The sequence below is a fragment of the Helicoverpa armigera genome, chromosome 1 (genome assembly GCF_030705265.1).
Source record: "Helicoverpa armigera isolate CAAS_96S chromosome 1, ASM3070526v1, whole genome shotgun sequence".
NCBI classification, from domain to species: domain Eukaryota; kingdom Metazoa; phylum Arthropoda; class Insecta; order Lepidoptera; family Noctuidae; genus Helicoverpa; species Helicoverpa armigera.
In genome coordinates, this window is record NC_087120.1 from 12,577,337 (window position 1) to 12,721,515 (window position 144,179).

General features: G+C 36.0%; 4 protein-coding genes across 7 annotated transcripts; 1 reads left to right on the forward strand and 3 right to left on the reverse strand.

Moving 5' to 3' along the window:
- Window positions 1–2,334: 2,334 nt before the first annotated feature.
- On the reverse strand, window positions 2,335–66,644 carry LOC110379988 (DNA-binding protein D-ETS-3). 4 transcript variants are annotated; one of them, XM_064035545.1, is made up of 9 exons: window positions 61,226–61,639; window positions 58,811–59,184; window positions 49,954–50,037; window positions 24,503–24,556; window positions 17,260–17,331; window positions 8,416–8,463; window positions 4,197–4,386; window positions 3,820–4,028; window positions 2,358–2,610 (listed from the first exon to the last, which is right to left on the reverse strand). In XM_064035545.1, the coding sequence occupies exons 1-9, from the start codon at window positions 61,228–61,230 to the stop codon at window positions 2,486–2,488; spliced, it is 1,161 nt and encodes a 386-aa protein (XP_063891615.1). In that variant the 5' UTR covers window positions 61,231–61,639; the 3' UTR covers window positions 2,358–2,485. The 4 variants fall into 4 exon arrangements, with proteins under 4 accessions (XP_063891623.1, XP_063891615.1, XP_063891617.1 ...); XM_064035547.1 differs by lacking the exon at window positions 61,226–61,639 and adding an exon at window positions 66,421–66,644 and having other exon boundaries at window positions 2,359–2,610; XM_064035553.1 differs by lacking the exon at window positions 3,820–4,028 and having other exon boundaries at window positions 2,335–2,610; window positions 61,226–61,641.
- Window positions 42,696–45,594, reverse strand: LOC110379987 (dynein regulatory complex protein 11). The gene has a single exon (XM_021339834.3). It carries the CDS (start codon window positions 45,486–45,488, stop codon window positions 42,792–42,794), a length of 2,697 nt encoding a protein of 898 aa, XP_021195509.3. The 5' UTR covers window positions 45,489–45,594; the 3' UTR covers window positions 42,696–42,791.
- An 11,522-nt stretch (window positions 66,645–78,166) lies between the features above and the next one.
- On the reverse strand, window positions 78,167–100,725 carry LOC110379990 (large proline-rich protein BAG6). Its single transcript, XM_021339841.3, has 23 exons — window positions 100,568–100,725; window positions 100,364–100,477; window positions 94,157–94,274; window positions 93,817–93,968; window positions 93,340–93,477; window positions 92,523–92,606; window positions 89,891–89,967; window positions 89,285–89,429; window positions 88,642–88,830; window positions 87,930–88,458; window positions 87,446–87,649; window positions 86,716–86,934; window positions 86,466–86,601; window positions 86,029–86,134; window positions 85,410–85,490; window positions 84,507–84,713; window positions 83,911–84,144; window positions 83,496–83,645; window positions 82,843–83,075; window positions 82,209–82,275; window positions 81,721–81,910; window positions 81,130–81,313; window positions 78,167–80,732 (listed from the first exon to the last, which is right to left on the reverse strand). The coding sequence occupies exons 2-23, from the start codon at window positions 100,424–100,426 to the stop codon at window positions 80,672–80,674; spliced, it is 3,567 nt and encodes a 1,188-aa protein (XP_021195516.3). The 5' UTR covers window positions 100,427–100,477; window positions 100,568–100,725; the 3' UTR covers window positions 78,167–80,671.
- Window positions 100,726–101,591: 866 nt separating this feature from the next.
- On the forward strand, window positions 101,592–106,773 carry LOC110379991 (peptidyl-prolyl cis-trans isomerase NIMA-interacting 1). The gene is made up of 4 exons (XM_021339843.3): window positions 101,592–102,000; window positions 103,642–103,707; window positions 103,833–104,006; window positions 104,189–106,773. The coding sequence occupies exons 1-4, from the start codon at window positions 101,943–101,945 to the stop codon at window positions 104,410–104,412; spliced, it is 522 nt and encodes a 173-aa protein (XP_021195518.2). The 5' UTR covers window positions 101,592–101,942; the 3' UTR covers window positions 104,413–106,773.
- The last annotated feature ends 37,406 nt before the right edge of the window (window positions 106,774–144,179 follow it).

Sequence of the window (144,179 nt, forward strand, 5' to 3'; positions counted from 1 at the left end):
TGGCGAACCGTTGCTTTTAAACGACTTAGCTGTTTTTCCTTTCGGTTGTTCGGAGCTACAACGCCCGAATCGTACTAACGATGTCGGCCAAACAATCGCTAACTAAAATGATCTTTAAAACCGAGAAACAGATTTGGTTCCACTCGAAATATATAATATAATATTATGTTCACTACGCGCGAAAATATCGAAAAGCGCTGTAAGGCTGTCTTCTTTAATTTATCTAGTATCAAAATATATGTTTTTTTTGGATATTTAAGCAGTATGGGTGGAAATAATTCAAATAAATTGTAATTGAGACGTTTCAATTCTTTTTATTCATTTTCAAATACAATAACATCTATACATTGGTATTCTACGACTAAATGTTTTCATTATTTATTATTGACACATTGGTAAAAAATAAATATATTATATCACTCAAAAAAATAACACTGGATAAACAATTTCTTAATAAATAAAATAAATAATCTCTTGACTGGAATTTTATTCAAATCACTGCAATCCTAGGCATGAAACCTGAGGATGATTAAAATTATTCTATTTTTTTTTAACTAAAATTATAATCCTTAGCTACAAAATATTAGCTGACACATTAAATTACATGCAATACTTATTAATTTTCTCACTCAATGGGACATCTCATGCTAGGATTTTTCACACTAAACATTTGAGAGTAAAAGAACCATCAAAAATTGTGAAATTGTGCAACTAAGTAGTGTATGTTTTAGTAAGGGCCTACAGAAGACCCACATCAGAAAACTGTTTGACTGCAACAAAGCTAGCATGACGACACCCAATATCAAATCAGTTCAAATCACAAACAGACCGAATTTAAAAATTAAAATTACTATACAATAAAATTGATGGTAATACTTTTTATAAACAATTAATTATACGAATAATTTAAATCTAAACTAAACTATTACTAATACGATTGCACTTTTTAAAATAATCTAATATTATATACACATCTATTATTACTCACAGTTGAAATTATTTGGTACAGAGGGGTAATACTGATAACAAACCTATTTTGAAATATTTTTAATAAATATATCAAATTAAAAAACATTGTTTTTTTTTACCTTTTTTCGCCTTCCAAGAAATAAGGCGAATTAAAAAATTATTGAGAATCGGAAACATAGTAAAGCTTTATATGTATTTAAAAATTAATGTAATCAGCAATAACATAGGAATACAATGTGGTTATTGCTTCTTCGTAATACTGATGATTACAATAATATGTACAAAAAAGGCTGACGACTGTAAGAAAATGTTACAACCTGCGATTCGACAAATCGGCCGACTTTACCTCAGCATACTTATAGTGGCACAACATTTTTGAGCTTTGATATTTTTTTATCTCAAGATTATGTTCGCAATAGAAATCATTTGGGATTTAATAAAACGGTTCTGCTTATAAGTATTTATTTAATAAGTTTAATAATACTGAGTATAATATCACCAATCGTTAACTATACGTGGCGATTGTGCTTATTTTTTTTATTAGCGAATACTTTTCTGAGGTCATTTTGCAATAACTAAAGAAAATAAATCTGAAAATCAAAGTCGAAGAGTCGATATTGGACGATAACACTGTTCAGAAATTATGAGGCCAATCTAAAATACTAACATATGAGTACGACTGCTCGTACTTGTATGTAAGTATATAACCTACGTACAGTTCAAAGCTGGAGGTATCAAAGTAACGATGTTTTGTGTGAAGAAATTGCGTTTCTTGTCAGTATTTTGGAAACCAATAAGAGTAAAGTATTTGAAATGTTATTGCAAAACACACTGATCAGCTTGTAAACAAGAAGTATTCGTTATTTTCACCATACTTTTCGTACGACCAATTTTTATTCATTTATTTTGTTATCCTAAACGAATAATTCTACTTATTTTAATGAGTATCTATTATTTACATCATTCTTTGATAAAAGACTAGTGTTGCGGTCCATCAGACGCTTGTTATCAGAAGAAAAATACATTCATGACTGAAGATAATATTAAAATACTTGATTTTTACAATAAAAGTAAAATAAAAGTACCTACCTGTTATCAAAATGGATTTAAAACTATAAAAATTTCAGGATAAATGGTAACCAGTTTACAGATTATTAGATAGCTAATAAAAGATATTTCAAAAGGGTTCCTTCGATTGAAATATCAAAAAATATATATTGCTCATTGCAATATTTGATAATGTAAATATATACATAATTTATGAAGGAAATATTTTAAGAAGTACATTACATATATATATATATATATAACGTATGAACTCATGAGCGAAACCGAAACGAATTTTAATAATTTCTACTACGCACGTAAAAATTAAACTAAATTCTGAATTTAATACTAAAATTATTCCTTTTTATGCTGCCAATAAATACATAGTAAAGAATTGAAAATTATGGGTTTTACGTTAAATTATAAGACGTATTGAATTAATGAAATAATTATGATAAAATTAAATTGGTCATGCATAATGCGGGTAGGATCCTAGGTGTGACGGCACGTGGGGAGGCGCCATGGAGTGGGGCGAGTACAAGTTGCTCCCTCCGCCGCCCCAGTTGCCCCAAGACGCCGACGGGAATATTGATGCTGAAACAAAACATTACTTACCTCAGTTTTTACGTGATAACTCACGCCCGCCTCCAATATTCTGTCTATCCTTTGTCTGGCGTTCTAGAGATAAGGATTTGTATGGGACTAATGTCAAAATCCTGTCTCCAGTAAGAAAATCCTCAGTCAGACAGAATATTAGGAAAGGCCGTTAGATTCAAGAGCGCATTTGATAAGAAAGTTGAGAAAAACGCTCTGCGCAGTGCTAGGCGTGGCCATATCTGCGTCGAACAGTTTTTAAACATTACACCGTTTTCACGTCAGCGGATTTTCCGCTCGGTATTTTTTGCGGACCGAGAAAAACTTGTCACACGGATACACGTGGTACTTGAAGTATTATAGTGGCAATGGAAGTGGTAGTTCAAGTTTTTGGTGCCCTCGGAAAATCCGCTAGTGTGAGAACGCTATAAGTTATCGCCATATGCTCTGGGAATTAAAATCTTAGGTAGATAATCGTATAATTTAGCAGCAAGCACATTTAAATATAATTCGTAATGTGGAGGTTTTCCCTATCTTTTCTACCTACTACAAGATTTATATGGAATTGAAGCCTACCAAAATTTAAACTTCATAGAGATAAAACTTTACCTACACGTCCTACACCTATAAAGTTTTATTTGTTCATGTAAATAGAGTTTAATCCTAAAAAATCCAATACGTTACACTGCAGAGTTTAAATAGTATGTTCCATTAAGTCAAGTGTGCTCGGATCGTGGCAATGACAACCCCTTTCGAGCGGCGTGCAAATATTTGTGCACGCAAGTGTACCGAAGCATTAGCAGAGAAATGCAGATTACCAGCAAAACGGTACACTGCCGTGGACAGATTTAAGTATGTGTTATTAAATACCCGTGAGTTTTCCGTATTCATTTTTTCTACCTAGAGTTTAGATCAAGCGTAGATCAATTATCTTATTTTAGGGTCCTGTAGTCCATTCCAATGCCTAACGATTACACTGTTATTGATAATGTAAATTTTTCGGAAATAATCGCTCCAAAAGTAAGAAAATATATGTCCACACCTAACTTAAGAACCATATGTGCAGAAAAATCTCAAAAGTAGAAGGTTGTAAAGATTTTGTAGATTAAATATTTAGAACTTGAGTATTTTCCTTACAGAGGCAAAACGAACACACGCACCTACATTTGTACAATTCGCAGGAGCACATCGCTTGCAAATGAATATTACCTGTGGAGGTTGGCATCGCCGCGTGTGGCGACATGAACGACGAGAGCTTCGCCGAGTGGTGGTACGAGCTCATGAACAGATCGCTCTGGTACTTGTAAGCGGGGTCACTGGCCGCTGGTTGCGTGGCCGCAGCCAACCCTTGAAAGTCAAACTTGTAGGCATACCTCTTGCCATGTACTTTTGTCATTATATTCTTGTCGTAGTAATATCTGTGTAGAAAAACAGTCATGAAAAATGTTGTCACAATTATAGTTTGAAAAGACAGTCGCATTGTTTTAGCATTAATTTTGAATTTGAAATCGCATTGCAGTGAATGAGGCATGAGAAAAGGGTACCCTTTCTTTCGCTAGGGCTCGCTAGGGTACCAGCTTTGTTACCTGAGGGCGCGACTGAGTTTGTCATAGTTCATGTTGGGCTTGGACTTTCGTTCTCCCCACCGACGGGCCACTTCGTCAGGGTCCGTGAGCTTGAACTCCCCATTGGTGCCCTCCCATGTGATGCAGCCGGCGTTACTGGAGTCGCTCAGGAGTTCTAGTAAGAACTGCCACAGTTGTATCTGGCCCGAACCTGGAAATAGCAGCGATATTAGTAAGGTGCGGTAGTATAGTATTGCAAAAGAATTACAATTGTAGTTCCTAAAACATTTTTTTTATTCATTCGTTTTACACTCAATACAATTTTACAAATCCATTATTAGCAATTTTCTTCCTGAACTTATTACTGACACGATTTGTTTTCTATAAATGCAGTCTATAACTTTCGTTGTTCATATGTATGATAGCTTTACGTCTTCAGGTTACCTACATCTAGTGTTGGATGACAATGATGACATCTACTGGATTGTTTATTCAACTAAAACTACTATTCTGGGTGCATTTTTTATGAAATTTTTCATGAAATCCCGCAACATTAGGTACACACACTTTTACACTACCCGGGAATTAGACGAAATAACAAAAAAAGGCGCACAATAAAATGAGCGCGCCACACACTGGTGGATAGTTGGGGCTAATGGGCAGGGTCGCAGCGACGATATTGGGCGATGTGCTACATCCGCGCACGATCGACGCCGGCTCCACTCGTGTGGAACCGCCCTCGTAAGGGCAGCACAAATGATTTGGACACGGATCATTTTTAAAAGACTTTGGGGTAATCGCAGTCGGGGAGTTTCACATAAAATCATTTTTCTGGTTATGTTATGAATCTCTCTATTAAAGTAGACAAAATTCATAACAATGAGTAAGAATTAAGAGTAACTATTCATCCATGTCTAAAAACTAATCGAGTATTTTCAAACTTTTACCACAGCATATTTTTAAAAATAACCCAGATTTAGATCCAGACTGATTAAGGTAATTTTGGCATGTACTTAGAAGCCTACTAAAAAATCATCCCTCTTACCGAAAACCGATTTATGTAACGTCTAGTCTACCATCTCAAACGACTTCTGTTCTACGGACCGTACACTAAGGGTGGGAGCACACGACCGTGCCTTCCCGTGATTTATATGCGCATCGTCTTTTACGTCACAACGTTTGTAGCATCGCATCTCGCCTCGCTTGATCCATTGTTGGCTGTATGCCTCATCGATTTTATGACTCGCAATTAATGCATTGATCGCCAAAATATTGTGCTCCCGGCCTTAAAATGGATGTGGGACGTATGCTCGTGTATCGACTATCGTAGGGTTTGAAATGGTGATTAAGTTGGTAACTTGATGGTACCTATGTATTATATTTTATTAATGTAGTAACTCAAACTTCGCTACGTTATCACTGTTGAGGCCTATGGTTAATTTGGGAGCGGAGATAAAACTTTGAGCTGTTTTTAGCTATTTTTATGTACGAATTTGTTATTGTTATATTTTGTCACAGAATGTGGTAGGCTTGTTTTTGAGCTCTGAATCACTCGATACCTCGTGGTATTTGAGAAAGTTTTGTTCAAACTTTTACAGCAAGAACGAAATCTATTTACAAATCTCGCGATAAAAAACAAAAGCCGATCGATACCTAGCTTAGCTTACATAGGGTTGCACTCGCGTGCTCAGGTAAGGTGCGCCAATGATTACAAATCGGGGCAGGCACGTGGCCCTAATTGTTTTTAGTTCGACGCGTGCGCCGGCCAAAGATTTACTGACAGTAAATTATACGGTGCTGATGCAAAGGTGTGACGGTGCAGCGACCCATGAACTTGGTAATCGCTCGCTTGATTTAATTGTAGTATTTTTATTTTATGGTAATTAAATTGAGAATGAATATCTTGAGTGAGGAGTGAGATTCTTAAAAGGGCAATCAATGAGCATGATTTTAAAGTGGTCAGCATGGTTTTAGCATGATGAAGTGGTCAAAAGATTGAGACAAGTTAATTGCAGCATTAGGTATTACAAAGTTTTAAGACAGGTGTAGGATGACGACTATTAAACCAAATCGAATAAAATACCAAAAACCACAATTTTTACAGCAAAATCGAATCCCAACACAAAACATAATTATTACGTATAATACAAAACAAAATTAATTTAACTACAGTTAATGTGAAACCATGAGAAACTACCCCAACCCCTGACAATTTAATTCTACTTAACATTGATAACCAGCGGTATTAAAGTTACCCTATATAAATAATTTCCCTTCAGATATTGCCATAATAACGTGTGATTTACATAAATCTGAGTGTGGAAAGTGGCCCAGTAGTATTAGATAGTTAGATAGTCGTGTTTTAGTTTCTAGAGGGTCGATTTGAGTAGATTGATCGAGAAGATAACGCGAGTTTGTACTGTTTTTTGTGAGAAAGTTATTTTTTTTTATGTAATGGCAACGCAATCTATGCGACGTTAGACTTTGATTTGCATTCGTTTTTCAAGTGTAGGTGTTATTATGTTTATTGATGCATTTTTTTTAATATTGTACCTCACATTGAACTTTAATATCATGAGGAGATTATGAATCGCAAGATCCAGTCTGGTACGTCTACCACATATTACCTGGCTAAGTTTTTTTGTGAATCAAGTAGGTACATATATTATGTACGGCTATTACCAAAATTATCTAAAATAAAGATTGTAAAATCATCTAAGGTCACTTTGCTATATACGCCTCTGACTTTTTGTTTCCAATTTCTATTCGAGCTTTATTTCTAAAGAAAATGGTTGGAAAAACATAAAAGTATTCACGATTAGTATGAACATAAACATTAGAGTATTGTGTATATTCGTGACATTGCCACGTTCCGTAGCGGCGGCTTATCGAAGAAATCGCGTGTCATAGGCGACGCCAAAAGAATTGTATTGAAAATACCTCATACTTGTGCTAGGCGTTTAAAACAGTCACCTTTGAACAGTTTTTTTTTCAATTTAACTGCTGCCAATTTGGATTATTAGAGACTATTTAGCGACACTCATATCTTGATAACTTATTTCTATCTGTTTAGTCATTTTTGTGAATTTTGTGACAAGGGCATTGTTATCGTGTAGCGCATAATTGTAAGTAGATTATAAGTAAGCATAACTTTTGTACACGAGTTTCGGTAGAATGTAGGTATGAAATAACTCATCATAAAACATCATTCTGACTGATATTTGTTTATTTCTTTAACTACCTAGGTACATGTGTCTGTTTTATTAAGTGTCATGAGCCCTAGTTGCCTGAAATACCTCTAAATAAAGAATGCTTCAGGAGAGACTGCGACAACATTGTAGATTGGTAGGCGTGTCTACTTTCTTAGGATACCGAAGTATTGAATCACTTTATCACGAAACATGTAGTTTTACCTACCTATAATATGGCACCATAATCACAATTTACTCATTAAAAACATGACTTCTAAGTACACATACATGACACACGATCACTTCACGGTACCTGCACCCCATGTACCCCTAAATCGCTGTGATAAGTGAGAGTTAATGCCAGTTTGACCCCAATGTATTGGGGGCCGTTATCGAGATCTCGCGTGATTTCCACGTGAGAATCGGCCACCCTAATTTCTGAGGTCACCTGACCTTTTCACCGCTGGATTATTTTGTTACTATAGGTACTAGTTTACTTTTAACTCTAGAAATGTTTTAATTGGAATTAATCATTGAGTGTGGTGGGAAGCCAAAGTAATGTATGCTGTTTTTCAATAATTTATTAAATATTCTTAGTTATGAACACCTTCCATAGCTATACCACCTTAAGAACGATATTATAGTTTACCTATACTTGCTTTCTAAAATAATATATGTAGGAAACCAGCTGTCGTTAAGTTTTTTTAATAACTTTCCTGTCCCATGAGTCATATGTAACTCACACAGATTGTTTAACTATTGGGACAGTAAAGTGATTAAGGGTAGCCGCATATGTGTTCTTGCAAATAGTTACTGTTATAACCCCTTTATTGTCCCACTGCTGGGCGCAGGCCTCCTCTCACAAGGAGAAGGATTGAGCATTAATCACCGCGCTTGCTCAATGTGGGTTGAAGATTTTAGCCTATATAGACCAGGTTTCCTCAAGATGTTATCCTTCACCTTTTTATCCGCCATTGGTGTCCAAGATATACTTAGAAAGTACTTGCAAATAGTACTTACTTATAAGCTTAATATAACATTTTACTAACCTGAGTTTGCGAGTCGACTACTCGTGGGGCCAAACATTTGATAAGGGTCTGAAACAAACAAACAATGTTAAAATAAAGATTGCAATATTAAAACATTTTCTTAAATCTTGGGCCTAAGTTCAACGACAACCATTAACGAGTTGTTTTCTTAAAATAACTGTGTAAGTACTATGAATTTTAAAAGCAAACATGTACATACATATGTCACAAGTATGTTGTCGGTGAACTTGGGCCTTGTAAAGTTTTCGCTCATTACCTAGTAATTAAGAAATCTCAGAAACTATAAACTCCTACAAACTTGAAGGGAGGTAGATTATTTATACTTAGAGGGAAGACATGCATTAAGGAGGGATTTTACCAAAATCTATTCATTATGGGGTTAGACGGGGGTTGATAGTTCGCGAGGAAGTCCTGTTTTAGAAGTGAGGGTCTTAATTGGTAGTTAAAAAAAAATTGTACGCGGACGACGTCGCGGGCGACCACTAGTCTATAGGTACTAATATTATAAAGCTGAAAAGTTTGTTTGTAGAAGGTAATGTAAGAAGGTTGTAGGCTAATATCAGCATGCCAAGATTAATAGGGTCAGAGCAGTAATGAATAATGTTTCAAAATCGGGGGATTTTTGTTCTATTGAGAGCTTCTGTTGCTTGCGCTGCGTAAACGGTTAAACATTCGCTACAATGAAGTATCACAGCTTTATTTCCCTTTAAAAGTTCTAAAAAAGTGACCGTGACAGCTTATGTCTATCTCTTAGGGTTAGCTCACTATAACCGTTTTTATGTTTATGAAACGTGTTCTCAAAAAATGCATGTGCGAGGGGTTTTTGCAAACATCATTTGTAAGCTTGATTATTTCTAACGATTATTTCTAAATTGTGTATCAATATCAATTTCAAAGTTAGATAAAAACACATTTAAAAGAACCCTAAGTACAAAATCAACATATTTAACCTTAAAACCCATAAGGTTATCTTCATAGGCCGTCGAAAGTCGCGACAACAATCTTAAGACCAACAGCAAATCACGCCAGCGATTGTCGCAATCGCCTCGTTGTAGATCACCTAACATCGTAAAAGATAACCGTTGCCATGACAACTGGCCGCCAACAATGCCGGCCGAAAAAACCCAGATACATTGCATAGATTGCATTACAAATAGGCATAATGAGGTCGGTGTGCAACTATCTCAATTTGCATAGATAGTCGCCCGTCGGCTGCACGTCGACGGCGTGTCTGGCCTTACACGCTTTGAAGAATGCCTTATACATTTTTGTTAAAGTTTTTGTTGTATATCACGCCTTTGTTCTAAGTTTCACACATACAGTTTACATACTAAATGGGTAAGGTATCTTCATAAATTAAAAATAAGTCAGGTCCCACAACCCATCATCAAGGATTTTTGAAAAAGTAAATTGTGAGTAAAATAACGACATGAAGAATAACTTATTTTCTGATTTAAATGGGTGAACGAGGCGGTAGCATTATTTATTATCAGCTAGCACGGTGTCAGTTTCTTCATATTATAGGTATAATAAAGTTAAACTGAATACCATCAATGATTTGTCCAAACATTTCTTCTGACTATTCGCATAATCTACATTTCTGATCAAAAGTATTATTGACGCCTAGATACACGAAGCCGACGCATTTCAACCCCAAGTTCTAACTTAGGATCGACCATAAAAAGTTGCCCTCATAATTTTATACATACGATCGTTGTATGCAAATTATAGTAATAATTTCAATGGCACATTCAAATTGAAACAATAGCGCCCCCTAACGACAGTTCTCGCCTTTTGTTAATGCCATAATGAAGTGGCGATGGTAATGACACTCGAGTTGGACGGACTATAAAGCAGACTGAATGTAACGAATCGAGACCCACTTGAGAGCATTAATTCATATTATTAATAGTATAGTTCGCAATATTAACGGCTAGCATAAAAGTAAGTTCGTGAAAAATCTTTTTCTTACATGAGGAAATATTAACACGTTGTAAAAAGAAAACAGCTGAAGTTAAACACTTATTTAACAATCCGACATTTCCTGTAATAATTAGTAGTGCAAGCAAAATAGTTTTTATCCGTTGGCCCAAAACATAAGTTACATTCGGGCTTGGGAGACAAAACCATAGCTAGTTAAGGAACCTATTGTATTGTACCTACACGTGTATCTATATTATTGTAGAAAATAGGTTTAAAATATAAACTACGGTTCGTCCTGATAAACAAAAGCATTTTTGTTTGCTAAAATCGCAACTCGCTGACGCTTATAATTTTGTACTACACTGAATTATGACACCTACGTCTGGATTTCTGAACACGCAAGTGTAACGGATTTCATATGAAGTAATTACTTAGTTATATACTTAGTAATCATAAAGTGAGTGGCAAATCACACTAATACAGTCCTTTAATTTTACTTTTGAAGCCTTCTTTTAGAAAGCGCATAAACATAAGTACGCGCCGGAAAAGTAATACAAGACATGATGTATTTTCAGATAAACGTTACGTAGATACAAAAATAGGTAGAAGAAGAAAAGTAATGCTAACAACCACCATGGGTCACGTCGCAAAAGAACAAGTGTTTCTATGTAAGTATATCAAAGGTACACGTTAATGTGTTACAGTAGCTTTTTGCCCGCCTAGCACACAAGCTCCGTTTTTGTTTAAGGCCTTGGCAACTTAAAATAATACGGCATTGTAAATATTAAAATAATAATTGAAAGAACTATCCGAATAACTAGGTGTATATCTAGCAAATAAGTCCAAAATTGGTATCTGTTGGCAGTTAGGTATACGATACATCATTAGTGTACATGAATAGGTACATATAAAATGCGTTACACAAAGCTAATAACAAGGTGATTTGCAACACGACTGACGCGGAAGAAAACCCTATTAAAGTCTGTCAAAGCACTATTAACGAAGATGAAAGACGACAAATGTTGCAAACTCACTGTTACTGTCAAAAGCCAAGCTGAGCATAAAAAAATGTTCACAATAATAGTTAAATCGAGGGTGGGTAAATAGCCGCTAGAAGGGCGAGGCGCGATCCAATCGAGATGATTATGATAAATGATCGGGGAACGTTTTTGAGCGTTTCGATGCGTCGCGAACCGAAACCCGAAGCGATGCGGATTCACGCCGACGGTTCATGTTCCTGCGATTTGTGCACGATTGGGATTTTATGATGCGATGACAGAAAAAGAAACATTAATTTTAAGTGTTTAATTAATGAAGCTGTTGTATCAGCAAAGGGATGACATACCTTATCATAAAAGTGTACCGTTAAAAAATTACCGTTTTTTATCTTCTTATAGCACCATCTACATAGCTCCCAATAATCATAAAATGAAATAATTGCATTCAAATTGTTTTATTATGAACTCTAAAAGAACCCACAATTTCTGAATCATAATTTATATCTCGACACAAGTTAATAATTTGCTCTAATCGCCACCCCTTCAAAACGTTGACCAATTTCCATTCGTTTGACGTTACACCCGTTTTGATTCGCTTTTGGATGGGTGGGTGAAATGATTATACTTATAGATGCCAACCATTTAGATTTAGATGATTTAACATTTGCGTTCTAAGTACCTACCTACTTACTAACATATAACAAACCTCCCGATAATTTATTTTTGGGACCATTGTAAACCATTTCTTTTAACAACTCATCACACATTTACGAACACCACGTAAATCCATGAAACACAGATTAAGCATCAAATCTCAAGCAATCATAACTTCAAAACATATCTAATTTCGAAACATACCGTCGTTCTACGGTTCTGAATCACCTACAAACGAAGTTACGTTCGTAAGTACATCTGTAGCTTCGCAAATAGAATTGTCAAAAGCTATAACAGTTCCCATTTGCGAACAAAATTGGTGGGATGTACCCCGTCACGGCTTCTGTCGCCGCTTATTGCCACTCTGATTGTTTTTGTGTATTCCAATCGATTTGCGATTTGTAAAGGTATCTTGAGATTTGTGTTAGGCTGTTTTTTTTTTGTAGTATCTTTGATTTTTTTGGTTGATGTGGATAATTTTGTAATTTGCGCTTAATCCACGCCCAATGTGACGAATACCTATTTATGAGCATTCAGTTAATAATGTTTGATAGAATATCAGAACAATAGCTACACGATTAAACGAGTACCTAAAATAATCGATCATTACTTCCATAGAACTTCCTAATGATATCATCAATTCAGTTTGAATATTTATGGCCTAAGGTGAGATCCTACTGTTTAGTCTTTTCAAAGTCTTAAATTATCCACTCCACCTTTATTATGTATGTTCTAATTGTAAATGATAGAGTAAGGCGAGCATATTTCTCGTTTATATTTTGGCTAGTGGACAATATGTCCCCCGCTGTTTGTCGGGACGGTCCGTCGCTTCCCCTTCGAAGCTCTGTCAACAATGCATTCTTATGGCAAACATGGTGAACTATTTATTTATAGAGCCAATGTCGAGGAAATTCTGCCACAGATGTAGAATATTGGGTGAGGCTCCTGAATTTTAGTGTAAGAAAAAACAACATAAATGTTTTTTCACGACATTCTTACATGACGTACTTACGTGTTAATATCTCAGGAGTTTTCTGGTAAAAATCTGTGACTAGAATGAGGAAATGCCTGAACTAAATTAGAACAGTTACTAGGAATAAACCCTAAGGTAAGGTAGTAAGGGTGGTCACCGAGGTAATTACAGTAGTGCCTTGGAGTTTTCAGTTAACATAATATCCAAAATCTCACAAAAAAGACCTTGTGTTGATTAAAAAAATTCAGGGCTTTAATTAGCTAATTTATGATTAGATATTTTTTACGATTCAGTTTACTTGTCTGTAAGCGAAAGCTGTCTATCAGTAAATCTAACTTATTTGCGAAACTTATTTGCCAAAATAAATGTTCTAGTTAAAGAAACTCCTGAATCGTCTAAACAAGTGGCCTGAAGTGTTTGCCAGTAAGTGAATCAGTTGGTGCCCAGAGCGGCACTCAAACCGAAACCCCTTCACATTACAACTGATTGGTGCTCACCAAATGAACCTTACGGTGTTAGTCTTTTCTACTGTAATTACGCGCCATTACCACTACATTTTCGCAGTACAAAATACATACAATAACAAAATCCAACTCTATCCACACGCAATAAAGTACGTTATCCCTCAGCGGAAACTCTGAGTGCCAATGATGTGCGTCATACGACAAAAGAGAAATAGTTCTTACTGCATTAGCTGAAAATCGAAAATCGGTGGCGGTGGATGTTGATCTGCTATTTTATACCTTATTACATCATGTTAAAGTTGTTTTTCGATTTGGAGATGATAAAGTGTGGGGTGTTGCTTGAGGCCTGAAGGAGTTAATGCGTGCGGCACAAAGGGCCAAATCACTGGCCGACGTGCGGCCGTGGCGTCAAAGAGCGAATTTGTATTCCAATTATGACGCCCGCCAGCATAGACATCCGACGATCAATAAAAGGTGGTCATTTCAGGGCAGTTTTTTCGATATTAAGTATTATGTTATACTTAGCAGGTAGTATTATGGCTACTATGAAGAATCAAAGGCGTAGTAGTTTGTAACGTAAAATGTTATTAAGCCTCGTGAGAAACATGTTATAAAAAACTTATCCATGGCGAAACGTGGCATCGAGTGGGAAAATATTTTGTAAGAATACTACATTCGGCAAATAAAGAACTGAAGACAAAGAACCAGGTGAAGACATTTCATCTATAGTTCGCGCAGAACTAGTGAAAGAGCCATAAAGTAATAATAAAAGGATAATTAATCGATTTCAGTGCATTACCAGTCCCCCAGTGAGTCGTTAGTGCAATTCCGGGCCCCTGTGGCATTAGCCGTTTGATTGCGATTCTGTGCTCCCCACTCCCGGATTCAATAATGTTCACCCCGACAGATTTATTTTGACGTTTCTATTTGTTAAGACGTATGATTATTGGTTAGTAATTGTTTTGTGAGATCAACCGGCAGATCTTATTTGTAAGATTGTGTTATGTCTTTTGTCTTCGCTTGATCAAAAGCAGTTACAGACGATTTGAGTTATAGTCGCAAGATTTTTTGGACATAGTCACAAGTCTTTTTTATTGTTTCATTATGCTTTAGTTTTCTCTTTTCTTTAAATGGTGGTGTACGATAGATAACTTTGCCCTACTTTACAACGCCTAGTTTCAATTTATCAACATCTGTGCACAGTTGCTTTTAGTTGTGTCGCTCCAACATGCATAACATATTGGTTTTCGTCAGAACTGACGGTTCATATTTTGGCTCGAAATATTTTGTAGTTGCTACTTATGAAAATAAGAAGATACATGTCTGGTTTAACACCGAATCTAAGATTCATTTTTACCCAGATCTCTAAGCTGCAACTTTTTCTGAAACATCATATGTGTCGTATATTTCAGCCGTACTTCAAAATTCGGTTGACTAGCGTCAAAGGCGATAAGTTACGCATGACGTGTGCCCCTACAATCGGCACATAAAAAGACAATGTCGGCCGTCACCGCACGCACGCCTGTGAAAACAACGTTTTGATTTCTTTTCGCATTTTTACTTTACTTAGGTACCCCCACGGTACCCCTGTTTGCGTGTCCGTGGGTGCGACCGATCAAACGTTGGGTAAACATGTTTTGCTAGCCATAGCGAATGATGGCTTGCAGGAGAAATAGTTTACGAAAAAATCTTGGCACAAAAACAAGTTGTCGTCATAGTTATGTAAGACTATGTAATTGAGAAAAAGAGTACCTAATAAGTACGAAGAATAACATATTAAAAAGAAGTTGAAGCTGTTAAGAAGAGAATCCCAAAGATAAAGAATAGATATTTTTGAAGATAAAGAAGTTGAATGAAAAAGCAGCAAGCAAAGCCTATAAAACGCCCAACACCCTCCTATAATAGGACTACATACCTACCATCTATATGAAAGAAAATACGAGTCTGATAAGGTATCGCATGTTAATAGGCACTTGGTACAGGTTGTTTCGTACTCAAACAGGTATGTATGAAAGTGGTCGAACAAGGCATTCCTGGGTCCCCTACACCAAGTATTTTGAACACATTCCTTCATTATTGAACTAGTTTTAATGCTGAGTGTGAAAATTGAAAGCGAAGTGGTTTGCTTCTACGTCACTCTACGATTTTTCTACTTATAAGAATATTTAGTGCTTGCACTGCGAATGAAAAATCAAGAAAGTCAGTTATATTTTTTGGCTTGCTAATAGTTGGATGGCAATTACTGCTCGACTGCATCAGTTTTTCCTATTAAATCTATTGTTCTCATTATTTTGACAGTTGAGGGTTTTGGTGTATTCTAATGTTCATGAATATGTTCAACTATTTCTTAATCATCACACTGACCATTTCAATTAGTTCAGACATGTGTGTTCTAATTGTTTATAGGTCAGATTTGTGTGTTCTTTACATAGTCTCAAGAACTGATATTCTGAATCAATAAAGTCTATTACAACGATTCCACGACCAAAACCTTGATTTCTTTTGTCCACTTCAGCGAAATATTTCTCAATCATCACTATGTTCAGGGTGAGAGCCGAGAGTCCCAAATTGAGTGACAGCTCAGAGGCGCGTCTCTTCTCGATTTCATTAGAAAACATTGGGTTCGTTGTTTGTCGTAGCCGCGTGCCCGGCGACAGGCGGGGTCGCGTTACTATGTTAACTTGCTTGCAATATTGTGGTTTGAATAAACTTTGATCCCTTACAATCGTGTGATATTTTCTACTTTGGTTGGTACTCTTTTTTGTGGTTCATCAAAGTCTTTTTTTTTATCAGCGTCAATAATAATTCGTCAATGAAATGTTATCTGCGCCGGTATTGTCATTATCTAGTTCATTTTTTGAAGTGTTACGATTTAAACTAAATATGTTAACCCATATTTTTCTTCACATCCTATATTAACTTTCTCATCGTTGATTACGGCTATGATAATTTAAATTGATTATTTTAGAAAGCAAGTATGAAGTGCGACATCGCTTTATTTGCAGAATCTCCCCAAATAATCATCATCGTTAACATAGGCCAAAAGACCAGAAGATAACCTAAACATAACACAAAACATGGCCCAAAATTATATCTAGTTTCATAATTCCTCATTTTACTGGTACTCTTAATGCCACAGATTAGCGTTTATTATGTAGCTAATCGGTACAAGAATCACGTATTGGGGGTGCATCGATAAAGCCACTTCAGAATCGACTTCATTTGTGTTACCAGCTCTTGTGAGTACGAATATTACTGTTATATTTGTATAATTATATCAATTTTGTTCTTTCATATACTCGGCATAATATATCTGTTTAATTTTATGTAATATTTTTTTTTGAACAGAACGGCATACCTAAAAATACGAACTTTCCAATGTAATTTCTGTCATGTCAATAAAACAATTGGCGAATGTTTAACTACGGAAGGCCTGTATGCCCACCAAATAACCTATATGTACCTTGGGTTCCTGTGTAACTGACCGTGGACAACAAACATTGCCTGAGCATACGGGTCCGGTCATTCGAAAATGTATAGTTCGTTTAACTTCTCAATATGTGCTCGTGTCTTGGACATGGGCTTTTGAAAATCACACTGTCACGTTATCAACTTTTTAATACTATAATTTTCCTTTGGGTGTTAGGGCACCGCATCCAAAGGGTCTTGGTGGTTTTAGGTGCTTTTTTAAAGCTACTTCTATCTTATCTATAAAGATACAATTTTGCGGATCAGTTGTTGATATATTTCAGTAAAATACCTGTGGAGCTTTCATGAGAAAATAAAGAGAAATATATGTATGTATAAAAAACATGATTTTATAGACACTAACCTGGCTGACGTAAGTGCGAGTGCGCGTCAAGCGTCGACTTCGACATTGCTGAAATCGTATTGGACCCATAGCCTGGAACAAAAAGTATATGATTAGTCATAAAGTAATTTATACAATTTCCTTTGCTATTACATTATCGTATTATATTTTAAGACTAAGACGCAGTCACATTTGTGTCGTTTATACTGGAAACTATCTGTCAATTATTATTTTTTATGCAGAACCTTATTTACAAACAAAAATATGTGCTGACGATAAGAGTTCTGCTGAACCTAGATTGAAAAATAGGGGCGGGATAGCAAGCAGAAACAATTTTAACTGAAAAGACACTTCATAGGTTCCGTCGTACTTGAGCTTGCCCGTCTCACATTCCGTCGGTGAGATGTCCCCTAAGCGTTAACTATAGCATTTTCATCTCTTGCAATAACTTTTAATTTCATAACACACACGGTACCGCACTCTGTTGTTTTTGACGGAAAGCGGTAGGTACTCTAGTTTTTCTATGAAATACCCTCAAACCTTTCACACAAGCAACACTCGTCTGTCAAGTCAAGAAGTCAATAATTAAAAACGCCAGCCCACAAAATCGACACAACCAGTTTATATAAATATAACTATAACTAGATAAAAATACCAAAAACGTGAGCCTCTTTCACGCAACTAAAATATAATCCCCCAAAGATAGTGGCTTTACAAGATCAGACAAGGATCATATTACAAGTGATCGATGTTCAGCGAATGTGGCCGGCGCCCGACGCTTCACTGGATAACTATTGGGAGGACAAGAATGGAATTGTCGTAGTTTAGACAACATCTTGTCTGCGGAGTTCACTTAAATGTCGCAGCGATCGATCAGGATTGTATTGGAATAAATGGTGGATTAGAAGACTAAAAAATGGCTTACGAAGATTTTAGGGTAAAATTAGATTTTTGTTCATTTCGGTTTTACTTTCTGTCTAGCTAGACCAAAGAAAAGTTTAATATTTTGCAGCTAACGCCGTCTTAATAGACTAGCCGAATATTTTTCGGCTGTGCTCTGATGCCCTTCAAGTTATACATAGCTGTTTCTTGTTCGAAAATTCCAAAAAGAAGATAAAATGCTATTCTGAAAATAATGTTTATCTCCCGTCACTATCACGTTTATTTTCCCCCAAAGTTGTTCAAGCTCCGTGAAACATGGAATCAAAAATACACCCAAAATCAAAGAGCTTTCCACAATATAGCTCTAACACTAACTATGCGTGAAATCCTATTGAGAGCATCAAAGAGAAAGGAATGCTTCACACCTCTTATCTTGTAATATCGAACCCTATCTTCAGTACAATAATGTTGAGAATTGAATAGCAATGGGATATGACGCCTCGGGTCCTCTCGCCCCTAAGAAACAAATGGCTAACATCATCAATGGAAATCCTGGCGCTTTGTTCGATGACAGTCGGGTTAATAGCGAACTAATTTAGATAAGCCCATTATAGGCAAACGTATCGCGAAACAACTATAGTCAATAGCAGAGTTTAATAGAAGGATAGCATCCACATCAGTTAGGATATCTTCTTTGCTAAATTTAGCATTTGGCAAACCACAAATATTTGTTAATCACAATTCATCTGTCCAGCTTTCGCTTTATTACTCCTTCAATTTTTTAATACCTTTTATTCAGTACCAAATGAAATACCCTTATCGTTAATCGATTGCCAAAAGGTACGCCGAAACCTGTCAATCAACTTTTTAATCGTAACAATTTTATATCGAGTGTGTAAGGTCGAAAATCCCGTGGCTTTTGGGTTCATTGTTTTGGTCCAGTAATATCGTTATGGTTCCGACTGAGTTCGAAGATTGAAAAAAAAACGTTAATTTGTCGTCCTTTTGTCGTTCATTTGTTATTGATTGGCGATTGTTTTAGCTTTGATTGAAGATTTATTTGAAATGAAGTAATAAATTAGATATGATACGATCATTGTTATCGTGAAAGGAGGCTTGTTTCATTATTATATATTTATCAGAGTTTTATTTACGGGAAGGTTAATTACCAAGTTATGAATTAAGAGAAAGTCAAACTACTAAATTCCGCCGGTCACCGATGTTTCGTGGTAACTAATACTAACACTCGTATAAAAAGTGGCCTTTAGTCTTCCTCAATAAATAGGTTTTCTATACTAAAAGAATTTTTCAAAACGAACGTGTGGACCTAAGATTAGCGTTCAATAGCTAGCATTAGCTTTATTCGTAGCTTTATAATATTATTCAAGTTAGAATCCAACCCACGAAACAATGTCATCAGAGAATATACCTACTTAACAATAAATCTCAACACACTAATTAGAGAACAAAAAAAATAAAAATCAGCACGCTAAATCTTAAACACTTTACACTCAGCGACCCCTATTACAAACACGAAGCACCCTATTTTCAATACGATCACCTAAAAACAATTTAAATAACACCACTGGGACCAACCGACCACAGATTAGACGAACCATCACACCACATCAAAGGATTGTCTAAATAAATGTTTGTGCGGTCCTGAGCGAATACTTAATGAAATTCTTTGTAGGACTGGTGTTAAAACTGACGGGGTTTTGTACTTTTTTTATTATAATGTCTCATCATCTCATCTCCCGAGTAGTTACCAACTATGCTGGGGTCGGCTTCCAGTCTCACCGTATGCAGCTAAGTACCAGTGTTTTATAAGAAGCGACTGCCCATCTGACCTTCTCAACCCAGCTACCCGGGCAACCTAGTACCCCTTGGTACGACTGATTTATGGCTACCCGTAACGTATACCAATAATGTTAAATGACAGTCGGGACCTACAGTTTTAGTATTATATTGCTTTTTTTCTATAGTTAATAATACCAAATATGGTGTCATGTTTTTCCCCGTTACGTTTATTGACTATTGTTAAATATAAAAACTATTTAAATAACACCACTGGGACCAGCCGACCACAGATTAGACGAACCATCACACCACATCAAAGGATTGTCTAAATAAATGTTTGTGCGGTCCTACGCGAATACTTAATGAAATTCTTTGAGTACTGGTGATAAAACTGACACAGGATATTTTCGATTTTCTTCTTTCTTGTATTATATTTTTTGGTTGTTTTTTCTATGTTTCTATTTTTTTTATTACTAATATCAATTATTATGATGCCATGTTTACCCATAAAGCGACCTATTATAACTATTGTTAAAGTAATATTGCCTCTGTGGAAGTGATTAATTTGTAATTTGATTGTTGTGTGCCTCATATTGTTGACAGTTTACACAATGAAGGTAATGTCAAAGCCGAATCAGAATACTACGAACTGTAACAGCGGTCAGCGGTGCGCTTAATCTAGTAATTGATGGCTAAATTAGTGAATCATTGGAAGGCACACAGTGTAGTGTAAGCCAATACGGTTTAACTTAATATTGTGTTAATTATTACTCAATAGTCTCAATGGTTAGTAATTATAGTTTTTAGTTCAAAAAATGGCAGTTGCCGACGGATGTTGCTCCGTATAAAAGACGCTTCACGAAAAATGATTAAGACGTATTTTGGCGTAGACAATATGATTTCTTCATTTTAATTCTAAATGATTAACAACTTTACTTATTAAGACCTATGTATATTTTTAAACAAAACACAGTTTAGTAAATAGTGCTGAATTTAAATTAAAATGTAAAAAATATGAATCTTCGTTTATTTATTTATTTATTTATTTAATAGTTCATGTACACAGATACACACACAGAATACAGAAAAGAAGAAAGATAGAACACAAAGTTTATGTGCTGCAGTGTCAACAATTCACAGCAGTTATAGCGCTTAAAAGTTTAATTAACTTTATTGATCTCAAGTCATGAACACATTTTAAGATTAACAGATCCTTTTCAAAAACAAACAATTATTAAATGACAAAACATTGAATAATAGAATGCGCAATTCTATTAGCCACTAATTCGAAATGTTCATTAAAACATTTATTCATTTCGAGCTTAATTCACTTCAATGCTTTCAGTACATTACACGTTTTCACGAACAACAGCAAATATTTTCAGGGTACCAATTTTATTTACAGTTATTTAAGATTACCGTTTATTTAAGTTTTAAAAGACATGTTTAAACCACGTTTACACTAATGAAATGTTAATAAAAGAAAATATATAGTATTTCAGTTATTTTGTAACAGCATTCATACTCGTATTAGATTGGGAAGAGTTAAAAACATTAAATTTTCAATTAGGCAATTTGCTCAGTAAGTTATCTTATGCAGAACCGTATCAAAACTATACGCACATACATTCAGCGGACCCCAATACATAAGCGCGAAATTTTCATTCTAAATTACAATTCTCATACAAGCGTATAGCTGCAAACGATTCGCGCTTCGGGGAGTGCAAAACAATAGGGTGCTTACCGCTTCCCTCCTGATGCCTGAAGCGGTTTTTCCTGCGACTCCCGTACCGTTCTTCCCCATTGTTTCCTCAGTAAGTGCGAGGAGCACAGATGCCGGTGACGAAAGGCACTTTTAGCTAATTTTCGCCGGCGCTCGCCGCTTCTCGTTGACGCAAACTCTGACTTAAAATATTTGGTCCGTTTTTAAACTGACTTTTTGTTGAGATGGGATCATTTGTGCCTTTTTTTTGCGTTTGAGATTTTTAATGCAGATTTCTCTAATGAAAATTTTAATCTGGGGATTTTATTGACACTGTTAATGGCATCGATTTTTCTTCGTTTAAAATGGTCTGTGTTTTGGATTGAGATTAAATAGACTAAAATTCTAAGTTAGAAGCCAACCATTATCTAGTATGAACAGCATAGATTTCACTATACATCACAGATGTGGTAAATAAAATGATGTTATCACGGACCTTTCACAGAGACAGAATTGCAAAGCCTTTTTTACATTAAACTTAACTAAGACTTTATAATAATTGAACGAAAAGTCTAACAAATTACGTCTGTACAGAAAACTCAGCTCCCTAAATCGTTGATGAAATTTTAATGCCAGTCAAACAAATCGAAAGCGTTCATAATTAAGTTTGGGGTAGCGTTGGGGCTTTAATTAATAACATTTAGGTAGCCCGTGGGTCACAGTTCACAGTTCAGGTTTAGAGGGGGCGTTAATAGTTAAATAATCGTCAACGTGCTAACTATGCTGACAGAGGTCAGAGGAGTCAATAAAAATGTGATAATTACCTTATGGGTAATTTATCCATTGATATAATAATATTTAAAAAAAATACGTTCATTACCCTTTGGTAATGACGTACTCCAGACAGACATCTTCGGCGCGACGGCTTTTACCGAAAACTAGTCGGCGACGGCAACGCATCACTACGGCGACTAGGTGCGATTTTGAAGAACAAATAAAGCATTCACTAGTTTATAATAATTGCCGAATGTAATCAAAAGTATTTCTACATCTCACATAATATAGGCTTGAGGCATTAAAAAAATAATTTTCCAATAAAACTAACTAGAATAAACACTGTTATTTATATTTCAGCAACAGATATGTAAATTATTTAAATATTTCTCAGGGTGTAAATCAGTTTGTTAGCCCTCTAACTACAATTGCGTGCGCTGGTATGTGGTAATTATGTAGTAATAATAAAATCACATTTTTCTAGGCAAGTTTGTAAAAAATCTATACATACAATTAAACTATAATTAAATATTTTTCAAAATAAAGTTCTTTTTCGTATAGGTATATTTTTCATGCAGCCCAGTGGCCTACGTAAATCAAATAAGTATATTGTGGTTAGTGCGTTTAAGTTTTTCATACTTAAATAGATTTCTGCCGTTGAGTATTATTCTTTAGTACCTATAGTTTATTGAAATCAAATGCGCCTGAAACTCAAACATTCACCCTGACATCCCACCATCACCTAAACATGTAAACAATACATTAAATTTAGCATTCAAAAGTCAATCAACGTGAAGCAACTGAACCGTGCACGCGATAATACAGCGGGAGCGCTAAAATGATAATCATCAAAATATTGCATCAGTTATCGAAATATTGTAAGTGTCAATCAAAGAATTAAGTCAGTATTGTCGAGGCACGCGGCCGACACGCGCGGTCTCGCTTCGGTGAACACTCGCATGCAACATTTTAGGGGCTCATTGTTTTGATTTTTGCGCGTGAAATGACACGGATACGTCATATTGGCTGGATTCGTTGGTTTCAAGCTTATACAACAGCGGTAAATACAGAACGCGGTTTGACCAATAGGGTTTCCGATTTTTATTGGAAAAAATAAATAAAATTGAATTGAATGAAGTTTTTAGGTTTAAAAACGAAATTAAGTGTGTGTAGTCATTTTTGGTTTTCCTTAATTAATAGACTTTAGTATTTTTTAACGCGGTGGCGATAGCGTACTCTTTTATTTAAGGTGTTTAAATATTCTGTTTTCTACTAATGGAGACATAAAAAAAATACTTTCTATAATTTCATCAATAGAACAGGACTTAACATTCAATCAGGCAATCAATTAGCACATCAATACCACAATATATCAGATTTAGCTGTTATCTAATGACCAGTGATAACATCACACATGACCTGTCATCTCACAGCCGATAACGAACGGAGATGGCATACCAATAGTTGTGGTCTAAGCTATCTGGTAGGACGGAAATGCTGTGATTTCTGTTCTGATAAGGTCAAGCCTAAAACCGTATATCGGCTAAGTTTAGACGACGACAGCGATTTATAGTTGGGAATAAACATATATTCGTCATAGGCTGCGAACCCACGCCTGATAATCGGTGACCATTTTTTTGTAGAAGAAAAATACAGCACACTGATAGTACCTAATAGTGCAAGCCCGCGTCGTCCACTCATCACACGTCCTACACAAAGTCGTCTAGAAAATCCTAGTCAAATAAGACTACAAAAATAGCCTAAGTAACCTAAGTAATAATAAATAAACAATAATAGCCTAAGTAAACGTGTCTGTAAGTTAGTATAACAGGACATCCGTAATATTTAAGCTTCATTCATCTGTATCTATACTAAATACTTATACTAATATTATAAAGAGGAAAACTCTGTTTGTTTGTTTGTTTGAAAGCGCTAATCTCCGAAACTACTGGTGCGATTTGAAAATTTCTTTCAGTGTTAGATAGCCCATTTATCGAGGAAGGCTATAAGCTTCTTTTTATCCCGGTACGGGAAGTAGTTCGCACGGGATGCGGGTGAAACCGCTGGCAGAAGCTAGTTATAGATATATAAGTCAAAGAGACTTACCTTGCGAACCTTGTGACGTAGCGTGAGTAGACCAAGTACTTTTGTATGAGGCATCTGAAAATAAAATACATACATTATAATAATGTTTACATGTAGGTACAAATTCTAAAATTGTTTTGACTCTCTGTATAAACGTAGTCATTGGTAAATAATGTTCGAGTGCATTATTAGAAGATTGAAGCTGCATGAGCCACCTATATTGTAACTTCAATCATTGATTCTTCAATAATTTGATTGAGGTAGATTAGTAAAAATTTGCTTGACGAAAAACTAAGATCAGATCAAAAAAAATATAAGTGTTATACATTTAACAAAACCAAAGCCTTCTTGATATTTTAAAATAGAGTTTAAATAATAAATCTCTAAGAAGAAGACGGATGTGTCAGATCAAATAACGATGTTTATAAAATCTTTGATTTTCTTCAAGGCATTTGTTTCAATTCCTATGTTAATATTAGGAACTGTTACGAGTTTGGATAGGTGAGACCGTTCTTGAGTTATAAAACAACAACGAACCGACCGTTCTTGAGTTGTAAAACTAATGCCACTTGCATTAGTTTTTATATAAAAAGATGTCTCACTGAGCAGCCTAGTATCACACGTAACCAACTATATTACCTCTACGAAGTTTTCAGTTAAACTAAAACTTCCAGTTTATCAGGTTCGCTCCCAGTACTGATGCATAACGGGTTCAATATCCGCATCGGAAGTTCATCCGAACTGTTGCCAAGTGCATCCGTCCTGATCCGTCCGTATATAGGAGCATTTTGTGTTGCATCACATTGCATACCTGACTGTATTATCTTACACCCGGTTATTTCAGTTGGGGTACAATTGTAACGATAATTAGGTATATATTAATAAATAAATTAGAAAATTATATACTTAAATGTGTGACGAAATTGTTAATTTTATTATTTTTGGAAGCTATAACTTTTTTTTCTTTTTCGAAGAAATATGATTTTAGCAGCGCTATTTTATAGAAATAGCAAACGTTTTTGGAAAGTATCACTTTAGAGTGTCTTACATAGCCTAATCCGCTTTACTACAACCCAAGCAATTTTTATCTTAGACTCAGAATTAAGCATCTATTTACTAGGACGCCGAAGTCCCTAAAGAGAATGATAAGTCGTGGCATTGAGAAGTAATTGACGATGAAAAAATTATAAGTCACTTGAATCTTGATTATTTAAATCCAATCATCAAGTTGGTATTAGGAAACAAAAAATATATGGTCAAATTAAAATTATCCTTTTTATAATCGGTTAAAAATAATTATAGTATTTATGTAGTTCTAGATGCTACTTGCAGGAGACATATCACAACGCCCTGATTAAGGTAGGATGTATCCGTCAGTTTAAAATAACACATGTACCGCGATTAGGCAAACAATTGTAGGACGTACCGCAGCACTGTGGATTTAAAGAAGGTAATGAAGAGCCTGGTGCTCATTGGAACGCTTACGCAAGCAGTTTACAGTAATAGTTGAAAGTTACTAGCTTTTTCTGCTAGTTAAGCCTGGGCGTTAGTTTATAATCCTAAACGATCCTGGCGGCGGATTATCATTGCAGAGGCGGCGACTATAGGCAGAACGTAGAGTGAAAGAAAGCGCGAAGCTCAAGACCGAATGCGATGACAGAGCACTGTGGATGCTCTCTGCCCCATCTAGGGGAATAGAACTTTAAGTCAAGTAAGTGAAGTTAGTTTATAATCCTGAAGGAGCCATCGGAGAGGCGTTCAATGTGAACACAGTTATCTCACCACGCCCTGTCATCCGCGTCGGTTTGTTTACGCTTGCACTTTACATTTCATACATAAACTAACTAATATATGAATACAACCGTCTTTTTGTTTGTTTCAATTGCATAGTATACGAGCTGAATTTATAGAGGCTTTATTTAATTTGAGACCATAGGAATATGCTACTTTTATCCGGGTATGGGAAAATAATCCAGTTATAGATAAAAAAAAACCTATAGGAATTTTTACAAACAAAATCCTTGCTAATAATACAACACAAAATATTAAAAATATAGGCATTTTTTGCTACCATCCCTTAAAACCATAACAATTTTATTTACCGCTATACAAAACCACTGATCCGTCCCTCACAGATAAGCATTCTTACATCGTCCCCACGACTTGAAGTGAGACAGTAATGCTCATTTCCACACTTCAGTGAAAGGCTTTCAACCCCTTCAAACCGAGACAACTACCCCCGAGGGCTTTCAGTCCTTAAAAGGTGCCAAAATACCCCTCAGCAGGAAAATTATCCAGGTGATGAAAGACTTGAGGATCCTACAGGAGCCATTATCCGTGAAAACGATGGTAAAATAATAAGCAACTAGATAGAAACTAGCGGCTAAGGGCCTGGTGAGTACGACGGCTTAAAAAAATGTTTCAGAAATAAAAAGTTTGTATGTATCGTCTTGTGTCTGTTCTTAGTATTCAACGTTGTAAAGAAGGCTTTGCAGTATGCAGATATTCGAGGCGTCATTAAGATTGACGTGGACATGAGCAATACTGGCTATGCATCTGTAGCGTATTTCTTTCAGCTACTTTCTGTCTGACAGTCTAGACTTTTATGCCTATCTAAATTCAAAGCTCACAGTGGTAACCACTCCTTAATCTATAGACCCGTATTAAATAAACTGTAGGTATCTAAATATGTTAATCCGAGGGAAATGTCTAATGAATACTTTTTTCTTTAATGAATTAGAGACATGTCGTAAGAACAGCTGGACTGAAAAACGCATAATAATTAAACTACAAGACCTAGGCCCACCATCCTCGTATGTTGCGCATTGTTCTTATGTTACTGTTACCTAGTCCTTGGTGCTACGCGTATTACTATGATCAGGTATTTACACGGTATCAGATCGACTGACTTTTTTTGCCAACCGCCGGTCAACTGTCGGCCCTCTGTTTACTCTTAGTGTTAATTATACACCGTAATGCGCTCATGATGCGACGATGCCATTTCGTTAACGCAATTGTGCCATAGCATGCGCATGATGTACAACACCGGTGAGGAGTCTTATTCCATTTCTAACGACATACAAAACCTTCTCTGTAAAGAACTCATGAGTGTAAAGGTCTTCTTTTTGTTTCAAAAATAGAATTTTCCGTCATTTGTTTTTTCATCTCCCTTCGGCTTCAACAACACACGTTACAGAATAGAACTAGTTGGAAATATTCTCGTACAAAACATGGCGACATTGTTGGCCAATGACAGCTGTCCACACGGAAGGCTCTATTTCCGTTGTCATCTACAAACGTTCGAATTCTGTTCACATTTTTGTTTGAACATTTAATTTTAGTGAAAACGTTACATGAAATTGAATTAAGTAATAGAAATTGTTGACACTGGGGCACTCGCACACTATCTTTAGATAGAATAGTCACAATTCTTTCTGTGTACGACTTTCATTAAAACGTACTTATTTTGATACTAGCAGAGGAACTTGTTTGTATGCACTAATCTCTGGTATTATATATTTTTTTAATTGCAAAAGCTTAATTTCCAAACAACTATTAGGAGATATATTTTATTTTATCTCGTCAAAAAGCCACAGAAAACACTTTTAATAAAAGCTTGTAAAAAGACAGCTGACTGTTGCGACTCGGAAGGTGCGTCTGATTTAACCTCAAATAAAAAATGTAAGGTCACTACATAAAAAATCAGCAATAATATAAATTACATTTTAGACTACAAATGGGCTAAAAATTGGGGCCGCCAAAAATGGCAAAGAAACCCTTAAATGTAGACACAAATTAACTAATACTTTTATGAAAACTATTATCATTCAAACTAGGTATTGTAAAAATATAAATTAAAAAATCAAAAAAGTTTTTTGCTAAAATTCGGTTGATGTAAAGATTAAAATTATCTACTTCTACTAAAATTTCATTCAGGCGACATGGTAAGTGAATTCCAGACCTTTGTAATATGCGTCATTTTCATATTAATTTATGATCCCAAAAACATATCAGCCGACTAAAAGTGTGCAATGTGCGGGAGCTTTTATGTTTCTAAAACGGACAAGAAAGTAACAAAATATAAATATGAGGACGGAATATCTAAGCAGAGTTTTACTAAAATCAGTTAAACTGTAAGTAAATAAACTATAGTAACACCAGCTAGTTCAATCTAGATTCAGCGTAACTAGACTCAAAATTATACCACATCTGTACCTACTGAAGACTATGTACTAGCTACTTAAATACTACTTATTGTCTTATCAAAAACATCAGAAAGAGAACATATTTTTTTTTCTATTCTTAACGGAATAAGGTAATTTTTTATGTATCTAACGTCATTCTAACTAAAATACTCAAAACAATTCCTATAACTAGGTACCCACAGTAAATACTTTCGTTATGTAAGCTAAATCTAGAACCTATTATTTAATAATATAAAAATATATCTATAGGTCTTTCATAAGCTAAGATAAAACGAAAAATTAATTTCATTTTAAGAATAACTTAACGTGGGTATTTAAAAAAATAATCTATTTCAGGCTGACATTCTAAAGGACCTCGGGAAAAATTGTATAACATAGTAATCAAACATATCCTATTGAAATACCTAGGGAATGCTAGTCTATATAAAGCCACTGATTGAATATTGGCACTGATCCACACTATCCTTAGTACTTACGACCTTTTGACCAAACTGTGCTTACATCACACAACACTTCACGCGACACTGCACAGTACACATTACAATAATACAATAAGATAATATAAGGTATATTCACCCGCAAATAACATAGAGAAGTTGGTGAACGTGCCCGAGCGACTGAGATAGTCGGCGGAGCTTTTTATATCGAGCATGATTCACGAGCGGTGCCACATGTCGGTGCGTACGGCGCGCCCTACGACAAACTTTGTGACTGCACGGCCGGCGCACGGGGCGGCGACCAACCCTAACCACGCCTCAACACGCCCCCTCTCACCTCAACACACCACCCCGCCAATAGCAAAACACTCCGGCTAATCTTTATCCGAGAAAAATAAACACGGTGGGCGGTAGATAATGACGTAGAGCGCCGATAATCAGGCTTTGTGGGAGCCGACGCCCCGCGCCGCCGTCGCACAGTTTGGCGAAAATGGAACCGTTCGATGCTTTTTTTCAAAGAGCATAAAACGTTTTTATTAAAAGCCTATTGCCTATCGAAGTTGGCACTCGTTTCGGCTTGTTTGTCAGTCGCATATTGTATTTTTTTTATTAATTCGCCCGCTCGAATTTCGGGCTGGAACAATGACCGCCTTTGTGTCCCTTTTGTATTATTTTTATAAATTGCCTGCCTTTTCCTATCTCGATAATTGTCCATATAATTGGCTGGGTTTAGGCATATTGTGTTTTGTATTTTGGCACAATGCTTTTCAGGTGTTGTTGCGTGTAAACATTTTGTTTGAGCATTGTCTCGATTTTGGGTGCTCGTCAATATGTCCATTTCATTTGAAGACAATGAGGGTTTTGGGTGGTACAAACAGGAATACCTATAGACACAAAATTCCTTTGACAAAATCGCAATCAAATGGCTTTGACCATTCGTACACGTTATCTTCAAACAAGGCCGGGTAGTGTTGTGGCTCCGTGCTCGATTTATTATAATTTATGCCGCTGGGTTACGGTCACGACCCACGAGCCTGCCTCGACAGGACGAAAATACTACTTAGAGTACATTTTTTATGATTCATAACACAAAAGCTTTGACAAACAATTGTTCAAAGGACCGGCTCCTTAGATTCGTAAAATTTATTACATCGAATCAATAATGTTAATCTGGTGAAGGTTAAAGTTGCAGGTGATTAAAAAAGGCGTCAAACCATACTCGATTTTTACGTGAGCACTAAAAAAATACAGTAAAAGATTTTTTTTAATGGTATTTAATTGACTGAACTAGAAACACTATAAAAAAGCTCCCATTACATTTTGTACTCATCGTTCTATAGAAATTTTTTCTAAGTCATATCTTCACCAGACATCTTTGCAAGGCTTCGAAAATCATTGAAGCGTAGTCACCGCAATACGGTGCTATTACTGTACTACATCGGCAGCGTAGGCTGCCTACGACTTTGCTACGAAGCGTAGCTGCTACGACAATGCTACAGCTATCACCTTTGTAGCATCTTGTTGCTACGAAGTATTATTTTATACTGTTTTATTAAAAGTTATACAAAGTTTTGTTTTCCTTTTGAATGATTTTTTAGATTAATCATTAGCCTAAATTTAGATATACTGTGCCTAAACAAAAACTTACATTTTTAATTATTTAAAAGCACTGCGTTTACTAAATAGTGTGCTTTGCTAAATGGTGTTTGACGATTAGATTCGACAGTCACTAAAACAGTGTTTATCTTTGCCTATTGCAGAACACTGTCAATATTGGTCATCGTCAATATTGACTTTAACTAAAACCCCGTTAATCAGATAATCATGCTTACTCGTACCATTATCCACCTAGTACTATTAACATTACAATTTCTTTAAGCATGACCAAAGTATAAAGACATATACATATTTACTACATAGGTACATAGACAACCTCGTATATGATTGTTTCTTTCGTCTAAATCCATCCAAAGGTTGTCTGTAAGAGATCTCTTTTACCAATAAGACCACCCATTGTAATATTTTAGTTTTTTTGTTATTTAATTTGGTGTACTTAATAAAGAATACATCTATCTATACCCCAAATTAGTCATTCCACAGCTAATCATTGTAACTCAATCAGAATCCTAATTCTAGGTCATATCCTTACATACATATAGTACTAAGTTTTCACAGTACGTAACTATCGATTGGCTGTATGTTCTACTATCGGTAGATAGGTACCTACCTACTCGTTTGATAGACGCCGACCGAAGAATATAAGGCTTTAGAACGCCGTCTCTTGGGAACTTCATTGTTATATACCTACTATTTTACATGTCATTGTATTAAATTACTAGCTGTTGCCCGCGACTTCATCTGCGTGAGCAATATAGAATTTCCAATTTCGTTTATTTAATCATTCATTGCTCAACCCCCGTAGGTAATAGCGTGATAATATATAGCCAATGTGTTGAACCGGCCCCCAGCTAATAGTCATACAAAATTTGATTTAAATCCATGCAGTACTTTTTGAGTTTATCCGGGACAAACATACAGACAAACAGACATACAGACAAAATTCTAAAAACTACATATTTGGGTTCAGAATCGATTATGGATCACCCCCCAAGTATTCTTTAAAAAAAATATTCAATGTACAGTTTTGACTTTCCTATCATTTTATTATATGTATAGATTCTAGCTATTGTCTGTACAGTATGTATAACTGTTGAGTACTCTGTGACATTCTTATGTGTTTCAAAAGTGTGTGTTATGTCGATTTTAAGCTTTTGAGTACCTATGTCCTTGTTTTAAATGGTTTTGTTGCTGTTAAACTATACCTTAACCTTTGGATTGCCCAGCACTAGAAAAATATTTAATTTTTTCATGACTATTTAATAATTTTATTAAGTTTACTAGCTGTTGACCACGTTCCGAGGTAATGCTACATATTTCCCGCACTCGGATAAAAAGAAAACCTCCTTTTTCAGGTTCTTGACTTTCTATTCATCATTCATTTAAATCCGTTAATTAGTTTTTATGTCAAAGAATGCACCTTAATTATACATATCTGTATTAATATTATCTGTAATAAAATATCTATATTTTATTTTCATCGAGTATCAAAGTAATCCCAAACAGTAAAAAAATATCTTACTACAGTTTCTGCGCTATTTTATTCACCTTTTTCTTCCCTAACCGTGAAGTTATGAAGCTAATTGAGTGGGGTACTGTATTCTAGTGGCATTAATGGATGTTGGTGGGTAGAGCACATTATCTATGGTGTTGATCACCCCTGGTGTCCCGTAGGGCGATCCGACGCCTCGGTGGTCTACTGCTAAGGACTTTAAAGTGCGACTACTTAAAAAAAATACTTATTGTTGTATTTTCTTTGTGTCTAAATTATATCTTCGTAGATAATGAATTTATTTCTGGCGTCAAAAAATTTCACTTTACAGCTAGACTCAAAAATTTTAGCATATTTTTACTTATTAATTATTATCTTGCTTTGGTTTGGTTTCTGTACTCTAATATGTATAATAAATAAATATATTATGAGCCATTTTGAATTTTAATCTACTCAGCGTTTGAAAATTTATGGATTCTTTACTTCTAACATGGAATTGTCCAAAAACATTGTAAATTAACTTATCTACGAAGACAACGACTGCTAAACAATGTTTGATTAAGTTTTTCAACGCACATGACATTATTCATAACTTATACTGCTACAAAGCGATTCCTATATACAATACATTAAGTGTACGCAGGTACCCTGTTTCACTAATTTCAAGACGAGCAACCCAAAAATATCATGAAAAACCCTCCAAAACCTTTTGAAACAAACAAACAAATCCTGTATCAGGTTATTATTTGCTCGCATCTTATCTCGTGTCTATTTCACCCCATACATCAGAGGAGCGTAAAAATAATAATTTAAACAAGCAAACACCTCAAGGCTGTAAGCGTGTTCCCTGTGTGCGTGAACTGTGTATGTGTGCGTGTCTGTGTGAGTACAGCCATGATCGATGCCAGTGCGACGTTGCCGTTCCGCGCACTTCCGGTTGCGACGGTGCCAGCCCTCGCCGGGCTGCGTAAAACTGAAATTGTGGATTAAAGCCTACTTTTTTTCTATTTTTGTGATGTTTGATTTCACTTTTTGGGTGATGATTTGGAGGAGATTTTGATAACACATTAGATAGCTGTACACGGTTTGTTCAGCGTTCAAAATTCTCTTTAAACTTAGAACACTGTTTTCCCTATTAGCTTACTATTATTATCATTTTATTTATGGCATAATCACACACTGATACTAATTTAAAAAAGTAGCATTTAAAAAAATAGCAGGTATTTACAAACAAAATTAATTATAAGCAATCTAACGAATTTACAACCACTTTTGTTGAACTTCTATTTAATAAATAGAAAAGCATTTATTTTAACAAATGAAATAGATAATTGTTAGAGGAACATTTTGCAACGAAAATTACTACCTACAGTTAATATTTCAAAATATCATCCCCAATAGCTACGAGTCTAGCTTTTAATTATTTCCCATGCCTCGCTTCTATCGAAATATGTGAATATTGGAATCAAAACTTCAATGGCAGTTATGCAGCGATAGGAAATCGAGTAGCTGCAGGGGAATCACCGGCGAATCGAATTGTCCGATTTCTCATGCTGCACAAATTTCATTAAAATTTAATTAACTGCTGTTAGTTTTCAGTTTAGTGCTGACGTTGTTGAACATTCAATTGTATGCATTTTCAGCGTTGATGCATTTCTATACTCTATCACTTTGTAGTGTAAGTCAATATCTTTTTGTTTGTCCGTTTTCGAATTTGATGAACCTATTGGATTTTTTTTTCACTATTGGAAAGCTATACTATTCCCTAGTAGGTTATATTTTATCCGGGTATGGAAAGAAGTTCTCTCGGAATGCAGGAGAAACCGCGAGAAAACAGCCAGTCAGTCATGATATGTTAGGTATGTGCGTTACATACACGTTTTAAAGAACTAGCTTCTGCCAGCGGTTTCACCCGCATCCCGTGGGAACCTCTGCACGAACCCGGATAAAAAGTAGCCTATAGCCTTCCTCGATAAATGGGCTATCTAACACCGAAAGAATTGTTCAAATCGGACCAGTAGTTCCTGAGATTAGCGCGTTCAAACAAACAAACTCTTCAGCTTTATAATATTAGTATAGATTAATAAAAATCGGTACCCGGTCAGAGATACTCCGATAATAAATAGAGTAGACAAATTACGTTTAAATTCTTACTTTAATTATAAATGCCGGGGTCACTCTGTCTGCTTGTCACGCTTTCACGTCAAGGCTACTGAGAGTTGATTCCGAGTTTTGTAAGTTTACGCGCTCGATACGTAATTATAACTTGGCTGAAGTAAAGAGTCGTATGCTACATCACATGATTAGAATATAGCACGTTCATTCATTTTTCCGGGTAATGACGTTTACTATTTCGCAAGTGAGCGCGTTTAAAATACAACCAAGTGCCGATGACAGCCTGTATTAAATAGACAGTTCTAAAATTATTGCAACGTCATTCAGTTGTGTGATAATTTACGTATCGAGCAAGTTAACTTGCAAAAATCGCACTAGGCACTCTGATATCAATGGTATTTGGGAACTGAGCTAGTAATAAATAACATGATGTTATTTAATTCGAATAATGTTCGATTCTTACTCTAAATCTGACCACAGTACATCGTTTAGCATTTTCGATCAATTCAGGCTGCGAAATATAATAGCATTGCTTCATAATTTGCTAAATGGATGACGTTTTCCTATGCCAGTTAACGACAGGATTTAATTGATGTATTATTTTACTAAACGCCTTAGCTAAAATACGTACATAAGTACTCACTACTGCTGCTGCTATAGATCTCACAAAAAACTCATGATTGGTGATTTCTCCAAGCATTTGAATCTGAGCAGTAAAATTAAAGTGTCTTCTATGCGTCCAAGAACCTGCTAAGTAGTATTCGTTAGTTGGATATGAACGAATATTTTCCCTACGGCTATAGACTTGTCGCGACGCTTTCCGTCGGATCCCGTAATAACTGCAAATCCGTACTATTGCATTTATTCAAACATAACTTTAAGTGAAAATACCTTGCACTTAAAGAAGTTATTTTTATTAACGTCCCATGTTTTTTTTTCTACTGGATTTTAACACTGTTGGGTGTAATATTTTTTTATGGGCAATTGAATATCAACACACTCAAAGGCCTGAAAACTGAATTTGAAATCGAAATTCTGTATGTTACTCTATTTCTTGGCAGATTTCCTTTTAAAGCAGATAAATGTCTGGTATGCGAGTCTTATGTGACTTATTACTGGCATTACACGAATGGGTTGATAGCAAAAAATTTTGGAGTGGGGTTTCTACCAAAGAAAACATAACAGTAATAAGTGACAGTAAAATGTGCGCTTCTATTATATGTTCTGTAATCAATAATAAAAAAGCAATAGCCATAGGCATTAAAACATTATTCTATCGATTCCACATATTAAATCGGCTTTCTAAATCAAACGGATATTTAATAAAACCTGCAAAGTTTACAAAGTCAAAATACGACTGAAAAATCAACTGTACATTTTATGCATGTGTTGGTGACTATCGCATATAATCTGTGTATCACACACACATGTACACCCCACCTGTTACATAGGTACATAGATATTTGTTTACATCACCGGATCGAGGCGCTGCGAGACTGCACGAACCTCTATCTATACTTAATTTAAAATTAATACAACCAGCCGGCACACAGGAAATGAGCTTAGAGCTGAAGGGAGCTCAGGGGGGCAGGAGCGACGCGGGGAGGGTGGGGGCAGCCAAAACTCCGAATTAGACGGAGCCGTCGCTATAATTTGATAACCATTGCTCAGCTCATGTCGCATAAAATACGCGCTTTGAGTTGTTTTTTCGTTTCGTTATTTAATTTTGCTTTCATAGATTTTTTTTCAATCTATAAATTCGAATTAGTAGGAAAACGACGGAAAATGCTTCAATGGTTTTCGTTACGGTAAAGTTTTCTGATACTTAAGTCAATGTTTTAGTTCGATATTCTAATTAGGTTTGCTATTCCTGGTACTTCCACGTCACTGACAAAGCTTTGACTAGTCTTTCTTGTGTCTTCCTTGTTCCTTAATCTACTTCTAGGTCAAAGTAGTTCAGCGAAATTGTGTTACATGTATGTTATTGTGTTCTAGGGAACTCTGAAATTGTTTTAGCTGCTCTAAATAGCAAATGTGCTTAACAAAGCAAGCATTCTCTTGTGTAATGTGTCCGATGACGAACGCTCAGATAATGACGCTTTGGCGGAAATAATAATTCCTAACATTAGGCTTTGAAACTTAGGTCAATGATTTTACGATGATCGGTCAGCACACTCAAAATAGTTTAAAACGAAAATAGTTTTACTAAAGTTTTATTCACCGTCGCATCACATGTCATATTTTGAATATCTGTGGCAGTCGTTACGGTTAATCAGAAACCAGTAAATCTGACAATTAGTCTTACCTGGGTGTTATTGAATTGCCCGGGTATCTGGGTTGAGCAGATCAGATAGGCAGTCGCTACTTGTAAAACACTGGTACTCGGATGTATCTGGTTAGACTGGAAGCCGACCCCAACATAGTTGGGAAAAGGCTCAGTAGATGAAGATACATCGTTTGTTCAAACTCAATTTGAAAAGATTTACATACTTCTTGAATGTTCCGATAACATCCTGTGTTGTGATAACATCATAGTGTCAACTACGTCTAGGTGGAACTTCTTCCTGTAACCGGATAAAACATAGACGGTGTTACCCGCCGATAGTGTAGTATTTAGTATTCTAACCGTGAAAGACTTTTTCCTGTAGTCGTCAGTAATTTCGGAGCCTATTCAAAGCAAAGATTCTCTTTATAATAACTAAAAAAGAACAACTATATATGGATGTACAATTACCTAGATATTAATTAATTTGCTTGATTTTTCTCAAACTGTAATACCTAAGGTTTTTATTCAACATTTTAAATTATAGTAAAGTTGTAAAAAGTTTTCTTTAATGACTGTGTTTCTTTTTAAACTGTGAATATTTTCGGATATAACCCAAGTTTACATCTTCAATATAGTAGCCCATACTAAAATCCTACGTGTAGTAAACATCAAGCCATGGAAATGCGAGTCACTGCACTGCGAATTCAATTTCACAGGGAACAAAACACCACATGCCCTTAGTTCGATCAAGATACCCAAATAATTTCCCGAAGCTGCTTTATCGAATAAGATAGAAGCAGGCTAGGCATTGTCCTTAGAAATCTTGCATCTGGTCTTGCACGTCCATTCAGTACAAGACCTATATAAGTATAGGCCATATGTTAGAACTTGTATAGGTACATATCCATGCATAAGTCCATATATGTAGGATAGGCCTATGTAGGTTTGAAGCGTCTGCATATCTATTGTTCAGCTTGAAAAGCTTTGTGAGTTTCATAAATGTCTGTCTCTGAAGCGTTCCGATGAACTATTTTCAGTATTATTTTGCAAATATGGAATGAAGGCGAAAATAAGTGAATTGGATTGTCTTTGTATGAAGATCGGATTAATCTGGGACTGCTTTGTGTTGAAAAAAATATAAGTAAAACTAAATAGAATAAAGGCTCCAGCAGACCGGATGCGTATGCGTAGACGTAAGCGTAGTCACGCGCGTAGTTACGGCGTAACCATGAGCTTCAACTTGCTTGTAAATCTATTCTTTTAAGGCATGTATTTAACGCGCCGACTAAGTAAAACGAATATAGGTTTTAAAAAATAATAGAGTGGGTACCATTTATAATGGGTTGGCAGCTAATAAGGAGTATCATAATAAGTAAAAGGTAGCATATTAATATATCAATTATGAGGTCCGTTTTAATTTAAACTAGCATCAAGTTTTTCTTTTGGCAACTGAATTAATATCTAAGCGAAAACTTAATGATGACAATAAAATAGAAAATGGGCATTCATAAATAATACAAATCAGGGTACATTTAAAATTGTTTGGATGAAGAATAAATATAAACTAGCTCATATTATAAATATATTGTGCGACTTTTTAATAGCTTTAAATAAACTCTAAAATGGCATGAAGAAAAAATATTTTGCGGCTGCTATTTTTAAAATTATAGGTGAATAGCATGGAAGTAAGCATGCAACATGCAGCAAGCATGACTTCTGTCACGGCTCCGGCGTTGCGGGGCTCCGGCGGTCCCATGCGAGCTTATCGTCGCAGATGGTTTTCACGCTCACCCGCGGCGAGCGCTGAAACTATCTGCGCCTCAGCTCGCAGGCCGCCTCGCCCCTCCGCGCCTACGCGGTTTTGAATAGCATTTTTTACCCAGCGACAACAAAAAGGGGTAGGGCAGACAAGACTACGTGGAGTCGGTTTTGCAGCGATTCGTCACTAACTTCAATTTTTAACACAATGTTTTTTAATTGAAGGTTATAAATGGCAATATGCTAAATAAAATGATCCAAATTAAATTGTACCATCTTCATAGTGCGCCAAGTGAGATAATACCACCGCACCTTCCGCCGTTTTCAAGAACTTATGATAACAAAATATTAATAATTAACTCTTATTCCTTTTATTGTAGTCCTTTTAATATTTAGAGCTATCCACAAAGCGAAGCCTGAAACAGGGTTTTTGGTCGGCACAAAATAGTTGGTAATATATTATCTTTGCCACCCAACTAACATTATTAGTCGCCAAGTCATTATAAATAGCTCCTCACCTAATATTTCATTTGACTGGTATAGTTTATTTGCTACCCAAACCAGGCCTCCGTCACTCCATGTACTTGCGCGCTATAAGTGCCTACCGCCCAGCCGAGCGGTCTCGGTCCGCCGGCGGATCAAATTCAGTTGCGGTTTTCACAAGCGAAGCGCGCGCACACCGTTCAATTTTTAACCGACTTCTAATAGTGCTGTTCGTTCGTACGCGCATTACGATGCCGTGTGGTGCCTTATGTGCTGTAACTTTAAAGATTTTTTTATTTTACCTACACACTGATGTATATAATTATGTTTTATCTAGGTTTCTTCTACAGTCAGCACCAATAGGTATATAAAACAAAACAAACTTACAAAAATAATAAAACAAACTTTAAAAAAAGAGAACCGACTTCAAAACACTAAACCGTAAGAAATAATTTATTTTTTGATGTCGGTGCTTTTTCGATTCGTAATTACCAGCTGTTAACACCAACATAATTACCAGCTGTTAGCACCAACATAAAAAAAAACCCAAATTATTTCTTACGGCTTTGTGCCTTATTTGAAGTCGGTTCTCTTTTTTTAAGGCTTTTTTTTTCATTTCTAGTGAACATCTCCGAAGATCATCATCAAACTAAGAAGAATTATACTTATTTTAAAACGTTCTCCTAAATGTAACAAATCCTTTTCTGAAAATCGCATCGATATCGGTTTAGCCAAACGCGAGATTATCGCGCACAAACATGCATACCTACCTACAAACCATACAAGTCAAACTTCTCAGTTTGGCCTGTACCTATATCTATTCACCTCCTTTTTTTTAAGTTAGTTAAATATTTTATAAATGATAAAATTTTTAACTGCCACATAAAAGTCAGAACATATTCACAGTTCTCAATAACATAGATAAAAAGTTATGTTAATTTAATTTTACCGAAGAGGCAGCCCTGCGATTACTGTGGAATCGCGCGGTGCGAAGCAATCACTGCTGTACGCTTGAGCATTTAGGCGCATTTTAGCATACAGTGGTTGCTGACGCGAAGGAGTAGGCAATTATCGTAATAGGTATTGGAAGTTTTCTACTGAGTGAAGTATCTGTAGTAATCTGTGCCCAAACGCAGCTGCTAGTTTTTAGTTTTTATAACACCCTTAATTTTGAACCTTACATATTATAATAGTCGCGAAAATTTTTAATCGCTGGCAAATTATTTTATTTGTTGCAAACATTTGTCGACTTTTAAGTTATTAGTCACCCGGAAAATAATAAGCCTTCTTTTAATAGTGTCAATATGAAAACCAATTCAATAGACGTATCATAATCCAACTACTCCATTATCACCACGACTTCCAATTCACGAGCTGTCTTCAACTCATCAATCCTGATTGCACTACTTCATAAGTCAGGATATGTAGCTGTTTGATTCTTGGACGGACATCCCTATTAGTATTGTATCCGAGAGACACTCCATACATAGTCGTTTTCATAACTGCATCTGGCATTCCTAATCCATTATCCATTTTACTCGTAGCTGACAAGTTAGCGCACCGTCTCCTAGGTCCGTCAAAAAAGGGGCTTTTTCTGACTCAACCGAATAAAATCACAGAACAAATTTCTCTCACACAGAATTAAGTCTTCGATAAATGGCTAACGAAAATAAAACAATCCAATTTAAATTGTATTGTGCCGTGTATATATTGTCGTGAATTGTTTGTGTTGAACCTACATAGTGTGTGTTCCGAATAGAACCAAAACAATTTGCAATCGTCCTTGTTTACCAAACTCTATGAAGTGCAAATACAAATAAAGGAATAACAAAACTCATGAAACAAATACTAGAAACAGTTCTTCACGCTAAATTGCATTTCATCAGGTAGACTGAGTCATAAAGGGGAAGCCTGCAGCTATGAGAGAACTCGGCGGTCCGTTGGCTTACAGAAAAAGGCCACCGGCTTCATTGAAAAAGTTGGCGAGAACTTAAATTAGTTTACCCAGCGTCGAAGCGGCTTCAGTCAGAATAAGTTGGACTGACGCACCCAGATGCAGGCTATAACTTTTATCAAAGGCGTTTCGGATCAAGCGCCAAATTGTTTTCAGTCCGCTCGCTTTACTGTAGTTATAATTGTACAGTACATCAATTTCTGGGTTGTTAGTAGCATGGTACAAGTAATGTATGTTTTGTTTATTTATTTAAATAATATGTTAATATTGTAGTGTGGGTTTAAGAATAATTAGTGATAAGGAAAACCAATACTTTTTTTCAGAAATCTGACCGAGGACCTTTGGTTGTCAAAAAAATGTTGGCACGCAATGATTGCTTATTCCAAAAGGTTTGTTCATACTAGGTACAATCAGCAGCTACTAGAATTTTGGTTAGTACATTTGTACGCAAGGTTCACCTACTTGAACAATAGAATACCTGCAATGTCTAAAAGTTATCTGTATCACTGTATGAAAACATATTTTTTTAAAAAAACGACTACTGAAAATACCACCACACACCCAAAAGTACCCGAGGAATTGTCCAAACTTCCAAACGATTAACATACGAACGGAGTACAAAGAGCCTAATCATATTATCAGCTCCTAGATTAGCGGTAGGGAGATATAAAGGGTCCATTGTAGTTCGGAGCGTCGGAACCTCCTCTTTCCTCCACTCCCCGACTCCGCGGAAATGGCGGCGGAGAGCGGAGACAGCGACATCCGGAGAGGTGAAGCCAGCGGTGTGCGGTTCAGTGTAAACCCGGGTATTGTCGGACCAACACCCACCTACGACCCACTTTTGGAAATACGCGTTATTATCCGACACTCTGACGGATTACGTAGTCCATGAACTTCAGCGTCACATTTGCTTTCAGGGTTATTTGTTGCTGGCTGCTTTTCGTGTTTTCACAAGTTCTATAGAAGAAAATGTTCACTTTTTCAGCTAGGGCTAGTCGAGCTTCACAAGAGAAAAATATTGTTCCAAATTGGTTCATTAGTTTTGAAAACTATTCAAGGCAAACGAACATTCAAATCTCTCCTTTTTAAAATATATATTTTTCATAATGATGACAAGATGCACGCAAAATATTATTCCTAGAAAATATCCCCTTTTCTGTCAGTACATAAGATCTTTCGAGAGGACTCGCAGCTATTAAAAGATGAAAAGTTCAATATGCTAGCTTACTTTATTTATGAATCATGGCCGAGGTATCCTTTTCAAACTGCTTCGAAAGAATCAGCTATAAAGTTCTTGATTTTTATACCTCATTGCACTTGACGAGGCTCTAATTTAACCAGATTACAATATCCAGTAATTAGAAAATTATAAATAGGTAAACACATAAGTATTGCAATTACGCAAATTTTGATCTATACTAAGTTCTAGCTATTTAAACTTTGTTTTTTATTAGGTACTATTAATTAAAATTTTATTTACCCTTTTTTCCGGTCATCAAACGCCATCTTTCGGAAAAACAACAGTTTAAGGTTGCCTTTTATTCTTAGCAGGATAAAGCGCCCTCTAACCTTTAGACTGCGAACTAGCGATACACGGGGGTAGCGAAGGCGGTACTACCCCTACGTAATAAGTCAGTCACGCACGTCTGTCAGCTATTTTATGACTAGATGGGGTGGAACTGACTTAGTTATTAGATGGAGCTGCAGTCGTTCTTGCATTTCTATTTTTTTTACTCGATAGGTACTAGATGACCCAACAAGCTTCGTATAGCTGACCCTTGACCTATACAAAAACATTAAAAACAAAAAAGCCAAATCGGTAAAGTCGTAAAGTCATTCTCGAGTTTTATTTTTATATATAAGAAGATTTTATAAGGAAACTGCCACTTGCAACTGAATATAAATATTTATTTATTGATTTTGCCTCCACGGACCGTTGAGTTAATAAATATAACCAGCAAACTATAATTTTTTCGTAATAATTTATCCAGCTTGTTTCTTTTTCTTGTCGTTTTTTAATTTAACGCTATACTGTGACTCCAACATGAGCATATACTCCATCATCTTAGGTCCCCAAGGCGAGTATGACAAGTACCAAGATTTATACATTTCAGTTTCGAGTGTGTCCATAAAGGTTACATTTTCAGCATTCAACACGCCCTGAAGAATTTCCATAGGGTGAAGCGGTTTGTAGTACAGCTCAGCCAAGCGTTTACCACTCAACAAGTTTTCAACGACAGATTTAATAGTACTTATGTCGTAACCTCTTAAGGCCTGCGCAGTGGAATTAACATTAAAATCACGATTAACACCGTGGTACTTCATTAGCATTTGGGTGAGGATTAAAGAAATGCTCCCATAATCCGACTTAGGAATCATGATGGTCGAAGGAAAAGCCTTGAACATTGTAGTATTCTTTGCCAGCCACGGTTCAGTGGCCGTGCCAATCACTATTACTTTGTCGTGCAAACCAAGCGGTTTGACAATCTCTTTAAAGAAATCTTTTGAAAGTCGTGTTGGATCAAACATCTTTTCTTCTTTTGGCACCTTTTTGTAAAATAACTTTTCGGCGTCTTCCACAAATATTACTGTGGGTTGCATAAGTTTACTTATTTTATTGACGTAGGTAAACAGCGTCCGCGTATTTTTAGGACCAATAAATTTGTCATAAGTATTATAAGGTGAAAGATCAATAAGAAGAGCGTTAGTCTCTGTGGCGATTGCATATACTAAAGATTTTTTACCTGTACCCCTGGGGCCAACCAATAAATGTGATCTTTGTATGCCTGAGCAGGTGGCTCCAAGAGTTAGTAAACATCGAATCCTGATCTGTTCTTTAACATCACCAATGCAAGGTGGTGGAAATGTAGGAGTCCATAATACGGCGCGGCAGTCAGCAGCAGCATAGTTCCTGTCACCCCAGTAGTCGTCAAGCGTCATTCGAGGATATCGTTTAACAATACCGTTATCAGCTAACTGTTGGAACATCACCTTAGGGGATAATTTTTCATGTTTTGGTGGTTTCGGTTTCTTTGGTTTTTTTCTTTTCTTGACTGGGGGTACTTTCATTCCAACGGTAGTATAATCTGTTTTTAGAGCATTTTTTAATATTTCCAGCTCCAATCTCATTATTTCATCTGCGATTGGGCGCAACTCCAATTGTATATCCTTATATGCATTTTCAGTGATGAGTTGCATAATATGCCCTCTGATTGAATCTAAGCCAGCATCAGGTGTATCGTAAGTACTCCACTGAATTTCATAATCATGCCAATTCGATTTTAAGCTGTTGTGTTGCTGACCAATCATGATATATACACCAGGGTCATTATCAGGATGCATTCGATACTTTTTGTATTCGTGAATTCTTTTCTTTTCTCTATCTCTAGCTTCCTGTGCTAGTCTTCTCTTCTCCTCACGTTCAAATGCCTTTTCAGCTTTAATTTGTTCTTTGCTTTTTACTACACCTCCCTCTGCTTTTATTCTTTTCTCTTCATCAGTACGCCATTGAAGATACTCCTCAATAGAGTAAGTTTCACCTTTTACTATCAATATAGACCCACCTTCCTCAGCATAAGGAAATTCATCAAACACACGAACTCCTCTAAACCATTCTGTAAACCACTGTCTTATTTCATCTGTAATATCATCCATTATGTCACCTTGCCTTAGTCGAAGTACGTGTGCCTTCTCTTTTAAGTTTTCATTCAAATATTGTTCATAATATGCACGTCTAAATTTCCTTCTAGCTTCTTTTACCTTTTCTAACTGTACTTTTGCTGAAGGAGGACTATAAGAAGGTATGATCATACCAAGCTTTTCCTTTAACTTCATTTCTCGCGATTGAATGCGTTTTAGTTCCATAAACTCACGAAAAACTTTTTGTATCATTAATCCAGCCGCAGTCCTGATAGGTTCAGGTTTTGGCGGTTTTTTCAAACCTGCTAATTCTAAGTATAAGTTTTCATCTTTGAATTTTTTAAGAAATTTCCCTCTTAACACTATTCGTGATCTCTCCATTTTCTGTATAGTACGTGCATGGCCATTGAGAATGTTTTTCTGCCTTCTTGCTTCCAACTCATCAGGAGTTAAAGTAACTAGTTTTTCACATGAACCACCTTCAGCCAGATTTCTTAATTCCGCTTCTTTTTGTTCTCGCAACTTTTGCTCTTTCATTAGTCTTTCTTCTTCTAACAGTTCTAGCTGTGATGGCGTTGGTGGTGGATCTCCTAATCGATTACCAGCAAATATTTGGTCCATAATGTATTGCATTTCTGCCTTACGTATTTCAAATGGGTAAAAGAACGGACACATTATTTCAACATCTTGGGGCTGTATTAGCATTTGTTCGAACGCGTTATCAGCATATGTATATTCAAAAACTTCCACTTCTTCAAGTGTTCTCTTCAGCTCAATAATACGGCAAGTGACACCGTCTATAATTTTCTTTATCCAAGGTCTTCGCTGTGCCTGCTCCATTTGATCGTAGCAATCGCATAGTTTGTTATATATCTCACAATACCTGCAATAAACTCTACTTACTACTTCAACTGCTGTCGCTTGGGGCTTGACACCGATAAGGTTTATTGCTAACTCTTGAATGCGCTCATCTTCTTGTAGAGCTACTCTGAACTGCTCTTTAAGTTTAAGCCACCGCTCATAATAATCTTTGTTAGACATTTTTGTACACAGTAATTTGATTTCATTTATAGTATAATCATTGAATTATTGGTGAAAATACTAAGAAATATATTTTTCCAAAAATATTTCACATCATCAATCTAGCATGACACGTCAAATAAATAAGGTGCTATGCTCTATGCTATGTTGTTGACCGAGAATTTTGTGACCAAAAAGTTCTCATAAATATAGCCGAAAAGAAAATAACTAACTAAATACAACAAGAACAGAACACTGCGTGCTCATACCACATAACATATTTTTATTGTGAATATCGCGTGAACTTTAGACTTTTGATTCAGCATGTGGAAAAGAGGAGTAAGTATCTAAAAAAATATCTACGGTATTTCAACCAGTGGGCATGTTACACAAAACTGAAAAAAAGTGCTATATCAACTTTAAACAAGAGAGACAAAATATTTTTTGTAACATGAGAACTAAAAATAGCAGAAGTTCATATCTTCTGAATTCCAAGGGTTCCTATACAATGGCCTGTTACAATAAAAATGTTTTAAGTGTGCCTCCGTACGTCCCATTGAGCATTTGAATAGTGTGCGCACGCTCCCGCTCGTCACCTACGTCCGGTGCGTGACGCGTGCTGGACACTGGCCCAATGGACAAGCGTTAGCGGGACATAATACGCTAAACTAAAATGCAAGTTTTGCTATCATCGCAGCAATGTATCCAGTATTCCTTTCGCTAATTTAATGCCATTTTCAGCAACAACTGATTATTTTTGGAAATGTAACGTAAAAATTTGTTGTGATCAGTTATTTTAAGAAAACTGACGCATTACAGTTTTCGATTATAAAATAATGATTTTCTTTTAGTTTTTCGTTGTAAGGCCAAGTTTTCTACGTGTGATACAAAAAATATACTTTAATGTTTTTATGTTGCCAACAACAACATTATAAAAATACTCTATTTAAAAAAGCAATCTCTCAATAACTCTGCCACATTTTACACATAGACCCGCCACCCTAGTTCCGCTACATCTCTTATCTCGCACCCCTAGCTTCACAAAATGCAACGTAACAATGATTTATTCTCCAACCCTCGCTTGTATTCATTACTGGTGTAGAAATTTAAGCCATTTATTTTGTTAACTCTCTCTCCCGGGCAATAAAGTTGGCGAAGGGGCCGATTATAAGGGATCAATGTAAACGTAGTTTGTAATCTTAATGTTTCTATTTGATATTGTATGAATATTTATGTTTTGGAGTGGGATTTAACTGATTTTGTTTGTGAAATACCTAAGTACCTTTAATATGCTTATGATATTCATAGATGAGGCTCGTGTCTTAATACAAAATAAAAGTTGGAGAAAAGAGCAAGATTCGACCATTTCACGCATTGCTCACGAGGTGGTATTTTTGATTTTCTAAAATTATAAGATGTGTAAATATTTTTTTTCCGCAATTGTACTTTACATTACCATATACCTAGTACCCTAAATAAATGGCACTGTTCATTTAATGGCGTGAAAAAATCAAAACCGTATAATAGTTAATGACTTAATTTCCTTCGCTTTCATTCAGATTTTTTTAATAATTAAATCATCCCAACTTAATAAACTCACTCTTCAACAATTATCTACTACCACGCATAATGTCCTCATTATTCCACTTTTCTCACGGGTAACATCTTTATACCCTGGTAATGATAATCCAGGAATTAGTCACGGCTCCGGTCGCTCCACCCACACATTTATGGAGCGACTCCGGAACTGAATGGCACAATGATTGACTGACGAATGAACTGGTACAGGGGCGATACTGATTTATTTATCTTCGCGATGTAAATAAATATTGGGTGAAAGTGCCTGTTTGTTTTTGCGGGGTTCGTGTGATTGTTTTTGTGTGTCATGTCGTTTGATGTTAGTTATGATTATATGTATAGTAAATTGGCGGAATTTTGGGTGCTCGATTGTGTGTTTTTCGTCATTATTTTTTTCTATCAGAGATCTATACTTTAACCACTGGGCCGCTACGTCATGTATCTTTAGAAAAAAATAGCAAAAAAACACATAATGCCAATTAGGAGACATCCCAAAATAAACATCATAATAGATTATAATTCAAATAATGAGCGCCACAATTACAGTATTAATTCAACCCTACGATAACGCGCCGCGGTCTTTTGTACCGCATGAGAAAATATCTGTGTAATGCACGGTTGTCACCGCAGATTTGTAATCGCTCGAGGTTCGCATGGATATCCGCACGCGCGTACATTCGATATGCTTAGTGGGGTCTGACGGAACCCCAGATTTATTGGCCCAAAAGGTCCCAAAAAGCTTCATGTATAGACCTTGATAATTTTATTTGGATACGTCACTTTTTTTAGAACAATTAGGTTTGATTGAGTGGTGGGAAAATCGAGTGGCGAAATGTTTCGCGCAAAACGTAGGTGAGTGAAATGTACTCAAACAAAAAAAAAATCTACTGACTAACGTACATAATCATATGTTTTCTTTGCAAAAAAATAAAATACTTAAGCATAGATGTTCTCTTCAGTATACTCAAATGACAGCTGTCACATAAACATTTACATGCAGTTACAATAAACAAATAAACTTCTCCATATCAGTAATATCAGCCGTCTGTTACACAGCAGACACCTCACTATATCGATAAGCCAGTACCAGCAAATGAACACAGGACTTATCGATTAAATCGACAAGCGAGTATCAGTGAATAGAAATGCAGGGATATATCCGAAACGGTATCGAATCGCGTTGTACAAAGCGGTCGAAAGGACGTGGAGAGCTCTTAATTAACGGGGTACATGTAGCCACGCGTGCTGGGTTAGTCACAGCACTAGTACGCATTGTATCTCGAGGGTTATAATATCACTCTCATTAATGTATTTTTTTTTTTTTGGAATGTGTAGCTGAAGTGGTTTGTTTCGTGAGAGTCTCATTTAGTAAACGGAGATTTTTGTTATGGATTTTTTATATAAAAGAAAATCGTGTGAGTAACACATTTTATAACTCAATAATGGCAGAACCGTTTAACCTGAAAATTAGAGAGGAGATAGCTTAAACCCGGGAAAAGGACATAGAATAGTTTTTGTTACCATCCGGCTACGAGAAACCGTCATACCGGGATGCGGGACAAACCGCGTGTGGAAGCTCGTTTTACATAATTTTGCCATGGTTCTTTCAAAATAAAAACATGAAAACAAATCCCAGTCGTGATTTAACAAAAAGGGAATCGACTACTTCACTACCAATTGTCAGCTAACCACGTTTGCAGCGCCACATCGCAGGCTTAAATTGGAAAATTGCTTCAACTGACATGTGGCAGCGTCAGAGGCTGCCAGTATAATTAGATGAATAGAAAAACTACTGCCGTGTTGCACAAACATATGCAGGGACATACAAAAGTGCAATGAGTCAAGTCATTTTGAATCTTGTCTTTTTGAATCTATCATTCTTTCTCCAATTTTATATTATCTATGCGTTTAGAGATCTAGACTATCTAGATTATAATATCAGATTTCCGGAAGTAGTTCTTCCTAGAAGTGGATAAAACATTAAAACTTCTACATGTATAAATACATTACAAGACCGATGTAGGCACATACATTATAAGAAAGCTGTTAAGAGCATACAGGAATTTTTACCACAAATATCACTCTCACCTACTTAATCGAGTCTGTAAAAGTCAAAATCAGAAACCAGAGCTTTTCACAACCCAACTTTTCCGAACACTTAATTCATCAAATCAGTCCTTTTAATGTTCAGTAGTTATCCCTCTCATTACCGAAGTAGATAAAGCTATCTACCACAATCATTTTGCCGCTTTACCAAGCATAATGAGAGTCGCTTTGATGGTGAAACGGTAACTTTTAATTGCAACACTCCAGCGCACTCTTGCGGCCATCCTTTGAACTCACGCCTCGGTACACTCGCTACTGTCATCGGTTAAATTGCACAGAATTTTTGAAAGAATTCTGCATCTGGTTAAATGTAATGCAAGACAGTGTAATCTTTTTGGGATCGGGAAAATGAGACGTACTTAATGACTTATGTGGGCGTCTTAAGTCTATATGATTGTGGTATAGATGTTTCTATGGCCTATAAAATAAGATGTTTATATTTTTTCTTGACAGGGTAAGGTTAGTACCTCAGTGAGTTATGTTTGACAACAAATAGCAGGGCAGGCGTGAAATAAATGTGACGTAGTTAGATGCCTGATTTCAGTTTTCAAGTAATGCAAACGGTTATAGAAATTATTTTATATGGGAGGATCCAGAATGGACAAAATTGGCTTGAACTGCTTCACCTTCTATAAATATAATACATATGTAGGTCCCTTAGGAGATTCCACTGTCTTTCCAGACCTACCCAAGAATAAACACTAGCAAAACCTTAACAAACAGCGGTCTATTTTTCTAAATTCTTCCAAACCATTAACGTCAGCCATTAAGAGTCACTCGCAGAGCGTAAAATGCAACATACCTGAACACTTAGTTGCCCGTAGCGTGTCCGACAGTGTCGGTGTGTTGTACCCCTTACCGACCCCACCAGACAGCTTGTCTGAACCTGTCGCGTCCAAAATTACACAACAATTACCAAACAATAAGGGAATGTATGCAAAACAAAAGGGATTTAATCTATGTGGAAAATTAATAATGAATTAATATGAAAAAACAACGATTGAGTACCTACAGGCAGAAAATATTATTTCTATATCTATGATTCTACTACCTTAATAATAATGACTATTAGACAGCCTATTGCTAGGTACATATATTTCTTCTGAGGAAGCTTAGATATTTCCAAAGATGGGAGATTTCAGAAGCAGGGGTGCTTCACTACATTGAAGATGTTCAAGACTACTATTTAAACCGTCATAATATACAATATTTGTATTCATACCGAGCTACAGCTAGTACTTTCATAAAGATAGCTTACTAAGTACAGGATTTTAAGAGCACTACACCAAACTGTTATAACAAAACTATTAAACAAACACGAGTGAAATTGTGCGAAAAATAAATAAAATAATAAACAAATAAAATACAAAAAAATATAATCTCGGCTCTCCCACGCTAAAGTCAAACGTATCAAATTGCCGAACACAATATGTTTTGAACAATTTATTTGTTGAAAATAACCCTGGGGTGAGGTCGCGTGGTCACGGCATATCCATAAATCGAAAAAAAAATGGGGTGGCGTCATCATTACCGGTATCTGTCGCACAATTAAGTTCGCATTGTCTCGGCCATGGTTCCCATGAAATGGTAAGCAACATTGACGGGGCCAGGAAAACGACGGGTGAAGCTATTTTAAATTTTGTGTTGGTGGACCTATACGGCTACTATGTTAACTACATTATTTTGAGAATATGAAATGTCTTTTTAGTTTGCATTGGTTTGCACGGATTAAAATATCACCAAAATGAAATAAAATTCCTGTTTTGGTTTTCTTAAATGTCAAGATTTACATTAAAAAAACAACCTTAGTCATTCTCAAAAAATTATTTGAGAAATAAAATATTTAAAACTGAAACCCAAATACCTTAAAATCGCGCCTAGGTTTAGAATATCTATCTACTATTGCCACTGAATACCGCTCACTATCCGCTCCGCTCAACGCTCAGCTATACTCCCCGCGGTTTTAATGCCCGTCTCATGTTTATAGGATGCGCGGGCGCGCGTCAGCCGTACGCCACCTATTGTCAGCGACGGCGAACTAAAAGCGATGTCACTATTCCGAACACCAGCCATTATCGCTGATTTATAATATTCGCGCGCGAATGGTCATTGATTGTGCAATAATTGTTTGTTTGGTACTCGCATCACCCCATGGGATGGGAATATAGCTTATTGGCTTAATGTGAAGTGTTTGGCTCTCGAGAGAGGGTTAGTGGGTATTCGGAGTGATTAAGCAATTATGTTACAAAGTTGAATTGGGCTTTTTTTTGCTGTGACAGTGAGTTGCAGTGTTTTATCCCTTGTTCATATTTTTTTTATATGAAAAACTAACGGAACCTAAAAATTGTGATTGGTGTATTGAAGTTTAATTAAATTCCTACAATGATAATTAAATTGTATTCAGATAAACATACATTTTAATTTTATTTTCAAGGAAATAATAATCCTTTAATACACCCAAACATCAGTATCGTTACACCAAGTCATAAGTCAGTTTATAATAATACAATATGTTTAACTAATTAAAAGGCAAACGTTTGGGGCTCGGGACTATTAAACATAATAAAATCGGTGCAGACAGCAGGGCGCCCCATGATGAGTCACTTTCACACTCGTTACAACGTTTTACGATACTTTACTTCGTAGATTATCTGCGTGATAAGTAATAAGTGGCTGACTGTCCTAATGTGCATACAACATGCATATATTTAGGTAATTATTTAAATTCTAGTCTAGCTTCCTGTAAAATTAGAGCTGTTGTGTGTTACTAACACTTTTTTCCACGCATTTTCCCTCTTGTTCCACTAGGACTACTTCCCTTACCCGGGTAAGATATAACCTAGTTTACTCGGGAATAGTGTTGCTATGTAACTGTGAAAGATTCTTCAAATCAGCTCAGTAGGTAGATACCTCGGAGAGTTTAGAGTACAAACGAGCAAAAGGAACGTATTTAGCGTAATCCTAGAAGTATATAAGATCAAATAAAATAGACTACCATAATACAGATGATTACCAAAAAAATATTTCACTTTTGATCTTCTTTCAAAACTAGCAGTCTGTACTTAGGTCATTATCTATAACACCAGAACTTGTGAAAATTACCAATCAAAGTGAATAATAATCAAAGGTCTAACATTTTTTAAGCGCATCTCCTATGTTCCATGTCAGAAGCCGTCGGGCGGCTTTCAACAGATTAAACGCACTAAGAACTTGATAACCTTCATTGGAAGTTGGTTTACAGAGCTAGAGAAGATAAGGACTGGAGACTAGATAGGAACTTATCCTAAGAAATGACAAATACTTAAACTATCAAATCTAAACAAACCCTAATGAAGCCAAATAGTAGCTAAACGGTCTATAATCTACATTACTTGCAATCTACATAGTACGCTCACACCGACCCCCGCTAATGAATATAAATCGAGAAACAACAACCCTAGCCCTTTGGCAATACACATTAAAAAAATCAATAAACTCGTATCAGAGCAGTTGTAGCATGATTTATTGATATTATATTTTATCGCGATACCATCTAAAGTGTGGCCTCATAATTGATGACATTTGTACCAAACTGATCCCGGGGAACGATAGCCATGTAAAATACTAGCAACTGGTATTCGGGGCGTTCTGCAATCATTTTCGTGTTAACAACTCTTTACGTCGTCGTTAGAGGGTTACTTTTAATACATTTCTCTTAATGACTAAGATTAAGCGTCGGCGGCACGTGGATTTTTGCACTTATTTGAATATTATGTAAATATACCGACCATTGCTTAGTTCTTTTGGCTCTAGCCGTGTATTTATCAAAGCCAACTGGTAATGGATGTCGTTACAAGCCGTTTAGCTTGGCAACTTTGTCTTGAATTTGAAATTTCATCAAAAATTAATTTGTTTTGTGAATAGTTTGGTAATTGTATAGTTTGAATTAAAATAGAATTACTTACGAGCTAATGACGAACGCGTATTTCATACTAAACAGTGCCGAATATCATATAAATTATTGATTTCATTTGTATGTTCATGTGTAGGCTTGCTTAGAGCTGTAAATTATGTTGGATTCTTTGATGTAGTATCTTTAAAAAATACATGTCGACAGACGTGAAACATTGTATCTGTATTAATTATTGAAAAAAATAATAATAAAAACAAAATCAGCCCGTGCAGAGATGAGGCGTGTAGGTAACTAAGTAGTTTGATGATAAAAAAGAATCATCGTAACTTATAAATAAATTTCAAAATTCACGTTGTAAAAATGAATTTCACCACAAAAAGACGCAAAAGATAGGTATTGTAAATAAAAAATGAATTTCGTGGGACGAGCAACTAGCGCGAAGAGTTTTTCCTAGTTAACGAACGCGGAAAGGCCCGATCTCCTCTCCGGAGCGCGATGCCAAGACAATAGAACCTCGTTTCGAATTTACATTTTTTTATGAATTGCGGTACTTTTTTTTAATGGCAAAAAGTTTATTGTCTTTTTCGAGAGTAGCTCCTTTGTTAAGGCCCTTTTGTCGCGACCTCTATGGACAAAGAACTTTTGTAACAATCGGAATATGTTTGTACTATAGATCTAGAAATGCTTCTTTATGTGAGCAACACTTTTCGGCTTTGAGTCAGTGCATGAAAAACTTTTTGATGTGTTCAAAATTCACGCTCGTCATTTCAGTTTCATTACGACATGTGTGAAAGTGAATTGACAATTAAAGTGGTACCGAATATTTTTGTGCAGTTGAGAGATGTCCTTTTTTAAGGGAAAATACCCTTGTCAAAAAACAGTCAGACGCTTATTTATTTTACATTGCAAAGAAAATCTCTCAAGATTATTGGCAGCATGGGTAGTTCTCGGAATAGCTTAGAAAACTATAAAAGGACCATGAGTCAAGTTGGGCTCATTGTCCAACAGAGTTGTAGCATATGCCGTTGTGAAGGTTTTTGTTTGTACTAAAATTGTTACTATGGGCACTACCTTCAATTCCATGGCAAAAAAAAGATATACACTTAAATAGGTTTTGTAGAAAAGGACAATTGTTAGGAGTCGTAGTGCGCTTGGTTGTTCCTGACATAAAACCTAATTCGCAGGATTTGATTATGCTAGGATTATGGGACCACCTCATAATCACCAGGTCAGGATCTGATGATGGAACCCCTGAGAAATCGAGGGCAACTTTCGAAAATTGTAGGCGTGCATTGGTTAAAAACTTGACAGTGAGGTGTACGTCTGATACCACTATGCAACAGTGAAGGTTTGGAGCTGACCTGATGATGGAGACCGGAGAAGGTCGAGGGAACTCGACAACTTACATATTAAACTACCTCGTGTTTGGGCTTATATTATTCGTATTGATGGGAACTTTCCACAAATGCGGATAGTGACAACTATGCTTGTCACTGAAAAGCCAAAAATAAAAATAAAACTTTTTACAAACAAATAAAACCGACTCCCAAAAACACTGAAAAGCAAAAAAAACTATTCTTAGGTGCATCGGCATAGAAGTCGGTGGCGTATAAACTCAGGAACATCCATTAGACACTGACGTCTAGGCCGATGCACCTAAGAATAGTTTTTTTTTGCTTTTCAGAGTTTGCCAAGAACATATTCTGATGGGTAACGACAATTGGAACTTTTTGATTGATAATTGCAATATCCATCACCAAAATGTGTGGCTATTAAGAAGAAGGATACAGTCAAGACATGTTCGTGCACGTACCTACATATTACGTATACATTCTGGTTAGCAGAAACGAAATGGGTCGAGATGCCATAGCTCAGTATTACTGCTCGTGTCTAACAGGTAGACGCACAGTAGGAAGTTGTGCTCATATCATTTCAATAATATGGTATCTAGGGTTAGGCAGGCACACACAATTTAATCCACCGGCAGGATATTTAGATGACATTATTATTGATTGAAATGTTTACAAAAATAATTTTAACTGCAGCTGCTAACAGTTATTATTTTTTTTTTTATGTATACATTAAACCTGTATTGGGATTCTATAAAACTCGATCAACAACTCGCATTTCACTTCGATTCGTAATGTCATTTCATACTTTAGGGGAGGTAGGGGAGCGATGGGCACTTTTTCACATTTATTGCATAAAAAATCAGATTTTACAGATAATCAACTTTTATTGCCATTTCTTATGTTTGGCTAGATAAAATCAAAGAGCTATCCTAAAAATTACAATCAGTTTCAACATTACGAGATATTTAAACGGTTTAAATAAAACCGTCGACACGTCAAAATTTTGTTTAGTCTGACATGCTTTAGTTGGTACTTACGTAGTGTTTAAAGTTACTTTTTGCTTTTTATAGGGTTTATCGTTTATAACATTTTGTCATAATAATTGCGTACTTTTTTGGGTCGGGGGTTTTTTAATTTATAATTTTATTTTATTTCATGGTTTTAAAGGAGCTCCTTAATGTTTCCTTCTTTTATGATGGGTTCGCTAATGCGATCTCAGCCAAAGGAAGCTGTTTAACAATCCTCATGACAAACTGGCTCTGGGAGAATTGCACAGATTGAGAAACAATAAAGATGGACCTTTGTTGATCCAGGGTTATATATCATTCTAGGGTTTCATCCGCCACATCCCATTTCCAGAATTAGGTTCTCGTCAATTAGAAACATGAAGAAAACTAGTCAAGACAAATTAAACGAGCCCAAACTCGATGGGTTTACTAAAAGGCAGTTCAGGGTTACCTATCTTCGTGTCCTAACAGCAGACCAGCTCAGTGGTTCCAGAAGACATTAGTATTTCAAATTTTAGATCCCACATATGCTTGCAAGTAAACTGAGCGTGTAACATTCCTATCACACCTAACAAACGAGCTGATGACCTTGATATACAACACCCCGTCGTTTTTGCGTCGGGGTTAAAAGAATGGTTTGCGACGGGAAATTCCTAAAGATTTAATATAACGAGCAATACAAGAGGTATCAAAAGGTTAAAAATAAAATTAACAGCTGATAAATATGGAGTCCCTAGATCAAGTTGGCAACGGTACCTGAAACAAGATTCTATAAAGGATTTTTAGCGCAGATTTATAACCTCACAAATTTTCACTGAAGAAGAAGAACAAAAATTTACAAATTATACATTACATGGTATGTCCAAGCCTCCCTACCATAGGGAGCATTGGACACTTTGACTTAGTTTATAAAAAAAATCGGTAAAAAACTTAAGTAAAACGGTTTTATCTTATGTGCACTGAAAACTAGAAAATAAAAATAGTTACTTACCTGTCAACCTACGTAGGTGGTTAGTCCCGGTCATATTAGACTAAAATAAAACGTGGGGCCCATAAACTATTGCTGTAGTACCTCTTCTAGAGGTATAATAGGTGTGGATTGCATCGACTTACTATAATCGTAACTGGAGATTTTGACAATCAATCATTAATAATAGAAAATACACATACCTTTCATTAGTTTTCTCTTTATAACGATCCGAAACCGCAACAAAATATTTAAGTACTTTTACGAGTGTTTGTTCTTGACAACTCACAGAAATGACAGATAGTCTATGGATGAACACCGTTACCAGTCGGTAACGGAAACTACCCAATAAAAAAAAAACTATGATCAAATCAGAATAAAGGACCCCCTTTAATCTGATTTGATCATGTCTCAACTGCCCATCTCTCCCTACCTCCCTATAGATAGACAGATTTTGGCAGATCTGTCAAAATCTCGACTTTAATTTAGTTCAACTTGTCAACACGCTCGATAGTGAAGCGCTAGTGTAGTTTGACAATGTCAATCACGAAACTTTAAGGTAGAATTCCGTGGGTCGCGATTGTCGCAGCCGCGCGCGACAAAAGTCAACCTATGAAAATGTATGGCACCGCTGTCGAGGGCCGCGACAGTCGCGCGCGGACGACGAATTTCGTGAGCCGCTGGCGGCCGTACGCTTCTCAACATGGTCTAGCGCTTAATAACATCTATAGAATTTTAGTAAAACCAGAATTAAATTGTTGACAATGCCGCGAGCAGCTTACGAAATTCGTCGGCCGCGCGCGACTGTCACGGGCCTCGGCAACGGTGCCATACATTTTCATAGGTTGACTATTGTCGCGTCCACGGAATTCTACCTTTAGATCGAAGTCGAAGTGAGAGTGATGTCGAAGTGAGTTATGATATTTTATAGAATCGACATGCTGGAATGAAAACTAGTTAAAGGTGTTCAATAACAAAACCTACAATGCCGTAACAGCACTACTTTTTGCAGAATATTAGTTTATTTATGGTCGGAGAAAAATATTTATAGCAAAATAACCCCATGGATTCTTCGCAAAAATTAGTTAAAATCTTTATATTTAGTGCTTTACAAGTATATTCAAAGTGGTCTCATCTCTGTTGGTGGGTGAGCCCAGGCTTCATACATTTTTGCCCATGGTCCTTTGGTAATGAAACCTTAGATTTAATTGTGCCAGGATGAACTCAAAAAGCTCATGAAAAAGTAGATATGCGTAGTCTATGAAAACAAGGGATCGTCTATGAACATGGGCACGGATTTTTTTAAACCAATGGTTGTCGCTAAAACACTGTAGGTACCTACTCCTTATCAGAATTCAAAGAAAATTATTTTTCCCAAAACAGTTGTCTGCCTAAATTCCTGAAAGTTTCATCCACGAGCTTACTAAACAATCTTTTTCTAACATACTACATAATAGCACATACGAATTACTTATAACAATGGCTCGCTTAATAGAGATTGTATTTTAATTCGGTTTAGGTAGTGGGAAAGTTACCTATTAGGTACTGTACATAAACTATAGCTACATAAGCTTAGTACAGACACGAGATAGGTAATATAAAATACTGTATAAGATTGTAACTTATTTTTTGTTTATCTTGGCAATAAACAGTACAATTTATAAAATAAGTTTCTGAAACAATATAATATTCGAACTCAACATTTCTTACTGCTGGCTAATTCGAGAAAAAAATGCAGCAGAATTATCATCCTACCCTCGTTAAGCGAAAAAAAGCGTCGGCTAACTTCGACAATAATGAACGGTGGGATAATAAAAATTTATTTTCGCCACTATTTACCCGAGCGCGATCATCGCGGGGCGTTAAGGGGCGGGGGCGTCTCTATAGCAACCATGGGGATGAATCCCGTACGCCCCTCTCCCTTGATTGTTATCTGAAGATGCCTCCCCGCCAAGCCTCTACCTACATCAAAGTAATCTAAAAGGGTTTAGTTTACACGCAAAATGTGACTGTGCTTTGTTACGATAAGGGCGAGAATACGCTGAAACGACGCCCAATCGATATTCAGCCGTGTCTCCCGTTCGCGTTATCGCCCTGAGGTTAAGGCACATGACAATAGACCTTAAATTCTGATATGAATGTAAAATGGCTGGTATAAAAGTTCATATTTTGAGAGTGAATTTTATCACTTTGACGTAGTGCAGTATATCATGTCACATAATAGCTACGGTATTCGATTGCGACGAACCGTAAATCGATATAATATACATTACGCATGTATCTTCAAAAACGTCTTCAACTTCTTACTAGATAAATGTGTCTAGACATAAGTTTGCAATACTTTGTTAGACTTAAGACCGAATACATATTCTATTTTGATTAACCGACCCCTATTCAAGAATAGACCTTCAAACACGTTAGATAAGAAACAATGAACTCACCAATAGTTTTATTTTTATCCATATTCCCGAGCATCGACTCTTCAGTCCTCGCCGTCCGTCCAAAGCCGAGCGTGGAGCCAGTGGCATCCTGGCCCAGCTGCCCGCCATAGAAGTCACCGAAGGCAGTAGCCGTGCCCAGGAGTCCTGACCTGTCTTGCAAGGCAGCTTTCGCCTTCTCCACGCTCTGTTTCAACTGCTCGAAGGTAGACTGATGAAGACGGTAAGGCGGCCATTCTGTGGCAGGCCATGGCTCCTCCTTTAATGCGCTTCTCTTTAATTCTAAGGCTCCTGCGTAGGAGCAGCTGCTTTCGTACATTGCAGCTTTGAGGCCAGCGCGGAGTGCAGATGCACACTTTAAACTGCGGATGTCAACCCTGGGGACAATGGAACTACGATATAGTTAGGATTGAGAAAAATTGAGTTCTGAGTACACTAAAAACTTCTGAAAGTTAAAAACTTCTTAAAATATGCGGTCGCATTTCCAGGTCAATTATAATTACAAAATTTACTCATTGTAAGTGGGAAATGTAAGTTGAGTTTTAAAGAAGTTGAAACTTTTCAGGTGTGATGTTTGACTAAGTTTTAACGATCAGGTACCCAAGAAGCCAATAAATGCGTTCTACCGCGAATTTATAATAAAAGTAAATGCGTATAGTTTAAAATCCTAGATCATCATCTTCACGTTAGCAAAAATAGGTAATTATTATGTTCAGTAAATCTTATCACACTTCAATTCAACATCCCATAAAATTAAACCGCGGTGATTAAAGGCAATAGAAAACCAGAAGTTGCTAGTTTATATCTGTCATCTAGGAAGTACTGGCAATGAAGTGATTATTTAATCTGTGCATCTATTTATACAGACAGATTAAATAATGACTGCATGATTGACATGCAGCTATCAGATGCAATGCTTTGGAGGTCCAAGTGTAAGCTTACTCTACAAGAATTTCGTACTTGAAAACCTTTTAAATAACGGATGTTCAAAGATCTTGAGTTTGCAGTTATAAGGCTTTTATCCATACAAATGCGTCATCGTATGTGTCTAGTTATTGAAGTAGGTTCAACATGTTAAAGACGACCGAACAGCCTCTTATATGGAAGTATAGCAACAACTGCTACTAGGCAACGTTCGGGGATGAAGATTTCAATATCTCCATCAACTTCCATACTCCTGCTTTGTCTTAGTTTCTTAAAATTCACGAATCTAGTTACCGGCGGACCCGTTAAAACCTAAACCATATGCATAATGTGTGTGTCAATCACACACAACGGCAGCCAATAGACCAACGATAACGGGCAGATAAGGGTATTTCGTCTGCCAATTAAGATTGATAGGAAACTTAATCAGCTTTTACAAATATCCTGCTGATTTAAGCATCTCTTCTATTAAAGTATATGCCACGGAAATTCACAAAGGGACTTCAGTTAATGCAATCATCTGGGGTGTAATAAAGCTAACAAATATTTTCGAGAGCACATAGCTAGTTTAAGCTAGTGGCTTAAAACTGGTGAAATGATTCGTATTATCCAAGTCATCGCTGTTGTCAAAACTGTGATTAGCAACATACTATCGCGACCGGTTTTTACTGCATACCTACTCATGTTATGGACAAATAAATTATCCAACATTATAATATCAAAATAATACATTATAGTTACAACATTATAATACATTATAGTTCTTAATCCTATACAGTTGTAAGAGAAACAATATGTACCTAGTATTCTATGGCTTTCTAGCAGTTTCATATGGTTTCAGCCGAATCCAAACTATGGCATCTAAATATTTAGGTATAATGCTAGTAAAATGTATAGTGTGAAAAACATACAATTAATGCCAGTTACAATCATAAAATTAGACAGTAAAACTTACATTGTTGAAGATTTTTATAATGTAGAAATTATTCTTGTAGACAAGAACGGTTTTCAAATTGCCCGTCATTAAATATTGCTAATAATGATATGGCAACATTACTCAAATCTACGCTGTTTGAAAATTATTGTTAAACACTTTGGGCCTTACTACAAAAACTTTAAACCCTGTTTTACTCTTGTCTAATAAAATTTTGGCTGCAAAATGAACCATATGTCAACGTCATAATTTGACATTTTTTTAGACAAGGCATAAACTGACGTTAAAAAGTTTTTGTGGTAAGACGGTTTATTTTCATAGGTAGAATATATAAGAAAACCATTCAATACTACCGGATAACATTCACTTGTGGTTTCACCCGTACTTCAAGAACTTGGAGAAAAATCTTCAAAGTTCTGACTGCCTTTTAAGTTTGAAATAGAAATCGGTTAACATTATTATTATATTATATATATAACGGTATTTCCACCAACTTAAAGCAACCATTACGCTTAGCAAACTCAGATTGATAGATTTTTCATGATTCCAGTTTATCTCACCTCATATCGGATATTCGTTTTCTTTTCGGTCGCTTTTTGTCTTTGCCGTCTCTCTCCGTCGTGGTAGCTGTCTTGTGGTATCACATGGCAGTGATACCACTCCTTAGTAACAAACCCTGCTTCCAGACTGTCACTTTCTCTAAATCTAATCCATTAAATACTCTCACTGTCCCACAAAACGAATGTTCTCATGTAAATTCATGTTTGAATTCACCAAAATTCAAATTTAAATTAAACGTATACAACAAAATTGGGGCACTTTAAATAATTAAATTTCGAATTTCGAATGTAACCGATTTATAGATTTGGATTAACCAATCATATTTCACCGCACTGATATCTCGATTCCGATTGATCGATACCGCGGTGAGAGTGACAGGACGGCCGATCGCGAACTGTTCGTCGCTTGCGCACTCCGCTGATGCCAATTGAATGCATCCGGCTTCAAGGAAATATGTCCTACAATCAATTTAAATATACCACTCGATTTGACCACGGTCGTGAAATTACGGTATAAACGCGTTTTAGTTAGCATTTTAATGAATTATGTTATTAGTGCCGGAATTGTTTGTGTAGCAGTTTTTACTACATGTTCCGACTGTAATCTAGGCGTTGTTGGGCCAGAGAAAGTGCGGACTTGTAACTTAGTAGGTACCCCCAATATAGGCCAATTTTTTTTATTTATTTATAAGTGTTGGATAACTGTTACACTGCTGACCAAGGCATGCATTGCCAATTACCCGAAAGCAAATAAACGTCTTCAGATTTAAAAAAAAAATCTTGACCTAAACTAGCTTTGCATCAATTATAAACGCCCATTTCACCTACACCTACACCTACTTAAAAAGCAAAAAAAAAAACAAACAGTAAAACTTTTTATGCCGCACTGGACCAACCGTCAAATGTACATACATATAAAGTGACGCGCGCATGTGGGCGAGAGGACCGGCGCGCGCGCCACTTAGCTGCAGGAAGTCTATACATTACCTTATTATATCCCGTAAAAGTGTCATCCGCTTGTCGACCAAACAGGTGGCGGCCTTCATAAGAGACAATTGATCTATATTATAAAACGCGGGTGTTCGAATCTCAAAATGTGATTTTGGGTCAAAAATATATTTGCGAAGTCATACAAGGACACATGGATTGTTTTCCGAAATGTAATTTGGTACTTTTGGATTTTCTTGAGAAGTTTCATTGGTATTGTAATAACAATCGTAAGAAAATACGAGTGTCTTAATAAAATTCGCAACTTTAAGATTGATTTATAAGGATAGGAACCGCTGCGGCATTCGCGGCGGTGCGCGGTGTCGAGTGTAAATAGCAGTCAGTCAACTATATTTATTTTTGCTATCCAAATACGTAACTAGACATTGGAATCACACACACCACATCTTGACATAGAAATACAGTGTTAAACATATCTTTGTTTCATACACTGTAGAGGAAAAATATATTAATATACTCATCATGCTCTCGATTCTAAAATCGATTCCTCAATCCCCAACATAAGTTACTGAAATAGCAAACACAGCGATTTCTTCCCTGGCCGACCATCGGCTACTTATCACGGACCTAATCGAGCGAAAAATCGGCCGAAACTTCGCATTCAGCGCACATACAGCCATGTTTGTTGTTATAGACATACGAAAAACACGTCATCATCTTTGGTTCTGTTTGTAGTGCAAAGCTAGCGTTGTATCGATTTGTAAAAGGTTGAACATTATAGAACAGTAGGTTGTATGGTAAATTGTTACATGACATATTATATGTATACCTTCGAATTTGTTACGACTACATGGAACACTATTCTATTTCTTCACAAATTATATATAAATCGTTTGAAACTTAGACTATACTATAAAGCTTTTTATAGAGCTTAATAAACCTAGAGTAAATAACTTTTTTCTCTATTTTCAGTTTTATTTGCTTTTCAGATGATAACTTAATTAAGTATAAGTAAGTAAGTTATATATAATTAAGTAATCAAACTCATCTCATCACTCAAGTGAAATGACGTAAAAGATAACTTTGAAAAAATCTGAACAAATCCGAAAGTGAAAGCTGCAACTGAAAGTAAACATGATTACCTATCAATTTTTGAGTTCGCAGCATATTTAGAAGACATACTATTTAAAATTGAAAATTGCCTAAAAATTAGATACTCAAATATATAAAACAGAAAACCATGTAGATAAGATTGTATTACAGCAATGTAGCAACCACTTTCAGACAGAGATGAACATAATATCATAAACTAACTAAATCTTCCTCCCTAAACACGTACCTACTACAGTCAGAAGCAATAATTAATTCGCCTGTGATTTATGCGAATATTATGCTAGCATATACCTATGTACAGTCGGCCCCAACTCGGAGTGTCTACCACTTTAGATTTATGCATCTATGGTAATACATGCTGATGTTACAAGGAATACATTTGCGTTTATAAATAAAAACGGTACACCGCTATCTTTGCTGAGTGGATTTTAAAATTTTCTTCGTTTTCAGGTGTGGTTTTTTATTTTTGTGGTTTACTTGGTGTTATTCCAAAGTTTATGTTTCCAAAAAAAGGATGATACAGATAAAAACCAGGTTGTATGAGGTTTCGGATTTATGAATTTGTTCCGAAATCTAAGTCCAGTTGTGGGACATAAACAGCTTTTATCATCATCATCACTACACTTATTTGAGACACATGATTATATGTACGTAGATACTGACAGAATAAACGTACTTCTCTAGTGCTGAAGGCAAGCTTGCAATTTCAGACTGTCAGTACAGGCTTTACAAGTAGAATTGAAAAATATTTTGTAAAAAATACACTGTTACACGGCGGGTATTTTCACGGCATGTCTTTCGGTAGCTAGGTATTTTGTAAGAACTAGAAACAAAAACCCTTATGTTTTTTTTTTTGTAAACACTATTATCTTACCTATAGCCACTTTGGTATAATCAAGCGTCGTATAATCAACCGAAATAAACCAATGTTTTTTTTCTATCCTACGGCAAGGCATCTTCTCGAACAAAGAAGTAATGACCGCCTATAAACACGTTTGCCTTGATAGGATAAAGAGGCAAAATAAGTAAGCTAGGTATATCTATTAACCTTACACGTAGCAAATAATGTCCTCAGTCCTGAAACAACGTTGAATATAATCATGAAAATAAACGAAAATCCTGTCTTTCACATTACCAAAGCTAGTTTTGCCTCTAAACCACAACTACGAGTAAAGATTTTTAATCATTTCATTTAAAAGTCATGTCTAATTCAGATAAACAACGTACATGACTCAATCTTAGCACAAATAAGTTAAGTACACAATTTTTTCGACATTCCTTCTGCTAAACAGCCGAAGGATCGCGTGCCAGTCATTTGGCATTCATTTGTTTTCCAGGGAGTGTGCCAAACCAGTCACATTACTGGCAGAAACACGGTTACTGGCATGCTAATAACATGTTCAACTTATTTGTTGCATTTAAGTGCATGTTTGTATGACCGCAGCGTGGAATATTTTTGTTTCGTGTCAGATGTATTTGTATTTTTGTGTTTGGTAAAGACATGTTCATCGTCGTGGATAATTTCGGTGTTTATCATATAACAGCTTTATTTGTACCGGTCTGTTAAATACATTAAGCCAGCAGTTTCCCTTGTCAAGGAGGGAACAATTTCTCGCAACCGGATAAAAAGTAGCCTCTATGTTATTAGTATTAGAATAACATGCAAATTGCAGGCTACTTTGCATCTAGGTACTTCTTCTATGGTGCCATTTCCCACCACAGGTTGGCTGAAACCAGGACAATTTTAACTGGGTAAGTACAGCCGCGCGGAATAGGGATCTAATGTTCAGGTTGAACCATGTTCTAAAGTTTTAAAGCAACGAGGTTCTTCTCCTCCCAGGTTTCTCTTTTAATAATACTGTCAAGTCCACCAAAACTATTGAGTGAAAGGTCAAAAAAATCCATACATACAAACATTCACGTTTACAATGTTAGTTAGAAGTACAGATAGGGTGGATTGATACAGAAACAAAGATGTAGCTCTCAAGTTCAAAAAACTAGCACAAGGATGAACAAACAACACTAGGTTGGTACCTACACATGCAAATACGTCTCAGGATGGGCCTGAAGTAGATAATACTCGTTGGTTCGGTTGCAGCTGAGGATAATCGACGATCAAATGTAGCACAATAGCACCGGATAGCAGTTAGGTACTGCATCGAGAACGCACAATGCGCTTCAATGGGCAAGGACTGGATTTAGCTCACAATTTGTTATAATGGAGCTGGAACGTCTTGGCGTAACAATTGGTATCGCAAAATGTGCTGTGATGCTCGCAGAAAAACAGAAGTTGGAATTGCGGAAAGTTAAGCGATGGGGTATAACTGGTTAGAGAAGGCGCAATATGCACTAGTATGTCCAAATTATCAGATTAACTACAGTTGATTTTGAATAAGTGGTTAAATATACAATGTATTGATTTATTGGCTCCGTTTTGAATATTAGACTATTAATTAAATTTAATGTGCCTACCTAAGAATAATTGATTGAATAAGCCTTTAGTGGCTTGCGGCATTTATTTTTTAAACTTTACTACTCAGCTTCACCGTGGTATAATCTCTTGGTCATTCTAATTTTCCTACACCTATACATCATCCCATTAATGGAAAATCAACGAATTTTTAACAAGCTTTTTAGAATAATTATAAATTGTTTGTTTTTCGAGTTATGTAGGTATTTTTATAAATTGTTATTTTATGAGAAATGCTTGAACGTGATATTTTGTACTTTTAGCTTCCAACAATTGATGATCATATTTTCGCACTTAATAAAATTGTTTAACTCTTGAATACAACTTTTGAAAGTTATGTTGTTCTAGGATGACGAGCTTGGTAGATACTACTTAGTGTTTATTAATAAAGGGTTTGTAACTATCAATATTTAATATTTGGTGTTCATAGTAGCTAATGAACGAATGCTTTAAAAAAATATCTCGTCATGTTACGGAGGATTCTTACTCAGCTTAATTCCCAAATATTGCCTTCTTAAAACCAGGTAACATCCCAATTTAAAATCAGAAAACTTTCACACATTTTTCAAGGATAAGGTCATACTCGACACTTTGGCCTCCTTTGCTCTGAGCAAAGAGGCAGAATGTCTAGAGCTACATAATGAAGGAGTCGATCGCCACTCACCTTTATACAAGAGAGTCCATGGCTTGGGTTGCCGGTGAGCACCTCCACCGGACACAGTCCATCGCGGACACTCCGACGGTACCGGCGACGCGCCGGACGCAACACGGACACGACACGCCACTCGGAAGGGACGCCTCTGACCTATTTGTCTTGTTAAAAAAATAAACAAATCGATAAACCGGAGCAAAGCGAGCGTCCACCGACAGGAAACCGGGATAAAAGCGAGGTGCCTCGTCCGGTCGTCGGAGACGAAGGGAGGGTTGCGGGGGTGGCAGCCGGAAGGAGCCACGCCTCGGGGCGGGGCCTCGGCTCGCCTGCGCGGGTTATCCCGGCTCAATGGTAGTTCGGCAGAGACGTTCCGTTCACCAACTTGCTACCTTTTTGGATTCATTGTACTTTTTGAAAGACATTCTAAGGTCTATCTGAAGAAGAAGACGTACTTGAAAGTTAGACTTCATACTTATGACGGTGACTGTACATATCGATATTTTTTGTAGCGATGTGCTAAAACCAGTATTATAGTATATTTTTATTTACTACTACAATATTTATACACTGTTTCTACAGATTACAAATAACAATTTAATTATTTACTGGTGAATCTCCTAACTGTCATTCTTCGTCATATACATACAATACTTAGCAACTAATAGGCACAGTAGGTACCTTTACTTGATTTTACTGGGTACAGACTAACCTAACTACATTACCCGGCAGGGCACGACAATTTGCCTGACCATCTATCGCTGAAACAGCATGAAGATCTTTTCAGTAATTTCTGAGTTTATCACGGACTCTACGTCCGTGATCCGTCCTTCAAACACCCTAATTAGAATATTATGTTATAATCATAATACATACACTGAATTTTAAATTTAATATGTATATGCATTGTTATTTACTAAACTAGTTATAACAATTCTTGGAGAACTTTTTGGTCATACTACCTACTACGCACGCAACGCACACAACATAACGAAACTACGGAAAAAACCGACAATACACGGAGTCTTATTACTTTGAGTTACGGTCTATTTGAATTTGTTTTGACTGTACAGGGTTAATATGATAATTTCCGTAGTTTTAATTATTTTTGGGATAAAAAATTACCTATATTTAAAATGACATAAATCGATTCAGTAAACGATTCTGAACAAACTAATTTCAGGATGTGCGTCAATTAAGTTACATGTCGTATATTCTTCATCAACTTTTCTCATAGGTACTAGGCACCTTCAGTCAATAATTTTGCGAAATGTAGGGTCATTTCGCCTGTTGGCGACCATTTAGTGCAGTTGGCAAGTTTGACGGCGATAATAAAAATGCTCCAGCACTCATTTCCATGTCAAATTTGTGTAATGTATTCCTTATATACTCTATTTTAAGATTAACTTTCAGTTGTATTAGAAATATCTTACGTTTTCTATTTAAATCGATAAACCTCAAAATTAGGCGTTTTACCCAGTTTGCGTCCACAAAATCCAATTCGCGTCCACCCATGGTCCAGTTCGCGTCCAGTAGCTTAGAAAAGGAATATAGGGGTGATTTTTTTAAGAATTAATAAAGGAAGATTGTGTTAGATCAATTTCTTTATTGAACAATAAACTTAATTATTAAAAGTCAAAATTATCATCATTTAAAACTCACTTTAAAAAATAAAAATAATTCTTCTCAACATTGGTTTAAGTAACTTAAAATAAGATTAAACAGTAATTTTTTTTATTAAGATATATACGTGGTTATAATTAAATTATAATTATAATTTAAATATTTAATTATAACCACGTATATATATATACCTTAATAAAAAAATAGAAAAATTATAATTTAATTAGAACCACGTATATATCTTCATAAAAAAAATATAATTTAATTATAACCACGTATATATCTTAATAAAAAAAATGTACTGTTTAATCTTAATATATTAAGTAATTTCATTTAAGATAAGTTCTTCGGATACAGGAAAAAAGAAGGAAAAGACAACATACACAGAAGAAGACTTAAAGAAAGCATTAAATGATATTCGAGAGAAGAATAAATCGATAAAAAAAATATTCAAAGAATATGCCTTGTCTGATAATTTATTGACTCAACAATTCTTTTAGTTGTATGTTTAGACAAAATTGTTAAATTTTTTTGTTAATTTAATATGGCCAAAAACTTACTATAATCAACGCGGGTCTTTCCCTGTGATTTTAGGGTAAAATTAACAGAACTGATTACTGTTTATTTTTCAAGTTGCAAAATTAATTGCCTAATTTTAAGTTACTTAAACCAATGTTGAGAAAAAATATTTTTATTTTTTTAAAGTGAATTTTAAATGATGATAATGTTGAATTTTAATTTAAAATAACAAAAAAAAAATAAAAAATTTACTGTTTAATCTTAATATATTAAACAGTACCCATTTTTTATTATTTTTTATAAGCAAGTATTTAACGAAAACAGTGGACGCAATTTGGTTTATTAGTATAGAGGATAGTTTTAGTTCGCGTCCATTGTGGACGCAAAGTGGAAGTTTTGTAAAATTCGATGTAGTAATTCGCGTCCACCTTATTTTATTCGTTAAATATAAAAAACATTACCAAATTCATAAAAAACATTATACCTTTATTCATCATTAAACTGTAGAAATAGCTATCTATCCTAAAATTCACATAAAACAATATAAAACTTACCATCAAACACGCCGCTGCACACTAATTTTTATCTAAAATTCAACGTGTTTGCGCTTTCTTGTTGAAGAGCCTAGACTAATTATTTTTTCTAAAAGGATTGGTTGGACGCACAGAACTTTTGTCTATCTGTGCGTGCCTCTTATACATTAACGTATTAGCGGTAATGATCTTTCGTTTGATTGGTGTGTTAATTATCTTGTTTTCGAAGTTTTTTTAAAGGAGATCGGCAAAATGGACGCGAACTGGGCGATGGTCGCGAACAGGCGAAATGACCCTATACAGCTATAATATAAGCTTTCGATAGCTTTGTTACAAATGGTAGTCTGTTGTGTTTATTTTGCCTATTTTTTTAACAGACAGAGAAATTCAGAACCTCTATTGTGGGAAGACGGTTAAAAACTTTAGTACATATCTACATTTACACGTTCACCTCACTACATTAGGTAGGTGCATTAGGTCAATGTTTTGACTGAGGGGAAATGAATAAACAACTGACGATCACTAACAGCCAGCCAGCTCATGATTTAGGGAAAAGGTCACCGACAGCATATACGTCAGTTTCCTTCAAATAACTGTTTGCTACGATTTTTTTACGTTCAATTTTGAAAATAAACTATTGCTGAATAAGTAGGTACATTTTGCCATTTTTATTACCTACCTACTCAAATATTTATCCGAGGAATGTTGGTAATCTCTGGATCGACTAAGGCTTAAGTTCACCGATAACATAGACGACCGTTTTTAATAAAACAACTGTTTATTTGAAAATTGAAAAGGAAAATTCGTAGTACATAGTTGTTTAAGAAAACTGGGGCGCGATTCTATTAATTTTACTTAAGCGACATACGATTCACATCCGACTGAGATCCAATCACGACTCAATTACGATTGAAGCGTATATGGCATCCCGCTATTTTTTCTTTTAAATAAACCTTTTTATCCATTTCTGTGATTCAATAATGAATCATAAGTATTGTCTGCAAATTGTTTACGATTGCTCTATGATTGTAGAGCAAACTACCGTCTAGACCAAATGGCAGACCAATCGCAAACCAATCGAACGTCATTGGAATACGATTGGTCTTATATTAGTAGCAGAATGCCAGCTAAGGTTAAAACTGATATTGCGATTCAATTTCTATTCAATTTTGACAGTATTAACTTAGCAGAATCAGTCGGTGAACTTGGGGCTTAGCCCATCTAGAGGTAAGTACTAAGGTTTACTTTGAAACTTGAAAGTTAAAATTAATAGTAACTAAATAAATAGTTGTTATAAGAATAACGGACGTTTACGTAGTCAGTGAACTTTGGCCTAAAAAGATTTTGAAAATTATTTGGTCAATAAGTAAAAAGGTATGTTATTGGTGAATGTCATAGATATACTATACTATAGACTATAGGTACTTATTATGCGGGTATGAGAAGTTGTACCCTCGGGACGCAAGGCAAAATCGCGGGATTCAGCTAGTACTAATACTAGTAGCTAGTAGTAGTTTAATACTTGTCTATTCTCCTATTCTCAGTGCTTCTAGCAGTAAAAGAGACGTCTTCTAGTAGATATATCTCGACAGAACAATGCGTTATTGTAAAAGTTTTGACAGCTTGATGTGTGCAAGTAAGTACCTATGTACGAAAGTAAGTATGACCACAGACTAGGTAAGGAATAGACGGCGAACTTTAATAATCACTCGGTACTATACTTAATATCATTGAGGAAGATCTCGTGGCTAAGTCAAAGCCTCGCGGATCGATTGAACATAAAGTTAAGCAACGCTTGGCGCAGTCGGTCTGTGGATGGGTGAGCATCTTGTCCTAACGAGTTCTTCTGTATTTCGAAAAATACGATAAACTACAGTTTAGTCTAGTAGGTCGGTAGTCAGTAGTACGGGTAGTTAGTAGTAGAAACAATAAAATCTGACAATCACTTTTCCCAAGAGATATTGGGTTTCCCCTTGCAAGACACGGTACTCGGTTAGACTGAAATCCGAGCAAAGTTGGGAAAAGGCTAGGCAGATTATGTAAACACGTGTCCTAAAATTGTTGTATGTAGATTTGAATAAAAATGTTCTATTTTCACTCAAATATTGTGAAACTATTAAATATCTACCGTGTGTGTTCGTTCAACAGTACGAAAATTAAACAAACACCCATCCTCATTTTCCATATCTAGTCATAATACTTACAAATTAAGTAACAGTAGAATTAATATTTTTGATATAAGAAGTAACTTTTTTGCTGGTTTACCATACCTGTACCTACTCCTACACTACTAATATTCCGAAAAGTCCGTTTGTTTGCTACGAAAATGACTAAACCGATCATCATAAAACTTTGTACACATGTTCTTGGTACTAGAATGAACATAGGATACGTTTTATCAACACAGCACGCGGAAGCTAGTAAAACTATATAGAGCAAAGCTTTGTATTTTTATTTATTTGTTTTTAATCGATAAACTTAAAAACTGCTGGACCAATTTTAAAATTCTTTCACCATAAGAAAGCTTCATTATCTGCGAGTTACTTAGGTTATATTTTATCCCGGTATGGGCAGTAGTTCCTACGGGAGAAACCGCGAGAAAACGGCTAGTATAAATACATCAGTATATCTAGTTATCTAGGAACTTATACATCAAAACCAAATACAATGTAATACATACATACAAATACATAAACAACCTTTATACCAATATACAGTGACATTATCCTTTCAGAAACTGGGCAGTCGTTACCTACCTACCTACTGTTCGTAGGTAATTAGGCGATGCTCAATGAAAGCTCGGTGATCAAGGGAGGGGCGTGCCGACCACCCTCTTCAACGCCTCGGCCGGTAACGACTAATGCTCAACGATTTTAAATACGACTTTATTATTCATGTTTTTGGTAGTACCTTTTTATACAAGAGTAAATTAGGCATTTCAGCATATCTGCTTACTGCTGCTGATAATGCAAATCATTAAAATTATTAAAGATATGAGTTATACTTTGAAATTGATTAAATGCTCCGGCTTTGCTAGAATCGATCATCATTTTTTATGGTAAATCATCAAATGAAGGTTCATTTGATGATTTTCCGACCAAAACTCATCATGTACATATCTTCTTAAGCCCTTTACGTACCAGGGTCGCGGTAACTCTTTCGAACAATCCCGCAGTCAATCATTAAAGGTAAAGAAATAGATGGGTGATTTTAAACAGTATCTACATCGTAGTGACTTCCTCCGCGTTTCATTTGTTGATTTTTGACAGTCAACGGTGGTCAGGAGCATGAAAGTCTTACCAAATGTATACTGGTGCATGACAGGCTACTATGTCCTATACCACACTTCCTAGTCCGAGAAGGAACCTATCTGGCCGCTCTGCCACCTCTTTTTACAAGAATTTAATTCCAGGTTTAGAGAAGGGCCTACCTCGCCGTTGCGTTCACGGAATTTTAAAATTTAATAATCCTGGAGCCCGATTCTACTTTAAGTAAAATTAATCACGATTCACATTCGACTGAGATCCAATCACGACTCAATTACGATTGAAGCGTATGTGGCATTCCGCTATTTCTTCTTTTAAATAAACGTTTTTACCCTTTTCTGTGATTCAATAATGAATCATATTCTGCAAATTATTTACGATTGCATTACGATTGTAAGTAGAGCAAACTACCGTATAGACCAAATGGCAGAACAATCGCAAACCAATCGAATATCATTTTAATACGATTGGTCTTTTATTAGCAGCAGAATGCCCGCTAAGGTTAAAACTGCTATTGCGATTCAATTTCTATTCAATTTTGACAATATTAACTTAGGAGAATCGGGCCCCAGAAAAAGATCTACTTGACCGCTTTCCGTCCTCTAATTTGCAATATTTTTCTATGCCCCCGCTGTCGATACAGTCCGTTGACTTTCAGCTGGTCAATTCACTACTTTCTCAAAGAAAACTAATTTTCAACGCACCCTTTCAATACAAAACCCTAAAACAGACCACCTATACCTACCTACGTAAGCAGGCAACGAATTTTACTAAAAGCACCTTTCACGACCTACCCCGTTTCTTGTAACATAAAAAAAACAAAAGAGCGATGACTAGCTACTTACTATAATAAAATTAATTGACGTCTGATACATCAACACATTGATTTTGGAACACACGGCACCTGGCCGTTTTAGGGTTAGGTGTGGCCAAAAACAACGGAACATCCAGACCTCTGTACCCCTGTTTCTGTCTAGAAAGTAGAGGTCTTCTCAAAATGGACGTTTCACCACGGTCGCCAGTGTATCCTGTGACCCCTGCGTTTCGTATTAAGATTTAGAAGAACTAGGGATCACAAAGCTCTTGTTAAATTTGTTGTAGGCTGCTGAGGCTCGCAATCGATTCGCTATTAGTAAGTGTATCAACAAAGGGTAAGGAATGTCATGGATGTCAAACAATGGTTCAAAATATTTGTCCTGTGGATTAACCTGCATAAATTGATATTCGACCAGACCTTGGTGCTCTGTTAAATGACTGAGTGAGTTACTTCAGTTATTTGTTTGCAGCAATATGATCAGTATTTAAATAAATGATAAGTAGGATTGCGATACCTAACCTACCTGGGGCGTCGCATTTCTTCTCTCTTGTCACCTCCATCGTTTTTGAGATGGTTCTATAAGTACCTATATAAGATCACTTATGTAATCCTTCTACTGTGCCCAGCAGTGGGACGATAAAAAGGCTGTAACTATGTAGGTATTATTCTTATCGTGTATCTAATGAGATCTTTTTTAAATCATTAAAGTAGTCATAAATTGTATGTGTTAGGATTTAATGTGATTAGGTACGACACACCCGATATACCTAAGGGAGTTGCAAAACCATATTTGCGATAACTTCATAAAGAAGACCACCTTTCAGCAGATAAAATAAAGACATTATAATTTATGTCACGAAGACCGCTAAAATCACTGCTAATTGTTTTTTTTTCAACCTCAGCGCCTCTTGTGGCCATATTCAGGCGCGGTAGGCTTCATTTTGTTCGTTTTTGCACTGCTGACGTCATAAGGTCGCGGAAAATCTTGCCACCGCGATGCAGGTTTAGGTATTGCTAATATGGAGCACAAAATGACTAGGGCGGATGTCATAGCACAATATCCCTAAATAAAACCCCATCATGTCCTCCGTAGGCCTTTTATGTACCTACCAGGGCCGTGGTAACTCTTTCGAACAATCCCGCAGTTCCGGCAAGAATAGAATATCTCCTAAGAAAAGTAAAGCACCGAAAGGCGAGGGACAAGGGACGATACTGCCACCTCACGCCTGCCCTCATACGCCTTCAAACCGGCCAAGAGCGCGTCGGGCCACGCTCAGTGTAGGGTTCCGTAGTTTCAAGAGTAATAGCCATATAGCCAATAATAGGAGCACAAACTAGATGTTTTATTTGTTGGGTTTTCGGTGGTAATTTTGGTTTGTTTGAACCGATTTTAATTATTCTTTTATCATTTCAAAGAATATAGGTAGGTACGTTAAATATTATAAAATATGTACACTAAGTTTAAAACATTTTGCAAATACGGTTAAATTGCAAAGTTAGTTAAAAAAATATTTTTCTTAAAATTATCAAACGCTGAATGAATCAAGTTCAAAATAATTGTACTACAACGAGTAGGTAAAGAAAGTTCTACATTTAACTTTTTTATATTTATAAAACTATGGTTCAAAAGTTAGAGGGGGGGCTGATTTCAGAAAATATAAATATGATAAAAAAATAATAATAAATAACTTTTTATTTTTGCACTTTGTCGGCGTGATTGACATGTATATGTTATGGACCATGTGATTAATTCGGGCATTATTTATAATGCCCGAGCATTATGAATAATGTCTAGCTGTATCGGGCCAAGTGATTAATAACTATCTTAACTTCATTATTATCACATTGCACGGGCATTATTATATTGCTACATGACAGTTGGGCAATTTGATAATAAAGCTATATTTTATGCGGTTGCTACATATTTTATGATTATTGTTTCGAAAATTATATGTTCTTTTTTGATGGAAAATTTTAAGTCTAACCATAAAATTATTTATTGGACAATTGGCATCTAATTTACTTACTCGGCATCGCTTTTCTTGATCTCATTTTTCTTGGCTCGTTTTTTTTATGGTAGAATTTAATTTGGATTCAAAACATTGAATAAAAAATTGAAGTCAGTGACGAAAACGAATCGCTGCAAACCCGACTCCACGTAGTCTTGTCTGCCCTACCCCTAGAGTGCAATTCAAAACCGCGTAGGCGCGGAGGGGCGAGGCGGCCTGCGAGCTGAGGCGCAGGTAGTTTTAACACTCGCCGACGCGGCTGAGGCTGGCCGGAAGAGCCGGCCAGAAAGCCGAAGCTGCGGCGGTGAGCGTAAGAAGTGGAATGATAGCTTTTTAAAACGTGGTGACGTTGTTTTTTTTAAGATACGTAAGAAGTGCAATGATGTACTAAACATTGTAATTGAAGAGAAAAATAAAGATGTTTTTATTTTTTATTATTTATTATTATATCTCGCGCTTTAACCTGTAGCTCATTGTTCAATCGCGAGCTTCCCGATAGCTCGATAGATGGCGTTGTGCTTTTCTGTATCGCGGTGTTAAGGTTCGCCGCGAATTAGTCTTAAGGCTCCAGCAGACCGGATGCGTATGCGTAGACGTAAGCGTAGTCACGCGCGTAGTTACGGCGTAACCAAGAGTTGTAATGTATGGAAATGTATGAGACAGGCCACACCGCTTGCGTAACGTAGACACGCGCGTCTACGACGTGACTACGACGTGGTTACGCATACGCATCCGGTCTGCTCGAGCCTTTAAGGTGTTTTGAAATCAGTGGGGCCCAGTAGCGCCAGGGCCAGCCGCGGCTGCGGGTTGTTCGAAAGAGGTACCGCGGCCCTGGTATATAAAAGGCCTAGGACGGTACACGACGATTTTAGTCAGTAAGAGTCTGACACTCCCTCACCGCTGCTAACCCACAGCGGGAGGGGTGAACCGAATTCCACGCGGGCGAAGCCGCGGGCGGAAAGCTAGTATTAACTAAATGGACTAGATTTACCAACTGACTGACATGACATGTTGTCATATATTATGTTCGTGAATCAAAGTTACACATTCGTTATTTTCGAAAGTGATTCACACTTGGCCGTTTTCAGAATTTTACTTTACTTTGACTAAATACAAACCTTTGTAACGAATTTCAGGTCGGTACGACCATTCGAAGATATATTATATAAATATAGATTTTAGTTCCTTAGGGGTATAAATTTACACCGGGTATAAAACACCTTCATTATTTTGAAACCGACTCACACTTGGCCATTTTCAGATTTTTCCCTTTACCTTGACATAAAGACCTACCTCCATGCCAAATTTCAAGTCAATACGACCATTGGAAGTGGTCTAGGTTTTTGATGAGTGAGTCAGTGAATAAGTGAATCAGTCAGTGAGTGTATAGTAAAAATAGCGATTTTCTGACGTCAATATCTCAAGACCTACAATAGGTATATTAATGAAATTTTGTATTTTAGATAAGTGAAGGGGTCTCAACAGACACTAGAAATTTGATATGCGTAAATAAAATAGATTTTGAGTTATAGGGGGGTCGAATTTGGCCCGAAATGGTTCGTGTAATAAATATATAATCCACGGCCGGTGTGTCGCTTTTTTTGCTCGAACTTGGCGGACACACTGCCGTGTGTCTAGATAAAAAATGAAATTAAATATGTTTATATTACTTTGCCCAAAAGGTCACGGGCAATATGTATAGTGCCCGGTCAATTTGATTATTTGAATAATTATTATCAAATTGCACTCTCATATTGGGCATTTTTCATAATGACCGGGCATTATGTATAATGCCCAATTTATCACTTGGTCCATAACATATACATATTCGTATCAAATTTTATTCCAATAAGCGAAGACGGACCGACGGACAGACATGGCGAAACCATAAGGGTTCCTATTTTACTACGGAACCCTAATTAGAATTGATTTATTTTATTGGTTGAGATTTGTCGTGATTTGAGAACGAACCCGGAAACCTCCTTAGTTTTAGTTACTCCCTACCGTAACGTGGCCTGCAATGCAAGGCGCCAGACCTACCTTACGTACGGCATCTCCGCTATCTTTCCTTCCTCCGCGATTGCAAAATTGAACAACTCCATGTATGATGAAAAAACGATATCTGTAGACATTTATTTTAAATATGAGTCAATTTAAATTTTAAATTGAGTCAAGTACGGGGCGAACAAAATATTATTTACTAGCAACACGGCGCATTTTACTAAATTTTCAATTCCGTTATTTTTCGTCCTCATAATAATAGTAATAACGCCATCTATCGAATGCGCAGTCCAACTGTCAACAATCATAATGACGTTGTAATTGACTTGTTTTTGTGGTATTACTGCTTGAAGTAAGATAAGTAAACCAATAGGGTAGTGTCCAGGGTCGAAATAATGAAATAATATTTAGTCCGCTTTTTAGATAATCAAAAAATATTGGATACGTATTTTTTCTTTTTTTAATTAAACATAAAATGACAAAGATAATACGCTTCAAAAATTAGGAGTGGGGGCCTTTTACGTCACAGTCTCCTGAAAATTGTAGCAACTTGTGACGTCACACTCAACTTTAACACGCTATATCTTAACAAGTTCTGATCCAATTTAAAAAAGAAAAAATACGTATCGCTTAATTTTGGACAATCTACAAGACGGACTAATTATTATTTTTTAGGAAACTACCCTATTATAATAGCAGTACGTATTTAGACTGACTGAACCGGTTTGGATGAAACAAATTAAGTTGTAGCCCAAGATACGTACATTGTCTTTCTAAACTTTGTCTATTGAATGCGTAATTTTATGAACTGACAGACAAAATATATTCAATGTACTGATTTTTACCATCAATATATTGAACTTTACCTATATTACCATGAGTATCTGTAATAAAACGAGAGTGCGTTTTTTCACTTTTAATGTACGTGGGAACCATTGAGATACCCGTTATGATAGATTCATATATTGTGGAGTACGAAATAAAACAACAGCATACATTTTTTTATTTTATTAATTCCAAGAAAAACAATCTACACATGTATTACCGGTTATCGGTACAGAAATTCAAGCGACTCTTCTTATAACAATATAAAAAAAAAGTTTGCCAGAAATTATCAGTTTTCTTATAACAATAAATAAACACCAAATCTATGACCCCACCGAAAAACTAAACATGTCCTCTAAGCTAACCGTATCACCGTATGATTGAACTACACGACTTCTATCGTCGCGTCGTCCCATTCAAAATAGAAAAATCCTTGATTAAAATCAGCAGATATTTCGTATTTTTTACGTTTATTCGGTGGGATCATTGAAATTGGATAAACTGATAACAATAGTACTCGGTTAGAAAAACTACGCTATTAGAAAAAAAACAATTTATCAACATAAAGTTACCCTATTATTTCCTTTCGTAGTGCAACATAATTACCCTAAACAGTTACCCTATACATTTATATGAGCTGTTATTAATAATTATTACATTAAACACCTTTTTTTGGAGGAGGCCTTTACCTGCTGTGGGGTTCCTACAGAATAATAAAACATAATATTACGTATTAAAAGCGTGCATATAAAACCTGGAACTTATTTAAAAATTTATTTGTGTTATTAAAACTTTTGATACTACAATAAACAACTAATTTTGTAAGTGTGTATTTTCTGAAGGAAATAAAAGGCTTTTTTATTTTTATTTTATTTTATTTTACATTAAACACCAAGACTTACTGTAGATTATAATGGGACTTCGGTAACCGTATCCTGAAGCAACATTTCTAAGTACCCACAATATGGTAAGTGATAGGCTATGTAGATGTTGGAATTATCATATCATGATTAATTTTTATATTGTGTAATAAGCGCCCAATAAGACTACATTAAACGTTTGATTATGGATATTGTAGAGGTATTATGATATATTGATAACTAACACCAATAATGTCATTAATAAAGGATCAACAGGACAAGTACCTGATCGTCATAAATTTCATTAAATTGGTTATGGGTATTTCATTACTTCTAGAATTTATCGACGAGAAACATCTGGAAACTACAGATTGTGCTATTAATGATCGAGCAAACATCAAGAATACGGTACGTGTGATAAATATCATTAATGCCATGATTAATTTTAATTCATTATATTAGATATTGTAAATAACTACTAATATTAATTAACTCCAATGTAAAGTAACCTAATGCATTATGAATATTGATATTATATATTATTCGTAATATAAACACCGAAATGTCGAAATGTTATTCAATGACTTTGAAAGTTGTAATTTAAACATGATTATAATGAATGCCACCTAACCTATATGGATTATGAATATCGAAATATCAGAGCTACAGTAATGAATTTTGACTGATCGTTATTGTAAATGTGTGTTAATACTTATCATGATTCTTCTTAATTGAATTCGTTTTATTATAGTAAATACCAATCATCAGAACGGCTTGACTATGAATCTTGAAATATCGTAACTATAGTAATGAATATTAATTAATCGTTATTATAATAAACACCAAGAATATAAGTATGTGTTAATGATTTCGTATTATTATAGTAAACACCAATCATCTCAGTAAGCTATGTATAATGTATATGGATTATGAATACGGAAGATAATGATTATAAACTTGTAAACATGAGTTATCAATATCGTATAGTTAATATAATAACTAGTAAAATGACTAAATATGTGTAATATTTTTACGAGTATGGATTAGTTTATATATTCAGACAATTAAGGGGTCAGGGGTATGGGTACTTATAATTAATATTATGTTTAAAACCGTAGATATTAATGGTAAGTATATTATGTTAATCGGATTTGCGTAAAATATCAATGTACGTCTGTAAGCTTTGTATGGCCCCTCCGTTGCCAAACCTGGTGTTTTATAAGTGCACAGTCCACAGTAAATCGCACAAACTCTAGAACATCATTGATATTTTAACCAAAACATTATGGCTTAGTACTAGTAGAAAACACAGAACTACTGCTGATACTATGGTAAGTATTACGACCATTATCCGAATACATGATAATTCGCTTACTTAGGCGATTATTACATCCTAACAATTTACTGTTACTACTTTAATATCGATTACATATTTAGGTCTTGGCAATTATTCACTACAATATTAGAGTAAACATTCCGACAAACGATCCTACATTGTTTTCCGAATAAGTCACTTGTAGTGACGAATATAAGAAAAGCAGACTTCTCAAAATTTGCACCAATCCGTATCACCGCGTGTTAAACATTTTGTTAGCTTTACACAATTAGACCGAGAGCCCTTTCGATAGTACAATCCGAAAACCCAAGTCTTTCTAATCGAGTTCCTTAATTAAGTAGTATTTCTATTGCATTGATATATGTAAACATTGAGAGAAAATTTGAAACTATATGTCCTAATTGCTACAAAAAGAACGCCATCGTCTATAAGCGAAGTACTATTGACTAAGCCTAATATAATGGCTTAATATACGATTCACTCCTCTTCCTTTGGCTCCGCATTTCCATTCTCTTGTGGCTTCGGTAAGTTGTTTGTCCTGAAAATGTTAACAAAACAATTAAGAACAGGAATAGCTTAATAATCTTTTGATTGAAACTAGCTATTTCATTTCTATCCCGGGCCTGCATAATATTATTCGGGAATAGCAATCATGGAGAGAGGAATTTTTGTCATCTGTCGAGGAGTTTATAAGTGAATCAATTACGATTACAAATCTTTGCACCTTTCACCAGGAGGAAAAAGTAGGCGATATATAGCCTTTCCAAATAAATGGTCTATATCTAACACTGATATAATTTTTCAAATCATTGCAGTAGCTCCTGAGATTAGCGCATAAAGCAGAAAAATGTACTGTTCAGCTTTACAAAATTTGTATAGATATGATCGCTAATTTGAACTATGGTACTTATAAGTGAATAAAAAGTGTTACAAACCTGGTCGCATGAATGAACCGCGCGGCAGAAGCGAAGCGCGTTGGATCATAGTCATCGGAGTTGGCGGCTCTCTCACGCACCAAGTTGCGCATATATTCGCGGAAAGCCACCCTCATTGGCGCAGTGTCGGGCGCTTGAGCCTGAGCGATGGCCGGCCGGTCATTGGCCACGTCGCGAACACTCTCTAAACACGCAAAGTCACGCTTTGTAAACACCTATTATTATGTTTCTAGTCATTATTTTGTAGAAAAATGATTTTTGAAGTTGTTTGTTTTGTGTCAGTGTAAAAGTCAAGTAGCATGACTGTGAAATTCTATTATAGTGTGCAAGGTTTGAGTTACATTAAATGTTTGAAAATAGTATAAAAATTGACTGTGATAATTTTCTGATTGGTCATAAATGCGCCGGAGCAGTCGAGTGTTCATTGCGTTACAAAAATATGTTAATTAAGAGTTAAATTATGACGTTATGTTGAAACCTAACCTCAAAACTTCGCATATAATTATAATTGTACAAGTGAAAACACAGCTTAATTACGTATCAAGCGAATATATAATAATAAATACATACGAACGGAATATAAGTACGTACCATCCATGAAAGCGTTAAGTGTAGTAGGTGGCCGCGACTGACGCAGGCAGCGGCGCTTACGCGAGGGCATACCAGAAATGTAGGCATCGCTGTAGGGCTCCTGCGGCTCCGGGCGTTGGCGCTCCTGATCGCGAGTGAACACCGGCACCCACTCCTCGCCCCAGTGCTGCAGTATAGTCAACGGAGGAACCTGCATCGTCCACACAACCACGCTTTAAACAACACTAACACAACTAAAACATTACATCACAATGTAGGCCGCAGCATAATTATTGTCCGGTCTTCAACATTTTTTTCCGCGGTTTCATCATTCACTGATTATATAAACCTCGATATAAACTTAACGTCTTCCGACCTGAAGTTAGCTCATTATGTATTCTCATAAATTTAAATACGGTAACAAGAAAATTCTAATTCGGTGATTTGAACGTGTGCGGACAAGGTACCGTTATGTTTTGTTTACAGTTTACTTATCAGTATAGACTTACGAATCGTATGTTTTGGTCGTTCGCGTTGCGTGTCGGAGTTGCAGGTTCGCTCCGTTCCTTCGGGGACCTAAATATTAAGCAGGATTTAGGATAAATCAGTAGTAGTTGTTGCGTTTCTACTATAGTGTAGTTAAGGCGAGAAATATACAAGGTTAGCCCCTCTTAAAGCACAAACTTTCAATCGGCCGTTAGTTTAGTTGCGAGTCTAAAACAGGATTTACGGCCTATTTAGATGCATAAATGTGAAAAAGCACTTAAAAAGCTAAATATGCAGTAATGTTTGGGTGAAATTGATATATGGAGAAATCCTTTAAAGATGAATATCAGCGTAAGCTTTCTATCGAAATCCATTAGCATAAATTACTGGTGCAATAGCTACAGATTATCTAGCATCAAGGCCTTTTGAGATTAATTAAGAAACAAGGCGTTTGACGCCGGGAATTGATACTCGACTATTGGCCGTTCCCAATATTGTATCTGTAGATTTGATTACTGGAGAAAGAAATTTGACAATACTTCTCTAACGTCAAATTCCTTTCTCTAGTGAGCAAAACAACAGACATATTTATTGGGAAGGGTTGTAACTATTGGCCGATTGAAAATCTTTAGTGTGGGGGGGTACCTTAGAACTCACATAACACGAGCGGGTGTTGTAGGGGTCGTGGCGTTGGGAGCATCAGACTGTGAGGTCGTGGATGTGGTGGCCATCGTAGCTGTGTCTTCTTGGACTGAGGAGCCACTGGACTGGGTCTCGTTGCTCTGTATCGTGGTAGCTGAGGAGTTGTTCATTGGCTCATCGCGCACGGGCGCCGCCGGCGGTGACACTTCCATCGGAGTCGGTTCTTCGGCATCCTCATCTGTTGGTGGCTGCAAAATCGGTAGCGACTTCGAATGTCAAAAAATATTTTTATTAAAATAGAAACACTGAATACAGTCTTTTTTCCTTTGACAAGAAATTTACGTAGGTAAATATTTCTATAATTAGTAAAACGGGAGACTGACAAAAGGGATATGGTAGATTGTTTGGCATTAAGTTTGGCGAGGACTATACTAATACCTTTCGCGTTTTCCCGCGGTTCCACCCGTGTCCCGTGGGAAATACTGTCCGTACCGGGATAAAATAAAGTTACTCACTCAGGAACATTGTAGCCAACTATCAGTGAAAGAATTTTGAAAATCCGACGGTTCCAAAGATTACCCCCTACATACAAACTTACATATTTTACCTCTTTATAATATTAATAGTGTAGAATGTATAGATGTTGAATCTTTTGCTAATCTCCTTACCGATTGAGCAGCTCCGGGGCGGCGGTGCAAATGCTGTTGAATATGAGCGCAGTGGGAGCCAAGTGTGTTGATTATAGCATTCAGATTCTCGTTGGCAATGACCAACACCATTCCTTGAATGGACATATCAAAGTAGCGAATTCTTAGTTCCTGTTGATAAAACAAATATTATTAGAAGCCATTGTAATTGAGCTAGAAAAATTAAACACACTATACTCCAGAGTAGGCAGTTATCTAAAGATAAACAGTCTTGATATGACTGTTTTCTTAAAAACACAATTTTAAAATGAAATGCAGCTGAATATAAAAGTAGTAGCGCAGTAGTTTATTTGTTTAGTATGTATTTGTAAAAAATCCTATCAAGATTTAAGTTCAGTTAAGTGCCTACTCAAATGGATTATAGACAAAAACTTACCAAGAATCTTCTGTAGAGTATGCGTAAACCTTCGAGGCCTTCGACGCATAGATGCGAGATCAGCGTGCAGAAGTCTGTGTAGAGCCGTGAGAAGATCGCATAGAACCGGGCAACGAGCATCTCATCCATAGAGTCAGACATTACAGCCCCGATCAGGGCCGGCAGACGGGCACGGAATAAAGAACGGATGGAAGTATATGGGTCGAATTCCTCACGTAACGGTGTTATGTTGGGCTGTACACGTAATATCATATTATATTTTTTTCATAGGACAACGCAATGTAGCAATGAAATTACAAAGCAAAATTTTAAGCAAGAAGTTTCATAATGTTTATTATATTTTTTTAAGCAATTCAACGAAAATGTAACACAAATAACATAAACCCATTGTCAGCTGTTTCTTTGCATTCTAATACAAAAACAAAAGACAACACATTATAAAACAAAGTTACAATTTCAATTTCTCTTCCATGCATAGCTATGAATCGATTTCTGTTTCTCGTATTCTATATTCAAAAACAAAAAAAGTATGAAACAAAAAGTTTGTGTACTTTTTCCTGTTCAATAAAATAAGGTTTCCATGCGACGTAACGTACCATTTCCTCGATAAAATCGCGGAATGCATTGACGAAGAAATCAGTGACGCTCTGTACCGAGGAGTCGTTGTTTTCAGCAGAGGCGCGCACAGTCAAGTTTTGTATGTAGTTACGCAGCAGAAGGCGCAACTGCATGAATTCGTGGGGAATTAGCACTGGCTCGCAATTCAATGACTGCAGTGGTTCAGACAGGAACAAATGACGTGCCTGTAACACAGTCGCTATTTTACATGCGAACTTTGCATGGAACAACCAATACAAATTAATTAAAAATATATTAATTAAAATGTTAGTACTTATCTAATTCGATGAGTGTTTATTACAAAAAGAGGTCTTGTTTTGATTGAGCTCTGTTTAGGTGAACCAAGTATTGAATACAAATTACATACATGTCTTACCTGCCACTTTGTATTTAAAACTTTATCTACATTTCACTAAAGTCCAGAATGTAAAAACAGACTAAAAATAACGCCCGTTTTGTAATAAGGGTTATGATAAGGCGAAAGGGTGAAAGTTAGCAATAGTTTAGTTACATGTTAACAATATTGTTAAATTCATTCCGGTTACCAAGTCTAAGCTTATGTACCGGGAACTCTTCTAACATAGCATCCGTGCAGTCCAAATATAAATGGCTTGTTAGTATTATCTACACAGTGATCAAAACAAAATCATGACAGACCTTGGTAATTTCAGTGCTGTTTTGGCACATTCAATAAAAACATGGCAAGAATAGAATATGATCATAAAGTTATCACAATTCTTAGGATATGACAAGACAATCAGAATTTCGTTTTGATCACACACCAATGAGTTAAATGAGGAAAGGTTACAAATGAGGTGATCCAAAATGTGGATGTTGTCAATTAGTTGAGCAAACACGAGTATTTTGAGTTTACTACTTACAACTGTGAGTAAGAAAGCGGTGAACCAAGACTCCTGTGAGGGAGCGTTGCTTAGAAGACTCGTTATAATAGTCATGTGATCCTAAAAAAGAAAACGCACATGATGTCTGAATTTCAGGATCAGCATGGCCAACTGGCATAAACGTCAGCGACGTTACAAACACAGTTGAGCAACATGTCGAAACCTTACAATATGTTTAAGTCCTTTTTCGTTCTACCGCGGCCCTGGTACATAAAAGACCTACGACGGAACACGACGGCTTTTAGTCAGTAAGAGTCTGACACTCCCTCACCGCTGCTAACCCACAGCGGGAAGGGCCATTTGATGATTTAAAACGTCGTTAAAAAAAAGAGGCATCATAAAAAAACTGCTGGCCTCACGATGTTCTGGAAGTCAAGATCATTTGTGTCCAGTAAACCTTGTTCCTAACCTAACATGACTGACAGTTGAGGAAAGGTAACTGATTGAGTTAGAACCATTTTAGTTCTTGCTGCATGTATGATAAGAGCACGACTCATTGTCACGCTAACTTTCATTAATACAGGCTTTATTTAACGTATTCTTTAACGATAAAAAAGTCTTTTTTTTCCAAATAATGATCTTTTTAGTGAGTACTTACAATGTTAATGTGATGGTTGCGCTGCATGAGATACTCAATGTGTTGGGCGGCGATGCGCTCGGCGCGGGCGCGTTCTTGGGCCACAATCTGTTGTTGCTGTTGCTCCCTACCGAAGATAGTCATGGATTATTTAAGTATTTATTTTTTATTAAAATTGTAATGTATCCAGTAATGATTATATGAAGATTGTTGCGTTTCCTTTATTTAGTTATGCAGGAACAACTCGCCAAACAAACAAAAACTGTTAGATCTCTACTATATTAGTGAAGATTAAAGACTCAATATATAATGAAGTAACAAGGTGACGCAACTGCAACAGTGTATTTCTGCGTTTATATGTTTGTTTTATCGTTAGTTTTATTTGTTTTATTGCTTTTTTGTTGTTTGCGGTTTTCTTTCTTTCTTCTAATACGAATATTAGTAATTAACGAAATTACCTGCGGCGTTGGATACGGCGGCGAGCGTGTTGGCTGTCACACTGCAAGAATCTGTCGTAGTCAAGTCGTGTCAAGTTGGGAAGCGTCACGGCTTGAGCACGCGTAGTCGTTGTGGCACGGCGGAGATGCAGGTTCGCTGACGATACGCAAAAACGTTTTATAAGTAAAGAGATAGATAAACATACTTTTTGTCTATTGCTACTATCAATAACAATAATCAGTACATGTGCTATTAATCAAAATAACTTACGTTGAGCATTCTGTGTATTCTGACCTTGAGCGGTCTGTGAGCCTTGCTGGCCTTGGGCCTGTCCAGTCTGGGCCCCACCCTGTGACCCAATCTGGGTCGGAATCTGCAGGGTCACGCCCTCTACGCCGGGGACCAAGCCTTGGCGGATCACGGATGATACAATGTTCTGCAGCAGATCAGCACTTGGCGGGCCGCCCCACGGCATCGGGGCTACGTATACTGAAAATAAGATTACAGGTTTATACAGAGACAACAATGCACGGCTCGGTCGGTCAAAGGTGAAGCAAAACTTAGCGCGGTCGATGCTTGGAAGGGTTGTCAAGAGTTCCTCTTTATCAAAAGTCAGAGGCAAGTGAAATGGAGGTCCCGCCCATGGAGTTCAAAATGGCTCGCGGAGATGTAGTAACGCAAAATCTTGTAGGCAGCGCGAAAAAAATGCGGGTGTTCGGAGGAAGAGGAACGACGACGACGGTTTCTTCACGAATCAATCATGGTTTCTTCGACAGATTGCATGCTTTTCGTTCCTCCGTGATCCCGTCTTTTTTACATTTTGGCAGTCGTTGTCGGTACTCAAAAGAGAATTACAACCAGTCTTACCAAACAGTAAAGTTGTATTCAGATGTATCTAGTTAGATATGCCAACCTCAACATAGCAAAATTCTAGGCTGATTTAAAAAGGTGAGGTGAAGATCTATAAATGGTATGGTGTTTTAAACAGTATGATATTTACCTCCGCCATCAGTAACAGTAACAGGCTGTTGCTGTTGCTGCTGACCGGTAGTGGCATTGCCTCCTCCGGCGTTATTATTATTCCCAGTCACAATGTGGCCCACGCCCACAGCGCCTCCGTGAGGGATCTCTTCCATACTCATGACCACTTCTACGCCACCAAGACTTCCAGTCTGGCTCAATCCTCTAAATAAATTCTCAAAATCTACGACAAATACATCAAAATTTATTCAATAAATAACATTACAGACAACTTTATTTATAAAAGCAATCTATTCATTTACTTGTATTTCGATAAGCGCTGGGTACATCTCTACTACGTAAATACTGACTACTGTGACTTAGTAATTATATAGAAGGTACATTCACGACGTTATCCAAGATTGAGCCGGTGGCATCTAACTACGCAACAAAGATGGTCTATCTAAGTGGGGTTAGTCAGTGAATCACGGAGAGATCCCGTTACGTAGGATAAAATGTCTTACCGAGGAGCACCTGGCGCCTGTTGGCCTGGCCTGCCTGGCCCTGGCCCTGCTGCTCCTGGGCGCTGTTCATCACGGCGGCGGCGTTGGTAAGCCCGTTAAGTAGCGCATTCTCTAAGGGGAACGCGATGGGGACCCTGGTTTCTATCTCTACTTGATACGTGATGGGATCTGGCTGAATATTGATATTGACGGTCGGTTGGGTAGTCCTACCGGCGGTGGCGGAGGCATGGCGGGTTCCCTGAGTGGTCGTGTTACTTCCAGTAGTGTTTGCCGAGGTCTGTGTGGCCGAAGCTCTTGCGTTGGCATTGCCAGTGGTGGCGGTGTTTGCTCGTTGTTGGGCCTGGGGCTGGGGCTGGGGCTGGGGCTGGGTCTGGGGCTGCGGCTGTGGCGGGGCCGGCGGCGGCTGTGTCGGCTGCGGCGGCTGCTGTTGCGGCTGTTGTGGCTGTTGCTGCGGTTGTTGGCTCTGCTGTTGCTGAGGCTGCTGTTGTTGCGGCGATCGTCGATTAGATTGAACCACGTTAATGTGAGCCTACAAAATAAACACCCCACATTAGTTTTCCATTTGTTAGTCCTCCATATTACTTAAATACAAAAATTAGATTATCAAAACTGGCGTAATTTGATCTTTTAAAATATAATACATTTATTTCTTTCAGTTTGATCAACATGTCCTTTTAATGAAGTAATATTTGACAGTAGTTTTGTAAGTTACCTGCATCGGGATGGGATGGCGAACAATGCTGGACTCGGAAGTGATGCGCGGGTTACGACTGCGCTGGCCCACTTGAAAGTTAATATCGCTGACGGCGTGGTACGCGTGAGCGAAACTATGCATTATGTCCGAAACCATGTCCACTGTGCGCTGGGCACTGATGCGCTCTTCTTCGGTGAATACCGGTGGCTAAGGGACAAAAAATAATACAATATGAAAATTGGTTTGAACTTCTTTTGTCTGATCACCGGACCAGTACCTAAAAGCCGAAGAGTGTGTCTGCTTGAACGTGTTCTTTTTAGAAACGAATAGATAGTCAATTTACCGAGAAAAGCTACTTTCTTTATCTTATGCCCGTTTTCACCAACAATCTCTGAACGTTTCCCTATCTAAGTGTCACTTAGAATAAGGACTCCCAAACGGTTACGGTTTATAAGGGACACTTAAACTTTGGTGAAAACGAAATTCGTATTAAGTGTTCCCTAAATGCTCTTAGGGGATCCCTAAGTTTAGGTATTTGTTGGTGAAAATGGGCATAAGTGATTAATGTAGCTCCCAAGAATCCCAGTGGAACCACTGTGTAAAGAAAATGTTTGATGAAATGGTTCATAAAGCTATTCTATGAAAGTAAAATATCGCTCACCTCAGGATTATGAACAGCTTGCAGCATCCTGATGTAGTTGGCTCGATATGGTGCGAACTGCTCCTGAAGTGTCTCCAATTCCTCGAGCAGTTGAGCGAGGTCGCGGGGTCGAGTATAACGTAGCGCCCGAATGGCCCGGTAACTCCTTTCGGGACAAACCGTTCAAATCATTGAAATATCAAACACGTTCTGATGTCTGACATTTTAAAATTCAAGTGTAATGTGTTAGTAGAAATACATGTGGCTTTAAGTCAAATTAGTATTTATTTATTTCACCATGTTGTGAAATCTTCGAATTACATCGAATCGTCTCACATTATTGAATGTGTGATGAAGCAGCGAGACGAACAATAATATGATGGAAATATTCCTATACATACAATTTATTTGGGAGCTTTTTATACATATAGGCATTTATAAAAAATCCCGAACAATGTCAACACCAAAAAATATGCAGGTCACAAAGAAGCGTACTAATTCGACTTTTGTTTTTTAATTCAGTACTGTGCTATTAAAAAGAATTGTCAACATTAGTACCTACATATATTTGGTTGTTCAGAATAAAGATTCATTCTTATTTTATAGGAGAAATTATGAGCAACCCACCTGCGTCCGGGAATATGGGCGCGCGGCCGACCATCCGGTGTTGTTTCATCTCCATTTTCGTCAAGCAAAGGTTCGGGCTGCATAAACCATAAAACAAGATTAAATTTCTTAAATATTTTTATCTTCATACCGTTAGGGACATCGAGATCGCATTTAAATCGGGAAATAGCAAAGAATCAAACAACTATAGACCCGTTTCTGTTTTACCGGTTCTCAGCAAGGTATTCGAAAAGTTGATGCTTGCACAAATGTTGCGCCATTTCAATAAAAACTTCATTTTTCATAACGAACAATACGGTTTCACCAAAGGTCGCTGTACAACCGATGCTGGTGTAACTTTGATCAAGCACATCTTTAAGGCTTGGGAGGAAGCTGAAGACTCGATTGGAATTTTCTGCGATCTCTCAAAAGCGTTTGACTGCGTAAATCACGAAACGCTTTTGCAGAAGCTAGAGCATTACGGAATCAAAGATACATCCCTCCAGTTATTAAAATCGTATCTAAACGATCGGCAACTTAAAGTTCAAGTAAACGGCGTAAATTCACTGGGCTCAATGATGGCAATGGGCGTACCACAAGGTTCCATATTAGGTCCGTTCCTCTTTTTAGTTTATATTAATGATTTGCCCTATCTATTTGATAATCAACCTAGGATGGTGTTGTTTGCCGATGATACCTCTCTTATTTTTAATATTGATCGACGTAGACGTAACCTAGACGACGTAAACAATTCCATTATCCAGGTTCAAAATTGGTTCAACGCAAATAACTTGGCTCTTAATGAAAAAAAAACAAAATGCATTCGATTTTCATTGCCAAATGTAAAAAGTAGTGAATGTGACATAATACTCAATAGTCAAAAACTAGAATTTATAAATCAGACAGTTTTCCTAGGAATCACTCTTGACAAAAAACTACAATGGGGACCCCACATAACATCTCTTGCGGGTCGTCTTAGCTCGGCCGCCTATGCTATTAGAAAGATGAGGCAGCTAGCGGACGTAGAAACAGCTAGACTGGTATATTTTAGTTACTTCCACAGCATCATGTCGTACGGCATTCTGCTGTGGGGACAACTGCTGACATTGAATGCATATTTATCTTACAAAAGCGAGCGGTCAGAGCTATGTACAACTTACGTGGTCGTGAATCTCTTAGGGAACTGTTTAAAAAAATTAATATCATGACCGTACCTTGCCAATTTATTTATGAAAATATCATGTATGTTAGGAAAAACTTACATTTGTTTGATAAAATATGTGATAGACATAATTATAACACTAGAAATAAAAATAAGTTAGCTATCCCGCAGTTTAGATTATCTAAAGTACATACATCTTTCATGGGATATTGTGTCAAATGTTATAATAAAATACCAGACAACATTCTGGAATTGAATGACTTGCGGTTTAAAACTCATATAAAAGCCACACTTTGTAAGCAAGCATATTATAAATTAGAAGATTACATTCAAGATAAAAATGCTTGGAAACATGCTGGTCCTGCTCCATAGGACATACTGACAATATCTAATTAACAAATTAAAACTACACCAGCAAATAAAATTGTATTCATCTTTTGATTATTTGTTTGTAACTTTGTACCAAAATATAAACCAATTTGTAAATGTGAACACCATGTAGCATTTTAATTGTCACTTTATCCTCATTTGTCTTTGCGATTCTACATGATCTTCGCATGCTTTTACTGTATGTATCAATACATACAAACTGTAATACTATATTATTTTTAAAAAGAGTAACCATGGAGTTTCTTGCCCGTTCTTCTCCATAGGAAGCTACTTTTGGAATGGGCAACTAGAATCAAACTTAGTTATAATTTTGACGTTCATAAGTGCTTGTAAAGGCCTAAATGAAATAAATGATTTGACTTTGACTTTGACTTTGACTTTGAGAAAGATCTCACGAAAACAATAGTGAGATTCAGTTATAGATATTTATTTACTAAGTTTGTCACTCTTTACTAAAGAGCGTGCCAATTTTGATGAATAAGACGTTTCATTGGCTGTACATGAAGCAATTTTCACGGCAATTTAGTTTTGATTGTAAAGCAAGGACTTTATACGTCGTGTTGTACACGACGTATAAAGTAATCTCATTTTCTTCCAAAAGCTGGCAAGCTAGCATACTATACTTACCAAATATACGGGCAGTTTGGCGGTCATGTCTCTAAGATGATTATGGTCACCACTATATTCAATCGATTGATTTTAAAGATCAGGCTCAGCTACATGCATAATCGGTATTCTACTACAACATACATCTACAGTAACAGCCAAACTTCGTAATTTACTATGTTCGAAATTACCAAACTCACAACGACGAAGTTAACTTGGATTTTATGCAATTGAACGTCATCTCTAAACATTTATTTTATCGATTCAAAGTTTCGGAACATTTAGAACACAAAGTAGCAAACAAACAAATGTTTCCTCTTTATTGTATTACTAATACTATAAGAGTATAGAGTGAGAGTATAGGTAAGAGTGTAGACGTCTAATGCATAAAATCGTAGTTAATGAATCAACAGGTAAAGTCGTGTTGTAGCTTGGGTTCAGTACTTAATAAAATCAAATCATGCACATAGCGCAACTACAAAAATATCACATTACCTCCTCTGGCTGAGTCGTCGGTGTTGGTTCTGTTTCCATCTGCTCTGTAGGATTTTCACCGCTTGCTGGCGAACTCCTATTTTCCTACAGTAGGCACATTGACAACATAAACAACTAGAAACGAAAATAATGCTATCTATTTATCATTACTTTTATATAGATACATAAATGTAAATACTGCTTTTATGTTTTGTGAATCCGACTTACAATACAAAAGGAAATAAATATAGCTTGCTTTTGCCACCAAAATCGAACCCACAAAACAATAAAAGTTTTGAAATAAAGCACTTATTTCACATCTCCAAGTCAATGTTGTAGTATATTAACATTTTAGGCAATATTTAACACGGTACATTCTGGAGTTGTAAAACCAGGCCCTGAATGAAATATAACCAAAACATTTACATGCACTAATTTTCAAGACCAATTTCAACAACCATGCAATAATTTTTAAGGGATTATTAATGAGTATTATTTTGTACTAATCGTTCAATTCTATCGTTTTCAAATTTTTAAATGAATGTAAAGTAATTAAAATGTACCCGTTTAACATGGTTACATTGACATGTCTTATGTAGGTAACACAATTACAGTTAAAAGAAAGACGAATGATTATTGATTCTTTTCTCCATCAATAAAAAGTTATTACTCTCTCACAAAGATCGATAAATCCCACAAAGGAAGATAGAAAAAGGATAGATAGGGGCATAAACACCACACAGCCATTATGTCTAACACTAATAAAACCTACATACTAAATACTGCACTACAGTATAGGTCATTTGTTTTATTAAAAAAAAAAAATGAAATATCTTACCTCTCCTTCGACGTGGGCTCTAAGGGAGGCGAGCGAAGCTTTGATCTCAGCTATCATCCGTCGAATGAATTCGAGGCGTCCGATCGTCGGCAACAAGGCTTGCTGGTCCACTCCGGAGTCAGAGGGACCGTTGAGTGACTCCAGTTATAATAAAAACAGCACAGTTTAGTACAATACTATATAACATAATAGTAGTTTGGTACAGACATTCTATCATTAGTAAAGGTTGACTTTAAGTATTATAGACAAAATGTATTTAAGCATTTAAAAGTATTGCAAATTCTTTTCGATTTGGCTGAATGCAGTCGTTGAAAGACTTATTATTATAATAATATCTCCATTCTCTTTAGTCGTTATGCAGCTGTGATCATTTACGATCATAAAATGCAATGCTATCCCCGATTTACGATTATTGTTCAACTTTTTTACTTTGGTATTTTGACTCATTATTTTCACATAAACTATGAGCGACGTTACCATCAGCCTCCTGATTTGCTGTTGCATGTTGGAACTGCCATTTTGACCTTCGGCTGTACCGCCGCTGGTGTTGGGTGCACTCGGAGCACCCTGCCGGGTCTCCGGGCTTGGTGGGGCGCGCTGGACCAAATGCACGACCTTGCCTTGGACATCTGTAAACCGATAATAAGATTTATTACCTTCAGTTTTAATGAGGGTTTTCTAAAATGGCGTCTTCTTAATAGGCTGAATATCAGCAATTCATCTTCTTTTTTAACCGAGAAGTCTGACATGGAACTTATGTAAATTTTAAAGATGTCCTAACATTATTGCAAAAATATTATTTAATGGTACACCGTACCATATTCCGCGAGTCTCTTCTCATCCTGTAGTACTCTGCCGCAGAAGATGAGTCGCTGCAGGCCTGGCTCGATGCCCATCTGCTCATGCACCTTCTGTTTAAGCTGCTCCACCGTGATCTGGAACGATTAGAAACACAAATATAATAAAGAAGATTCTTTTAATTTTTGTACCCTAAAGGCTCCAAAAATATTGATCAGCTTAGAAAAATTATGTGACTTTATGATCACTATCTCTGGTTGATGCTTCATTAATTCTGGTTGATTATTCATTCACTATCATTGCTTTATCTATGCACGGTATGTAGTTTCCGCAGAATGCAAGTCCAGCGGGAAACAGCGAGTCAGAAATAACACTAAGAGACAACAGAAGGATGCACTCAAACGATTTTTATTTCAGGCTTTTACACAATATTATCATCTGTTTATCGATGTTTAGATTATGATTTTTATTACTCAATTGTTTTTTAATGTCTACATTAATATATGCCCAACTTCAAAGTCGGATAAATTCAAAATACCTTAACTATATCATCAGCCCTTTCAATACAACCACATATAAGTATCCTTCATTCTATCAGTATTAATATCGTAATAGACACAGTAGATATAATTAGAAGTAATTGTTCTACAAAATCGTCCCTCTATCTACACTATCTTAATAGCCATGGTATCTATCATAATCAATTAATGACATGGCACATCTTATGGCTTTTCCTCAGAAACTTAATATCTATTCATTATTTTAATTGATTACCTAAATCATGCACTTTATAGGTTTCATTTAATTATACGCAACCGGCATTCTCATTACAGCCGGAAACGCAGACAACCATGAACAAATCGAGCTTAATTGCTGTTATTGATTTCTGGCGCACCCCTCCCTTCATATTGCAAATATGTACAAGTACTGCAATACACGAGTACGAATAAAACAAAGGCCTGCGCGGGTCCAGACCGCAGCCGGCTAGACCGCCCTGTCCGGGGAGCCTGCATCGATCGTGCGCACCCCAAGCGTACATCTCTTTGCCTATCTACACCTACAATTGAATGCATCCAGACAGATTCATAACGTTCAACGTTGCCTATGGAAATATGACCACCCCCAAACGCAACATTCATACGACCTAAAAGGTGAAAAATTGAAATTCAGATGCCTAAATTAAAATGATGTTTCATTGTGTTGAAATTACCGACACGATAATCAATTATTTTATTAGCCTATATAAGACTAAAAACAGCAATCTTAGCCACAACCAAGGAAGAATAGTATCAAGAATTATCATAATCATAGACGGTTTCGGAAATGGCGTCAATTTACCAAATCTATTGTCACATCAGTTTTAAGCCATAGAAGTTTACTCATCTTTTAAAGTCTTTAATGACTATTATCTTGCAACTGCATTAGATCTGCAGTACATTTAAATATTTGGAAGGATCATTTTCCTTGATTACATACAAAGTACTCATTGTAGCTCACGAAATTCATTTTAAGGCAATAGCATTTGTTGAAAGAATATCGTCTGCCAACTGTTTAAAACTCAGAGCAGTGCAGAATTTCAATTATATAAGTTTAACTGAATGAACTCTAGTTGGTTCCGTGACAGGCCCTTGCGGGATCCCCTGAAGCGAAGTGTAGATATAGGTAGCTGATGACCGGGAAAACACGTACTTATTGAGTATATTTTCATTTTAAGAAATCGAATTTAAAATATGGATCCCTTTTGCTTAGTTCACAATAAAAATAATAAGCGTGTTAAAAACAAAAACATGCAATGGCAATGTCAAATGCTTTAATGAGTTCAAGCGAAGTAACGCGTAATTAAAAGTAACACAAAGTACAGATGTCAAACTGTGTTGACTGATAACAGAAACATGTGTTTCACGGACTTGTACCTTTAAACTTAAATTACTTCTTGAACTTAATTAAAAGTTAAGTTAAGTTTATGTTTATGAGCTAAGGTTCTCAACTCAACTGAATTCTCGTAAATAACTTTGCCGTCATAGGTCCAAAAGTGCTCGGAATAGTTCTTAAATAAATAAAAATAAATATACTAAACATGTTTTGTGTCAACGCGGTGGCATTAAGAAAAAGCGAGAATCCACAGGTCACAAGAGTATAAAATATAGAGCTACAAGTTTGTCCTAGACGGCTGGCCACGCCCTGCATTTAATCAATAAATCTACCTATGTAGGTGTACTGAATATAACCGGGAGTCTAGCTTCTGAGAATTGATGCATGCGCAGTACGATACTAAAATCGATGGAACGATAGGAAGGATAGGTACCACGCAGCCCGACCCACGCAGCTTGCATGGGTCGATAAATTGGAGCCTAAAGTTTCAGATGTTATTAAAATAGATTCGCTTCGTCACGCCATGGCCTTTCATAACACACGAATATTTAATCGCTTGCTTGCTAATCGTAAGCATCATTTATTTAATTGCATGGCAGACATACTGTTTAGATAAAACATTGATAAGCATTCGCTATTCTCAGCTGTTACTTCCTCAAAAATCAGCATAAAAGCATACGCATATTATAGTACTTAAAAGTACTATAAGTAGTATAGTACTATAGCACTTGTAAGTAAGCGCTTGTGCTATCGTTTACCACAGTCGAAACACATAAACGACTGTGATCTTCAATGGGCAAAATTACTGCCTTGAATGAATATGTTGAATGTGAAATAATTGCATCTAAATGAATGAATTTATTGAAGATAATTTGAGTTCATTCTTATTATAATTTATTATAAGTTACGTGAAGGGTACAAATAACGCAAAGCAAAAATACTATGTATCTATAAGTCGGATTACAAGGATGACAGTAATTTTCAACAAGCAAATGGCTGATAGATTGATCCTACGAACAACGCACAGCTGAATATGTTTGGGTCTATTAATGTTTCTTGTATGACTAATGATTACCAGCATATTTGAAATTCTTCATATTCGGACTTTCATATTGTTAATTTTATTTCCTTAGCACAACTAAGGGTTGGGGAGGGGGGAGGAGAATGAATAGGATGTAATGGAAACAATCATAGTCGATGGATGAATGAAAAATAAAAAATTGCGAAAAAAATGTACATGTACACTTGTGCTTTTTTTTCTTTTTTGATTAGTTTTAAAAACATATTGAAGGATGTCCATCATTCTTTGAGGAAGTACCTGGGCAACTCTGAATGTGACTAAGCTTGCCCTGGATAACGAAATATTAATTTACACGCTTAGCAAATAAACATAGCAAATGCAGAATTTGAACAAAAAAATTCTCAAAAAAGCACAGGCTTAGAATATGATACAAGAAAAATGAGAAATGAAAACAACACAAGAAATATAAAAATATAAACAAAACTTAGTAGGTAATGATGATGGCAAAAAAATTACACTTGCAGAAATAAAGTATTTAATAAATAAATAAAAATATTTCAGACAGTTGAACAATAGACGATGAAGGGAATGATAATGTCCTTTCCTTTCTGCGTCTTATTCATTTGTTTGTAATATTTTATAGTGAACCTGAGAGAACCGTACAAGAGATAAAATATAACCAACTTATGAGCAACATAATCTATAATATAAAAATGAATCGCAAAATGTGTTGGTAAGTGCATAACTCAACAACGCCTGAACCAATTTGGCTAATTCTTTTTTTGTTGTGTTTGTTATTGTCAGGAGGAAAAATAGGGTAAAGTAGAGAAGTCAGTTGACGGGAGCGAAGCCGCGGGCAAAAGCTAATATCAAATAGAATAGAATAGCCAGAAGAGTTAATCATATTATAACCCTACGTTTGTGTTCTTTAAAAATATAGGGTATATTGCCTTTTAGACCTGTTAGATTAAGATTTGATGAAATTAAATAGGTGCTTTGTATATTTGCAATACTTAATTCCATTTTTGTTACACACCAATCTCGGTGTCATAACTTACATAATGTTAACACATTCATACTGTTAACACGTCTTAGTTGAGGGGCTTTGGAACTACACCCAAGTTCCATTCAGCTGTACTTCAAGATATCCATAAATTCAATGCATATCAAAAGGTAATTCTTAGTGTTAAGAAAAATGCTGTAACTTATTTTCATTATCAGATTCATCCATCTGGAAGCAGGTATGACTGAAGTTTCGTTGACAGTGCCAAAAACAGCATGTAAGATAAAAATATAAAAACCCAATAGGTTATTTAGTTTTTGATTATAATTACCCACAGAATTGCAATATCATGTCTGAATCCAAAACGGTATACTTAATATACCATGAAGGTTTTGTTTACCTACCTAATTCAATTGAGAAGTACAATAGCAATATTTTTTTTAAATAAACCGCACTTCACTTATAATAAAAAAGTCATGTGTCATCCTGATTGTTATAAAAACTGAAAGTAAACAAGTTGCTCCCCCGTGGTGACCAGAACAATGCTATTGAAAATGTAATACTTAAAGAGATATTTCTTGATAATGAATGTTTTCATTTCACCTTTATGCAAATATTTTCTATGACATTTTTATAATAAACTACCAAATAATATTAAGCAAATACAGTCATACTTCTAGATTTTACTAGATTCTAAGGGGATCTACACGGCACATGTAGCTGGAGCAAGTCAACATGCGCATGTGACGAGAGCATGCGGGTGGGTATTTTGCTTTTGTGAGAGTCACTGGACATGCACGTTTTTAAAAATGCATGTAACCTGCACATGTTCCACAACATGCGCAAGCTACTTGCACAGTGTAGATGCACCCTTAAGATATACCTATATTGCAAGACATAAAATATAACATCATATAAAAGATTTAGCATCTGTCTGTTATTCAAACATCTTTGGCAGTTGTTATGTTCTTAGCTCATCTGTCTGGATGCATTTTGCAGATATGACCTACAAATATCCAATTTAACAAAGGTTTAGTGCCGTATGGCTATGCTTGTCTTGGAACAAATAATGGTCTTACGTAGTCTGTGAGCAATGTCAGACTATCGAATTCATTGAATTTCACAAAAGCCACTGTAATCCTATGAAAAACGTATCACAAGGCCATGACCATATAAACTGACAAATTACAATAGTATGTACAAGTTCAATCATGTATTAGTGCAAATGTATCTAATGTACATAAGTGATGCTGCGAACTGTTTGAATAGTCTATTGGTTGTTTGAAAACTTCTTGACTACTCTCCACTTTGGTGGTTCTGTGGTCTACCATTGTTTATTTCACATTTAAGGCTCTAGACAGATGGAACGCATTTCAACTGCAACTCAAACGCAAATTGCAGTCTGAATCCAGTTGACATAACTGCAATGAAACTGCAAACGTAACATGCAGTCTGATTGCAGTTGGCAATCGTGTGAACTCCCACGGTTTGTTTGAAATTCTATTGCTTTCTTCTTTCTTATTGTATCAACTGGATTCAAATTGCACTTGAACTGCAATTTGCAGTTGAAATGGGTTCCACCTGTCTCGAGCCTTAGAAGATAAAAGTCATGTCTTGCTGACGACAACTGGAAAAAGGTATTCAAGACCTGTCCTACACTATTGATGTAATCAATTGTGGTTGAATATACTACAGTGTGTAAGATTTGTGCAACAGGTGAGACACCTAGTCAGTAGTTTCTCTTACTGTTGGTCTAGTGTACTGCGGAGTGTGAAATAACAGTCATGTGATTCTTTTACGGGTATGTTGTAGTGTATACTACTTGAATTTTTATTGGAATTGGAATAGTATTGTATGATACTATTAGATCTGTACAAATATTTAGGAACAACAGGTATGATAACTATATTGTTCCTTTTGAGCAGGAACTATTACATGAATATGTGCGCAATAGCAGTTTGTTGTTATAGATATATCACCAAATACCAAATAAAACTTGTGTTTCATAACAAGTTGTTTTTGTGTATGATTTAACTTTAATCTCTTTGTGCTATGTGGGTAGGTACATGTTCGCGCAACTCAGATGTCATCTTACTTATACACCTATATTTTATTGATTACCTATGCGCCCTAGAAGTGCATTCCGAGAACAAAGGTACCCAAATGTCGACACTGGAGACTCGCAGCATCACATAATCAAATACATCTACACTACGAAACTGTACAAATAGAGGAATTTCAGCTATAATAAAACATGTCTACCTACAATAAGGAACCCGATTGACTATCCTGATAACCTGCGAATAAAATATGAAAGTAAAATAACTTACCTCATCTTCGACAGAGAACTGGTGGTTATTGGAATCTAAAGTCTTTATTGTAAAATTAATCATTTTTTACACGAAACATGAACGCCCTACGAAGGCAGATAATTTGACGCGTGCCTGAAAACAACAAAAATCACGTTTGAAATCCTTTCTGAGAGCTCACTTTCACACTGAAGATGTTGCACTGTAACAATATCGATTACTCACGCCTATCACAATGAATTTTTTGCTTATATTCCTGACGATATAAAATAATTTTTAATCAGATCGGAGTCTAAGCATTTGATGCCTGATGGTGACAGCAATCAAAAGACTGTGTTGCTAGTTTACCGAGCCGATGTAGAAAGGTGCTACCATATCTCTAAAGTGCCCTGTCCATTTTAGCTTGACCCATTGCCGAGTAGGGATCCAACTTGACTCGCACGAAAATGTACCGTAAATGTCAAACTAGCTGACATTAAATTGCTCTACTAGCGCCATTGCAAAGATCAAAATGTGCTGGGTGTTATTGTTACTATCTTTAAGTAAGTAAAACTAAAATTAGAATATATCGAAAGATTTACCTTGTGACACAAAATTTTATTTCATCTTATTAAATTGAAAAAACCTGTACAAAAAGAAACTTCCTTCAAGTAAAAAAAAATGCTGTAAGTAATCAATACTTGCGCAAATCAATACTTTTGACCTGCGCAAAACTAATTATACCAAGTTTTATGTTTCATCTAACTAAGATAAAGAACAAAAATAAGAAATAAATAAATGTTTGTCGGAGCATTTGAAAATTATTTAGGCCAGATTAAAAATGATTATTAATGGTTACAGTCAATCGCACCGATTAGTCGATTATGGCAATCGTTTGTAACAGCCCTATACATGGCTGATCATTATACAATAAATTAATTTTCGATTCGAAAGTTTTTCAAAGTTTCTCTTAGTTTTCTACCTTTTCGAGAGTATAGAAAATAAGGGGAAATTAAGGCATCTTCGCATAACATTACCTTAGTAGTTTTTTTCAAATAAATTGTTGCCATATCTCGTAGTCGATTTTATGAAACCTGATTCGATGCTAAATGACCATTGAAGAGTTTTTAACGATTCCTAAGATACCTTTATTAGAAGTCTCATTGAAAGAATGTATTGTCGAATTAAACTTTGAATAGGTTGTATATTCCATAAAATTCAATCTTCAGGCATTGAATTTTGATACTCTTGTTGCTTAGTAAATGGTTGACTTCCATGTTCGTTAGTCTCTGTCCCTTTCCCGCTTTAATCGGCTCTGAGGGGTTGCGAATGCACTAGCAATATTTGCCTACGTACATGCACTGCCCATATAACAATGCTTTACTCTATGCGTTTCTACAATTAAGGACCCTTATACTCGAAAAATCAATTGGTTCGCGCGCGTTGTCCAGGTAGGAGTGTTTCACTTTGATCTGCGAGCTCGCGGGCGGATTTGCGCTGAATTCTAATTAATAATATCCTTTGTCTCGAGTTATACTCCGATAACTTAATTTTAATAGTTTAATCGAAAACTTTCAAAGTGTATCGTTCGAAATACATTAACAACGCCACCAAGTCCGTCATGTCTTCGGGCCGGCGGCTTCCACGAGGGTGGCGCTCCATGATTAGCCGCACCACAGGTATGTAAATAAAAGAATTGTTCTCTCTTACGAAATCATTTATTTCAAAATTGCCTTAGGATTTTAACAGAAAATATCCAATTAGAATTAAGGTAGGTATTTCATTTTATTTCTTTTTTACATTTATATTTTTTTTTATTCATCTAAGAATCAATTTACTTGAGATTAACATGCCAATCGAAAAAAATAGTCTAAAATTAATAGCCGGGTATTATAGTGACGCATTCTAGAAAGGTCTCTCTACCCTCCGATGAAGCTAAGATGGAGGACTGAACCTCTATTCATTTTTATGTCATGCAATACAAAACGAATTGTGGCCGGAATTCCCCGCAGTGACACAAAGGGGTAAATCGAACGAGGATCAATTCCTGCCAGAAATATTTTCTAAAGCATCTGAACCTTAGGTGTATAGGTACACATCCTGAAATATTATTTATTATCTGACGCATAAAATGATTCTGCAAGTTTGGGCGGAAAATTAATTAAAATCATCTTGGGTAATCATATTTCGGGATAAGACTGAGAGGGGTGGGGTCGGCGTCGCTGCCATGGGCCAACGCCCAAAATTGATGCGTGCATACAATGCATACCTATGGCTATAGTATGTAGGCACACACACAGTTCTTAATTAGGCATATCCATGCTAACTCTAAGGGCTCTCAATGATCGACTACCTACCTAAGCTAATGAAAGAAAGTGTTGATTTTATAATCGATTTTGAGAATTTGCGCCTTTTTATATTATTGAGGTTGTTGGTGTACCCACGCGCATATTGTGCCGCCATCTTAAACGCACATATCGTAGTTCATATCGATTACGGATTGTATCAAAATGTCTGCTCTGAACTTTTGAATACTATCTGAAAAGGACGGAAAAACATCAAATTTGGTTTTTCGGTCGATTGCTTTGATGTCCACATAGAGGATCTTTGAGTTTGCTAAATTGGTACTCTCCATTATTGGTAAAGGAATCCAGGGGCCCGATTCTCCTAATTTTACTTAAGCGCCATTCGATTGACGTTCGACTCGATTCGACTGAGACCCAATCCCGACTCGATTACGATTGAAGCGTATGTGGCATTCCGCTATTTTTTCTTTGAAATAAACGTTTTTATTCTTTTCTGTCATTCAATAATGAATCATTTTGTCTGCAAATGATTTACGGTTGCAAAATGATTGTACAGCAAACTACCGTATAGACCAAAATCACCAAAATAGCAGACCAATCGCACACCAATCAAATGTCAATCGAATACGATTGGTCTTTTAATAGTAGCAGAATGCCCGATGTTTAAAACTGCTATTGCGATCATATTGCGATTCGATTTCTATTCGATTTTGACATTATTAACTTAGGAGAATCGGGCCCCTGAATTTGTTCAAGGCCCACGTGAATATACCTAGGTACCAAAAACAATCAGAAGATAACAAAGGTGAAGCAGTTTTACCACAATCATGATAACAAATTCGTTTCAGTGATTTCATTGTTTTTTTATGTAATTTACCTACATTTGTTCATCTGAAAGGCAAACAAATATAGGATATAGGAATATATGCCATTTTCTAATTATATTGATAAATATTAATGACAATTTATAGGTAGGTTATATACCGACATTCACTCACACGTTTTTGTCTTTAGGTGGGGTCTTTTATTTCAACCGATACACGCAGACCATGCAGTGGCACCGGCCTGGTGATAGACCAAGTAAATATACCATAAACACACTATATTCATTTATATCCCTAAGTGTTACTCCTTGTATGCAATGAGAAAACACAAAACACTAGTAGATATCAACAAATTATATGGTATTTTTGTTTTTTAAACAGCTAACGGGCATACCTCGCACTCGGCCCAGCGAGAGAGGTCTCGATCGCGCTCCCCGCAGCAGAGGCTTGCCTGCAGCCATATCCTTATCAAGCATAAGGACTGTCGCAATCCAATTGATAGCAACGACAAGCCGGTCACCCGGACCAAGGAGGAAGCCAAGTTACTTGCTGCTGGTAATTATATTTTTGTTATTTATTAATTTTCGAAGATTTGATTACATTCATAATAAGTAGGAGAAGCTGACAGCCCGCATTTAATCCAACTGCCTTTACAGGACAATAGGCAAATTGGGCACTCGGTCGACACATTAAGTATTACCTAGAGTTGTAATAACCAATTATCAATTACCTTTCAGAAATCCACGAGCGGATTACAAGGGATCTCATCACTTTTGCTGACGCTGCTGTGGGCTTCTCCGAATGTGCGTCTGCTCGTAACCAAGGCGACATACAACCGAGTCTTCAAAGGGGCCGTATGCAGCAGTCGTTTGAAGAGGCGGCCCTCGCTTTGGAAGTTGGGCAAGTGAGCGGCATAGTGGAATCCAGCTCTGGATTCCATATCATCATGCGCCGCGAATAGATTGAGCGAAATTTATTTGATAATTTGTGTGCCAAATGCTAAGTCGCGTATTATGAATACTGTTTGTTTCAATAATTCATTGCACTAAAACTTGTTTTAGTTTAGGCATAAAATTATTTCATGTTTTAAAAAAAAAGACAAAACCTGCTCCATTTTTTTAAGCGACTTAAGTACTTTAGGAATTTATAACTAAGTTATAATGTGATATTTGATATCTGAAAGATATTAGTATTATTTTAGATTATTAATTTATTTTAAAATAATACATCGACATAAAATTAGCTTAATATTATGCTCAATTTGGTTTAGGCCGGTACGCCGAGTACCACGTACCAATGATTTGATAATGGTCTCAAGCGTAATTCATACCTACTAGATTACGTTCCGAACACTCATTGTGCCACAACCATTAACTGCACTGCGATTCTTTTACAACAAACTTTTCAAGGTATTCGAATAGTAGGATAACTATAAGTACTTATCTTTAAATAGAGAGATGATAGTCTGATTGCACCTTTCTTCATGATTATAATTGGCAACAAAAAATACGAGCTTAAAATTGTATGGTAGGGAACTACGATAAACTTTTTTAGATTTCAGCGTGAAAGACTGAGGTCTGACTGCGATTTTCACTGAAATCCCTTGATTCTTTTGTACTGATATTGTTAGATGCCAATATGGCTCTAATATTGCTCTGTGTATAAAAAAAATATACACAGAATAGACCAAAGTCTAATAGACTAAAGTATTTTAGAAGTACTTACAAGCGGGCGTCCAAACAAGACTTTAGTCTGATATTTTAGGTTCCATCTGGTATGTGATTGGAAACATAAGTCGGTTAAGCTAGTTTTTAATATCACTTTTATTATAATACTGATATAATCAATAGGAAAGTAAGTAATACGCAGCATGGAGACAACAATACAGGGAATAATTTAGTCGCAGGAAATTCAATTCGTATAATCAAAACATCGCGTCAATTAAATTTATATTTCTGAAGTTAGCCATGCTATGCCCCACGAATGCGAATAAAATAGATACGTATTTGGACTATTGCGAAGAAATTTATACTTTCGGACAAACAAACTTTCTCGTCAAGGCCTTTACCAACAAATGCGACTGTAAATTTCCTAGCTAAAAGAGGGCATTATTTTGTTTAGACGCTTTGGCTCTAAAAAAACATCTACATTGTTATTACGGTATTGTCGTCTCCGAGTCGTGAAATATCATCTAGTCGTCTTAGCAAGTAAGTTATACGTAACTTATGATTTTTCAATTTTCAATTAATTATTTTTTGAAAATTTTCCTACTTTTATACCAAACTGTGATTTGAATGAATTATATATTTTATATTCATATTTATTTGTACCTAAAGGTACCTACTAATAATAATTTATCCCACTAATTTAGCTGTAAGTCTACCTATTTAAGTGACAAAATTCCTAGTACTTATAAATTAATTTAAGAATTATTATTATTTTTAAGCATATTATATCCCCTTGCCGTTTACGGCCCTTGAATAATAGGTAAGAATCGTGTTTTTCGATTTTCTTAGATTGGTATCTACACATAGTTTAAAGCTAGCGCTTGAAGTTCTCTCTTTTCCCACATATTAAAGACATCGCTAAAAGTAATTTAGCCAGGCAAGCTCCAAATCAGATAGCACGAGGTGGGTAAACAATGTGTAGTTATCAATTTAAAAGCAATTGATATTATATTCAATTAGGTGTAATACATAGGTGTCTATTTATCTGAACTGTTGTTTATAGGTCCGCAGCGTATTACTTTGTTTCGGTACGTAAAACATGCTCTAGTAGACAAACGCGTTTGTCATACCATCAAATCTATAGGTGTTTTGGCATTTTTGACTAACCATAAGTTAATCTTAATTTGTTGCAAACCCTTACACCTGCCTAACACTGTACAGCACCAATTAACATCATCAAACTGCAGTCCATCTTTTGATAATAGCCTACTTTGCAACTCTTAGTACTTGCGCTTCGGACCTAAAACACTCCTTGGTCAAAGTCATTACATTCTACAAGATTAAAACACTTTGTAGATGATAAATAATTATAGCATCACCTTTTTAAAGCCACCCTAAGTTCTGAGAAAAAATAAAAATGAAGGCTTTTTATATCCAAGCTACAGGGACAAGAAGTATGGACCTACATAAAATTTAAAGTAGACGAGGTTTTCGATATAGGAGTAGGTACTAAATCTTTACGAAATTTTCCGTCTATCTAACTATATTTTGAGTTTTCCAAAGTAATGGCTCTACAAGGTGTAAAACAAACTGATTTCGTGTAACGTTTCGAATTTACAATTTGTATCTTGTATCAATAAAGGAATAAAAAAACATTCGTCTTTTAAATGTAGGTAGTAGTTGTTCCCCAACCTCCCCTTTGACCTGCGGATTTTGATGCGGTTTTTTTAATAGAAAGAGTGAGGTTCAAGTGTATAGTTTTATGTAAGTAAGTATTAGTCCACGTGGTTATATTGCAGTACAATAGTTTCCAATTTTGCCTAATTTTAAGAGTCACAGATTCCCATATATAGCAAGTTAGTAACAGTCCCATCTGTCTTGAACGTAAAGCATTAATATGTTATTTGGCAGTGACATTAATCGAAGCTAGATGGCGCTGATCTTCATTAAAATTTAAAATAAAACTAGATGGCGCTAATTTCATTTACTACAGATCACAATAGATGGCGCTGTTGGGCGAAAAAATAAGCTATAGTCTGTTTTTTAATCTCGTAGACTAAATTGACACTTGCAAAATGTCAAACTTTCTAATAATTTTGCTAGCTCTGTGGTGCAGTGTTGTACTTACGACACCGGTTCGTTGAATCGTAACTTTTTATCTATAATAGACGAATTTAATATTCATTCAAAGTTTTATATTTAAAATTCACGTACGTACACATGGCTGTACGACGTGCTACAAACTGCCAGGGATATCTGACCACGCAAAGCCATGCGTTATCGCGTCTATTAGTGTGTCTATTATAGATAAAAAGTTACGATTCAACGAACCGGTGCCGTAAGTACAACACTGCACCACAGAGCTAGCAAAATTATTAGAAAGTTTGACATTTTGCAAGTGTCAATTTAGTCTACGAGATTAAAAAACAGACTATAGGTATCCGCAATTGTAATTTACTATTCTCAGTTTTAAGAGTTTTAATGCAAATTATTATTGTATGACGGCCTTTAGCGGGATAACATAGTCGTAGGTCTTTGTTTGAGTCCAGATCCGTCTTGTGATTTAAAATCGTTTTTTGAGCTAGGTAGACCTGTCCATTTCTTTTAGGTACAATTCGTGCAGCACCATCAAAAAATACTAAGTAAAAAGTTTGCTCAGTAGGTAGCTCAGCCTTTAATTATTTGCAACTAGGTATCACCAATTCGACCGATTTGAACCATTTTCTATTCTTACCTACATATGAATAATCAATCCACCTAATTAGATGTGTATCTTAAACAAATCTAATCTAAATAAATAAGAGGCTATGATAACTTAGTTGAACGACGTAATAAGAAGCAATTCTTACCGTATCGCTCCATTGACCGTGGCCTAAAAATGATATCGCCGTGGAACCGGTTTCCAATAACAGTTGAACAAGAACAACAAACAAAACCCCGCCTGTCTTATCTCTAGTTGTGAAAGGGGTATAACTGGTATCATTTTAAACTATACAAAGTCACTAATCACTTAGTTACTTAGATTAACTTCGGCAACTATCCAAAGAAAGGGCGCCCTTATCTCTGACCTCGAGTGTAAGATTTGAGCCTTAAGTGGGTATCTCATTATCGAGAATAAAATCTTAATTATATCAAGTATAGCGGCATTAGGGCTGCATGTTACAGTACCTACCTACTTAAAAAAACTTATAACAAAATGACTTATTTATTGTTAAATTCATCAAAGATAATAAAATAGGTTCTATTTTTATCACAACGACAATAAAACACTTGTTACAAACGCACCTATATTGTTTTAACCCAGATAATGAACGGAGCGGTTTACGAAAATGATAATTGTGATAAAAGTCATGTTTATTTTTGTTTCGTATGTAGATAGGTACCTACATATAGTTGGGTATAACACCTGAGTCCACAAACGAGTTCTACATAGCGACAACATGTTACATAATAAAGCTAATGGTTGTTATATCAGCGCTTTTTATCGCTATTTCTGTTTAAACATCGCCCGACTGACTCACATCACATCAACAACATATTCATACGGATCTATACCTATATCTTTTACGAAGCAATTTGGTACCTAGGGAACTACTTATTACTAACTTATTAATATTAGTAACTAGGTATTTGGTAATCTGTGGTACCTAATTGGTTTTGTGAAGTGGTCGAGGGTCGTTGTCTATATCTATAGAAAAAGATCTATAGAAAGAAACTACCGTTGAAGCTTGACAAATTGTATTAAAAACCTATTTTAATAAGTATTCTTACTGCTATTATATCCATAAAAATATATATCCAATGCCAAATAGTTGTCGACTTAAATTCTGAGAAGGAAAATAAGAAGGCTGTTCAAGGATCTTCAGTTGAATCCTTGTCACCACCGCCAATGCCATTATCAGCATAGACCTTGGCTTGGTAACAGTCTTGAGAAGGCTTGACGCGGTATACCAATGTTTTCTAAAAATGTTAGGCCTTGAGTACCTACCTTTTTTAAGACTGTTAAGACATCCTTTTAAAATATTAGAATTGAATCAACATTACCTAACAGAATGTTATTTTTTTTGTAATCATTGTGTGAAAAGACAGAGGTTTTGCATACATACTTACCTATGTATGTATAATCTCTCTATTATGATGATGTAGTGCCAAAAACTGAAAACTTATACAGGGCTGCGGTAACACACACTATAAGCATACCTATATTGATTAACTAAAGTGCTGACGTCAATGGGGAGCGAGTGAGCTACAAAGTGGATCGGGGAGCAAGTGCATCAACTGGATGATTGGCATCCGAGGGGACGCAGGCGGCCTCGAAACCCGAGCGATTACGACTCATGATCGCCAGTATCCTACTCCATCGGAAGGTAACAGACTCACGGGCCACACGACTTCGGAACGGAACCTATCATCCAATAGAGATTATACCTACTTCGTGAATGATTTAGCCTTCAACGATGCAATTGATTTGTTTTGCAACCTATATTTTTTTTCGCTGAAGTTTTAAGTTACATTTTTACTACAGTAGTATTTTTTTCAGTAAATATAAGTCTGGATAATTTAAGGCAGCGTGAGTTCTGTCCAAAAAAACAGAAAATTTTTTCGCAATATGCTTAAATAAAGATAAGTTGAAAGCGGCATAAAAAAAGTAACTTTATGATGATTAAATTACTATTAGATAGATTTACTCAATTATTCAAATAGGTAATTTTCTGAAAAAGTAAAACTAAACATTACTATAGCAACTCATTTCCTCATTGTCCTTCAAGTCATCTATCCGAATTCGACATCCATGACCGCCACAAAAACTCCTATAAGATAAGATTTACGACCAATTAGCTTGCCTTGCTCATATATATTAGTATGTGCATACCGTTCATGCTTCACGCTTATTTATATCTTACTTTACTTACCTTAATATTAAAAGTGCATGCACGCTTTACCCGTCCGGGAAATAACCGTAGGTAGCTAGTTTTTGTACTCGTAACTTATCCTACGAGCCTTTTTCCCAACTACCTATGTTTCGGTCGGCTTCCAGTCTAACCGGATGTAGCTGAGTACCAGTGCTTTACAAGGAGCGGTTGCCCTATCTGACCCCCCTCAAACCAGACCATTCATGAACTTGATAAATAAAATGGAAGGCGAATTAACGGTACCTAGTACTAAAAATTACTCTAGACATACGGATGGCACGTTAAACTGTAGGTCCCGGCTGTCAGTGAACATCCTTGGCAGTCGTTACGGGTAGTCAGAAGCTAGTAAGTCTGACACCAGTCTAACCAAGGGGTATCGGGTTGCCCGGGTTACTGGGTTGAGGAGGTCAGATAGGCAGTCGCTTCTTGTAAAGCACTGGTACTCAGCTGAATCCGGTTAGACTGGAAGCCGACCCCAACATGATTGGGAAAAGGCTCGGAGGAGGATGACCACACTCTACGATATCTTTTTTACCTTAATATCAAGTGATCTCCATTTAAACCAATGGTAAAGAGACAATTGACAATTATTTTTAACTCACACGAAGTTTTAATTAACATCCAGCTTGCTCTACCCGTTAATTTGTATGGAAATTAGCGGGAACGACTAAACACTTCCGCCCCTAACTGGGAGATCACAGGGTGGGTTTAGTATGCAATAGTAAATACTTATAGCACACCAACTTCTCAATTTATACTGAGAATTTATTTGGAAAAAAATGGCCATTTCAATATTTTAATTTATAGGTGATGATTCTTTGAGGAATTATCAAGAACTACTTAGCTTGTTCCAGAGGTTTTATTAGAGAAGCATGCTCCAAGCGAATGAATAAACAGATACTTATATAAATTGGCTGTCTAACACTGAAAGAATTATTCAAATCGGTCAAGCGGTTCCTGAGATTAGCGCGTTTAAACTGACTTCAGATTTATAACAATAGTATGGATTTCAATCCGGCTGTTTTGCCGGATCGATTTAATGGGAAGTACTCTTAACTGTGTAGGTAGCTAATTGTTAATGCAATAAGCGGAGATGATATCAACAATAAGATATAAAGGATCTCTTCATGTTTCTAGTACTTATCATTCGATGAACGAATCAGAAACATGGTGCGTATTTATAAAGCGATCAAGTAAGTACATAAATTATTTTATTTGCCTTTGAAGATGCGGCTTACCTACATTTTATTACACAATACAGTTACTTGCATAATTGTAGTATGTTAGTCACATACATTTACCTAGTATTACAGGCTTTTAGGTTCAGGGTTTGTTAATATGTTATCTATATTATATGTAAATAATGGTAAAGTTTACAAAGAAGCGTTTATAATATCAAACATAAATTGCAAATTATCCTTATGCCTTTCAGAATATGAGGTGTCTCTTGTCATTTGTTTTCAAATGAAAACATTCATGTCAAACATGGTGCTGAGGACATCAATAATACTTGAAGCGATATGCCTAAGTACATACAAATTAATGTGTAACAGGTATATCTGTAGGACATAGGAGATATGTAAGAGAAACTAGTCAGGGAAGAATTTATTAATATGGTCCTGTCATGTAAACAATACACATACTTAGACTTCTAAAAGCAACTGTTAGAAAAGTTGCACCCAACGACAGTTATTACACACTTTATAAACATTTTATAAAACATATTTTTTCTATAACATAACAGGTTGCATTTTATAATATGAAGGAAAGGAGAACAGTAATGTAAACTCCAAATTTTTGCTGACGCAGACGAAGTCGGGAGCGGCAGTCAGTTCAGATTAGCTATTCAGCTGACGAAGAGGCATACATGATAATTTGTTCTGAGACCTCGTTTAACCATTTGGAACATCAGCTCCATTTCTTTACAGGTAATAACGTAAGGTAATTAAGCGAGTGTCTAATTAACAATAGAAGTCTTACAAACTAAGAAAACCTGTAATAACCACTTATTTATGGTGATAATTGAATATTAGTATCGCTTTGACAAACAAATGAATTACGTCAGGCTATTTCTCGACGTACATAGTTGCTAAGAAAACGACGCTTTACTTAGCTAAAATACGTGACTATGTTTTAGTGCAAGGATAATAGAAACAAATGACTGATGATGGCTTATGACGTAGCAGAAACTATCCTGCTATAAATGTAGGTTAGTAACTACATGAGTTAGGTATTGTTAGGGATATTAACGGGAAAAAACAGAAATCAAAATGACGTAGAACAATAAATAGTTATCGAAGCACACGATGTCAGTCAACTTAGGCGTGATAACATGTCGCAAATTTCAGACAGAGGTCCATGACCTCTTGATGCGTGCACGCTGCGACTGACGCAATGCTTGCAATTAGTGACTGCATTTCCAAGAAGGCTGCATTGGTATTTTTTAATGGTATTACAAAAGCATTTTCCGTTTTGACGCTTATTGTCGTTTTGTACACAATAGTTTGTAAAAAAATATTTAAGTAGATTCTATCATTCCGTTTCAGAAGTTGTTATTTGTATTATATCGATTCCGCGTCCGGCTGCAGCAAAAAGTAGGGAAATGTACCAACAGAATGCAGCTGTGGAAGATTCGATGGTCACTATTAAAAACTGTATTTAAGGAAATATGTAAATAAACAATAAACACTAATACATACCAGCAACTGTTAGTAATCCGTGAATAGATACACGAACACAAAGTCTGCTGTGTCGATCACTTTCGTGTAGCACGATAGATGTCATCATAATTGTAGAAGCTAGGAGTCAAAACTAGTCGGGGCTTTGGGATAGAGAGTTTTGTGTGGTATTAGGTGGCTAAAAGGTGAACAGAGCCTTTTCATCAAAACACTTTGAAAACGTTATTTCAAATCCTCGACATTCTTTTGATATGCACTTTTTGGTAAAAGCCGTTCTTTTCAAAGAGTTTCTTTGCTATGTAGGAATAAGTTGTAAATTCTTTCAAGATTTAAAAAGATTATGGCAAATGGAAACAGGAAGTCTGTAGGTACTTGTTTCACATATGTACAAATGTACATGTGACTTTAAAAGAATTTCTCAACTACCTATGCGAGCTCAGATGAGTTAAATTTTCAACAGCGGCAAAACTCATCAATTACACCGAGTTCCAACGTTTCCTTAAGCCTTATAGGTTTATTATATTATGATCATAAAACTTAAGCCTCTATCTACTTATAACAGATAGATAATACATTAGCGGAGGCGGCCATCGACACCGACTGAAGGAACACTATCAAACAGCGATAAGAAATCGTATCTACACCCATTTCTTTGATGGGCTTAAACCAAATATTATCTAAGTATATTTTAATTAAGCTTATCTTCAGCTCTTTTTAGAAAGCCGTTGATCAAGTAGACTGGTGGTGTAAGGCATAACTGTGTTGTAATTTTAAAAATTGAATTTGTACGCTATGAATTTGTATCTAAGACTTTTTACCTGAATGTGGCCACAAAAGATAATACTTCCTTTGCATCTATGTATTTGTAAAAGTAAAGTACCTAATGCATAAGGTAGATACGAGGTAAATTACACCTATATTGGCAAGGTCGACAAGGGAACGTAAACACAACAATTTAAGAGTGAGTGTGCAATCGTATGACATTACACGTTCATATACCGTGTATTATATATTATTAGTACATTACCCACACAATTTGTATGCTGTGCAGCGTTTAACTGTTTCCCCGTACATTGTTGGTAGCGAATTCCTCTTCCATCAGATCTGATAATGCCACAACAATTCTCAGTAAAGACAAATTAAATGTTAAATTGTTCTTAAAAAATTGTTTATGCTTCGTATTGGCTGTATTTTAAAAAGCGTGTGCCATGTTTATCTGTCTGTATTTTACTTGCTGTCAGTCGTCTTTGACACACTTTGTAGATTTTCCTTTAGAACGAAACTTGTTTGATATCTTGGTTTCTGAATGACATTTGTTTCAAGTTAATTAATGCCAGAACAGGTACTTGTATTATATGCACGTATTTCGAGTGTCAGGATGATTCAGTTGATAAATTAGAATTTTAGACAAATCCTATGTCTATTTTTGCTAGGCCGACTGCTTGATTTGACTAGGTCGAATCTTGCATACTTAGGCAGGTCGTGGCTGTTCTCAGCATAAGTTAAATAAACGCAAACGTCTAAAGTTCTGCCTGCGCGTAATTTTATCATTTATAGTTGTCTTCCCACGTTTCACCCGCGTCCCGTAACAACTACCGAAGAACTACTCGTACCGGGATAAAATATACCTTTGTTTTTTGAGAAGAGTGAAAGAATTTTTCAAATCGATTCAGTATTTCGGACCTTTTAGGTTACAAACAAACATATTTTTTTTTCTCTTGATGATAATACATAGTATAGAAGTACCTATAGATAATTACCAAATAGCATCACACATTACTTGAACCGTTTATTTAATTTAAAACTAGTGTTGGCACTGAAACCAGGAAAGCGCTGAGTACCTACATTGGCTCTTGTCTGGAGCTAAGTTAATTCAGTTAGCTTTAGACGAGTTACACTGGAAATGTTTGCAATAGTAGCGTGGAGCTGAATAGTTCTAACGGAACGGAACCACGAACTTTAGTTAAGTTAGACTACAATAGAGGATGAAATGCATTGGTAAGGAAAATCCTTTCAAATTATACCGAGAGCCCAAGAGATGCTGAACTGTGAATTATAACTATCCCGCAGTCAAAGTTCATGCTACATAATATATTTTTTACCTTAGTAGGTTTAACTGGAAAAGAGAGTTATAAAAACCGGCCAAGTGCGAGTCGGACTCGAGCACGAAGGGTTCCGTACCATTATTAATATAACGGACAAAAAATCACGTTTGTTGTATGGGAGCCTAGTGTTGCAAAAAAACCGTTTTTTTTCTAGTGTGAAAAAAAACCTTGAAAAAAAAACAGAAAAAAAACTGTTTTTTTTCTGGGCCTTGTTTTTTTCAAGAGTATAATAACTCTAAAATTGTTAGGGCATTTACCGTTAAAGATTAATACTTAAGGTTACATAATAGAGTCTTAGGTTTATTCTTGAATCTACGGTACTTTTCTGATAAAACAGAACCAAATTTCATGAAAATATTGGCAACATTCATTGATATTAACTCAACGAAAGGGAAATTTTGAAAATTGAAATAAAAAGTAGGCTAGAAAAAAAACCAAATTTAGAAAAAAAACAACGATGCAAAGTTTTTTTTCATGTTTTTTTTCAATAAAGTGAAAAAAAACAAATCGTTTTTTTTCATTTTACATCACTATGGGAGCCCCCCAAAATATGTATTTAATTCTAGTTTTCAGTATTTGTTGTTATAGTGGCAACAAAAATAAATCATCCGTGAAAATTTCAGCTCTGTAACTATCACGGCTCATGAGATACAGCCTTGTGACAGACGGACGGACGGACGGATGGACAGAGGAGTGAAAACAATACCCGGTCCCGTTTTACTATTTGGCTACGGAACCCTAAAGAGATGTGTTACATTATGTCTACATTAAATTGAATTATTAATATGGATTCACAGCTGATATTCTCACTACAAAAAAGTTAATAAGACCAAAACAAAATCAATAACAAGACGTTTGTTTTGTTTGGCTACTACCCAAAAGGCTGTTAACAGGCGGACATACGAAATACCGGATTTCTACGATTGAACATCTTCCATGTAATAATTATTTTTGCTATTTCACCTCACCCGTACACTACAAACTTTTAGTCGGTGGATTGTTTGTGTTCATCAATCAGTAGATATGGAAATTAATGACGATCAGACCGACTAAAAACTTTGATTGAATTCACGATATTCTTTAAAAGAAAACTTATCATCGGTATCCACTATCTTCCGACTGTTTAGGCTGCAGTACAAAAAAATATAAGCTCGGTAGGATCTTAGATTCGTCTGACGGGGATGCGAAATGGGGAATTGCGGGATTGGTCGGCGGGATTGTCGAAAGAATTATCGCAGCCGTGGTACTAAGTGTGTTTTTTAGCTTTCTCCACCAGTACCTACTGACGGACGGACAGACTGACATGGCGAAACTACAAAGGTTTCTAGTTTACTATGGAACCCTAAAAAAGGTTATTTCAGGTAAGTACCTTTATGTAGCCAGTTGCAACGTCCAGTACCAAGACCATCAGAAATCATACCTTCAATCCAAGGCTTACTTATGTTCAAGCGACACACTAACAGTTTGATTGACATGATCAAGTGCAATCCAGCTTTGTCATAAAATCCATATTAGTTGCACGCAATGCATATTACACACACGATCCTAATAGAACGACGAGTACTTGTCAACAATTATGGCCCTGTATTGTAGACTGCAGTTTATAATCTAGTTGTAGACTGTAGATAATGAAACAAGAGGATCATTGCATTGTTCTACTAGATAGTATTTTATAAGAGCACTTATCGCTGGTTTGTCTTGTGTTAACTCGTGAATTTATGTTTGATGTAGCGTAAATCTATTGAGGTTTTATTCATCGGCTCATAATACGAAATAAACTGGTGTTTTTTTTTTATTTGGCACTCTTTGTAATAACCTATGAAATTATTATTCGGGTATAGGTAGCTAAAACACTTAGTCCCCTGGCCGGCGTAATGAATAGACAGTACACACTTGCCTAAAAGTTGATCTTTGTAGTCATTTAACACAACAGTTTTATCCGAAATTGATTTAGATTTTACGGCAACTATTGTTAGTTTGTTAGAATTGATGAAGCGTTCAAAACCCACATAATATATTGTTAGAGCACCTGACGCTTACCGCAAGCGCGGCGGTTCACCGCTCACCGCAAATTGAGCTAGGCCAATCATACGAGTCTTTATTACCCATGTTTATTTATCACTAACTAGCTGATCCCGCCAACTTTATCGTTTAAACCTTCCCTGGACCTCTACAAACATTTTAAAACTATAAAAAGCCGAATCGGTCCACCGTTCTGGAGTTTTAGTCAGATTAACGAACAGCAATTCATTTTTATGTATAAGATAAAGAATTTAAACTAGATGAAAATGCGTCAAAAATTCCTCCCTACCGCTTTCAGCTTGCCCAAAAGGCTGGAAGCATTACCACGTTTGATGGCAATGCTTATTCTGTGTCCATTTTTTGGCATGTAAAAGATTGTATACCTACCTAGATATAGGTTTAATTGAATAAAAAAAACAATACCTATGACAATGTTGCATCATTTATTTAGAATTATAAAGATACTTAACGAAAATGACTGACCAAACCGACACGAATAATATATTTTCCAAAAAATAATTCTGCTAGAAATCTGTATTTTTAATATATTTCGTCGTTAGAACGCTGCGCTCTGCTCTATGTACATTGAAAGAGGAAGGAAATATCCTTATTCTTATGTTTTATTACTCAAGGAGAGTAATCAACAATTTCATTATTAAAGTAAGGATAAAGTAAAATATGAATTGAATATTTCCTCAAAATGTTTTCCTTCGTAAGTAGTTTACTAAGGTAACTAGGGCGGAGTATGGCTCAAAAGCTACATTATGATGTTCTAAAATTCACATTAGTTCTTTCAAGGACTAAGTACCTACATATACTTAGTTGAGATGCGGCACGGCCACCTTGCTATATCTAATTAGACCTATAATCCTAATGAATAAGATGATAAATGAAACTATTAATCACAATTACATGTCTTTATTTTGAAGTAATATCAGATTAAATTAATCCGAGCTCAAGCAAATCAGCAATCTAATTATTTAGCGTTTTTAACAAAAAGGTTGTGGATTAACAAAGATTAACAGAGATATTACCGTTATTACATTTATTAACTAAGTAACCTAACTGTGAGGTTAGCTAGATAAGATGTCTTACGTTTTCTTTTCGTCTGTATTTAAGAGTACCCGTACACTGCAAACTTAACTGTAGGCTACAGTAGTAGTTGAGCTGCGGGATTGTTCGAAAGAGTTACCGCGGCCCTGGTACACAAAAGGTCTACCACGGAACACGACGGTTTTTAGTCAGTAAGAGTCTGACACTCCCTCACCTCTGCGAACCCACATTCCCCCGTCTTATGCCGTTTCCTATGTCTTATGTCTGAGTGTTATAATTTGCACACTTCCATTCATCTCTATCTTGATTTATGAGCCCGAACAATCTATGGCCCGACTAAAACTTTGCAGTGTGCGGTACTCTTAGTGTTCCCGTCTTGCCACACTAACCTCATTTTATGTACCAAAGAAAGTCCTTATCGCTAGGAGATGCGATATTACATATCTTGGACTTTCTAAGTTGGACACTAACGATGTGTTTCGAATGGCACGTTAAACTGTATTCCCGAATGTCAGTAAACATCCTTGGCAATCAGAAGCCAGAAAGTCTGACACCAGGGGATATTGGGTTGCCCGGGTAACTGGGTTGAGGAGATTAGATAGGCAGTCGCTCCTTGTAATGCACTGGTACTCAGTTGCATCCGGTTAGACTGGTAGCCGACCCCGACATAGTTGGGAAAAGGCTCGGAAGATGATAATGTTATAATTACAATTCATGCTTTAGCCAATGCAGCCATCCTTTTCGAGGATGCTTCCCGATGACTAATTAAACTGAATTAATGTACAATTTTAATTTTTTATTTGTTTGGGTAGTTTACTCTACACTGCTATCGCGAAGGTTTTTTTAAGTTTGTAGAGAAACGCGCACTACTAAGTTTCATGAGTTTGTTGTGAGTCACAGTAAAGTAAGCGGTGGGCAACTGTGTCTCTCTGTTATTGATAGTTACACAGTAATATGTTGACTATGATTAACAAATAAATATCGCTATTTTATAACGTAAATCTGACGCGCAAAAGTGGCATAAAATAAGTTGCAGCGTAAACGGAAAAATGAACGGCTAAACGGTAAAACATTATTTAATTTTTGTTGTTTGATTAATTAGGTTTTTTTTTTCAAATCAACTCAGTAGTTATATTTCTAACTTTTCAATGTTACTGACATGTACAATGCACATTGATCCAGATGCTTTTAAGTAATGAAGGAAAACAGGTACAACAGTAAGTTTCTACAGTTTTCCATGATCCTATTGGGCGATACATCGAATAAACCGAAATTTAATAATTGGACGTAGTTATGCAGAAACGTTCCAACCCACTGTACGCGTAAATGCTTATATCTCAAATTAAACTTGAATTTGAGATATAAGCATTTACGCGTTTGAGTTGTATTCTTTTTTATTCTAACTAGTAAAGGTACTAGAGGTTTTATTGTTGAATTATATTGAGTTTAGATAACCATATGCTAAATTTTAGGCTGTTCAATCACACTAACTCGATTTCGGGTGACTTGTGGGTTGGAACGTTTCTGCATAACTACGTCCAATTTTAAATGACCTGGCTAAGTTATTTTTCACTTATCGAATCTTATCTAATTAGTACCTATCTATACATATAATAAATCTGTAAAAAAACTGTGTCTGTACATTGAATATATTAAAAAAATAATAATTGGGTGGGGTTTAGAAACAGTAATGGAGCACAAATCCAAAAAAAAAAATCTGTCTGTATGTCTGTATGTCTGTATGTCTGTTTGTTTGTACACGCTAATCTTCGGAACTACTGAACCGATTTCAATGATTTTTTCTTTGTTGTGTCAGTATTAATCCTGGTCAACATACAGGCTATAATTTATCTTCGAAACTTGAAGACCTGATGCAGAACACCAACAGACCAACAAAACTATAAGAGATACAAAAATGGTGCCATGGCAAAAATTGTTTCATATGATGAGCATTTTCAGCTGAGATAATAAATTTGAAGATCTGGAACACCTGATGTGGAACCCCAAGAGCCCAGCTTCTCTATACCATATACAGGTATGACGTTTTAGCAAAAGTTGTTCAATTTGATAAGCACTTTCTATTGACTTATACAAATTGAAGATCTAAAACACCTGATGTGGAACTCCAGGGGCCCAGCTAGACTATAGCATATAGAGGTATGACGTTTTAGCAAAAGTTGTTCAATCTGATAAGCACTCTCTGTTGACGTATAAACATCGAAGATCTGGAACACCTGATGTGGAACTTCAAGAGCAATACTACACTTGAAATGTATAGAAATGAATGATATGAAATAGGTATGGTGAATCAAAAAAAGTAATTAGTCCGTCTTTTAGATAACCCTAAAATAATGGACACGTATTTTGTCATTTCTCTCTCACACAAACAAGACAATAACGAAGATATAACACGCTTGAATTTTGTGTTAAGTCACTCCTTAGTACAAATTTTACATACCTAGACGTGGCGTCACGAGCCCCCACTCTCCGAATTTGTTGCATTATATATATATCATTATTATTTTGTATGTCTCTTCCAGACCTCGGGACTACAGAATTCCGAATTTTCGGGAGGCAAACGTGACGCCGAAGCCAACATGCTGAAGCCCTTTCGAGACAACTTTAATGAAATGGTGACACAAAAGCGACGATTATCCCTTTATACACTATAGAAATGAACCCAAGGACAATCCCCGGTGGACGTCGTTAAAAAAAAAAGTCAATCCCCGGTTCTGTGCTATACCATTGCTAACTGTGGATGAATACTACTGGGGCTATTGTGATGGGATGCTAATGGACTAGGAATGGGGAAACTACGGGAACTATGGCACCTGCCGATGACAATGTATTAAATACATGTAAAAATGGCAGGTGGAGACTAGGAGGGCAACAGGGACATGAGCGGCTGAAGTGTGAGGATAACTCGGCGGATTTCAAACGCAGATTACGCGCTCCCTGTGGGTCACTTACCACGAGGCACCTATCCTCCGAGCAGGGCTACTACTAACCCTGCTCTAGCGATTCCACTCTGGACGGTCAAGCCAAGCCAGAGGCGTGAGACCTACCCCCGTCATGGTTCACTCCGACAGGCCAGAGATGGGGGACAGTATACTCTCCCTGGAGAATTCAGTATATATTCCTCGCGGGGTCGCTACTCCCCGTCATCAGCCTCAAATGCCCTGCGGTGCTTATATCTCATTATTATTGTCGTTATTATCTCAAGTGCCTTTGTCCCAATTATGTTAGGGTCGACTTCCAGTCACGATGCAACTGAGTACCAGTGTTTTACAAGGAGCGACTGCCTATCTGACCTCCACAAACCGGTTAACCGCTCAACCCTACGCCCCTTGGTAAAACTGGTCAGATTTACTGGCTTCTGACTACCCATAATGACTGCCAAGAATGTTCAATGACAGCCGGAACCTACAGTTTAACATCCCCTCCAAATAACGGTCATTGGTATCCAAAATATACATACATAGAAAGTACATACGAACTTAGAAAAGTTGCATTGGCAGGTACTTGCCAGACCTGGAATCAAAGACGCACGCTCATACTTGAGAGATTGGTTCTCTACCCACTAAACCACCACAACTTCCACTAAGTCATCACGACTTTGTCGTCTCAGTAACATTTAATGTTTTTTTACGTAATAATACGTGTAATATTTTTGCCACACACAACATAAATGCGGACTAATTAGAATCACTACTTTTATCCCTATGGTCACGCCTATTGCGCTTCAGTTCTCAGCGTTTTGTTTAGTCTGCTGTGCTTTTGCCGTTGAAGTACAAAAATTAAATATATGGAACGTTTCTAATGGCTATGAGTATTCCGTTGTTTACAAGTCACCGGCCCTTAAAATTCAATATCAGACGATTCAGATCTTTGATTTTGCTAACCCCGTCGCTGGCATAAGAGACAGGATCCGCGTACGAAGTCGCGGGCAGAAGCTAGTAGTGAATAAAAATTATGACCATAAAAATAAAACCTATGTAATATTAATTATATGTCTTACCTACGCCGTGCCGTTTTCCGTGCTTTCATCCACGTCCCGAGGAAACTATTGAACGTACCGGGATAAAATACAGCCTATGCTACTCGCAGATAAATGACGTGAAATAATTATTAAAATCGGTCCAGTCGTTTGAGTTTATATATTACAAACAAATAAACATAGTATAGATGATTTCACAGCAAGTCACATAAGTAGATATAAAAATATTATGTAGAGTGAATAAACAGATACGAAGCTGTTTTTTTATCGTTATCTTTGTGATACTTACCGTTCTTTTTTACATCAAAATTGGTTACTAAGTGCATATCACGTGCATTGTGCATGCCACGTGCATCGTGCATGCCACGTGCAATGTGCATGCAATCAAGGCCTTGAAATGGCAAAGTAAAAAACTGTAAACAACACAGGAAAACCTTATTTATTTACAGAGATAAGAAGATGCTTTAGATATGAAAGCTTTTAACTCTCGCTACTAATAGTAAAGTTTAATGGAACATTTAAATTAAAGCATAGTAACTCACTTACACTAGTAACTATACGCTTACCAATAATTACTATATCAAGTAGTGAATGGGTAAGTGGTGATAACAATCTAATGATGATCAATATCTTTTTTATTCTCTTTTCGTCGAAGGATATCAAAGCTACCTACAATAGGTTTTAGTTGCGTTAAAATTAGGGTCTCAATGGATTTATTTTATTTCTCTTTTTGAATTAATTTCGAAATCTCTGTTTTTTCTTTCTTTAAAGGACTCTATACTTAGACTGCATTCCTACAAACTCTACTTGAATTGATTTGTAAGTACATTAAATTAGCAAGCTCACTCGCCTTGTTGAAGACCATCGATCGACGTTTACCAGCCAAACATCGAACTTAAGTTCAGTTAATTCAATTAAACTTCGTCTAGCAACTGTTCACTCTGATGTTGAAACTATATGTCTCAAACTCATAATTAATTTGAAATGTTTTAAATTATTAGAACCGGTCAGCGGACATGAATGAATAACAGAATTATTATAATGTGGAGCTAGAATATAATAAATATTTAGTACTATTAATAACTTCCTATTCATGATTTCTTTAAAGTATTTTGTAAGAGTTGGCAAACTTTAACGACTGAACTCATAATAAATTAGAGATAATATACGACCTTTAAAGGGCACATTTGACCTTCGGATAAGGCATTTCGATAAGGTTGAAATTAGGTCATTTTGTTTCTGTAGTTCTGAAATAAATATGTACAGTAACCTATTGCATTTCATTGTGCAATATGAAATAATTAATAATTTTTAATTTATTTTGGAGTATGATCACGAGATACAAGATTAACCTTGGTGACATCACTGTAGAAAGGTTACCTTTAGATGAATCCTGCTGGTATATATAGGTAGGCATTACCCACCAAGCACGAATAGTATTCGTGGTTCCTCGTCGCCTGTTGGTCTAGTCGTCACGCCACAATCGAATGATCTTTTTTATTATTGCCGCGATACAACAGGATTTAAATATGAAAAATGTAAATATGTTTTTCGACTTATTTTTATTTTTAGTTTCATTCTCATTTAACTTGAAAAGGTATTATATAGTTGGCTTTTTAAATTTAAATATCTATTAAAACATCACAGAAGTTATTTTGCAGATTCTGACAACATCCTCCAGGTAGTTGTCAGAATCAGCAACTGTACAAGTTCACGCATTAGAGTAAGTATGCCAGTGACGTAACCCAGAGTCCATTAAAACGCATTTGACATTGTACAACATGATTCGCTTATCAATTCGTAGTAGATTTTTATCTGAACTGCAGTGACAAAGCCTGTGCAGCAATTTATAGTTCATTGACATTCTACCAATGAATAGAGTAAAATTTATTGTAGGACGTGTAATGAAAAGGTAATATTGGGAGTGATGGTGTACCTCAGGGACGCGTCCTATCGCCAACGTGTTCACCGCAAGATATCTGGGTTCAGGTTTGTCCAATTACAAAGTTCCAATTGTCAGCAGCTTAGTTGATAAACAACTTGCGATATGTGGTTAAAACAATATGGGTAGCTCATACAGGCGTTTCTTAAATGTGTAACGGAGGAGGAAACTGCAATGGGTTGACTTGGTTACCAAAGAAATTCTCCTTGTGCGAGGTCAGTGACAAGGCTCACGCATTATAGCAATCATTTATTTAGCGCACTAGCATCTTGCTATAAATAATAGAATTAAACAATTGAGGAACGTTGGATGCAATTATTCTGTTACTTAAACACCAACTGTGCAAGATCTGTGACAGGACTCAAAAAGTTCCGTCACAAACATAATATAAATTAACTTAATTGCTATCTGGTCTAGAAAAAACTGTCGAGTTTTATCTATTTTTCGTTTATTGTACGGAAAAATCCAAACAGAATCCGTATTTATTTTAATTTTTATCACCATTGTTTATATTAGTTGCTAGGTTGCTACCCAGTAGGATTGTTATACCTACATAATATTATTCACAACTAGCAGCTACGCTTCCCAAGTCTACGATATTAAAAGATCGTAGTTGGACATATTCACGAACCATTTAAATAAAGTCTTTCCTTTATCTTGATATTAACGTCAAAAATATTTCATACACCTGTCATGAGCAACTTTCAGGTGCAAATAATTTTTGTTCACCTCTTCCGCCATAATGGTCTCTATATAAAGTCTAAGGTACTCTCAAAAAGTTACCAATAATTTTATGCAACTTTCCGTCTGACACACATTGTTACTGGTTATCTTTGAACTCAGGACTGACATAATTAACAGAAACACAACAAAAGTGCAAAGTGCAATGTACATCAATTACGAATACCTATTAACTGAAATGAAGATCATGACTACATAACATAAAGTAAAAAAAACAGTTTTTTTTGACAACTTTGTCATTTACGACAGAAGTTGAGCACGTCACAATTTTAACGGCTGTCATCGACAAAAAAAATACAATTTACATTTACTGATCGGCCGATAGCTTTTACAAAACAACTGACGGCCGAGAAAAAAAATATAAATATTCCATTATAAGCCTATACATATTTATGTTTATTCATGAAGGAGGCTCGTAGTTCCTCGTATTCTGTTGTTTATATTTTTCAAACACGTGTAATTTGGCAAATAATAACATCGATAAAATAAAAATTGAAACACATCTTATAATTTTTAAGGTCTTACGTTAAATACAAATAATATGTTCGTTGTACAAATAATTTATTCGCGAGTCCATAGGAATATCTTATCGCACTATTTGCGGTTAATTTTCTCACTAGAGTGGTAACCACTGATGAAGTCGGATGTGAAACTGAAATTATCTTTTTACACTCTTATCGGTAACGTGGAAAATTTACAATGTTTAAATCATCACAGAATTTTACAACATCTGGAACTTTTGCTGTTTGATATCGAAATGATAAATAAACACCAATTTGCTAAATGATGCCAAAATCTCATTACACATTACAAATTCAGTATTGTTTATTTTTGACATATTTTTACATTTCAGTAGCACTTGTGATTATGAAGTAAGTAGTTGTAGGTGTATGTTTGTATTTAAAATAAAACACTTAAAATAAAATCCGAACTTGAGACGTGTTGTTAAAAAAATAAGTGGTATGTTTGTTTCTTAAATAGGTTCCGGGAAAAATAGAAAGATGAAACAGTCCTCTAGCATGTTGTTACGATGAAAGAATATTTCATAATTACATGTACCTCTGCTTAATCCATACTAGACAATAGGCGAGGAGCTATCCATGTACAGTCATACATAGATATTGACAGTCACTCGATTCGAGTTTTTATGCGTTTTAATACAAACATGTGAGCACTTTATAAACTCGTTTAGCGGATTATCCCTTCAGTGTTATCTTGATGCAAGGAACAAAAGGTTTCGCAGTATCTAACAGTAAATATCGATCATATCCATATATCGTGCGTCATAGAACTTGTTATCGGACCGTTATTATATAATTGTCACTCAGCCGAAACTAAGGCAGGGTCATTAACATTATATATTTTTTATCAAGTCTTCGATAAAAATCTGCTTGTACAAATAATGTTTTTTGTCAGTACAGACCTATCGAATGCGGTACTATCACGCATGTGGCACGTGCCATTACTAAATGATAGTGATCTTTATATACAATTATTATTTGCAATTCGACGTACATAAAACCGTCGCTTTTAGATAGTGATAGATGGGCCCTATAACAACAAAATAAACACAAATTTTTGTAAGTAATCCGGAAATATTTTTAATTAAGAAATTACAGATGAAAAAAGTTTCTGTCAATCCATGGATTAGGATAGGAAGGCAGTTCCGTTCTTACCATGGTTTCTAGGGTGACATTTTAGCCATGTTTTAACCCACACGACTTTATTTTCCAAGTAGTTCTATTAGTTCGGGAACCAAACCGAGGCAAAGAACTAGAGGTAGCTTGTACATAAGAGTTTTTCATATAGCTACTTTTTCTGAAAGATAATAATAATTTAGTAGCTTGCAGTGTTTGATTAGATACTGTGTGCAAATGTGAAAATGTTTACTTTGTAATATATGTTTGGTATTACATTAAAAGGAATTATGGCTGGCATGTTTTTGTTGACGCGGATATCAAGTAACAATGATGAACTCAAACTCAAAAATTGAATTGTATTGCTTTTCCTGTAGTCGAATTACGGTAATGTTGTAGGTACGAAGACCAAGAGTTTTTATTAATGCTCATAATCGTATACTTGGATCCAGTATCACCGACAAGGTCCTATCAGCTTTTTTTTGTGAGAACTTTCAAAGCTCAATTTTCAAAATAAATCGTTATTTAAAGAAAAAAAAACGGACGTTACTATCGGTGAACCTGGACTTTAATTACATACTCTGAGACGGCACCTAATCTTTCACAGATTCTAAAGTCCACTGATGACTTATGCAGACTGGTATCTTAATTACAGACCTAGGTCATTAACCCCATCCTAATTCGCTCCAGCCTTCGTTTGTATGAAACTTAAATAAAGTACCTAAGTCTCTCTCTCCCTAGGTAGTTCGTTACCTAGTACATTAATATTTTAATCAGGAGTTATTCTTTGTACAAACGACAGCACAGCAACATGTCTCAACCTCTGTCTTCAAGAGATATTCAACCTTATCACAATAGTGGAAGGTTAATGTTCGATTGGTATTTGACGGAGCAGTTGAACTTATTGGTGTCTGTACTTCATGGCGACATAATATAATTGGAAGAATGTACTCATAAAGTTACCTATAACCTAGTATCTTCAACGATATCCGTACACGCAAGGACAGCTAAAGGGTAAGATAGGATAAGGATCAAGTTAAGTCAATTAGCAGATATTTCAATCAAGCAAACAATTAACTTTAATACATCCTATCTATATAAGTCTTATTAATAGCACTGTTGTATAATCTTATCAGAGCATCCGGAAGAATTTCTTATTAAACTGTAGTTGGTTTTTCCTTGGTAACAGCTGATTCCAATTTTTAAACAAAGCTACAATAAAACACGATATACTTAGCAACTTGTTTATAAAAAAGGTAGGTAGGTATATAAATATGAAATTGGAATCTTGCTGGAATGTTCCACTAGATAATTCGGATATCTCGTATAGAGACTTCGAGAGATAGAGACTCTCTAGACACTCGGTCTCCAATATTTGTTGATTGAATTTGCTCTCCATCTTGACTTGAAGAAGTTCAAAAGACCGGTATTTGTTTTTATAAAAGAAAGACCTATCTTTGGAACGAAACATCAAAGTTACAGTATTCCTTTGTAAGCATTTCAAATACATTATACTTTTACATTATATATGTTATGGACCAAGTGATAAATTGGGCAGTATACATAATGCCCGGTCATTATGAAAAATGCCCAATATGAGAGTGCAATTTGATAATAATTATTCAAATAATCAAATTGACCGGGCATTATACATATTGCCCGTGACCTTTTGGGCAAAGTAATACAAACAGATTTAATTTCATTTTTTAAATGTTATTGACATTTAACTTAAAATAAACTAAATATTAAACCAGTTAAATAATCAGCCTCATGATTTGGATTAATTATGAAGGACATCCACTAGTTTTTGCATTTAAAAGTTAAGGACGTTTAAAATATAACACATCCCATATTAATGGACCGAGCATGGAAGTAAGCATGCAACATGCAGCAAGCATGGCTTCTGTCACGGCTCCGGCGCTGCGGGGCTCCGGCGGTCCCATGCGAGCTTATCGTCGCAGATGGTTTTCACGCTCACCACCGCAGCTTCGGCTTACTGGCCGGCTGGGCCGGCCAGCCTCAGCCGCGGCGGCGAGCGCTTCAACTACCTGCGCCTCAGCTCGCAGGCCGCCTCGCCCCTCCGCGCCTACACGGTTTTGAATTGCACTCTAGGGGTAGGGCAGACAAGACTACGTGGAGTCGGTTTTCGTCACTAACTTCAATTTTTAATACAATGTTTTGAATCCAAATTAAATTCTACCATAAAAAAAATGAGCCAAGAAAAATGAGATCAAGAAAAACGAGGCCGAGTTAGTAAATTAGATGACAATTGTCCAATAAATAATTTTGTAGCTAGACTTATAATTTCCCATTAAAATAGAACATATAATTTGAAACAATTATCATAAAATATGCAGCAAGCAACAGGATTTATTTATTAGAACAACTGCCACCCTCGCACCGCATAAAATAAAGCTTTATTATCAAATTGCCCAACTATTATGTAGCAATATAATAATGCCCGTACAATGTGATAAATAATGAAGTTAAGATAGTTATTAATCACTTGGCCCGATGAAGCTAGGCATTATTCATAATGCTCGGGCATTATAAATAATGCCCGAATTAATCACATGGTCCATAACATATAGATACCTGATTTCACAGATCCTATGTAAAGGCATCTGATCAAGCTAATTTACATAAAGAGAATATATTCGTTCAATTCAAACTCACACTTGACCGGTATCAGACTAGAATATAGCCCGGTTTACAAAGTGAAGGTCGAAATGATAAAGTGCCTACTAGGTGTTAACGGAGGTGCAAACTGAGTATTTGAACTGTACTTATATTTACTTACGTGCAAAATCATCCCTGACCTTATCCCAATTTTATATGGGTTCGGTGCAGCATGTTTTCTCCTACTACGGCTTTGAAATAATGAAATGAAATGCTTTCTAGTTGTTCGAATTGTAAAAAAAAATGCATTCTGCACTACATAGAAATGGAATTGATTAAGCGACTTATAGATATGGAGTAAATATTGTACTTTATGTTCGTACAGTCATTCCCAAGCGATTTCAAGTGACATTGCAATTAATCACTATGAAGTATTGGGCAATTATCTCCTTTTTCTCTGCAGTCGTATTTCCGATCATCAATGGTCTTACCTACTACAAAAATTTAAACGTGTGTCGAAGATTTGTCTAAAAAAATGTGACTGCAAAATGGAATTATTTCAACGTCATAATCTGTCATTTTTTTAGACAAGTGTTAAACTGACGTTTAAAAGTTTTTGTGGTACGACGACAAATGTTTTCAGTCACGATAATATGATGATTAAACCGTCAATTCAAAACAGCATGCTATTTTTACATGATCAAGCCGTAAAATCGATAATCAATTGATGAGGAATTCTGATTAAGATTGGGTTAAAAACAAGTTGTAAAAATGGATTAAATCCTTAAGAATAACAGTGACTCTGAAAAGTGGAAATGCAAAAGTATTATAAGACTTATTTATGTTAAAGAAAAACAAATTATAAATGGTGTTGCCTTCGCACGCGGTTCACGCATGCGTGATATAAAATATTATGCAGATACAGTACAGCTGCATTATTATCTTTCTTTGAAATTCTTTTGGTATCAGAAAACAATGTTGCAGATATCTTTTATTCAGAAGTTTGTATTCCTTAAAGTTTTTTTGTACAGTTCGGCAGACAAATGTCTGATCCTGTCGCTTACGTGATTTGCTCTTTAGTACAATTCTTAATTGTTCACTCATGTATCTGGTTCGTTTGAGTAGCAGCATTAATACATAAACTAAAATTTTAATTACGCGACAAAAAATAAGTATGTCATTTTCCCTAAAATAAACAACATAAGTACTTGCCTCCTTATCTATTCTGTAAAATATATAATTAATGTACCTAAATATTGATATAATCTAAACTTAAACATTTGAATCAGTAGTCGATATAATCCAAATCTAATCACTACATGTATATTATTATTATTTATTACATATTAGCTACGCACTATATATTACGAGGCGACTTCAAATCAAAACATAAATTGTGCGTCAAAAGAAAATGGTCATTCGAGGAAATCGATCCTAAGATACATGTATACTTAAATATACAGATAAAGCATAAAAAGGAGGTTTTGCGATGAACAAACTAAACGAAATATGTCAATAACAAAACCGGTTCATATAATTAATTTCATAATGAGAGACACACCTACAAGACGTAAAGTGTGACTTTTGTAAAAAAATATTTAGTATGAAAAACAAAATATATTAGTTGAAAATATATAATACTGACATAGTAACATACCTACATATACTCGCTAGGTGGTCACATGGTTGTTATGACAAAATGTTCTACAGAAAACAACTCATGACAGACCAATGGACCACTTAGATAAAACAGTATGCAGCTGTTTTGAACAACAACGCGCCGATAAATAAATTATCTTCAAATGGCTATATTCTTCAATTGTTTTATTTATTTACACTTTGTCGGTAGTCATTGGCACAGTTTCTGAAGCCTTTGTTCTGTATTGTTAGTTCTCTAGTGATAAGGACGAATTCGTTTTCAGAGGCCGATATGTCATCACCCTCTTGGGATATTTAATAGCTCGTATCAGCACAAATGTGATTAAAATAAGTTTGTTTTCTTTACGTCCGAAAATACCATTTGAATGTAATCAAGTAATAAAAATTCAGCTATAATTATTCGGTGTTATCTAAAGCCTTAAATAAATAAAAAAACTACCTAACGATATGATAGAAATCTAAAAAAACTTTCTATAACTATATCGAATGATGCGATATTTTTTAGATTAAAAACTTTAATCGTTCTAATTGCTCATTGAAACCCAGTATTGTCATTTATTTCGTCTATAGTTACTAAACTATAGTTCCTACAACATGTCCAAAAAGGATAGTTAAATGATATCTATCATTTATAGTTGAATCGATAATCTATTATGGAGTTTCTTGTCCGTTCTTCTCCATAGGAAGCTACTTTTGTAATGGGCAACTAGGATCAAACTTAGGTATATTTTTGACGTTCATAATTACTTGTAAAGACCTAAATGAAATAAATTATTTGACTTTTGACTTTTTGACTTTAGATCATTGACACTAGATACACCGATGGTAGTCACCAAGTAAAACTCCTTCATTTCATAACAATCACCAACTGTATCTAATCATACATAAACATCAGAAAAATAAATTAAGATATATAAGCTACAGCCTATTAAAGTAAATACTTGTTGTGGCATCAAAATGTACCACGCAGCAATCTAATCAAACCACGCGAGACGGGACTGATATCATACCTACACACTAATAATATAATTGTAATTGTGTATTATTATATTTAATATAATTGTCGTAGGTAATTTTCAGTAGATAATGAGAGCGTCATCGCGTCATCACGATTAGTTAGGTCGTTGGTTCAAATCCTGTTCGTATTCAATACTATTCAGTCGCTTTGTCTAGTTATACCGACTTCTTATCGAATCGTTTCTAGAGTGGAATAGGAGGAATAAGTTAATATGGAAAAATGAATGCCTGTTGTATAATGTAAAGAAAATATTTTTTTCTCTGATACTCAAAAATCTGCAACATGTACCTATGCAATGAATAATGCAGGTAAGTGAGGCACCTTTTACTTAATTTAATCACAAATTCGTATCGTGGCAATTCGCAGTTTTATGACCGTTCTCATAGTATATCATTGTCGTCCTGCAATCGATCATTATTATATTCAATTTCAACATTACAGTCTCGAGACGTTGAAATAACCGATAAGACTCACTTGACACATTTTATCATAGCTAACATAATCAGCTATCTAAAACTGATTAAGCTGAGATGGATATAAGTCTTTGAGTAACCGCATATGTTTGAGAAAATAAATACAACGGTGATGATAAATGTAAGATAAACCTTGAAGGGAATGATGAAGAATAAAGAATACCAAAGGTAGAGAGAGAAGAGAGGCGTAAGAAGAGTCGATGAAACGAGGAATGTCAGAAAAGAGAGATATCCCAAATCCAACCCAGTAGATAGGGTTTCACCAACTACCTTCACAATACAAGGGGCAGTCCGATATATATAGCAAGCCACTTAAATTACCTCAGTATATAGGTACCTATCAAAGCAATCAAATGTAACGTAATTAAAATTAAAAGTCAGGAATTTATCTCGCGCAACTCCCAGAGATAAAAGACCAAAAAAAGTATGGGCAATTACTAGGCATGCCAACTGTAATTGCATAAACTTATTTTGCTATCTACGTTCCCAAAACAATTAAGTCAGCTGGTGTATTAACGTCAATGGAGGCCATTATCAGTATTGTTATTAATAATAATTTGACTATCAGACCTCTTGGACATATGACACAGTAGAACAAAACAATCATGTTTGAAATATGCCGATTTTGATAATGTTTCATCATCATCACCATCAGACTTTTTTACTGTCCTATTGTAAAGCATAGATGTCTTCTCATTCCGAGAAGGAAGGAGCTTTAATCACTACACTCTGGCTCAAGGCCGACCAACTTTTAAACTCCAGGTTTTCTTGAGATATTTTCCTTCACCTTTATCCTGTCTTTATCATCCAAAATATACTTAGAAAGTACTTATATAAAAAGTTACATAGCTTGCCTGATCTGAGATCGAACCCGTAAACTCGTACTTGAGAGGCTAGTTTTTTAACCACAAGGCCACTACTTACGACTTTGATAAGGTTTCAGTACTTGATAAACACAATAGTTGGTAGCCGTTGTCATTGACTTTGAACTTTTGTGACCTATTCACGTATGCCTGGAGTGAGAGCCTGCCTTTATTTTTTTGAGTAGAGACTGTAACTTTCTGGAATCAAAATTACATCTCATTCGGCATATTTGACTGCAAGTTAGTCCATGGATTGTAGTTGATATCCTGCTGTTTAGGGATTGTATGAGGGTAAGAACTTAGATTTTTAGTTCAGGCGAAAATGCACATGGAGTTCTCATGTGCATGGTTGTGTTAAATCTTGGACAGCGTACAAAGGCAATGAGCAGATTTTGAACTTTGTTCTAGACTGCATTGTTTATCGTAGCAGGAAAGGTCCAATGTACTTAACTTGCGTTTACTTTCATATTATTTTAATTAACTGACACAGATTCGTAATAGATTGTGTGGTCCGATAATGAATTTAATGTGATCGTGAGAAATAATATTTAATAGCTATCATTAGTTTGCTCAGACACATTACGTGTGTGTTTCCAACAATGAATATCGTAATGCAGTAACAATTTTGTCAAGAAGATACTGTCCTCTATTCGGACAATTAGTTAATTGGACTAATTAGGTCCACGTTAATGAGCTCTTGTTTGCGATACAATGTCGTCTCTCACGGGAAACTGTATCGACGATATTTTGTGGGAAACTATAGAATATTTTATACGGATTTTGTATGTTTTTTTCCTGAAATGTAGTACGGATTTAATAACAACGGTTTTCATGCTCCTGAAGTCGGAGTTTTGTTTTTAAAAGGTAAGACGTACAGAGGTACCTGAACAATTATATATTATTTTTATACATATTTGTCCTTTCTTAACTTAAAAATCGAATATAACTAGCCATGTAAATGCCTGCTTACAAAACAGTTAAAAATATAGAAAATAGGATAGGAAAATAAGTTTATTATTAAACTGATTGCGTACATTGTAAAGTACCTATTTGTATTTATCATCTGTGATTTCCTACTGCAGGGCAAAGGCCGGTCTACTTCCACTGCGTAGGCTGTCTGGCCAGAAATACTTTTACCTAAACATAGAAACTATTTCAAATAGTTATTTGTGTTTGTGCCCGAGCGAGTGAAAGATTCTCTTTGAATCACAAATGTAGCGAGAGATTCTAAAGTAGAATCTTGAACGAGTCGGGGGATTCAAAGGAGTGGAAGAAACTTTGCTCTCGTTTGACACGTATAACTTTTCACCGCAGTAGCGAGAGTAATTTTATTTGCCAGTTCTTCGGGGCCAAAGTCGAAGTCTACTAGAAAGACAAAGGTCATATGTCAGTGAACCTGGCAGATCATTGTCAAGCAGATCAATTTTTTTTGAGTTCTTATCGCATGCAGTTGAGTTCTATACTTAGTTCCTGATAGTTTTCAGGAATTGTTCTGCCATTTTCAGCTGAAAAATGATAGTTCAAAAAATAAAAAAAAACTGAGATCTTATAGCTTAAAGGTGAGTTCCACAGTTCCTGATACTTTTCAGGAATAGTTCTGCTACTGAAGTGCAAAAGTGTATAACAGTTATGTAATTTTGTCACCACGACCTGACACAATGTTTCTTAGGTATTACTGATAAATTGGCCTCAAGCTTACGCATTTGCCAATTACACGTGTTATCAATCATTTACAAATTGGCTTCTTGTTCGGTTATGCATTTTGAGGAGCTCATGAATCTGATAAATTTTGACTGAAGAATGAAAAAACTATCCTACATTATCTTTATAATAGAACAATTGTCACCAAGCCTCTGGAGAAATCAATCGAGGGAAACAGTTTATTAACATGGACAGTTAAGTGGTGCATTTATTTTTGTTTGAGATAATAAAAACCCTATAACAGCATACTTACACCACAAATAAACCCAATTCACAATCAATGTACATTAAAGTTTATGTCTCTACGTGTTCTTGAGAAAACTGGCATATGGATAACGAGAAAGATATATGTAACTATACCTAACTTGTTTTTCTTATGTATGGATCCTTCACCTTCCAAATCAAAAAGTGCTCTTGTCTAATGGTAAGAAGTATAAAAAGTGGCGTTCTTACTTAGCTTAAGTATATCTTGAACACCAATGGCTGATAAAAAGCTGAAGGAAAACATCTTCAGGAAACCTGGACTATATGGTCCGAAATCACCAACCCGCATTGAGCAAGCGTGGTGATTGATGCGCAATCCTTTTCCGTGTGAAAGGAGGCCTGTGCCCAGCAGTGGGACGATATAGGTTGTAACAGTAACAGCTGTTCTGCACACTGGAGATACGAATTTGACATTACTTGTAAGGGGCTAATATCAAAACATTATCCCTAGTAAGTTATTAGCAGATAAGATCAGCATATAGATAGAATTTGGGGAACGTTCGTTAATGAACCATTCGAGGTATTTTGGGAGAAATGTTAACATGAAACTTCTATAGGTGCGCGAGAATTGTTTATGGATAGAACCACAAATCCAACGAGGGCGGGAAACTTAATATTTGTCTATGAATCCTCTGCCTTGTTAGCAACTGATGAAGGTTTGTTATGGTAAGAGTGGCTTCGTTATTTCCCTGTTAAATTCTGGAATATGTGTATTTTGCATCTGCCTCTTAGTTTAGCATTATGTCTAGCTGCACGTGTTAAAACAGAATAGGGTATTGTAATTGGGCTACTAGCCGGTATTCGCATATGTGACAGAACCAGCCGGCCACGCTATACCTAGTAAGTATAATACTAGAACTGAAAGTAAGACTAAACTTTTTAACGAACAAACTTCTGGGTAACATAGCTGCCTATGACAATTAATTTAGTTATTAGAAACAACGATTATTGTTCTTGAAAAAGATTTCTATCTTCATTTGTCTTTCATGCTCTAATTTTGTATCCAACATACAAATTCAAATTTCGAATATTTCAGATAGGTGTAAATTATCAAGCTAAAGACGCATGTCCGTGTGACCTTGACAGAAATAAGTACATACAACCTTTATACATCCTTCGTGGCACGCGCCTTTTGCATGATTGATATTTCATGATACGCGAGTTAATAACTCTTACCGTCGTACACCGGTGTGTTCTAGTTCGCAGCTATCACGTGTGTTTGTCAACAAATTAGCATGATCGTGTATTTCAAGGAGACTGCTGAGTTTTCTATGCGGATAGAAAATATACGCGCGTTATCGCTCCGGTGACATTGCAAGAGCGTTGACTTCGCGCATGGCGACAGCCGACGAGATTCGAGTACAGCGTTTTTTTGGTTGCGGTGATATAGTTTATTGCAAAAATTGTATGCATTTTTAAACGCTTTATTTATTTTTATAATGACACAGGGTTTTTATTTTCAAACACACTGTACATACAATCTTAAACTCAATCGCTTTACATATCCTTTTCAACTTTTCTGTTATGGAACGAATTGACTACCTATTAGTTAACTCTACAAATATGTTTTTAGTAAATAAGTAAAAAGTTTTAGACCATTACCTAGTGTAAGTTATTTTATTATTCTAGTCTAATTACTCGAGTTGATACCGAGGTTAACGCCCGAGCGACTATCAGAGTGCACTACTTTTCAAAGCTGTAAATAAGAATCCCTACTAATATTATAAATGCGAAAGTAACTGTCTGTCTGTCCGTCTGTCTGTCTGTTACGCTTTCATGTCTAAAAAACTGCACTGATTTTAATAAAATTTGGTACAGTGATAGAGTTGACCTTGAGAAAGAACATAAGACAGTTTTTATCCCGGACTTTTGAAGAGTTCGCTTGGATATGCGATATAACCGAACTCGACGCGGGCGAAGCTGCGGTGGAAGTTAGTTATGTATAATAAGTAAAATCAACGAAGGTATGTGTTTCAGAAGCCCAAAAGTTTAGTAAAAAATGGTAATAAAAGTCAAAGAAATGCAAAGATAGAGGGAATGGATATTAGAATAGAATGGTATTTTATATGTAAGAAAGAAATTTTCAGTTGTGAACCTGCCCAATTTGTAATGAAAACAGAGAGATCATATGCAGTAAGCACCCACAGTTAAAATTTGAACTATAATAAATTGCAAGTTATGAATACTGACTTGGCGTTTAAAAAAATAATTTCTTCAATCAACCTACTATTTTCTGCACCGTCTAGAAAATTACATAAACAGTACTTACTTAATTGTAGTAGTTTAGACTCCTTAGCGAGTAAATAATGCAAGAGGTTTACGTCGTCGACGGCAATTTACCACAACACATGTATTTTCAATGCGACACACCGTCAAGTTGTTTTGTGCTATTTTGAATTAAATTCAAAGGATTTTGCGATCCTCCAATAACAATAATAATTTGTATAAAATCTCCTTTAATTACTTACAGTTAGATTAACATCGCCTTTGATTAAAAACTTCAAAACCGCATACATATTTTAGGTAGTCTTTGGGAGAATATTTTTTGCGATACAATGATAATATCGATCAAAAGTTTTTTGCTGTCTCAAGCAAAGAGTCACCTTTACGTGAGATTTTTAACCTACTTCCCAAAATCCCAAAAAAGGAGGAGTTTCTTAATCTGAATGTTTTTAAAGCATCTATGTATGTCGACATAACTTTAAATCAATCTTCGACGTAACAACAAAAATAAATAATCAATTGAATAACCTATAAAATATGTATGTAAATATTTCTAATCAACACCCATTTGATAAATTATAAATGTAAGTATACAGTTTAAGTCTAAATGTGGGTCACATTTCCAGCTGGGAGAATTTCAATATTGACGCAGCTGCTATCATTTCGACCTTTTCCAATCAAAAGCCGGAGCTCTTTGCCTTTGCTCGAAACCAAATATAAAAAAAAAACGAGACCAGAGATTTATTTGAGAGGCAAATGCACTGAGTTTAATAGAATCACTAGCTAGGCCCGTGTCTCTGACCGTGTTGATTTTAGAAAACTGTTCGACCGCAAAGGTTTTATTAAAAGTGCTCTTAAGAGTACCAGCACACTACAAACTTTCAGTCGGCCATTACAAATCATTACAATCATTACAAATCAGTTCAGAGATGAATGGTAGGAGGCACAACAATGGTTGATTCACGACTTTCTTTAAGAAGTATTTTTTCAAACAACGAGCCAACTATGGGTTGCCTGGTTAGTCTACAGTGATACCCTAAGGGTGCCCTCTGTGTGCCTACATGTAGCTGGGCAATAATTAAATATGACTCATCTAGTTATTTTTTGTTTACAATGTGGTTAAATTACTCCATTAGTGCCTAAATGTTCCTAAAGATAACAAAAACAAATAATTACTGCGCAAATTAATCCAATACGTCAATCCTATATCAAATGTATTTTTGTGATGGTCAACATCTAAATAGTGATTTGTCCTTTTTATGTTATTCAATAAAATGCAGTAAAACGTAGCTTTTTTTGTATATTTTATCTCATCTTCCTAGATCCTAGCCTTTTCCCAAATCAGACTTTCTGGCTTCTAACTAAACTGCCAAATATGTTCACGAGTATACTTCATATGAGAAAAAAAATCAGTATTGTAAAAAAAGATCATATTATGACTGTCACTTAAAATGTTGATCTAAGTGTGAGTCAGGAAAACTATGGCGTGTCTACACTTCGATATACATAGGTTCATTATTTTCAAACGTTCATATTTGATCGACTGACCCACAGCCAGTGTTTTCAAAATACAATAGAAATTAAAATAATATTGAAACAGTACAGTTTTCAATAAAATAATATTATTAAGAAACAAGCACTAGGTACTATATTATACAATACCTAAAATATCACCCTAATGTAGACCCTAAGGTGTTAGAGAACGCCTAAGGCTTCCGCCGTTGTACATTGTAAAAAAAGTATAAAAAATCAAAATATCATCATATCCTGAGCCTTTTTCCAAGTATGTTAAGGTCGGCTTCTAGACTGTCTGTCTGATCTCCTCAAACCAGTATCCCTAGGTAAAACTGGTGTAAGACTTACTGGCTTCTGACTACTCGTAACGACTGCCGAGGATGTTCAATGACAGCCGGGACCTACAGTTTAAAACAACAAACAACTTCCGAAACACAGTCTTTGGTGTCCAAGATATAGTTATTTAATTAAACAGCTTTTAATTTAAGTTCTTAGTAAGTGGGGAACATTAGGTAAGTACCTAAAACTGGCGAGTAGAACCGTAAGAAACAGCATGTACCTACGTTATAAAACCATATATATGTATGTGTGTGTAAAACACTTGAACATACCTGCAGTAATGTGTAAGAACATTATTACTAATGAAGGCGTTATCAGGTATCGATCGATTGCCATGGGAAAAAATACAAGCTTAGTTGCTATTACGTTTTCTATCTACAGCATTGAACTGTGGGTCAAAGAGTTCACTTGTGGATAAAACTTAACGTCTTGGTATATATAAATGGTATTATTACAATACAAACATGTCAAAAAGCTAATTTAATTGTAATAATTACGGGTTATGAAAAGGGCTTCAAAGAGAAGAATGTTTTTTGTTATTGTTCCTTTTTCAGGCTACGTAAACAACTACGCAGAAAAAAACGGAAAATCAAAACAAGTTTTCCGAATCAATCGCGCGATGTCAAGAACATATTGACACAACTCGCTAAGAGTCAACGAGCTAATTAATTTGATAAAAAATATCTCTTATGTCATACATAATGAATCGATCATTCCGCATTTTTATATCTACGATCGCGAATAAATATCAAGCCTGTTGTCAAGGATCTTGTTACGTTACTATGCTAGGAACCTCACTATTGTGTTCGAAAATTGAATTTGTTTTGCTACATCACTGAACACAGTTGCAATATCCATTCGAATGAATGGATGCGAAAATCGAATTAATTAAAGAGCGGGAATTTTTGTTTATGGAACAGCGATGATGAATGAAGGTATACAATTCGCGCATAAAATTGCAAATCTGAAGTTTCCATTTGACGCATAACGCGTCTTTCGTTTTTTTTTCTGACCATTGTAAAGTCAGTACCTAACCTTAGACCGCTAACTTTAGAATCGCAAAATTATTTGGCGTTTGTACACAGATCGATTATGTGTTGTAGTTACCTGGTTGCCAGTTATCATATCGATTAGTCACTCTTAACTACAAGATAGGCGCAACAATAGAGTCCAAAGGTCATGTGCGTTTGATCAACTCTGTGAATCACTTTCGCGGTTTATTGGAAACTATGAAAGACATCAATCAATATATGAAAATAAATAAAGAGAAGTGGTTCCCCTTTCCCCTCAGTTGAAGGTCATTTGTCAAGTCTAGGTCAAGCTATTCTTCAAGATTTTCCCTGAAAAATATTTCAGTCGCACGCTTTGTTCCAAGAAAAAAATCTCTTACATTTTTGAGCGTCCAATTACATAAAATAAGCCCGCCGCCTATCCCATCGGGCATGTAAAACTTGATAAAACGCAAGTTTGTTTATAGTACGCAGGTCGAGATAGTATTCTTTATCGATTCGACGTGCGTCACTATGTTGTCAATCGAAGCGAACACGCACGCTGCCGGTGGCGAGTGCGGCGACTCGAGCCATTCATCGGAAGCACTTACTAACCACCTACGACTAACAGCTGGGAACTAACTCATTCATAATTAAAAACCTGTCCAATTATAGACAAGCGGAGTGCACCATCATCCAATTCCGCAGTGTTACCTACTCCTTTGTTAGTTTTTAATCAAGTCCGTTTGATTATGCTTTCCGCTCAAGTCTGTTGTCTCAACTGATAACATGAAATTATGAAAGATCATTTAGCAACACATCATGTGGGAGCACGCTCGCTCCGCGTGAAACTGATTCCATTAAATCCGTGATTGTAGTAATTTTCCACACGAAAAGTTTTAAAACTCTCCAATTTAGAAGTCACGAAGTTTTTCTTTGTATTTCATTTTAGTATCTAATAAGACTTCGGCTTTATTAGTGCTGTGGTGACAAGTCTACTAAATAACTTTGCTATATTATGTTAATTTATATTTGAATTGCATATTTTTATGTTGATTATTCTGTTTGGTTTATTCATTATTAATTTACAAGGAACAAGGGTCGTGATCTCCTTGACTATGTGATAAAGGCTTTGACTTTGGTCTGAAGCTCATTTTAGAGGTAACCTTTGTACCTGCCTCATCAATAAATTACATCATAAAAATTCTGACGCAGCGATCCAATTTGTGTAATGTACCCGTTTTTGTAGAAAGGCTAATAGACTATGAGAATACTCAAGAGGTACTTACACAAATGACAAGGTGATTAATTTGCGCGATGCCTTTCGAAGAATCCGTTTAATAACAGGTGACGAGTGCGAGAATTTTCCTTCGCCATTCTGAACATTAAGTTTAAGTACATACATTTAAAACTGCGTGTTTGAAAACCAATTTCAAAATACGCTGTAGTGGATGCTATATTTATCAAGCAGCTTGGCGCATCGATTGGAGCTAAAAATGGTTTTGCAATTTCTGTTCATGTTTGCGACTTATAATAAACTAGCTTTCCGCCCGCGGCTTCGCCCGCGTGGAATTCGGTAATATTGCGGTATAAATCACAACTATAAGAAAACTTCTCATTCCCACGGAAAAATCTAAGAAGCGCGATGTAACGCTGGATACGATTAGTTGTTAAACTAAAACTGAATGGTACACTATATTATACGTTTTCCCTTGTGGAGCAAAAACATGCAGATTTTGGGCAATGGAAACCCGGGAACACGCTACATAGAGCTGACCATGCGCAAAACAATGTTTTTCTAAGTGTACTCCAGCAACCCTTAGAGTTTGGCCTTGTGCTTTATTAATGGTCATTGCAAATGAAACCCTTGTAGGAAATTGTAGTCTTTTAAATTGAAATGGGAGGTCTGTTGGAATAATCGGAATCCGAGGAATGAGTACACTTTCACCCTTTGCTGCGCTAGTTAAAATAGTGGCTGTAATAATGTTCCGCCCAAGCTGAGAGACACGCAGCCTGGTACCATTACACAGTCTAGGGGCATCGAGATTACGCATGAGCATCACCGGAACACCTACTTTTAGTTTTAATTTATGAGAAGGCACCCCAGATAATTCCAAAGAATTTAAAAACTCCACAGGATATGAGGCACTATGTTCTGTTTCTATCACTGTGTCTACAAATAAATATTCAGTATTTTCTCCTATAACTTCATTCAAAATATTTTCATTTATTATTTTAGTGACCGTTTCATTTTTTGGTGCTAATATTGCGCGTTCGCAGAGCCATTGATCATCATTTATATGACCGTGTAAGTCAGTATAAACTTTTGCTACCAACTCCGATTCGCTGCCCACAACATTACAAAACTCTTCCGTTAAAGTTATCATTCCCTCTGCATCTACTGTCATTTTAAACGACACACAGCGCCATCTACAATCCATCCATCAAGCAAACAATATTTTTGTTTTCCCTCGGGAATATCTATTTTTTTCGGGATAAAAAGTACCCTATTATTTAATCCGGACTTCTAACTTTACGTCTGCAAAATTTCAAAGCAATCGGTTCAGTAGTTACGGCGTGAAAGCGGAACAAACAAACAAACAAACAAACAAACAAACTCACTTTCCGATTTATAATATTAGTAAGGATGCAGCAGCCGATGCACGCTACTGGGAACATAAATCATGGACATTTGTTGTGTTTTTTACCTTTGTGAACTGTATGTTGTTGTTTTAAGTAGAACAAACGCACCTCGCTACGGGTCGGATAAGACATGTAATCCAAGAAAAAATACTGATCATTTTTTATTTTCAATAACGGCATGAGTTTTGAAAATTACATTAAGATTAAAAAAAAAACTTACTATAATTGTAAACTTGATTAAGATTTAATTATCATATAGCAGACGGTATGATCATTAAATTGGTTAATTAAGTAAAAAAATGTCTAGATATAAGTGGTTCTCACCAGAGCGATGTGACTGCGTTGAAGCCATGATTATGGTTGCTCCTATAGTTTATCATGACACGTAGTAATCTTGAAGTCTTTATTAATTAGTCTTTATCGACGTACACGCGCTACAACTTAATTATAACTTGTTTTGGCTAGATTATAACATAAACATAAAATATTGTAAGTATTACGATCTCGTAAAGTTGATCTGTGGTCAAGAACGAATGGGAAATACTAGTTCTGTCTGGAATACGAAGTTGTACATAATATGATAGTGTCTGGTTGCCGTTGCCAAATATCGGGGAGGCAGAGCAGCTTTCATTGTGTCGCAAAAAGCGCTTTATGCTGCATGCGTATTTGCGATGTGCACAAATGCACACTCGTGAAAATGACCTCGTTTGACATTTGACCTGAATTTAAAAATGCTCGTTGCGTAAAGGAAGTTAAATAACGTATTTAATAGTCTTTAAATAACTACTTAACTGTCATTTAGAAGAATAGGACCTTTCCAACCCCCAATATTTCTATGAACATCCTGCTTACGAATATACTGGGGCCTTCTTTAAGCCCCAAAGAATTTTGCAGACTTTGCTGTGAGGAATACGAGTATGTATTCTTTTTTTAGATATAATTTTGGAGGCCGGCAGTCTGACTTGTAACTTCTACATATAAAATACATTTTATACCTTGTTGGATGTTGGTTACGATGTCAATAGGCAGTGTTAAGAACTAAAATTCTATTTAGTATTAGTATTGTCTCGTAGTCTACGAACCTCTTGGTAGCGAATTCCGTAAAATATTGATACTCTATTTGAGTCCCAAAACTAGAGAACGTGATATTTTATTCATGTACCTATGCCCTTTGGATATTGTAAAAAATTTCATAGATTAACGCATCTTTTTCTTTTGAATAAAATGCTGTATACCTAGTATGGATAGGAGGTACACAATAAAACGGCAGAATTGATTGCTATAAAAAGTACGTATGGAAAAAGGGAAGTACCCTGAAGTCGGTTTCAAGCTACTTTACTCGAGTACGATAAGTAGGTTCACTTAAAACGTGGGTGTGCGGTGAAAAGCAAGTTGTTTATAAGACACACATGATGATGCAACCGGCCCTTATTTTTCTTGTGTCAATCAGACAGTCAACGAACTCTCCCCATCGCAAGGTCGATAAGCCTGGCTTGTGTCATGGCAAAGTTGACATTAAAAACAAACATTTTGCACCTGATAATATTGCATAGGAAATTAAAGACATCTACTATCTTACAGGAATGTTCTATTACTTTTCTGCCAGCCTATACTATCTTGCTACTGGTCTTGCCTTTAGCCTTCCAACTGCCTCTACCTAAGGCTTT

Excerpts from the sequence above, each read along its gene's own strand:
- LOC110379987 (XM_021339834.3), bottom strand. The coding sequence starts at position 45,488 with ATGTCTAACAAAGATTATTATGAGCGGTGGCTTAAACTTAAAGAGCAG.
- LOC110379988 (XM_064035545.1), bottom strand. Across the intron at positions 17,332-24,502 it reads TACGTCACAAGGTTCGCAAG|GCTATGGGTCCAATACGATT; the intron begins GTAAGTCTCTTT and ends TTTTTGTTCCAG. Across the intron at positions 8,464-17,259 it reads CTCGCACTTACGTCAGCCAG|ACCCTTATCAAATGTTTGGC; the intron begins GTTAGTGTCTAT and ends TGTTTGTTTCAG.
- LOC110379990 (XM_021339841.3), bottom strand. The coding sequence starts at position 100,426 with ATGATTAATTTTACAATAAAGACTTTAGATTCCAATAACCACCAGTTC. Across the intron at positions 88,459-88,641 it reads GCCATCCCATCCCGATGCAG|GCTCACATTAACGTGGTTCA; the intron begins GTAACTTACAAA and ends TTTATTTTGTAG. Across the intron at positions 86,935-87,445 it reads TACTGTTACTGATGGCGGAG|TATACGTAGCCCCGATGCCG; the intron begins GTAAATATCATA and ends TCTTATTTTCAG.
- LOC110379991 (XM_021339843.3), top strand. The coding sequence starts at position 101,943 with ATGTCTTCGGGCCGGCGGCTTCCACGAGGGTGGCGCTCCATGATTAGC. Across the intron at positions 102,001-103,641 it reads CATGATTAGCCGCACCACAG|GTGGGGTCTTTTATTTCAAC; the intron begins GTATGTAAATAA and ends TTTTGTCTTTAG. Across the intron at positions 104,007-104,188 it reads AGCCAAGTTACTTGCTGCTG|AAATCCACGAGCGGATTACA; the intron begins GTAATTATATTT and ends ATTACCTTTCAG.